This window comes from Prenolepis imparis, unplaced genomic scaffold (genome assembly GCF_030444845.1).
Source record: "Prenolepis imparis isolate NDT839.2.m4 unplaced genomic scaffold, iyPreImpa1.0 SCAF_55, whole genome shotgun sequence".
NCBI classification, from domain to species: Eukaryota; Metazoa; Arthropoda; class Insecta; order Hymenoptera; family Formicidae; genus Prenolepis; species Prenolepis imparis.
Window position 1 is genome coordinate 50,297 of NW_028141213.1, and position 144,179 is coordinate 194,475.

At 33.0% G+C, this 144,179-nt stretch overlaps 6 protein-coding genes, 1 long non-coding RNA gene and 1 pseudogene across 12 annotated transcripts; 4 read left to right on the forward strand and 4 right to left on the reverse strand.

The window, feature by feature from the left end:
• Window positions 1–9,604: 9,604 nt before the first annotated feature.
• LOC145947228 (uncharacterized) lies at window positions 9,605–10,720 on the reverse strand. Its single transcript, XM_083057031.1, has one exon. The coding sequence runs from the start codon at window positions 10,718–10,720 to the stop codon at window positions 9,605–9,607; it is 1,116 nt and encodes a 371-aa protein (XP_082913157.1).
• A 16,763-nt stretch (window positions 10,721–27,483) lies between these two features.
• On the reverse strand, window positions 27,484–41,962 carry LOC145947230 (fatty acid synthase-like). Of its 3 annotated transcripts, none has more exons than XM_083057034.1 (9): window positions 41,856–41,962; window positions 37,461–37,556; window positions 37,052–37,396; window positions 31,600–34,766; window positions 30,944–31,397; window positions 30,231–30,573; window positions 28,655–30,141; window positions 27,803–28,204; window positions 27,484–27,557 (listed from the first exon to the last, which is right to left on the reverse strand). In XM_083057034.1, the coding sequence occupies exons 2-8, from the start codon at window positions 37,504–37,506 to the stop codon at window positions 27,810–27,812; spliced, it is 6,237 nt and encodes a 2,078-aa protein (XP_082913160.1). In that variant the 5' UTR covers window positions 37,507–37,556; window positions 41,856–41,962; the 3' UTR covers window positions 27,484–27,557; window positions 27,803–27,809. The 3 variants fall into 3 exon arrangements, with proteins under 3 accessions (XP_082913160.1, XP_082913159.1, XP_082913161.1); XM_083057035.1 differs by having other exon boundaries at window positions 27,489–27,602; XM_083057033.1 differs by having other exon boundaries at window positions 27,485–28,204.
• A 2,369-nt stretch (window positions 41,963–44,331) lies between these two features.
• LOC145947225 (cytochrome P450 4C1-like) lies at window positions 44,332–64,514 on the reverse strand. Its single transcript, XM_083057028.1, has 12 exons — window positions 64,426–64,514; window positions 48,263–48,452; window positions 47,983–48,095; window positions 47,422–47,512; window positions 46,833–47,027; window positions 46,318–46,384; window positions 46,054–46,180; window positions 45,833–45,914; window positions 45,638–45,750; window positions 45,313–45,548; window positions 44,747–45,118; window positions 44,332–44,399 (listed from the first exon to the last, which is right to left on the reverse strand). The coding sequence occupies exons 2-11, from the start codon at window positions 48,441–48,443 to the stop codon at window positions 44,779–44,781; spliced, it is 1,545 nt and encodes a 514-aa protein (XP_082913154.1). The 5' UTR covers window positions 48,444–48,452; window positions 64,426–64,514; the 3' UTR covers window positions 44,332–44,399; window positions 44,747–44,778.
• Window positions 64,515–65,885: 1,371 nt separating this feature from the next.
• Window positions 65,886–84,805, forward strand: LOC145947229 (nose resistant to fluoxetine protein 6-like). The gene is made up of 14 exons (XM_083057032.1): window positions 65,886–66,094; window positions 66,236–66,580; window positions 66,689–66,947; window positions 68,390–68,589; window positions 68,773–68,870; window positions 69,200–69,436; window positions 69,525–69,738; window positions 69,885–70,050; window positions 70,151–70,230; window positions 70,314–70,412; window positions 70,472–70,601; window positions 72,723–72,897; window positions 84,466–84,608; window positions 84,683–84,805. The coding sequence occupies exons 1-14, from the start codon at window positions 65,886–65,888 to the stop codon at window positions 84,794–84,796; spliced, it is 2,469 nt and encodes an 822-aa protein (XP_082913158.1). The 3' UTR covers window positions 84,797–84,805.
• Window positions 76,448–82,927, forward strand: LOC145947224 (uncharacterized). Of its 4 annotated transcripts, none has more exons than XM_083057024.1 (7): window positions 76,448–76,644; window positions 76,708–79,204; window positions 79,374–79,598; window positions 80,640–80,762; window positions 81,617–81,837; window positions 81,983–82,142; window positions 82,251–82,927. In XM_083057024.1, exons 2-7 carry the CDS (start codon window positions 79,006–79,008, stop codon window positions 82,415–82,417), a joined length of 1,095 nt encoding a protein of 364 aa, XP_082913150.1. In that variant the 5' UTR covers window positions 76,448–76,644; window positions 76,708–79,005; the 3' UTR covers window positions 82,418–82,927. The 4 variants fall into 4 exon arrangements, with proteins under 4 accessions (XP_082913150.1, XP_082913151.1, XP_082913152.1 ...); XM_083057025.1 differs by having other exon boundaries at window positions 78,985–79,204; XM_083057026.1 differs by having other exon boundaries at window positions 78,990–79,204.
• Window positions 84,806–87,748: 2,943 nt separating the features above from the next.
• LOC145947226 (cytochrome P450 4C1-like) lies at window positions 87,749–113,989 on the reverse strand. The gene is given in 15 exon segments (XM_083057029.1): window positions 87,749–87,848; window positions 87,950–88,141; window positions 88,211–88,390; window positions 88,599–88,769; window positions 89,713–89,779; window positions 90,780–90,886; window positions 91,236–91,367; window positions 92,812–92,918; window positions 98,978–99,071; window positions 101,186–101,386; window positions 102,060–102,150; window positions 102,399–102,508; window positions 103,129–103,416; window positions 111,214–111,267; window positions 113,835–113,989. Coding segments are annotated over 12 exon segments (1,590 nt in total). The 5' UTR covers window positions 103,283–103,416; window positions 111,214–111,267; window positions 113,835–113,989; the 3' UTR covers window positions 87,749–87,848; window positions 87,950–87,965.
• A 6,079-nt stretch (window positions 113,990–120,068) lies between these two features.
• On the forward strand, window positions 120,069–120,784 carry LOC145947232 (uncharacterized). The gene is made up of 2 exons (XR_014427138.1): window positions 120,069–120,388; window positions 120,702–120,784. It is a non-coding gene; the product is annotated as an uncharacterized LOC145947232 (long non-coding RNA).
• A 14,864-nt stretch (window positions 120,785–135,648) lies between these two features.
• LOC145947231 (farnesyl pyrophosphate synthase-like) overlaps window positions 135,649–144,179 on the forward strand; it is an 8,739-nt pseudogene continuing 208 nt past the window's right edge.

Sequence of the window (144,179 nt, forward strand, 5' to 3'; positions counted from 1 at the left end):
AATCTCTCGACAGCCAATCCGATAGAACTGGCTGAATCGCTTGGACAGCGCGCAGACCGGCCCTCGGTCGGAGTAGTTCCTCCGACCATCGTTCCACCGCGCGCTGTCTTGCCCGTTGCCGGGCCACTTCCGCCGCTTTCGGTGTCAGGGCCAGGCCCCGCTGGCGAAGGTCTCTCCTCTGCTCGTACAACTCCTTGTACACCTCCGCCAGCAGGGTCCAAGGTATCGACCCCGACACCACGCATGCCGCTTCCACAGGGACCGTGCGATAGCCGCGGACGATTCTGATGGCCAGCCTCCGCTGCAGACCTAGCAGCAGTCTATGGCTGGGTGCCATCAGGTCGTCCGCCCACACAGGTGCCCCATAGAGCGCCATGGATCCGATCGCCCCCATATAGAGGCGACGGATCTTCTCTCTCGGCCCCCCGATGTTGGGCAGCAAGCAACCAATACTGTTGACCGCTGCCCTTATCCGGGGGGCTAAACGACAGAAGTGTTCCCGCCAGTTCCATCGGCTGTCGAGCGTGAGTCCCAAATATTTCAAGTGGGACTTCACCTCGATTCGGACTCCCTCTACCTCTATATGGGACCGAGGTGGTCCCCTCCTTGGACCGTTGAAGTGAATAACTTCGGTCTTTTGGAGGGCCACCTTCAGTCCCAAAGCGCGGATCCGTCCAACGACGAGTGCCAGACCCACCGATGCAAGTCGGCGGGCCCCCTCCCAATTGTCGCCCCGGGCAAGCACCAGCGTATCGTCAGCGTAACACACTAGGTGCATGCCCGGGAGAAGTGCGCCCCGCAACACCCAATCATATCCGAGGTTCCACAGGAGTGGTCCTAAGACCGACCCCTGCGGAACCCCCCGACTCATCCTCCTGCGATGCGGCGTTTGGTACCGCCCCGTGTAGGATATCCACCTATCGCTAAGGTAGTCCCCGACCACATCCTGTATGTACCGAGGCACCCGGTGGTACCGGAGTGCCTCGCGGATGCATTCCCAGGGCAGCGTGTTGAACGCGTTTGAGATATCTAAACTCGTCCCGATCAACACGCCGCCCCTTGCCGTTGCTTCATCCGAGAGGGCCTTGACGCGCATAATAGCGTCGATCGTCGATCTGCCCTCTCGGAATCCGTATTGGCATTCCGCCAAGTCGGGTCCTACCCGCGATAGGTGGTCCCTGAGGCGGGCAGCTACTATCCTTTCGAATAGCTTGCCCGCCTCATCCAATAAACAAATGGGGCGGTACGCCGCAGGTGAGTCTGCGGGGCGCCCCTCTTTCCTAAGGAGAACTAATTTAGCCTCCTTCCAAATATCGGGAAACCGTCCCGTCCTGAGGCAACTGTCAAACAGCTGCCTCAGACGGCCCCCGAGGACGCCTAGGGCCATGGCCCAGGCCTTGCCCGGTATTCCATCCGGCCCCGGAGCAGTGTTCTTAGCCCGGAGCCGCTTAACCGCTTGGACGAGCTCCTTCCCGGTGACCCTTAGGTCCTCCGTCCATTGGTTTCGGACTAGTGGACCCAAGGGTCTGTCCCCACCCTCTTCCTCCACGTCAGGAGGAAAGAGAGTGGTGACCACCTCCTCTAACACATCGGGTTGGAGACCCTCTGTGATCGGGGGTCCACCGGACTGCAATTTCTTTCTTACAATCCGGTATGGACGCCCCCACGGATCCTTATTGAGGGTCTCCAGGAGCTCGTCCCAGGCCCGGGCCTTGGCCTCCTTAATGGCTCGTTGGAGGGATCTCTTCGCCTCTTTGTATACCTCCAACAGCTCGGCCGCCTCGTCAACCGTGTGACGCCTGCGTCGGCAGTGGGTGTACCGGTGTCTCGAACGGATGCACGTTGCGCGTAACCGTGATATCTCCTCAGACCACCAGTACACCCCCCTCTTCTTATGATTGGCCTGGCTCCTCGGCATGGCGGAATCGCAAATTTCCACCATTGCCGATCGGAACCAGGCCGCCTCCTCGTTTGCGTCGCAGGCGTCAGGCGCGGGAGGTTCTTCCCACGCCTTGGCTGTGGCGGCCGCCATTAAGGCGTCCTCGTCAAGGCGCTTAAGCGCCCATCGGGGGGGCAGGGGTGCACCGCGTCTTTCCTCCCGGGGGCGTGGCCGGCGTCCTAAGGAAGGGTCAGAGACCTCCATCCTTATATTTCTATGATCCGATAGGGTCTCCGACCCCACCATCACCCGCCAGCCACTTACCATACGTGCGGCTTGAGGGGATCCCCATGTAACATCTACGATGGATCCCCCGTTGTGCCGCACGCAGGTAAACTCCGACCCTCTGTTGATGACCAGAAGGTCGAGTTGTGCCCCCCACTCTTCCAGGATCACACCCCTTGCATTGGTCACGGGGGAACCCCACGCGTCAGATTTGGCGTTTAGGTCCCCCATGACCAAGACTCGGCCCGGGAGGTGGCGGTTTATTTCACCCGCCAACCTACCCAGGTACTCCTCAAATTGGGTGAGATCCCTGTTGGGAGAGTAGTACACCCCTACCACGACGGCTTCCCCCCATCTTCCGGACACGAAGCCCTCCCCTTTCCCCATTAATGATAATGGTAGGGCTTCCCTCTCTCCTTTCCCGACGATGGCAACGGAGCCCAAGGTGTCCCCCAGCCAGTTTCCCTGCTGTGGGACCTGGTACGGCTCCGCCACTATCGCCAGGTCGATACCCCACTCGGCCAGGTGTTGCATGAGCAGGTCTTGTGCCCTGGCCGAGTGGTTAATATTAACCTGTAGGAGATGAGCATTGTCGCGAGGCATAATTACACCTTGCTCACCTCCTCCAGGTCAGCCTCCCCAGCAACAGTCACCTGAGCTGACTTATCAGGTACTAGCTTCCCCTTAACCCCCCCTTCTTCTTTTTTCTTCGGCTGCTCCTGCTTGCTTCCGTTCCCTCCTCTTTTTATTTTCGCATAGGCACAGGCCCTCCCCCCGTACCTGTGGTCGGCCTTGCGCCCGTGATCTTTACAATACGGGCAGCAAGGCCGCTCTGTGCATCCACCCGCCTTGTGCCCCTCTTTACCGCAGCGGTAACAAAGACCGCTGCGGTCTGTCTCAGCCTTACATGTGGCGCGAGTGTGACCCGCGCCCATGCACCTGAAGCACTGTAGCGGGCGGGCCTCCAGTACTTCCACTCTCGCTGCGGTCCAGCCAACCATTAGTGGGCCAGCTTTCGCTATCTTACTGGCCGCTATAGACGGGACTTGTGCCCAGCAAGAACTCAGGCCGTCCCGGGGGGACCTGGATATTTTCCCGATCCTGATATCCCCCTCGAGACAGCCTCCTGCCCCAGCCAGTGAGGCCAAGACGTCTTCTGCTGTCGCAGAGTCGTCCAGGCCGGAGATACGCATCTCCGACCTCTTTACAGGGACGGAGACCTTGATTCCCTTGGGTTCAAGGGACTTCTTCAAGGCCTCCGCCAACAGTTTCGCCTTTTCGGCATTCCCCTCCCCGGCCACTTCGTACAGTAGGCCCCCGGTGGCGGCCCTCTTTGGTCTCAGCGACGGAATGCCGAAATCCTGCAGCCGAATCTCCTTCTGGATTCCGGCCATCGCTTCGCCCAGAGACCGTTGGGTCGCCACTCCGTCGGCGTCCGTGGTCTCCATCTCATTCCCCCCATGAGATGGCATACTGATCAAGATTGCCGCTCTCCCGGGGGGGCGGATGTTGACCTTCGGTCGGCTTGTCTCTTTTCCAGCGGCTCCACTGGTCTTCTTTGCCGCCGCATTACCGCCCTTCGCTGCTGCTCCCCGATTCGCTGCCGCTACAATCAGTGGAGCTCTTGCCTCCTTCCTTATAGGCTGAGGATTTTCCGTGTTCATCCCCTTCTTCTTCTTACTCCCCTTCTTCCTCGTCTCCGCCACCATCCACTCCTGCTCCTCTTTCCTGTTATGAGGAGCAGAGAGAATTTTAACGTCAGTGCAGACCTCTTGGATTGAGGTAATCCTTGGTTTCTGCACTGTCGTCATGCCAACTTTTGGCCCGCCCTTTGGTGGAGCGGAGTTCTGTGGAGGCTGCGGAGGGTGAGAAGGCCTGCTCCTCAGCACCCTCTTCTCCTTGGGCTCGTCCCCGGATTTTGCAGCCGCTGCTGCGGCATATGTTTTTGGAGCTTTCGCCCCTGCCAATGCTGCCTTATTGGCAGAAGTTCCCACCGGAGGTCGAAAGCTCCTTTCCGGTGGAAGCCTCTCCTCGACCGCCGCGAATCTCGCATTCATCATTTCGCCAACTTGCTTAATGATGGAGGCCTCCATGTTGCTTAATGCGGATTCACTCTCCTGTTGGGAAGATCTCAGTGCCACGCCCTTGTCGTTGCACTTCCCCTTCGGTTTGATGTTAGCGATAGACGTGTCCTCTTTGATGGCCGGATTGTCCCCTCCTTTTCCGGAAGTAACAAATTCCTCCCTCAGGTTTCGAATCTCCACCCGAAATCCCTGAACCGTTCGCTTCATGGAGGCTATTTCCGCTTTCAGTTGGCGGTTTTCCTCCCTCAACTTCAAGTTCTCTTCATTTGCCGTCCTGCGACACAATTCCTTCGTGGCTGACGTGACCACCTCTGCCGCTTCCTTGAGGACTTTGCGGGAGGTCCCTTTGTACCCTTTGGTGAAGGATGAGATCTTCCTGATCGCCTGTACAACTTTGTTGACCTCCGCTATAATTTCCGAGGCGGGGAGATCAGGGATTTCTCGCTTTTCCCCCTCCGCCTCTACCCTGTCCTCTATGATCTCTCCTTTGAGGACCTTCATCGACCGAGTCTTGGCTGCCTCGGTCCACTCCTCCTCTAGTTCCCTCTCGGCTTGGAGGTATTCCTCCTCGCGTTCTCGGCGTGTCAGTTTTACCTGCGCTTTAGCGCGTCCTACATCTAGGCTGCACCCTTCCTTGGGAGGCCTTCCCCTTCCTCTCTTGGGAACATCCACCGGGCCTTTAGCCGTCTCTACAGCTTCCTCCACGTCCTCTACTTCCACTTCCACCTCTTCCGTCTCCGTAGAGGAGTACTGAGCGGGAGATATTATTCTCCTTCTTTTCTTACCTTTGCCGCTCTTCATTCTTCCCTTCGCTCCACTGATCCGGATAACTTCTTCCATCTGGAAGTCCGCGTCGGGGGGAAGAGGAGTCGATGCAGCAGCATCCTTCAACTCCGTGCTCATCTTCATCACCTCCTTGGCCCCAACCCTGGAGCGTATTTCCTCGACTTTACCCAAGGACTTCATGCTCGCGGAAGACGGGCGTCTCTCCTCCTTACCGATAGTCGGTGTATCCCGACCCGAACCATGGTCACTCTCCGTGTCCATCTTCTCGGTGTCGTGTCCCGACTCATCCCTTGTGCTGTTAGGGATTTGTGCCTCCCTCTTTGTACTCGTCGTTTTGTTGTAATTAGAACTCTTCATTACGGTTAATCCCATTACCCCCAGCGGCTCGGTGGGCCGGCGTATCTCCCACCGACCGCCGAAGTGCCCGAAACATGACCGGCACACTCCGACGGCCGGGCCCGGTGGACTCACCGGGAGCCCACCTATGCCGAAACCAGAGGGGATAAAGACCCCCCCTGACCCGGCTCCAGCCCCTTACTCCCCCGTGTGAAGCTGTGACACCGCACACGGGTTTTTCGGGGGTCCCGCGCCTCCGACAGCGCGGGTACCGCTGGGGGTGGCGCCACCCAGGGGGCCCCACGGACGGTTGGGGTGAGGACGCCGCTCCCCGTCCACACCTTGCCCGCCGTGGCGACCAGCACGTCCCCCCGCCGGTAATCACGTCCAGCGGAAGGGACTACGCCTCTCCTGACCGGCCGGTTCGGAAGGGGAAACGGTCCCGATCGGCCAGGAGTACTTGCTCTCGCCGCCGAGCCCTGCCTCGGAATAAGTCCGAGCGGCCTCGGCGGCAGGTCCGCGTGGCACCCTCCGGGCTATGCCCCTTGGGTAACCCCTCCGGGCAAAGCCCCTCTGGTGACCACGCGTGACCTCCGCGCCGCATCCGACCCGAGCTCGGAGTACGTCCGAGTGGCCCGGATGCGGCTACCCCCCAGGGGCGCTGGGACGGAGACCCAGGCTACCCAGCCTGGAGACTCCCAACCAGCACCCTGGGGTACTTCTTGTCGCCGGGCCCCGCCTCGGAATATGTCCGAGCGGCCCCGGCGACTGACCGCTGTAATCCCCTCCGGGCGATGCCCCTCGGGTTAAACCCTCCGGGCAAGGCCCCTCGGGTGATCACAGCTGGTCCCCTCCCCCGCGGCCCCAGCCGCAAAGACCCCCACCCCGAAACCCCGGGGGAATACCCCCGGGAGAGAAACCCCCGAAAAAATACCCCCCCAGAGCACGGAGGAGGAAGTCCCAGCGGCGCAAACCGCAACAGTATGGAGGGAGGACAGCGCCAAAGGCGCCGTGCAATGTCCATCCCCTAACGGTGCCATACCACCGGGCGTTTGTATTCAAGGTCGCCATCCTCTACCACATACGAGCCGAAGCTCTATAGGGGAAGTGGGCCCCCTCCTCCCACAGGGAGGGCTCCCCAAGACTGGGGAAACTCCCCAGACTCGGGGAGTTGATGTACCCGACGTTACTCGGGTACGGGATGCTGTTAGCACCCCTTGCAAGACTATCCTCTTGCAAGGGGTGAGCTCTCTCGCCACGGCAAGGCCGCATCCCACGAGAGAGAACCTAACCTAACCTAACCTAACCTAACCTAACCTAACCTAACCTAACCGAACCGAACCGAACCGAACCGAACCGAACCGAACCGAACCGAACCGAACCGAACACAACCGAACACAACCGAACACAACCGAACACAACCGAACACAACCGAACACAACCGAACACAACCGAACACAACCGAACACAACCGAACATGCCCGGAAAAGGCCCGGAAAAGGCCCGGAAAAGGCCCGGAAAAGGCCAAAAATTACCAGAACTTAAAAAAAAAAAAAAAAAAAAAAAAAAAAAAAAAAAAAATTTGAAGTCCAAAATACTTATTTCCCGATTCTCCATCCACTGGTATACATCTGTAGAACTCGAGTTTCAAGTACGCCGAGCCTTGAACTTGGAAAAATGTAGAAAAAAAGTAAAAATCGAGATATCGCAAAAAGACCTTGACCAAAATTCGAATCACAAAAAATCTCAAAAATGTCAAAAAATTTTCTAAAGTTCCCAAAAAAAAAAAAAAAAAAAAACAAAAAAAAAACAAAAAAAAACAAAAAAAAAAAAAAAAAACAAAAAAAAAAAAAAAAAATTGTCGAAAATAAAAATTTGAAGTCCAAAATACTTATTTCCCGATTCTCCATCCACTGGTATACATCTGTAAAATTCGAGTTTCAAGCACGCCGAGCCTTCTTGAACTTGGAAAAATGCGGAAAAATAGTAAAAATCGAGATATCGCAAAAAGACCTTGACCAAGATTCGAATCATGACAAATCTCAAAAATGTCATAAAATTTTCAAAAATTTTTCTAAGTTCCAAAAAAAAAAAAAAAAAAAAAAAAAAAAAAAAAAAAAATTTCCGGATATCCGGTCCTGACCACCACCAAAGTTCGAATCGTGAAAAATCTTTTCAAAAATGCAAAAAAAAAAAAAAAAAAAAAAAAAAAAAAAAAAAATATATATTTTTGAAAAAAAAATGAAAAAATCGAGATATCGCGAAATGACCTTGACCAAAATTCGACTCATGAAAAATCTCTCCCGAAAATGCAATAAAAAAAAAAAAAAAAAAAAAAAAAAAAAAAATTTCGATAAAAGTAACTTTCCCTATAACCTAACCTCGTCACCCTGCGTCTTCCTGCGCAGTACTTTCTCCACAAGATACATGTCCGGATAATTCGCGCGATGCAACTCATACTCGTAAAACGCTCCAGCGACAGATGTTTTGCGATAGTCCTCGAGTAGATAGCTTACGGGATTAGTACGCTGCACTTTAACAATCTTAAAAACCTCCGTCGTCCAATTTGGCGTGTAACCCTTCTCGAAAAGTTTCTTGTACTTGCTAACGCGTACCGAGTCATCTACTTTGAATTTCGCCGGAGCGGCAATCTTTATGTTACTATATACCGTTTTTAAAAGTTTATCAGCGATCGCGGGGGTGACGTCGGCGGGTCGCATGCCGATTGTTCGGTGCTTGCGCGCGTTATAATCCGATACGAGTCGCGGCAACGCGTCGATTCACTTGTAAGTTCCATTCAGCGTAAACATCTTCCACATGTCGTTCTTCAGCGTACGATTGAATCGCTCGACGACCGATGCCTTCATTACCGAATATGTAGAATAATGATTGATGTTATGTTTCCGTATAAGCCGTTGCACGTCAGCGTTGTAAAATTCCTTCCCTATATCAGTTTTTCGGGCATCTCTTGCTATCTCGAATTATTTCGGCAATAGCGTCAGCCGTCTCGCTTCCACCTTTACTCTTGAGTGGTACGGCCCACGCGTACTTGCTCAACACATCGATGATGGTGAGTATGTAGTGATAACCTTTGTTGAAACGAGAATACGGACGCATCTCGACGATGTCGGCCTGCCACAGATCATCATATCCTCGCACTATGACATGTCTTCGGGGAAAATTTTTTCTCGCCGGCGCGTGCAGTTCGTTCACCAACTGCCGTCTCTCTAAACTATGTTGTTTCATCGCTTCGTCGATTTTTTTTCCCGATCGTCGTTTACTGCTGCTTGTTTTATCGCTCATTTCCGTTACTGAGCCGTTCGTAGCCGTTCTTGAGCCGTTAATAGTCATTCTTGACCCGTTCTTGAGCCGTTCGTAGCCGTTCTTGACCCGTTCTTGAGCCGTTCTTGAGCCGTTCGTAGCCGTTCTTGACCCGTTCTTGAGCCGTTCATAGCCGTTCTTGCGTTGTTTACTTCCGTTCTTGACCCATTCGAAAATCGTTCTTGATTCGTTCGCAGCCTTGTTCACAGTCGTTTCTAACCCGTTCGTAGCAGTTCCTGACCCGTTCGCAACCGTTCCTGACCCGTTCGCAACCGTTCCTGAGTTGATAGTAGCCTTGTATGTAGCCTTTAATGACTTGTTCGTAGCCTCGTTCGCAACCCTGCTTGAGTTGTTCGTACCCTCGTTCGCAGCTGTTGCTAGGCCGTTCACTACCACTACCACTCATTGTAGTTAGATAGCAGTTCGATAATCCTTCGTAGCCGTTCGATAATTGTTCGTAGCCGTTCGATAACCGTTCGATAGCCGCTCCTAACCCGTTCACTGCTGCTCATTCAGGTTGATAGTCGGTTTTGAGTTAGCATTAGCTGTACTATTGAAGTTCGTTTATCGCAGTCTGTACTGCTCGCACGTCCTTCTCGAACGAAGTCAGCTTCTCATCTGATTCTTTCTGTTGATTCATCAATCTTTTAACGCAGGATTCCACATACAGTTTGTTGACAGCATCAGTGTCAGCTTCAGGTTGCGCTACACGACGAATCTTGCGCGATCTTGCATCATAGTCTGTAGCGACACGACACAGAGCGTTTCCGCGCACGTAACTTCTCACCAATCTATCCCAATGATCGCTTATGCCAGTTGCATCATTTCTCCGTTCGAATAATCCAAATTTGTTGATAGACATTTTTCGGTGCGAATGACGCCGATCGACTGATTAGTTTTGCCGAGACCCCGTTTAATTTATAATAATGCCTGCTTCGCGAAGTTCCTCGATGATCGACAGGATCTCGTTGTCGTGAGCGTTGTGGCCAGCTCGGCGCGAAGCATCGAGCAATCGTACCCGATCCACTAGCTCGTTGGGGTCGTCCCAGTGCACGTAATCGATTTTATTGTCGGTTAGCGTCATCGCTTGAGGCATGAATACACCCTTTCCAGACTTTTTATTTTCAATTGACATCAACGGTGCGATTATTTGTTTGTATTTGTATCCCCTGTTGCTCCGTAATTGACCTTGCGCTTCATATTTGCGTTTATGCGCGTTCGTCGCCAATAATATGCTCTTGTATTTTTGCATATCGTCTTCCGTGTAAATAACATCATCGGGAATCCTCTTGAAGACTAGCTCGTATAATCCAGGTGTACCAATGTACTTTACTTTGTCTATAATTATAGAATCATATTTATCCATGTCAAATCGTTTGTTACCGAGCAACATTCCATCCTTTTCGAAATAGACACCATATACGTGATCGATCTCGTTTTTTTTATCACCACCGAGGAGAGCGCCCATGTATTTTTGTCCCAGTGGTCCGAAGTGCTCTCGCAACATTTCTTGACCTTCCGACGTTTGTAACGTGTTTCGAAAGGATGTTTCAAGTAAATTGCTTGTGGTTTCGAAAACATTTTCGTTTGCGAGTGATTCGCGTATTGTAAATGGTAGGATTCTCGTTGTCGCGGACTGTGTAGAGGTGGACGGTGTAGAGCTTATCGGTGGTTCATCCAGTAAAAATCCGTCCGATGTACGTGGTGTCGATGAGCGATTTGTGTTTGGTCGTTTTCTCTTTTTCGGTGTCGCATCTTCCTCCTCCTCCTCGTACCGCTTAACAGCGGGTAACGTTTTAATTTTCATGTCAGCTTTACTCTCAGGTTCGTATTTCACTCCGATCAAGCTCGCGTTGTCGACAATCTTTTGTAGTGGTTCGATAATAGGTTTAAAGTGAGTCTTGACTGCGATATCGTCATCTATCTTACCAGTCTTTAAAGCACGATGTTTCTTACGGATCGATTCGCTCGTTTTCACAATTTCCTTCGCAATCTTTTCACGCTCGCGAATGTTATGGTTATCAGCCATGTCTGCAGAGTGCTCGCGTTTCACTCTTCTCGACAGAATATCGGCAGCGACTAATCGTTTTGCGGTATCGCAAACTCGTTAAATCCTTTTCTGTATCGCCCGTTTGTAAGCAAGCTGTCCTTGTCTATCACTAGGAATCCATACTTTTGTTGCCAACAAATACGACATAATTTACTGAAATCTTCGTACGACATGTCGGTATTCACATGATCGTACACGTGTTTCAAGTTGGTACCGTCCTGTTTAAACAAGATCAGTAAGTTCGCGTTGTCGCGTATAAGATGTTTTGGTATTCTCGCGTACGTCTGACAGAGATAGAAGCAATCAACGTTCGAGTGGCGTCCCATTGAAAAGTACTCTCTTATCGTATCTTACTTGTCACACGCCACGTCATCAAAGATGAAAATCGAGTTTGGACATGCCTCGCTCGGTGGAATGACGTCACTGTTATTGGTGAATGTAAAGTAGCCGATTTCTTCGATCGACGTCAACAAATTCTCTAGATATTTCGGCTGTTGCAGTGACTTTGAGTACACGTACACGTTTTCGAAGCAAACACCGTGCGGGCTTTCTATCAAACTAATCAAGACGTTAGTTTTACCGCAATTCGAGGGGCCGCAAACGATCGCGCGTATAGTAGTCGGCAACATCGTACCATGTCTGCGCATCTCCGCGTTGTCCCCCACCGAGCGTAATCTGTCGTCGCAATTCGTCACGCGTATCGTCAAAGGTTGTCGCACGAATCTCATTTTCCCACTCCCCGATTGAATCGAACGCTTGCCTATTTATAGCTGCGCGGAACCACGAATCGCTCAGTAACGAAAAAATGTTTGTTCTGCTAACAAGTGCTTCCGATATTCACGGTTTAAGCGCCGAACAGCTGCAATTTGTGCCAAAAGCAATTTTACTGCAATGTGAAAATCACATCCACTACGTGTGGGACAAGCTTCCGGAACACATAAAGGCGGATCCAGAGATTCAGGCCTGTCGCCGCTGTTTCGAACATTACAATCGACCGTGGCAGCGAACCCACATCGACGGTCCAGCGCCGATGATAAAGGATTGCAGCGAATGTCAGCGAAAAAAATAGGTAGAGGACTATTAAATCACGCAATAAACGCAATCGAATTCCATATCCCCGGCTATCAGTTTTGTGGTCCGGGCACGCGGCTACAAAAGCGATTAGCCAGAGGCGATCGAGGTATCAACCCATTGGACACGGCGTGCCGTGAACACGATATTGCGTACTCTCGGAGCAACGATCTCACCGAGAGACACGTGACGGATAAGGTACTCGCCGACAAAGCGCGAACTCGTATCATTGCGAGAGATTCGACTCTCGGTGAAAGAGCCGCCGCCACAGCTGTCTGGGCAGTGATGAAAACCAAGACGAAGCTCGGTATGGGCCTGAAGACGACGACGAAGACGAAGACAAAGAAAAAGACGACGAAGAAACGGATACTTCCGGTATCGAAACGCGGTGGCATATTGCCAATTCTATCAATGTTGGGCGCGCTTGGATCCATGATTGGTGGAACGGCTAGTGTAGCAAAGATGGTGAACGACGGAAAGCTGCACAACGTCAGTTGCAAGAGATGCTACGTCACAATCGCGCCATGGAAGGTCACGGATTGTATCTCGCTCCATACAAACACGGACGAGGAGTTTCAAGGAGAAAAAAAAAACGTCAGAGACGCTAAAAATGCCAAAGGGCGAAACTACTAATACAATTGCTGCAACTGACAAAACGTATGCGCATTCCATACTTTAGAGGTGTTTTCATGCGTGATTCGCTACCGATCGGTGGTATATATCAAAACGAGAGCAGCATCATAAATTTGGATAACGCTAAAGGATCGGGTACTCATTGGGTGGCGTACGCAAAGAGGGGGAATCGCGCTATATATTTCGACAGTTTTGGCAATCTTCGACCACCGAATGAATTGGTGCAATATTTCGGGCGGAATGTGACAAAGATACAGTACAATCACACACCTGTTCAAACTTATGATCAGAGCATCTGTGGACAATTGTGTTTGCAGTTTCTCCGAACGGTCGATACACGTGAATTTAAAGACGGACATTGCATTATTTAACTCAGTATTCGTTAAACAGTTTTGCCGATATGTCTATGACATTCACACTGACTGGAAAGAGTAGCGTCCTCGCGGCAAACTACTTTCCCGCCATAGATTTGAGCGACGATGAATACGAACTCGGTCTAGCGGATTTTGAGACTTATCACACGATATCGAACGTGAATTCCTCGAATAATAAATTTTACTTTGGCAAAGATGACGCGGAAATTACGATTCCCGAGGGATCGTACGAGCTGCAAGCGATACATGAGTTTTTGAAACATACAATTTCACGAAAACGTCCGCGACACGCTGTTCGTGATGACGATAAAAAACACATTGACAATGGTGACTTTGAAGATGAAGAATACCCGATAGTGCTCCGCGCTAATTACAATACGATGAGGAGTGAGATCAAATGCGCCTACAGAATGAATTTTAACAAGCCTAACAACATTGGATGCTGGGATTCTCGAACCGTATACTGCAGCCGCGAAAATGGTACGAGTCGGACATACCGATTAACATTATCAACGTGAACATTATCCGCGTAGAGTGTAACGTGACCGCGGGCGCGTACAGCAACGGCAAACTCGTTCATACGATACATGAATTTTCACCGAGGGTACCACCAGGATATAAGATATCGGAAACACCGGCACACATCATTTATTTGCCGATCATCGCGCGGAGCATTACAGATTTAACGTTACGTGTTGTCGACCAGGACAGACGATTGCTCGATTTTCGAGGAGAAGAGATCACCATTAGATTGCACGTACGATGACGACAGCGATAACGTACGTGTGCGGCGTATGAGATGCTTGTGTTGAACGGATCGAAAGACACGAGAGATAACACAATCTTTACGGAGCCAGCGACAACAACAACAACGTCCACAATCGCTAATATCCAATCATCCGGTTGCGCCAAGAAAAAGAAATTGAACGCATCAAACGTTGCGTTTTTACAATCTTTGGGATTCGCGGTGCGAAATATCTGAACAATGACCGACATCCTCAACATCGGGGAAGAGCCAATCTTCGACGATCGCATTGTCAAAATTGAGACTCACACGTACAACCCGTTCGCCAACACCACGTTCGGACACAGTGATGAGATAAGAATACCCATACAACAACAAGATCTGTATACGTTGCCGTTTGACAGTTTTCTATACATCGAAGGAGAATTAAGGATAAATAGACCAGCCGAAGGATCTGATGTGATACTGGGAAATAATTGCGTCGCATTCATGTTTGATGAGATTCGATATGAACTCGATGGCGTGGAGATTGATCGCAACAGAAACGTGGAAATAACAAGTATGCTCAAAAACTATGTAACGATATCATCCGATAGAAGCGTGATTATGAGAAACGCCAGCTGGAGTGATCCGATTACTGTGAATGGAAACTTCAATTTTTGCGTGCCGCTTTACATGTTATTGGGATTTTACGAGGATTACAGACGAGTGGTGATTAACGCTCGTCACGAGTTGATCTTAATACGATCGCGCAACGACATCAATTGTCTGGTTGGAGATTCGACGCTGGAGCCTGTGATCAACATATTCAAGATACAATGGCGAATGCCACATGTGTTGTTGAGCGAGATTAAGAAGCTGTCTATGCTGCGCGCTCTGGAAAGCGGACGCTACCTCAGCATGGGTTTTCGCTCGTGGGATCTGTATGAGTTTCCGCTATTGCAGCGTACAACCAAGCATTCGTGGGCCATTAAAACCGCGACTCAGCTGGAGAAACCACGATACGTTATCTTTGCTCTGCAGACAGGCCGGAAGAATGTCATGTCTGAGGATATGAGTCGATTCGACGATTGTAAATTGACCAACGTGAAACTCTATCTGAACTCGGAATGTTATCCGTACGACACATGAATCTGGACTTCGATAAGAACAGATGGTCGATTCTGTACGACACGTATGCGCGTTTCTGCAAAAACTATTACGGATACGAGTATCTCGAGCCGAGTCTCACCGTCTCAATGTTTCTACGTAACGGCCCATTCGTAATCATCGATTGTTCTCGACAAAACGAATCGATCAAGACAACCGTGGATGTGAGATTGAAATTTGAGTGTAAGGAAAACGTGCCGATGAATACCTCTGCGTACTGTCTCATCATACATGATCGCGTGATCCAGTACAACCCGTTGACCAACGTTGTGCGCAAAATCACCTAAACGCACCAACAATTTAGAGAGGGGGAAGCATAGCAGAATATAAATCAAAGTGTTATGAGATGGTTGTCATTCTTCTTTTTTAACTGATACATCAAAGAGAGAGATTTCGTCATGTCCGTACCAACGTTTGTGGATCTACAGGGGTTTATCCTCAATAAACAATTCATTGTAAAGGAAGCGGCAATCCTGAGAAGAGGATTTATTTTATCACATTATTTTTTCGCATGTCCTGTACCATGGGGTGTGCTCATAAAATCGGAGAGACACCAAGCCTCATGGTTGACTCGAAATCATCATGGATTGCAATTATAAGATGGAAACGTTCCATATAGCATGGCTCAGCGTTTGATTACAACAGCTATCGTTGGTGGATCACATGAAGAAGAAGAAGAATCCATTCTCGTATATGTAAAAGGACTTGAAAAGCGAGAATGGTTAGCCAATATATTGGATGATGCGGAACGGTTTCATTATTGAGACCTTGGATGCTGATTACGACGATATCGAGTCTCTAAATAATCTAGATGTTAAAAACACTATGCGATGTGGAAAACATGTTAAGAATTGCGCATTACAAAATGTATTCAAAATATTTAACTGGTGGTCGCAACGCCAGAAAGAATTGCAAGATTTGGAAAAATAAAATATTTAAACATTAATGTGTTTTATCTCTTATTCCCCTTCCCCAATCCTTTCCTCATGAATCGTTTCTAAGAATTCTTTTTATCCGAGCACCGTTTCCCCTTCTCCTAAATTTCATAGCGCCAATAGTATTCTAGAATCTCCCGCCACATTTACCCCACTATTTTTAAAAATAAGCGTCATGTACAACACTCGATTAATTTCTTTATACGATCAGTGTCGCGTTAACCGTTCGTACTGGTGGTTTCACTTTTAAAATCTGGAAATATGTACTACGCTGAAAGAAGCAGCGGCTCCGGCAGACATGTGAATAATTACATACCGAATTGTGATGAAACTCCATCGTTTGAGAACAAATGCGACAAGTAAGTTTAACTTTTTCTATTTTTCTATTTTTATGTCTTTATATTTTTTACAAATTGTTTTATTTTTAAACTAATTTCATTTTACAGCTTTTCATTGAAGCCTCATGCGGTTCGTATACTATGCAAAAAAATATGCATTGACAGCTACGGGATTTAAATTCCTCGAAATTGGAATCAAAGTCGATCCACCGAGTTACGTGGAAATCGCCATAGGAGATCATCGAGGAAAGGAACTGATACTATCTCTCGAAGCGTGGAAGGGACTCTACGAGCAACGTCACAATATTCAGAATCTGCTTCGAAACGACTCTAAAGATGCCTACAGTTTTATAAGCGTTGGACCATTAACAGTGCGAGTTCGTACGATTAACGACGCCAAGTTAATAAGTCTTGAATCTTCAAGTGTATGATGTTTTGATTTACGATAATTGATACGATCGCGTAGACTGACGGCGCTGGAGACGTCGGAGAATCGAATTTCCAAAATTGAAATAGAGGAGATATTAAGCGTGTAAGAATCGATCTTTATTCTTTCGATACTCAGTACAGACTGTGTCGACAAGCACCAATTTATGTTTTGATTTAAGTTCGCAAGGGCGAGAAACAAGGTGTGTAATCGTGTGAATGTCAAGGGAGCGTGAGTGTGTGTGTATGTGAGTGTGTGAGATGAGAGATAAACAAACGATTCACGCGATAAGGTGATGTCGACAACGGTTAAATATAGATTGACGAATTACATTGAGACACGTTTACAAAATTTTAAGAAATGAAGGACAGTATCAGTTTAATAAATCAGCGTCGGAACACATGATGATGATCGAATCGACGTTACACCGTATGTTTGATCTCGATCCATGCATCGATGTAACTTTTGACCGATTGGTTAAAATTACCAATACAGTCGATATCAAGTTTACGCAATTTTCAAATATCGCGTCCAATGTAAAGGATAATAAAGAAGTATTAAATGTAATACACGCTAGCGACGCCTTCAACAAGCATCAGCTCGTCGATTGTGAGCTGGCAGCTTTAGTTTTTAGTTCATAATATGTAAGAAAAAAATATTTAAAAGAAGAATAAAGAGTTTTTAGTCCATAATATGTAAGAAAAAAAATATTTAAAAGAAGAATAAAGAGTTTTTAAGTCTAAATTATGATGTAATTTCTTTGCATGCATTTCCATTCTCCATCTTTCTCCCACCGTAAGCAGCTCCCTAACTCTTATACGTATAGCTCCTCAATAATTGCGTGGTCCTTGCGGGGATGACGTCATGCGGGGAAGGGGGAACGTGACGCTAGAGACCGAGAGGCTAGGGACTGAGTGAGAGGCTAGGGACCGAGAGGCTAGGGATCGCGAGCCTAGGGACCGAGAGGCTAGGGACTGCGAGGCTAGGGACTACGAGGCTAGGGATCGCGAGAGATAGCGCTTAGGAGAGAAAGAGAGAGCGCGAGGTGAACGCGAGCGAGATATTGCAAGAGAGGCGTATATGCATGAGAGAGATGTTGCGAGAGATGATAAAGCGAAGGAGAGCGCGAGGTGTTCGCGAGAGAGAATTTTTAATAATATTTTAATAATATTAATTCTTTTATAATAATATTCTTAATATAGATAGAAAGAGAGGAATTATTCTAAAGTAAAAATATGTGTTTTTATATTTAAAATAATTTTTTTTTATTCATAAAATAGGTATGTGTAATATTTATAATTTTGTGTGTGTGTGTATGTGAATTTAAAATTTAAAATATAAGAATATATAAGAATATAATAATATGAATATAATATAAAAATATTTAAAAAATATAATATAATAATAATATAATATGAATATATAAGAAAAAATACAAATAAGATAAATAAACAATATAAATTTAAAATACAAAATATAAAAATTTTAAATGCGTCGGCGGCAAGCGGAGGAGCAGCGGCTGGGCACTGCCCAGTGGGCAGTGATGGCGGCAACGGTGGTGGGGCGGCCGGGTGGCAAGCGGAGGTGCGACTAGGTGGCAGTAGGGTGACCAAGTGGATGCGAGGGGTCCCTTCTGTGACAGAAAAAATTTTTTATTAATTATTTTAATAATTTTTAAATTAAAAGAAATACTTACAACACACTCTCAATCTTCGTCCCTCACATTCGGCTCATCGATTTCTAAGTCCGAGTTCAGAATATTATGTTCTGGCGACTCCTCCGATTCGGATGATGATGGTGTATTACATTCTATTGATCTCGTAGATTTATATCTATAACACCCTTCACCATAACTTTTATAAATTGAATACATTAAATCAAGACCGGCGTGCAATCGATTCTCAAAACATGTCGCTCGACTATGTCCAGGCCAATCTGAAAGCTTGCAATTATTTCCACCACACATGTATGTATCTCTTAGTCGACATTTACAACTTCGTAGAAAATTTCGCACATTATCCGCACATTTTTGTATACCTAGTTCTCGATCTCTTAAAAATTGCACCACCGAAGATATTGGAATGTTCTTCGATTTTTCACAAGGAATAAAAACTGGCTCCGCATTCACATCGTCATTGTCTCTGAGATGTGGATACCATTGCCCAAGGTTGTTTATTGGTAGCATTGCATCGCAGTCCCACATGTTCATTGTCTATTCGAATTTTCACTTTAAGTGTCCCAGCACAATCTCCCAAAGTTTATTGTGTGCAAATAGGGCACATATCGCATGGAATTATTATATACAATGGATTTTTACAATTGCAGCACTATCGACTCTCCACTGCGTCGTGTAATTGAATCACATGCTTCCGAACAGCATACATGTGCCCGAAGTCTTGAATAGAGATCATACATGTAGTACATAGAGCTAGATCAGTACCCATCGAATAATAAAAGTATATGGTACAAACTTTTGTACGTCCGTTTAGCGCAAGGATTTGTGAATTGTCCACTACCTTGTCGTCAATATCCGTAAGGTCCTCACTGCGATCACTAATATAATTACTGTCATCCGACAGCGCGTGATCTTCGTCAAACGACTCGTCTAATATCGCTTCGAAATTATTATTTTCCATTTTCGACACTCACATCTTCATCACTATCTTCGATGATAATTACTTCTTCTATGTTCATTATTTTTTCTTCTCACTTGCAATTCACACAGGATACTTAGCTCGGAGACGGTTCGAGACTTTTTGACGTGGAGACAGACCTTCTCCATAAGTTTCAGCCCCATTTCCTCAAAAATTATCGCAATTCTTCCTAGAAAAAATTCGAGCGGCCGGACATCGGCGCTCATTTTTGTTAATAAAAATTCAAGCGGCCGGACATCGGCGCTACCTAAACAATGAGAAAGAATTCCGCTTAGAGGGAGGGGAAAGGTACCGCAAAGGCTGCCGAATATCGGCGCGTAATGCAACACGGTCTTCTACCGCGAAAAAAACACGTGTCCCGACGTGTTCATTGCGATAAGCGCGACCCCCCAAGATCCCCTCAGATTGAGGAGGGAAGGTACCGCGTGAGTGGCCGAATGTCGGCAAAATTATCGCAAAATAATTCTTCCTGAACAATGAGGAAGAAACGTCACATATGAGAAGGGGAGGGGGAGGGCGGAAGTACCGCCAAAGCGCGTCGCCTTATGGGGGAGGGGAGGGGAAGTACCGCGAGGGCGGCCGAATATCGGCGCTCACTTTGCGGTGTTTTGTTTATAATAAAACATGGTAGATAATTCAAAGTAATACAATACGCTGTTTTGTTTATGAAAAACAATACGCGATAAGCGTCTCCCGCACAGCGATAAGCGCCCCCGCCCCGCGTGACGTCATCCCCCTCGCCTACAAGATCCCCCTCCCGCCCCGCGTGACGTCATACCCCTCGCCATGGAGAACTCCCCCGCCCCGCGCCCCCCTCGGAGCCCCGTGGATTAGAACTCTCCTTGTATTCCTACTATGGTACCATCAGAATACCAGCCTACAAACTTTTTGATTCAATATACGTAATATAATTGTGCGCCGTATGAGATTCGCGGCTTAAAAGTTTTAATTTTCAATATGTTAAGACGCGCCAAAAATTATTCTTTCATATATTTCAACAGTACATTGTCTACACATTATGATGGTACCATCAGAATACCAGCCTACAAACTTTTTGATTCAATATACGTAATATAATTATGCGCCGTATGAGATTCGCGGCTTAAAAGTTTTAATTTTCAATATGTTAAGACGCGCCAAAAATTATTCTTTCATATATTTCAACAGTACATTGTCTACACATTATGATGGTACCATCAGAATACCAGCCTACAAACTTTTTGATTCAATATACGTAATATAATTGTGCACCGTATGAGATTCGCGGCTTAAAAGTTTTAATTTTCAATATGTTAAGACGCGCCAAAAATTATTCTTTCATATATTTCAACAGTACATTGTCTACACATTATGATGGTACCATCAGAATACCAGCCTACAAACTTTTTGATACAATATACGTAATATAATTGTGCGCCGTATGAGATTCGCGGCTTAAAAGTTTTAATTTTCAATATGTTAAGACGCGCCAAAAATGATTCTTTCATATATTTTAACAGTACATTGTCTACACATTATGATGGTACCATCAGAATACCAGCCTACAAACTTTTTGATACAATATACGTAATATAATTGTGCGCCGCAACTTACTTTGTGTACAAATTAGATATTAAGTATAAGTACAATCTGTTTAATTGCTAACGAGCATGATACATTATGTTATTTTATTACGCGGTGTTAAACTTGAATAAGCGATATTCATAATTGCAAGAAATATTGATGGACGATCATTGGAATATTACTTAATACATGCAATCGCGATTAATCTTTAATTAGTCTTTCGAAATTTATTAAAATTAATATGTATGTATGTCAAGTTTCTATACACACACGTATAAATGACACACTTGAAATTACAATCGCAGTGATTACGAAATCGAAATATTGAATAGTATATAATATAAATTTAAATACACAGTAATAATTTAGACGATGGTTCAAGTAAGTAAAAGTTACAGCCTATAATGATTTTTGAATTTTGCGCGCGGCGTGCTGAGTGTCGACTTACGTAGTTACTACGTCACGTCCTTCGTCCCTCGCGTCCTCGCGCTTGTCACGGTATCGCGCTCAATCGGCTCCGCATTTTTCACGCGTTTTTCCCGTTAAGAATGAATTCCGCGTACAAACGAATGTCGAGAGTATTGAATCGTGCCACGGGCAATTAGCAGGAAGTATGAATTATCTCGTGCGATCGCGGTTAATCAATCTACGACAGTCTGCAACCGCCGGGCTATGCCGCTTTGCCGCTTTTTCTCCGAATCGTTCGATCTCATTGAACATTCTGTTTATAAAGAGGTATGTATCATTTGGCGTCATTTATTTGTACGAATTGCATCGCGTTCAAGCTTTTGTGCTTTGGGAAAACTATATTTTGGATGTGAGATATTTAATTAATACATAATTTATCGTTTTCAGATGATTGTGTCGCGCGCGAACCGCGCGAAGTTTGTTGCATTACGTCACGACATACTACGTCACAGCGTACTACTTCACTACATATTACGAATATCGAAAGTGGCGGATGGTTATATATCGTCGTTATTTATCCGTTGTTATTTATGCAATCTGGTGCGTAGTGCATGCAATTGGTGTCGAAAATGCCGTACAAAGTAACGGGCGATCGTTCTATCGTATTATTTAATGCGGGAAATCGAAATCAGTAATGCCTGATCGATGAAAATGCATCTCGGCGAACGATTTCCGAAACGACGCAACAATCAACGAAAATATGACAGCGTTTCAACGACCGGTGAGCAAATTGATTTTATTTACCTGATTATATCATCGTCATTTACCTAAAATATATAGCTAGCATATGAAAATCGCTCATATAATAATAATATATTATTTATAGGAACGAATTTCTGAAGCGACACCCAACAATCAACGAGAATATAACCGCGTTTCAACGACCGGTGAGTAAATTGATTTTATTTAACTAATTATACCTATCATCGAATTTATATCATCGCCATTTACTTGAAATACGAGGGTTGTCTGAAAAGTTTCCGACCTAACAAAGATACAAGACATTTTTTCTTCAAATTAATTTTTATTTTTCTACATAGTCTCCTTGTAAGTCTATACACTTCTCCCAGCGATGCTCCCATCTCTTCAACCCGTCCAAATAGTACTCGGCGTCTTTCTCTGCAAAATAGTTGTTTACGAAGGTGATGGCCTCCTCATTCGACGAAAATCTCTGTCCTCCGAGCGCAACTTTTAGCTTAGGGAACAAAAAAAAGTCGCTTGGGGCTAGATCTGGTGAGTAAGGAGGGTGGTCCAGCAGTTCAAACCGTAATTCGTGGATTTTCGCCATGGCAACCGCTGAGGTGTGAGACGGCGCATTGTCTTGGTGAAACAAAATTTTTTTTTTCTGCAAATGTGGCCGTTTTTCCGCAATTTCTGCCTTCAGCTTGTCAAGTACTGATGCATAATATGCTCCTGTAATGGTTTTTCCTTTTTGAAGATAATCGATTAAGATAACTCCATGACTATCCCAGAAAACAGTTGCCATCACTTTCCCAGCCGAAGGAACAACCTTTGCTTTTTTTGGAGCCGATTCCCCCTTCGCAGTCCACTGTTTTGACTGTGTTTTTGTTTCTGGAGTATAATGGTGTATCCAAGTTTCATCTACAGTAATTAATCGGCGCCAAAACTCTGATTTATTGCGCCTAAACTGCGCCAACAGAGCGTTGGAAATGTTCATTCGAACACGTTTTTGGTCCAAAGTGAGCAAACGCGGCGGACAGCTTTCTCATGCCTAAATCTTGATTCAATATGTGACAAACACGTTCTTTGGACATGTTCATAGCCTCTGCTATCTCTCTAACTTTAATTCGATGGTTGTCTAGCACCATTTGGTGAACTTGAGCGATATTATCGTCAGTGGTTGCAGTTTTTGGACGTCCCGAACGTTCATCGTCATCCAAGCTGGTACGGCCACGTTTAAATTCAGCAGCCCAAAATTTCACGGTGGTAAATGATGGTGCAGAGTCCCTGTACACAGCGTCCAACTCGTCTTTGATTTGCGTAGGCGTATTGCCTTTCAAAAACAAATATTTAATGACAGCTCGATACTCGATTTTTTCCATTTTCACAAAAACACTCACATCGACTCACTCAAATGATTGTCAAACAATAACTGCGCGTCCAAAATGGCTGAAATTTTGGTGAGTACCTTTCAAAACATGCGCAAACACATTCCCCAACTTTTGTTTACGAGTGCTGCCATCTTCATGTTGAGGTCGGAAACTTTTCAGACAACCCTCGTATATATTAGCCAGCATATGAAAACCGCTAATATAATAATAATATAATATTGTTTAGGATATAAATTGATTTTTGAGGTTAGCTCAGAAATAAATTTGCATTATATATACATATATTTAATTTTAATTCATACTTTTATGATAAATTTATATTACAAATGTTTTATAATTTATAATGTTTATTCGATCAATTTCAATGTCAATATGGAACTGTTATTGATAGCTTGATCGCACACAGTTAGTTAACAAAAAGTTGATTTTAGAAACAAGATATAAATAAAAAATAAAATTTAAACATGATATTCTTAATTGAAAATTTAACTTGCATACAAAACTGAACTAGTTCGCATTATATTATACTTGCGCATTAATTTTTTAATTATGCAAACAGAAAAAACATTTAAGCAATTAAACAACTATAGAAATAACTCAATATGTGCAATCTCGAAATCCATCTATTAAACACAAACATTTTGTCTCTTTGTGACAAAACTCCTGCAGGTGTTCTTCTTGATATATATATCCGAAAAAAATAACAAATAGAAGCGAAAGAATTTATAATGCAGTAGACTTACATCGCCGTATCAAGAGACACGGTAGTGTCTCGCGCTAAGTAAGAGCGAAGCTCCATCCCAGCAGCGAGCCACCGGCTGTGTATCTTTACGCGAGTCGGATAGTTGAGAGTATCATAGATTTCGGATACTCAATAACGGCTGAAGCTATCGAGTTCTTATTACGCTTAATCGATAAATTGAGGTCGAATTATATAATATATATAAGGGAATGCACTCGGGCACCGACGAGATACTATTAAAGACCGATGGTCTTACGGGAGTTTGTGTCGCTCGAAAAAGATTGCTGCGCGCTAGCGCCATCTCAGTAATATTGCGGTCGCAGTGAGAAACAGTAATTGAAAATAAGAGATAATATGATAACACGCGAAATGCAATTATTCGAAAAAAATATATTATATCGAGTACATACGAGATATTAATAATATATATATAGGTATATACACGCACATGTATGTGTATATACAATATATCTTTTTTTTAAAAAAACTACTACTTTGAATAAAAATATTATACATAAAAAATAAAGAATGCTTTTTTTTCAATTTTTGAAGAATTCTAGTATAATATTTCAAGAATCCTCCGTTATAATATTTGGCAAATTTCGAAACATCAGTGCGTCGAAGAGCAGTGTGTATAATTTCTCTCTCTCTTTCTCTCTTTCTCTCCTCTCTCCTTCTCTCTTCCTTTCTTCTTTTTTCTCTTGTATGCAAGCATTGAATCTCTCTCGAGGCTTATTATTTTTTATTTTACTTTTCTAACTTATTGTTTTATTTATGTGACAAATTTTTTTTTTTTGCATTTTTTATTTTTATTTTATATTTTTGAATGTAATTTTATTAGATTAATGAGATTTTTTACGAAAATGTTACCTACATTAAACATGTTAAAATGACACCAATCACAACATAAATCAGATAATTTTTTATTAGACAAGTAATTAAAATTGCATATTTTAACTAAAAATTATCCGATTTATGTCGTGTTTGCGGTGTCATTTTAATCACTAAAATTTCATTAATCCATTAAAATTATTTTCAAACCGATAAAATGCAAATTAAAGTTTTAGTTTTTATGTATAAGATGTTTACAATCATGATTATTGTAGATAAGGAAAGATTCCCGATGTCGTCGAAGCGAGAGCGAGAACGAATAAAGAACAAGCGAGATGACATATCATCAAAGAGTTCCGAAGTCTCTCTCGCGAGATTCCCTTTAAATATAATCTTTCATATCATATGTCATGTTACTATAGAAAATACAATTTTTGTATTTCGCATTTTATCGAGTTGAAAATTATTTTTATGAATTAATGAGGTTTTTGCGATTAAAATGACACCAAACATGACATAAATTGGTAATTTTTAATTAAATAAGTGATTAAAATTTTGATTACATATATATAATTAAAAATTACCGATTTTTTGCGTGTTTGGTGTCATTTTAATCGCAAAAATCTCAATAATCCATTAAAATTATTTTCAACTCGATAAAATGCGAAATACAAAAATTTTATTTTCCATAGTAACATGACATATGATATGAAAGATTATATTTAAAGGGAACCTCGCGAGAGAGATTTCGGAACTCTTTGATGATACGTCATCTTGCTTGTTCTTTATTCGTTCTCGCTCTCGCTTCGACGACATCGGGAATCTTTCCTTATCTACAATAATCACGATTGAAAACATCTTGTACATAAAAACTAAATCTTTTAATTTGCATTTTATCGGTTTGAAAATAATTTTAATGGATTAATAAAATTTTAGCGATTAAAATGACACCAAACACGACATAAATCGGATAATTTTTCATTAGTTAGTAATTAAAATTTTAATTACATTTTTAATAAAATTCATCCAATTTATGTCATGTTTGGTGTCATTCTAATTAGAAAAATCTCATCAATTCATTAAAATTATTTTCGAACGAATAAAATGTAAAATAAAAGTTATAGTTTTTATTTCATAAGATGTTTATCTTCTCGACATGCTAGAACAGCTCAGAAAGATAAACTGATTCGAAAATCGCGTCTTCCTGCGAAAACAAGAGCGAGACCGTCAACGAAGAGCGAGCGCGAGAAGACCTATCATATATCAAAGAATTCCGAAATCGCTTACAATCGGCTTTCCCCATCTATAGCAATTCATGAATATAAACAGCTTATAAATAAAAACTTAAAACTTTTATTTTACATTATATCAGTTTAAAAGTAATTTTAATAAATTAATGAAATTTTTACGATTAAAATGATATCAAACACGACATAAATCGGGTAATTTTTAATTAAATATGTAATTTTAATTACTTGTTCAGTGAAGAATTATCCAATTTATGTTGTAATTGATGACATTTTAATCGCAAAAATCTCATTAATTTAATAAAATTATAGTATATTTAAAAATATGTAATATAAAATATAAAAAGTTTAGTGCAAGAAAGCCATTTATTGTCACATAAATAAAACAAATAGAAAAATAAATAAAATAAAAAATAATGATAATAATGAGAGAGAGAGAGAGAGAGAGAGAGAGAGAGAGAGAGAGAGAGAGAGAGAGAGAGAGAGAAATATATACTAAATAATATATATATATTATATAAATTAAAAAAAAATATATTAATAATAATAATCTCTAAACAATGTTTTAAAGAGATTACAATATTCAAAATATTCAAATACGATAATTATATATATATGTGTATTTTTTAAATTTGTATATTATTTTAATTTTAATTTTTTAAATCTAATTTATTTATTAATAATTATTAATATTATTATTGTTTTATTATAATTATATTATTTTTATATATTATTTTTTTTATTTATATTAGTGTCATTATATAGTTTATATTCAACATAATTATAATAATTATATATTTATATATAAATAATGAGATAGGAATTTGGTAAGGTAAAGTCGGTAAAATGTTCTTGTTAGTTATCCTCCGTACAGGTTGGAGAATAACTAATATAATCATTACCGACCGTATGACGGGCCCACCAAGCCCATTTGGTAGAGACAGAAATTTACCCAGGGCTGACCGTCTTTACTAGTACCTAGTCGGTGGTTAAACTGAGTAAAAAAGTCCTCTACCATTTTGCGATTTTCTCAATAATTAATGAGAAATAAATTAAAGAAAATCAGCCAATTCGAGCGATGATAAGCGTGCAGCGAGAAGAGACAGCCCACTCGGGGGTCCAGAGTTAGCGCTACTCGTATGTAGTTACTGTCTTTTGTAAAGCGCTCCTCCCCGCTTCATCGCGCACCAAGCAACCGTGTAACATTATACTGTTTTTTTTCGCCGCATGCTTAGTAACGATATGAAACTGGGCTGTCTTTTCTCGCCGTCGTCACGCGAATTGGCTGATCTTCTTTAATTTATTTCTCATTAATTATTGCGAAAATCGCAAAATGGTAGAGGACTTTTCTATTCAGTTCAACATGCTCTACCTGCAACTGACGGGTGGTTCGCGAATTATGGGACACCCTGTATATATTAAATTTTTTTTAACTAAAGCTCTCTTTCTCTCTCTCTCTCTCTCTCTCTCTCCCCTCCCACCCTCCCTCCCGCTCTCCTTTTCTCCTCTCATCTATCGTCTCACGGGTTCTCTCTATCTAATTATTTCTATCTTTTTCTGTCTTCCTCTGTAAAATTATATATTATTTACTGCTGTTCTACACAATTGCTTTCTAGATCAAAATATAAAATAAAAAATTGCTAATTATTACGTTATTTTCATTCTTTCATTTACATCATATTTATAAGTTATTTAAAAAATTTTGGCAATTATACCATTCGATAGATCAAAGTTTTAACTTTGAGAATCTATTTTTTTTAATTGCGATACGATAATTTTTAACTGAATTAAAAAATTTGCAATTATGCTTACATTTTTTTTAACTCGTAGAAGAATCACGAGATACGTCATTTGCCGAAACTAAATCTCGCAATTTGCCTATCGTCAAGGCACGAATATCTCGGAATGATAATATGATATCACATTCCTTTTCAAGAATCTGTTTTATCTCCATATAGGCCAGCGAATCAATGCCCAGTTTGTCTAAACTGTCATTAAAATTCTTCGAATCAATGTTTTCAATACCAAGAATATTCGCAAACATTTGAACAAAATCAACTTTGCTGCCGTTATTTGCAGATTTGTGTTTCTTGGCTATCACCATGGACGATAGTATCGAATATGGTTGTTGAAAAAAGATATCCATAGTTGCGAGGCAGCTACTCATAGCTTGCGGTAAAAAATCGTTTAAGAAGATATTCTTATTCTTCATATCTGTAAAAATAATAATATAATAATATCGTAAAAAGCGATTATTATTGATTTTAACAAGATCGGAGGGATATTTTATATATTTAAATTTGTATTAATTGGTTATCTTTTTTTTTTAATAAAACATCATTGACTACTTTGTATTATTTTACTCAAAAACTTATATATATAATAGTTTATCTCGTACACTTTCCCTTTACTAAATTAATATCTTTCTTACATTAAAAAAATACTTCTTTAATAATATAGATTAAATGAAAAGTTTAATTATATCTTTTTGAAAAGTCGTGGAACATCATGATCTATGTATATATTAATAAACAATTCTTATAGAATAAAATAAGGGAGAGAATATTTGAAGATATTTTATAAAAATCAAAAAAGGCAATAAGATTTGGAAAAAAATTGAGAATTAAAGAACCTCATAAATAAAGATAAAAAGATAAAACTCGCCTATATATAAGCCGACGTCTCCGATAGCACCCCACTGAATAGCGAGACCGGGCAAATCAGCAGCACGTCTTTGCTCTATCATTCTCTCCATCGTCGAATTTGCAAAACCGTAACTGGATTGACCCGAATTGCCGCGGCCGCACGACATGGATGAAAACACAACGAAATGATCTAATGACGGACAGGACTTTCTCGACGTCGCATCCAAATTCCACGTACCGTTGACTTTTGGCAACATTACTTTCTCGAAATCGGCCACGTTCTGATTTTCGAACAGAACATCGTGCATCACGGCCGCTAGATTAAATATGCCACCTATTGGAGCCAGTTGGTTACTCTCTTCGATTAAACGTTCGGCGCCCGATAATGTCGTGATATCTGCCGTAGAAATGATGATTTGGATGCCGCTTTCGCGCCAATGTCGCACGCGCGACTCCTGATAACCAGTGCGTATACCGGTACGAGACACGAGTATGATAAATCTGGCACCGCGGATGATCATCCAATTGGCCAATTCCAAGCCGAATCCACCGAGACCCCCAATCAGAATGTATGACTTCTCTGGATGCATGTAAGTACGCGGTACGGCAGTCATCATTCTAGGAATCGGTAGCACACGCTTCTGCGACTCCTCATCTCGAATTTTGAACAATACTTTGCCAATATGTTTGGCCGTCGCCATAAATCGAAATCCTTGTTCGAGATTTTGGCCCGTAAATATAGTTGTCGGCAACGGACGCACCACGCCGTTCTCGATTCCTTCCCAGACGAGCCTAACTGTTTCTCGTTTATCCACGTATTCCTCGAACAGCGTCTCCAACAATATACCGTGGAAGGTAATGTTCTTTAAGAATATCGACATATCTATGCGGTTGTTATTCATCATGTCGTATTTCCCAATCTCGAGAAAGCGACCGTTTATAGCGAGGCATCGTACACTGGCACGCAGTTTTTCTTCCGCTAACGAGTTCAGCACGACGTCGACTCCACGTCCTTGGGTTTCATCGAGGATCAACTGCTCGAAACTAATGTCCCGTGAATTACCAATGTGCTTATCGGTCAATTCCGGAAAAGTCTTCTTAAGATACAGTCGCTTCTCCAAAGTGCCAACGGTGGTGAAGACTGTGCAGCCGGCGTGCAATGCAATGACGATCGCTGCTTGGCCAACCGCACCCGCACCGGCATGAATCAACACGGTCTCTCCTGCTTTCAATCGACCCCGTACAAACAGAGCATAGTAACTGGTCGCATAAGCGACCGGTATTGTAGCCGCCTGCTCCAACGTCCATTTGTCAGGTACGTTCCAGAGAAAATCGGAATCCGACAGCACAGTGGTCGCCATCCCTCTGGCTTTGACAATACCCATGATTCTACACCCATTTACATCTCTTCCGGAATACTCAAAACCTAACATACAGTCATCCACAGATATCCCTGACATTGAGATTTCGCTCGCTGATATTTTACCGGTTGCAAGCATGATATCTCTATTGTTAATAAAAAATTTAATTAATAACAATGTTATCGATATACATATAATCAACTTGATGAACGAATGACGCTTTCCAATACTTACTTAAAGTTTAACGAAGCATAATAGACACTGCATAGTGTTTTTTTACATTTGGCCTGACACTTTGTTAACGGACTTTGAATCCATGCCAAACTGCTCAAATCTCCCTTCGTTAATATATGCACGTAGGCGTGCTCAACTTGAATGTTATCATGCCAATCTAATTGCAAGTGCCGATAACTGCCCCACTGACCTCTCTTTAACACATTAGCTATTAATCCCTTATCCAATTGTTCCTCGTAAAACGGCGCATACAAATCGAATTTGGGAGCATTACTGTCTTGAATGAATATGTAACGCGCGTTTGTGATCTCGCGCCGAATGCAAGTCATAAATCCAACTAAACCTGCAAATGAGAAATAACGGTATGCCTGAGAATTTGTTGATAAATATTCGAGCAAATTTCAGAGAGAAGAGATTATTAAATGTATATTTTTTTTAATTTTAAATGAAGAAATAAGCTTTCTAATTTTATAGTAGAATTGATTGAATTAATGAATTATATTTAAATACGTGTTAATATAGGGTGGACCAATATCTCTGTTCACCTAGAATATTTGCGATATTTTAAGAGATTCGAAAAGTTTTTAATTACGAAAGTTGTACTGTACTTATGGGGATAATCAATGTGGACATAGTTATTGGTCCATCCTGTGTGTGTGTGTGTGTGTGTGTGTATAAAGTTAATTTCTATACGTAAATTTTCATAATTTTACCAAATGACTCTTCGTCTTGCGACACAAAAAGCATATCTTGACTTTCGCTGTCAAGTTTTTTCAATGCTGCTTTTGCATTCTCCAACCATGAAAAATCTTTCCATGTGATTTGTATTACAATCGATTCTCTCCTTTTCCTTCGCTTTTTTAACAAAACATAATTTTTTCCAGAAGAGTCCATTTGTTTTCCGACCAACATCATATTAGCTTCCTTCCATGCAGTCTTCAAGTCGTGTCGTTCAAAAGTCTCTACCAGAAGAATAAAACAATCGGATCTTAAGGCATCAGCTAAATTTCTAAAAACTGTGCAAGATTGAACATCCGCTGCTATGATGAGATGCACATTATTAGCTAAGGATGCATCATTCCACGTCACAATGTTAATATTCATATTCTCTTGATTGAAATTTTTCGTACTTTTGTCGACTGAACTAACGACTACCTGTAAGTCCATCTGAAATAAACGATAATTACACGCTTACAACCGTTTACGCAACAAACTATTACGGATGGAATAAGAAATTGTTGTAAGAATTTGAATATTATGGGATTTACATCTACAAATTACGGGATATTTTATCAAAACTATATATTCGAGATATTTTATCATTTTCTGGAATCACAATGTCCATTAAAATTTTGCGATTAGTACTTACGGTACAGAAAGGTTCGCTATATAAAATATCGTGTACAAGCGGCATCAAGATGTCTTCTGCGGCTCGATTGCCCGCGACTTCTATGACTTTGATTCTCGATGACATTAGGTTTTCGCACACTATTTGTAATAACACTGTGAGCGCATGTATCCTTCCTTTCATTGAATCTTCCAGAATCCAGCTGTACGAATTTTCGTAGGGTACAAAATCGTAACGTTCATATTTGGGTCTGATTTGAATTTGTTGTCGTTGAGGTGCCGTAGACTTCACGCCTCTAAGTTCAATACCACCTGATTTGAGGATATCCACATTCTTGTAGTAATATATCGGCATTCCACCGTGCTTTGGTAATTCATCGAGTAACTGCTTGTGATAAACAGGATTGATTGCGGCATATCGGATCTTCGACAAATGCACCAATTTCCTCTCGCCGATCAACAATTTAAACTGAAACATATTGTCCATGTACGAAGTCCACTCGTTGAACCAGTATAGTTCGCCGGCGGTATTGTCGCAATTGCAGGACTTTATCCCTTTGAAAATACCATTATATTCATATCCGCGCAGCCTCAGTTCCTTATAAACGTCCTCGGCATTCAACGATAATAAGAGCTCCTTATTGACAAGCGACATCGGTGGCAGGTTTAGGTTCTCTTTTTCGATAGCTTTGACTACGCGGATGTTTCCACTGACAACGACCTCACCGGACTCGCAGATCTCGAAATCACCCGTTCCTTCAAAGATGTTTACGGAAAATTTGATGGTTATTTTCTCCAATATAAAGGTAGCACGTTGAAACCATATGTTTTCGAAGATTACCGGTAATCGTTCGAAATCGGTGTCGCGCAGTTTGGCGAAAGATTTCCAAATCATCAATATAAAACCGGCCGCAGGAAAGATAAGTTTTCCGTCGATTTTGTGGCCAGCTAGAAATGCGTCAGTCTCCCTTGTTAAATTTATTTCCACAACGCGCTCTTTCGACCATTCCTTTGACCTAAACTTGAAATTAGGTACCTCCCATGTAACGAAATGGTCCCATTTGATTAAAGGTCCGATCATCGGTGTATCGCGACTAACGGGAAAACTTACTAACGGATACAGTTTTGAGATATCGGGTTGCGCTCCAGCATTATACAATTTTCCCATATTGCACAACAAGAAGACCAAATTGTTTGTATGATTCCGCTTTTGAAGACTGACATTTGTCACCGTCGGTGGTAGCGATCTACGCAGAATAGCCTGCAGCAGACAATGCGGTGAGATCTCGATGGTTATCGCATTTTCTGGGATATGCGCGATCGCTTCCCGGAAGAGTACGGGTGACAACATATTGTTAACGTGATAATCAGTTGAGCTGAATTGTGCGAGCGGACTTTTCCACGCAGCCTCCGGCACCGAACTAGAGATCCATCTGTGAGTTCTCTTCTTCGGTTTTGTTATAATCATGTCGAGTGAGGCGCGAAACTTGGATTCGGCCGGGGCAACGTATTTACTGTGGAAGGCAATGCCAGAGCATTTGATCATCTTGGTAAAAATATCTTTGCTCTTCAGCTCCTCTACAAACTTGTTTAGAGATATAGATGGGCCGGAAATAGTGACCGAATGTTCGGAATTGTGACAGGCTGGAATGATATCGGGCGGACATAACTTTTTGGATTTTTCCCAACTCAAACCAGTCGCCGCCATAGCACCTGGTTCCAATTTAGAATCTACAATCGCCTTGCCTCTATAGTAAGCTGCCAAGATGGTTTGTTCCAATGTAAACGCACCGTCAGCATAGGAACAGCCTAATTCACCGACAGAGTGTCCAACTATACCGTCTGGTCGTATGCCTATAGATAGCAACATATCGACGAGAGCGATCTGGATGGCCACAATTGATACGAAAGCAACTATGACGTTCTCGTATATCTCGTCAGTGCTATTCATAATAATATTTATTAGCTGGATGTCTTTGTTCTTCAAGACATCCGCACATTGCCGTAAACTGCGTTGGCAAATTTCGATGTCAAATAGTTCGCGACCCATGCCCGGCCATTGAGAACTCATACCAGAAAATAGAAACCAAATGGGACGTTTCTTATTATAATTATCTTCGGCCATTTCGCGCGTATCGTCATTAGCAAGTATTTGATAACCGCGAAAGTTGTGTCCTGATATATTATCGCTGTGTACGGCATGTAATAAAGATAAAAACTCGTTATCTTGTTGATACTTTCGTGCCTTATCTAGTAACACGTGTATAGCATCTTTCGTGCGACCCGACACGATAACTAGCTTCGGCAGCAGCGGTTCGACAGTACCTGGTATTGATGTCGTCTTTGCCTTTGGGTTACTGCGCAGAATGACGTGCGAATTAGAGCCACCGAAACCGAATGCATTGATGCCTACGAGACCGCCGTTCCAAGGTATGACTTTGTCGACCACATGCATGCGCCCTTCGTTTAGGGCAGGAATCATCGGATTTGGAATAGCAAAATGTAAATTCGCGGGAATCACACCGGTTTCCATCGCAATCAGCACTTTGGCAATCGAGCATAATCCACTCGCGGGTTCCGAGTGGCCCATATTTGACTTGACCGAACCGATCAGCAGTGGCGTCTTCCTGTCTTTACAGAGCACTCTATCGATGGCAGCGAGCTCTTCTGGATCACCCGCCTTGGTACCAGTACCATGAGCCTCCATGTAAACGACGTTCCTGGGATCGAGATCCACCTTGCTGTATACTTCGTGCAACATCTGGTATTGAATGTTCCCGTTCGGATACGTGATACCTTCAGGCTTATAACCATCCGTGTTTACTATCGTATTTATCACTGTGGCGTACAATCTGCGCGCATCAGTCGCCTTCTGCAGATATATTGCGACCACTGCTTCGGCTCTCGCGTAACCGTTAGCCGTGATGTCAAATGTTTTGCACTTGCCATCGTTGGACAGCATATTTAGATGATGAAAATGAAGGGCATTCGCCGGATCGAGCAAAAGACTCAATGCGCCAACGATTGCGCTGTCGCATTCGCCGTTACGTATCGCGAGGACTGCTTGATGCAGAGCAGTCAAAGACGAGGAGCAGGCCGAATCTATCGAGTAACTGGGACCTTTCCAATCGAAGGCATAGGAAATTCTGTTGGCAAGCATTGTTCTAAAACATCCAAGCGCTGCATATCCTGCAAGCAGAAGATGAGTTTTCATTGTTCATTATATGTAGTCTTAGGAAATATTATATGTAGCTAAAAATTTTCAAGCAAAATGTTTCACTAATAATGATCAGGTTTGCAGAAATAACAATAATAATAATAATAATGATGATGATATAGAATATCTTATTTAATTAAAAATAATACTCAAATTTCTTCGAAACTAAGTAAAATACAAAAATGCAATTTATATAGTGTAAGTAATATGTGTATATGATTCCGAGAGAGGCATATTTTTATTTAAAAAATTTGTCTCTATATAGAGATTCCAAAGTTATATGAAATTCACTTTTTTTAAATCATAATTTTGTAAACATTTGTGTTTATAGTCTTTTTTGCAATTCTGACCATCTATGATTCAAGGTTATTTAAGATTTCGCCACAGAAAACTTTTAACCAAAGTTCTAATTATAGCTTTTTCTGTTTACTAATATAGCACTTAGAACGTTTTTTCTCGCTAGTAACCTATAATAATATTGTAGGATGATAAAAATTTCGCGGGTCCTTATCGCGCGTGCGGCATCGATTAACCAATATCGGCGTAACACGCGATTCACGTGCGTGAGCGAGTTGTGCAAGAAGAGACACGTGTGCGAGACGCGTGAGAGAATCATGAGTCGCCCACGAGATACGAGAGTGTGAGAGTCGCGCACGAGAAGCGAGAGCGAGTTACCGAGAGAATAACGAGTGTGTGTGAGACGAAAACTGAGGTGTTGCGTTCCGAGATTTTAATTGTTATCTTTCTTTATTTGTACTTTATTTTATTAATTAAACGTCAACGTAATCGAAATATCCGGCTATCGCTCTATTACCCTTATTCAATATAAAATCCTACAATATTTGGTATTTATATCAGTAAATATTTTAATATGAACATAGTTTTCTTTAAATCTTCTTTTTTCTCTTAACTTTAACTTTTAGCAAATTATATTTTTGTCTCCAGAAAATTTCAAAATATGCTGCAATATTTACATTTCTTGACTTCAAACATATATGTATATACAGGGTGATTCACGTAACGGTCGCCACGATTTTTGAGACATTTCCGCCAGTTTAAAATAAAGTTTATACAGTGAAAATTAATCTGCTTTACGCAAGCTATAACATGCAATAAAAAAATTTAAAAAAATTTTTTTTTTATAAACAAATCAATGTCACCTTAAATTTTTTTATTGGAATCACCATATTTTTTTTTATATAAATCGATTTCACAATTTTTATATAAATCGATCTCACAATATTCTGCATAAAAAATTATAAGGATAGGATGGTTAAAAAAAGTGAATAGTTTACAAGATATTTTACAATAATCTGACAAAAAAATGTCATGAATAAAAAATTTATCAGTTTGTAATCGTCAACAAATAGCTTTAAAATGGGTAATCTTGAATTGAAATGTAACATAAAATAACATTATTTGTATGCACTCATTGAATTTATTTTGCTGTCCTCTACATTACTATTAAAAAGCACACAATAGTTCCATTTAAAAAAATAAAGCCAACCTTGCTTCTTTATTAAAAAAAAAGTGTTTTCGGCAAATTTTTATTATTGCAATTTGTTGACGGTTACAAACTGATAAATTTTTGATTCATGAAATTTTTTATCAGATTATTGTAAGTGCCCTAAAAATCGTGGCGATCGTTACGAGAACCATCCTTATAATAAGATTATGTGAAATTGAAGTATAAAACATCTCGTAAACTATTCACTTTTTGACCATCCTACCCTTATAATTTTTTATGCAGAATATTGTGAGGAATCGATTTATATAAAAAAAAAATGGTGGTTCCATTTAAAAAATTTAAGGTGACATTGATTTATTTATAAAAAATTTTTTTTTTTCAATTTATTTAATTGCATGTTATATGCTTGCGTAAAGCAGATTAATTTTCACTGTATAAATTTTTTTTTAAACTGGCGGAAATGTCTCAAAAATCGTGGCGACCGTTACGTGAACCACCCTGTATAATATATACACCTGTATAATATATACACCTACATATATATAATATTAACAATTTTTAATAATATTCTTAATTTTAATATTTATCTTAATCTTTAACAATTGTACATCATAATATTTATATATCTTGTGTTTCAACATAAAGAATTTATGATTCTAACATATTTGATATTGTACATTTATTTTAACATTAAACACACTTGTGAAATGATTTTACTATTTTTTGAAAAATTTTTTATAATATTATATTGATGAGAAATCACGAAAAATTTTCGAAATATATACAAACCGTTCGGATCATTCTTCCAAAAATTGTTCGCATCCGAGGAGGAAGCACCGATAAATATACCGGTACGTGATCCTTTCAAGGTGGAAGGATTGATACCAGCGTCAATTATCGCCTCATATGTCACTTCTAGCAAAATGCGAAGCTGCGGATCCATTACGCGTACTTGTTTAGGATGTATCCTGAAAAAGGAGGCATCAAAACTGCCAAGATCCTTGATTTTCCCAAATCTGGATGGCAATCCGTTGATACCAGTTGACCAACGGCGTTCGTCCTCGGTGACCATGTCCATTCCTTTCATTAAATTCTCCTTAAACTCTTCAATGTTTGAGGATTCAGGTAAACGCCCTGGAAGAATGTCGATCGTTACTTTTATAACGAAATTGATTGATTGTGAAATCGGCACAATTACCTGAAATGCCCGTGATGACGATATCACCTTCAAAACGAGCAGTCATGTTGATGTTTGAGTAATTAACTTCGACTTTTCTTAATCTGATTTCTCGATCTGCAAAAACAAAATCAACTAATGCTTCTTGTATAATTATGGGTGATTAAATATATATATGAATCATTTCACGTCAACCGGACCACCTCTCTGCCCAGAACAAATTGCAACTAAAAAATTTTTTCAGGAGTGCAAAATTTACTTATAAATATACTCTTTTGAATGCCGTGTGATAAAAATTGTGATACATAATGGTGAAACCAATACGGCGAATTCAAAGTGTCCGTACGGACGCACATTTAAAGGAGTGAGATATATTGCACAAAAATATACTTTAATGTCTTTATAAAAATATAATTTAATGTCTTCTAAGTAATTTCTAATAAAAATTGGACGAATTAAAGGTTGGTTGTTGACTTATTCGGACTTAGCATGTGTGGTAAGCGTTAATGATATTTTTTATTTTATTTAACTTTTTTTCTATAAAATTTCAATATTTTTGATTTCTTTATGCTAATCATGTAAAGAAAGAACACCTTCTGTTGCAGAAAAATATCTTTTTAATAAAAGTGATCGGATTTGAAAAATTTTTTTTTCACTGTCAAGCTTGAAGTCTCTACTTTAAAAACCATTCGTCAGATTTTTAATTTATCCTCCTCCCCCGTACGCCACTGCTTCAAAAGTAAGGACGTGTTTTGTCTAAAAAAAATTGCGTACTTCGACACACTCCACGGAGTGAAATAAATTTTTTTCGCAAATCTTATCATAACTATCGTAAAATGTGGACTTTTTACTACAAATTTAAAAAAAAAGCAAAGTTCGTACGATTTTTTTTCGCGGAATTATTACATATGAAAGTTACCCATACATTTTTTCCATTTAATGACTCCAAACCCTCTCTGCTGACAGAGTGAGAACCTGCAAAACTGATAAATAGAAGGTCCACTTTCCTGAATTGCACGACGTAAATCAGTCGACGTAGCTCAATGGGATAAAAAGCACGTAAAAATTCAAACTTTTCTCTTTAAAAGGCGCTTTGGCGGAACTTGATTCGATAATTTTTCGCTAAGTTATCTCAATTTGAAAAAATCGATTTTTTAACGACAAATTATGATTTAAAATGTGTACATTGATTTAACGAATTGTCGAAACATCCCCATAATCGTTTGAGTAATAGACTGTAATGAGATTAATTAGGTGAGAAAAGTGAAAAAGTTATCCAAATAAGAAAAGAAATTGTAATACATACAGAATTATTTCCCGAGAATCCTTCAAAATTACTATTTGTAGAACATGTGAGACGTTTGTCGGGAAGTTGTTAATACTCGCGAACAAAAGACACATAATTTGAAAGACGTTAAAGATATATATGGAAATAAAAGGATGTTAGGAGTGGGAAGAAAAACAAGGAGGGAGAGGGAAGGAAGAAGTAGAGGGAAGAAAGGGTATATTCATCAGATAATGAATCCGTGTCACTTTGTTTATTTAAGCCCGAAAATTTTTACTTTTACGACCGCGGGCTTAGAATATTTAAGTATTTTATTTGAATGACAGCTGGTTTATAATATTTTTGCGTTTCAGTCACTTAACTTAATTATGCGGTGCGAATTATGTTTTAGTTTATTACTACCAACTAGTTTGTATTTACGTACAGGTTTGATTTATTTGCGGTACACTGAAGATGATCTAATGTAGATCGAAACGTTTGTTATACTTTGATTTTAATTAAATAAATTAATTTTGAGCACCAACTTCCTGCTACGGCTCATTGCCCTTTTTATTAGATTGATTTTAATCATATGAGCCTTGTATTTTATATTTTATGTTTCCATGATTCGATTTTTATAATATCGTGGTATAGAAGCCGCGCTGTAGGTTTTTTTTCAATTGTATTAACAAATTATATGACAAAATCTGCGATTTAGAATTTCTTCGCTCGTATTGCGTTTAATGTTGTTAGTATACAGTGCTGGCAAAAAGTTTCGCAACGGTTAAAAATCTTGCAAAATATTGATTTATTGGAAAAATGTTTCACACCAAGGAGTAGGGCTTTAAAAAAATCTATTAGATGATGATATCTATTTGACCTTGGTATGACCTTGAAAAACACGATTATGGTCAACATAAAAATCTTAAATGGAAACCCCTATTTTTTATTACATATTCTTGTAGCTTAGTTCGAGAGCTTTCCAAAACGCTATAATAAAGTAAATTTCTCTTACGTACTTTTTGACTTATAAGGCTTGAAAATTACAGTATCGCCGGCATACGCATTACTGATGTACTACGTGAAGATCTCCAGTCGGATTTACATCTCATGTGTGCGCGCGCGCGTGTGTGTGTGTGTATGTACAATCTATATCAGCAACCACGCATAGTTATACTATACAGCCGACTATTTCCGCTGATGGTCGTTCATATTTTCTTGTTTAATTAAATATTGTTTTACTACAAATTATGCAAAATGCAGCGTAATTTAGTTATTATTAAGTTTCTATAAGTACAGTTTATGGTTACAAAGTAAAATAGTTTTTATATAATTAATTTGTTAATATAGACACAATATTAAAGTCTATTGAGGATGGTAATGACGATAGATTGGAAGATATTATCCTTTCTATATGCGATATATCGCTTGAATACGCAAGTTTGAGAAAATCTAATTGATGAACTACACATTACATTTTTCTAACATTATTCTAATTAATAAACTTTATATTATTCTAATTATCTACTTAAAAAATTACTATGACATCTACATTTTAATATATGGATTTTTATTTTAAGACTTGGAAAATACATATATCATCTAGTGTCGCGGAAATTTTGAGGTTACATACATATGAGTTATAAAAACTATGCTGAAAATTGAATATTACATATAATTTTTTTTTTACTATCTAAAATATTATTATAAATATTTATTATAAATTTATAGAGATAATTATTTTAGAAGAATTTTCTGATTATAGCAATAACTTTTATTTTATATAAATAATGATCCATTGATTTTTATAACTATATTTTATGCTATATAATAATTTATTATATTACGTTAGTTATTATTTAATTCCGTCAACCGAAATAAATGACAGTTCAGTATACATATATTATATTACATTATAATGTATATTTCAGTTAAATAATAATGTTTTTTATATTTTATAAAAAATATATTTATTTAGTTTAATTATGTAACAATAATATACTTAATTAGTTTAATTATGTAACAATCAAATCCTTGACAACAATAAATAAATATAACTTTTAATATAACTTCTACGCAGTTTTTAATGATTATACAAATATAATTGAAACATTCTTGAAAAATACACGTGCCTGCTTTTTATTGATTTTTTTATACATAGATTATGTTAAAAAAAAGATTATGTAAAAAGAAAAAGAACAATCTCATTTCAATAAGCAAATTATATAAGTTCCTCGACTTGATTAGTTGATTAAATAGCAACATATTTTTGCAATTAAATTGTTTGTTTAGATGTTATATTTATGATGGACGTGATCTAATTTATCTTAAATAAAAAAATCAAATATATTTATTAATATTATTAAAGTTTACCGTTTTCTGCATTTATATAAATGTTTTTTTCATATTTGTAAGGAAAATACGCGTTGTAAATAATAATGTAATAAAAAATTATGTAATAAAAAATTACAGCTTGTAATTACGCGTTGCAATTATTCAAATATAAACGTTTTAATTTTTTATTCGTACTATATATAAATCTAAATTTTATTTAAATTTTAATTTTTTAAATTTGCATGTAGCTATATGTAGTTAATTTAAAATAGTATAGTGATGTTTAATTTACATTAATTTTTACATTTATTGAATAAATATCGCAACTGATTGAATGTTACGTAAATCCTGCTAAAATTACAACACGTATTTATTTACGGAATTTTTATATTTTTTTGTCATATACATAAATGTTATTATAGTAATACACAACATATTTATAATTCTTCATGTCTGTATAATTGAAATGATTATAACATGATTATTATATAACATGATGATTATAACATTATAAAAGTGTTTGCGGACTACTTTGACAAAAACCTTAATTTGCTTAATTTTTCAAACAATTAATATAAATATAAATAATACTTCTAAATAATTAATATATAAATAAAATTATTAAATTTTTTATGATGGTATATGTAGAAATTTGAATTATCGATGCATTATTTTCCGTAAAATTAATTCCGCTGATTAGATTAACAATAGTCGATTTTATACACATAAAATGAAATAATACATATTAATATGAAAACATTTCTGCACACACACACACACAATAAATATACGCAATACGATTCATCTGAATCAGCTACCTGATAAATACGGCTGGCGACGTCGTCTCACGAAGTAGATCTCGTCCTTTCGTTAAGGAAGTCTCTTTTTCCGCTCTCGCAGGCCTCTAATCTCGTCGCGCGCTCGCCGATCAGTGACGAGCGGAAAGCCCGCAGAAGTCTCGCCGGCAAATTATTATATAACAATAAGTAGGCCACGAGTGGCGCTATCGGGGTCCGTCGCGCGACCTTGTTGATCCTGCCGGCTGTCGCGCTTCTAGAATTTTTCCCATTTTCTTAATTCCGCTCCGCCGTTATTTTGCCGACCCCCTCTCAAGATACCGAGGTTGACTCTGTTAGGCAACGTACGGCGGACCCGGTCCGAACTTGACAAAAATCTAAAAATATTTATGGAAGGTTCTCAATAGATACAAAAACAAGAAAAAAAATGAAACATATCAGAAATGCTCGGAGAAAAAAGTCATTGATTTGGATACACACACACGCACACAATTTCTGTATAATTTGCAATATATTATTTACTAAAAGTCGCGACTTTTTTGTAATTAAATCAATATAATTAAACCAAGAAAAACAAAAACTTAATAGGTGCATTTAGTAAACAGAACTACATTTTTTATCAATATTTCCTAATTGTGAATTACAAGCAAATCAGATAGTGTGCAACATCCTAGTCCCAATTTAAAATAAATATTTAGTACAAACTTTATTCGAGTATTAAAAAAAAACAATTTATTTAACACCAAAATAAAGAATTAAAGAAGAGCAGAAGAAATTAAGAGAATTTTAATAAAATGTCTAAGTTTTTAACAAGAAATATCATTTTGTAGACCACATACGTTTGTTTTGTAGATTAATCTCGACTCTATTATGCTATTCTATATTATTACGTTAATTACGCCTAATTGCATAAAAATATTTATGTTTTATAGAAGAGATTATTTTGCCGAAACGTTGTCTTAGCACTGTCAAAGATGCTCCGAAATAAAAAATATTGGCCAAATCTATTAATACGTTATATCCGTACGTTTATATATATATATATATATATATATATATATATATATATATATAAGTACGTTTGATCCGGATAGATTTCTTCCCGAAAGATAGAGAATCTCTGGCGCGGATTATTACCTACTTTTTAGTACCAGGCCAACAGGTTGCTTAGATAGGTACCAATAAATTATTATATGTAAATTATAACATTTATTTTATGTCTATGACAAATTCTTTCAGGTATGAAGTATGCGATGATTTAAATGAAAGTTATACTAGCGACTTTGATACGAATATTTGTATTTAAAGTGGATAAAAGTATTACTATCGATAAAATAAAATTAAAGAGTGAAGTTCTACTGACTCCTGCTAGGCCTCTAAAAGTCAAAATTGAAAAGTATATAGAGTTTTTTATTCGAAGAAATATATACTAATGTACGGATATATTAGACAAAATGTGTAATATATTCTTATATAAAATATTCCACATTGTTACTTCAGTCAATATTAATATATATGTAGTACACCATTCTCAATTAATTACATAATGTTATATGAAAAAATTTGTAAAATAAAATAAGATTACGATATATATACTTTATTTTAAACTATATTTTCGAAGATTTGGTAATACAATTTTACATGATAAATGAGATTAAAATGTTTTCAAAAATTCAAGCATTTTCTCGTTCTTAGTTAAAAATTATCTAAAATCCTTTAAATAGGTAATATAAAAGTGTATTATATTATATACGATATTACTGCAATTTGATCTCTCATCTCTGATTATTTTTTCAGATCCTCTTTTACAGAGCATACACAAAATAAACCTGTTTTTTCTACTTTTTGTTTCTTTCTAATATTAACGCAGAAACGAGAATAGCGAATAGAGCTACAAAATACATATTATATACACTTTATTATGAATATAATTAATATACTAAATAGAACTTAAAGTGCTCATTATTTCTGGATTCTTACTTAAACCGAATTCTAATATAATAACGTACTAGCAATATAAAAACAAGAAACAAATCAGTCATTTTCTCAGTTGTCAAGAATATATAATTAAATCGTTATATATGTATAAGTATGTTTCTATCCTACAATTGGAAGGCATAATTATAAATATGCGTTAATTCAGATAGCATGCTGAATAAAGAATAATTTCTTTTATATTGCTATTACGATTGTCATTATAATATTCCAATTCAATTTCAATAAGAATTGAAAAATAATAAACGCTTGACTTCACCTTGCATATTAGTATTATCATAATGAAATGTATATGATATGTATTTTTTGTTGCTGAATATCACAATAAGGATTCTACGAGTAATATAATAAGAAGATATCCATAATTTTTTTTCATTTGCTATTCGTCAATAGAATATAAAATCATAAAATAATATATAAATTATAAGTAACTCATAATTTATATTTCCGTTTTAGATATTCTTTTATAAATATACGATGGTCATCTTCTCTTCACTATTTGGGTGAGATGATCCATTGCACGTTCATTGTTGAAAAATCCTTTATCTAAGTATCTGAGTTCGTTGTTTTCTGTACATAAAAAGTACCAGAATTAAAGAAAGTGACAAACAACTGTGATCTTTCAAAAGTAGAAAATTCAAGCCTTGAAACCCCTATTTAAAATTTAAATTCTCATTTTTTTTAACAAAGTTAAAGCTATTTAAAATTTGCTTATTTTTTAGAAAATTTTTTTTTATCCCTTATTATTAATTAATGTGAGGTGTATTTGCTCCGCGTTTAATGAACTTTAGACGCATATCTCGTATTATTCAATCACTATATGTAAAAGTGCATGGATCCTATATGCACAACGATAATGATAATAAAAACAAATTCAAATTTTGTAATCGAGAAAGATAATTATAAAGATTACGCACAATGAAAAGAAATATTTGTGCTAGTAAATTGATTATTCCTTTGGCGTGAATCGGATGAATATGTCCTCGCATGGTTGCAAAACGATATTGAATCCGTACTGAATCTCATCCGTCGTCTTTACACTTTTCACTCTCCACTTTCTCAGAACAGCTGTCAATATCGTTTTCATTTCAAGTAAAGCGAATCTTTGGCCGATACAGTTTCTCGGGCCAGCGCTGAATGGAACGTAGGCGTATGGATGTCTATTTTTCGAATTCTCCGGAAGAAAACGATCTGGATCGAACTTTTTTGGATCCGACCAAAATTGCGGATGTTTATGTATAAATGCGATGTTTATCACAACTGTAATATCTTTCGGGAGCGTATAATTACTTAAAATAAAACAGTTGTTATAGATTATATTGATTGTAATCTGCCACATTTTATATGGATAAATTTTTTCATATAAATGTTCTTGTGATATACAAAATGAATTTTTGTGTAAAAGCAGACTCTTAAATATAAGAATATCTTGAGATCTTTTTTAACTTAATATATTAATAGATGTAAAGTAATCCTCTCATACCCAGTTTTACATCTTCCACTAATTTCCTTAAAGTTACGGGTACTTGGATATAATCTGAGAGATTCCTTTATGACCATATCGAGATACTTTAATTGCGACAGCTCCTGTACACTGGCTGGTGTCTCGGAATCTTCGAAAACTTTCTCGAGTTCTCTATGAACCTTATCTTGCTGATCAAGATTATTGCCCAAAAGAAAAAGGGTCCAGCTTAACGCGATCGTAGTTGTGTCGTGACCCTATATATCATTATCAGACATTTACTTATAATTATATTGCCAAACCTAACGAGACAGAGTTTTGCGTTAAATTACAAAGATTTTCTCACAGCGAACATGAACGTGTTGACTTGTGCCCTCAATTCATCATCGGTTAACGGAGTTTCGTCCTTCTCATTTTGATCAAGTAACAGATCCAGAAAAGCTTTCTTCTTCCGCTTACCTAACGCAATAAATTTCGCAAGAATACAAAAATTTTCACACAAACTTTCAAAACATATATAACGATAATTTAATAATCACACCTATATCAAGTTCATCATCTTTGTTTTCTAATTTGGTAGAAATGTTTTCCAACTGTCGTGTAATCTTTCTTTTACTTATTACCTAAAATGTGACATTTACCTGTTATAAACTTGTTGAATTTATTTAAATAAAATGAAGTAAGTAGTATAAATAATTAATTTAATAAAATTCTGCTGATATCTGTAATGCCTTGAGTATTAGCGATTCATGTTGCACTTACTTCACTCGTGAATTTTTGTAATCTATTAATTCCTGAATTATATTCTCTTCCCGAAGGCATTAAGTAGTACAACCAATTTGGCCAACACCACGGTCGATACAATCGCTCGAGTACTAATTTGTTGCTTCTACGATTAAAAAAGTACGATTAAAACGTAATCACACATTGCTGTTAAGTCTTAAAAAAATCTTTTTAATATATCATTAGTGCTAACTATTAACTATTTTATTATTAACAAAATATGCAACTCATGACTTTTCGGACCTATGTATTGTTGTAGTATATTTGGTCTCATCTTCTTGAGCACGTACATCTACACCCATTGCCGTTTCTGCAAATAATAGTAACTAATTATATTATAGCTTTCTTGTCAAAATATGCTACATTTTAAATTTAAGAAAAAAAATTAAAATGTTATTTATAATTTTCGTAAGTACAGTATCGAATATAGTTAATTTTACTTTATGCATTTTATTAATTGTGAAAGCATAAATTTAAACCAAAATTAATTTATATCTTTAGTAAACATATTTTTCACCGTGTCTTCTATAACGAAACAATCGATATAGATAAGCAATAATGAATTGTTATAACGAAAGAACTTGTCAATTGAATGAAATTTAAATATTTAATAGTCTTCACAAGTTTCTGTTATCGATATCGCAATTTATAAAATTTGTTATAGCATAAAACATATTGTGTCAGCGTAACTTTTTTGTGTTCAAAAAGTATTATACATATTTATATAATTAATAATATGATATATATTTATTATTTACCACATATAATGTCAAGAGCAGCATTGTTAATAAACGGAAGAATATTTATAGCTTTCCATGGATTCTTTGCTATTTCTCTCTCGAGACATTTTGTCAGAATCTCTGCTTTTTCAGACATAATTATGGCATATTGGTTCAATATACTAAAATGGAACGTTGGCCCGATGAGTTTTCTGTCATGGAACCATTGTTGTCCTGAAGTAGTAGCAATCAGTGATACATTTATGTGTTAAAAATATCATAAATGATATAAAAAATATATAGATGCAGATATTGTCACATTTTTTTATTGTATATTTGCAATGTAAATAAGAAGAATTCCTTCACACAATTTAGTAATAATGTTTTAAGACACGCCAATTTACATGAATAATTAATATCAATATAAAATCAGTTACGTAAATAATTGAACATGAGATATCTTATTTATCGTATTAGGATATAAATATATACAAATCTGCATATTTGTATTAAATTAAAATTTAACTTTTTCTTCTTTTCCTAATTTGTTCAAATCAAATTATAATTTGCTTTTCATCTTTAATGAGATAATACAAATAGACATAAGAAAGTTTATTTATGTGCTTACCTGTAGAAGTAAGAAGTCCATTGCCTAACCAAGAATACAGAAACCTATAGGGGTCTCCTTTTTCGATATTTACGGTGCTGGGCAAAATAACCTGTAAAAATGAATTTAAAAAGAATATAAGCGTACATGTAATAATTTATCAAATTTGTTTCTTTATTTTCACTTTTTGTTGTTGTTTTTATAGGTACAAAATACTATATATAATAATGATGAAATTATTATATCATAATTTGATCTTTTTTTATATGTATGCAATAGCAGCAATGTGTCAATATTATTGACAACGAACAAAATTCATTTTCTGTGTGTAATTGTTACATTAAAAAACGTTTTAATAATAATTATACTTTTTAATAAGAATACACAATAATTTTTAATAACAAGTTGATAAAAGTTTGTTCTATTACACTATTGCAAATATAATGGTGCTTTTTTACGTTAATAAATTATCCACACATTCGTCATTGCAAATAACATAATAATTTATTAAAATAAATATGGACGATAATATAAATTTATTTAAATATTTTGCTATTTTTTTAAACATTTTTCCATTCTCACCTCTAAAAATTCAGGTTTACAGATATTAATAAACGGTCTTATACCAATCCAATTTATGAATATTCCTTCTTTAAAAGATAGCATAAACTGTTGCTCAATCAATTGTACGCGTTCTGTGGATAAACACATAATTGGATATTTAATATTGATTAATTAATATTTATTAATTATTATACTGATTTAATGTAAATTACGAATCTTAGATTTTTTTGCTAAAAATATATAAATGGCATTTGTAAAAGCATAATAGCAATATTATCTTATTCACAAAGTTCTTTACCATAATCCGTTCGTTTTATAAACTCAAATGCTGTACCAAAAGGAAATACACCGAATTGGGGAAAGTTTTTGAACTTTTGTCGAAGAACATAGTGATGATACACTAATATAATTGCGGAAATTATTAAACCAACAAGAAACAAAGCACACTTTGACATTAGTGTCAAAGAGCTTAAGTCCATTCTTGTAGCCTGTGAACATATAATTAATTCTGTTTCTGAAGAATCACTAGTTATAATTTTTCTTGTTTAATTAAATATTGTTTTACTACAAATTATGCAAAATGCAGCGTAATTTAGTTATTATTAAGTTTCTATAAGTACAGTTTATGGTTACAAAGTAAAATAGTTTTTATATAATTAATTTGTTAATATAGACACAAAATTAAAGTCTATTGAGGATGGTAATGACGATAGATTGGAAGATATTATCCTTTCTATATACGATATATCGCTTGAATATGCAAGTTTGAGAAAATCTAATTGATGAACTACACATTACATTATTCTAACATTATTCTAATTAATAAACTTTATATTATTCTAATTATCTACTTAAAAAATTACTATGACATCTACATTTTAATATATGGATTTTTATTTTAAGACTTGGAAAATACATATATCATCTAGTGTCGCGGAAATTTTGAGGTTACACACATATGAGTTATAAAAACTATGTTGAAAATTGAATATTACATATAATTTTTTTTTTACTATCTAAAATATTATTATAAATATTTATTATAAATTTATAGAGATAATTATTTTAGAAGAATTTTCTGATTATAGCAATAACTTTTATTTTATATAAATAATGATCCATTGATTTTTATAACTATATTTTATGCTATATAATAATTTATTATATTACGTTAGTTATTATTTAATTCCGTCAATCGAAATAAATAACAGTTCAGTATACATATATTATATTATATTATAATGTATATTTCAGTTAAATAATAATGTTTTTTATATTTTATAAAAAATATATTTATTTAGTTTAATTATGTAACAATAATATACTTAATTAGTTTAATTATGTAACAATCAAATCCTTGACAACAATAAATAAACTTTTAATATAACTTCTACGCAGTTTTTAATGATTATACAAATATAATTGAAACATCCTTGAAAAATACACGTGCCTGCTTTTTATTGATATTTTTATACATAGATTATGTTAAAAAAAAGATTATGTAAAAAGAAAAAGAACAATCTCATTTCAATAAGCAAATTATATAAGTTCCTCGACTTGATTAGTTGATTAAATAGCAACATATTTTTGCAATTAAATTGTTTGTTTAGTGATGTTATATTTATGATGGACGTGATCTAATTTATCTTAAATAAAAAAATCAAATATATTTATTAATATTATTAAAGTTTACCGTTTTCTGCATTTATATAAATGTTTTTTTCATATTTGTAAGGAAAATACGCGTCGTAAATAATAATGTAATAAAAAATTATGTAATAAAAAGTTACAGCTTGTAATTACGCGTTGCAATTATTCAAATATAAACGTTTTAATTTTTTATTCGTACTACACTCGTCAACAAAATTAACGCATATTTATTTTAAGTCAAAATTTCGCATAATTTCAAATAACTCCGCTAAAAATGACCGGATTTGAAAAATTTTCTTGTAGCTTAGTTCGAGAGCTTTCCAAAATGCTATAATAAAGTAAATTTCTCTTACGTACTTTTTGACTTATAAGGCTTGAAAATTACAGTATCGCCGGCATACGCATTACTGATGTATTACGTGAAGGTCTCCAGTCGGATTTACATCTCATGTGTGCGCGCGCGCGCGTGTGTGTGTGTATGTACAATCTATATCAGCAACCACGCATAGTTATACTATACAGCCGACTATTTCCGCTGATGGTAGATTATTATCGCCTCTTTTTATTGTATTGAAAGAAGTTACAGGAATGTTTGGTCCAAAAGTGCAGGAAACATTATTTGAAGCGCCTAATATTTTTGTTATGGCTTCAAAATCAGGCAAATTAACATCAAATCATGTAAAAACTTGGTTAAAAGATGTATTTTTTCCGAAAGTTAGACCAAAATTGGTATTATTATTAAATTCGTGGAGTGGACATTGTCCTAATATAATTTCAGAAACTAGACCAAATTCTGCAACAGATATTGGTTATTTAACTATTCCGGCGGGTACAACGGGAAAAATACAAGCATTAGATGTATATTTCGCTTATGAAAAAATTTTATTATTTTAACATTTTTCTGATACTGTTATATTGTTAGACCTCGCCATAGATCTTCATGTTAGAAATAATATTTTGAAATTGCAATTATTAATACATTATTAATTCTCATCGCCCAAGTTTCAAAATTTATTTAAATTTGCGTGGTTTAAAAGTCGATATATACAGAATAGACCGAAAGAATTTCAAACACCAATTGAATTTTGTTTCAAAAATCATTTAAAACCAACATGCGACATTTGCGGCGAAGTTGCTATAATTGCATGCGCATGGTGTAAAAAATCTCTTTGTATAAAACATTTCTTTCACGATCATCATTTTTGTAATCAAACAATATGAACCATAAATATAATAACTAAAACAACAAAAAAGAGCAATGAGAAGCAATAAATATAATGTTCATATTACTTATATTAACTTTTCTGATATTTTATACACTATATTTTTGGTGTGGGATATCATAATGTACAGTGTATTTTATGTATACTTATAAAAAAATGTCATATAATGAATAAAGCACTTATTAAAGCATTTTATATTATATTATATTATATTATATTTTGTATTATATTTATTTATTTATTTTTCCTTTCCTTTAAAAATAAATATTATATTTAATATATATATATATAACGGAATCAATCCTTAATTGTTCAAATATACTATTTTTGAATATTGTAATAAAAAAGAACAAATTTACAGGTACAGATATCCTATCGAGTGTAATATAATTTAACATAATTAATCTCAAAAAGATACAATAAAAACGTATTTATTAATATATTAATTAACAAAAAATAGTAAATTAAGAAATATTTTTATCGGCTCTCAGTATAACTAAATGTGATTTTTAAATCCGGCCTATAGAGCCACGCACGAAAATTAATTCTAATTTTCTAGAACTGTATCTCTTGGTTTGAGAATACTAAATAGTAAAGTTGAAAAATACTAAATAGTAAAAAATAGTAAAGTTGTATGTAATTATAAATAAAAATATGCTATTGCGTCTATGTCATAGAAATCATAGATGAATCACAGATTGTGTAGTTTGTACATAAACATATCTATTTAATCTCTGATCTTTAACATCGAGTCAAAGAGATTTTCCTTGTTGATTTTCCTCTATCTATTTTTAAGTGCATAAAAACATATTTTCTCATTCTCAGCTCACATATATGTAAACTATTTATTGCCAGATAATTGCTCTATAATATATTAATACAGTCGTCAACAAAATTAACGCATATGTATTTTAAGTCCAAATTTCGCATAATTTCAAATAAGCATAACTCCGCTAAAAATGATCGGATTTGAAAAATTTTTTTTTCACTGTCAAGCTTGAAGTCTCTACTTTAAAAACCATTCGTCAGATTTTTAATTTATCCTCCTCCCCCGTACGCCACTGCTTCAAAAGTAAGGACGTGTTTTGTCTAAAAAAAATTGCGTACTTCGACACACTCCACGGAGTGAAATAAATTTTTTTCGCAAATCTTATCATAACTATCGTAAAATGTGGACTTTTTACTACAAATTTAAAAAAAAAGCAAAGTTTGTACGATTTTTTTTCGCGGAGTTATTACATATGAAAGTTACCCATACATTTTTTTCATTTAATGACTCCAAACCCTCTCTGCTGTGTGTGTGTGTATGTGTGCGTGCGTGCGTATGGTTAGGAGAGGGAAATGATATATCAATACTTTCAAAAATACTTTAAATCAATACTTTAAAGAAAGAGAGAGAGAGAGAGAGAGAAGAGAGAGAGAGAGAGAGAGAGAGAGAGAGAGAGAGAGAGAGAGAGAGAGAGAGAGAGAGAGAGAGAGAGGGAGGGAGAGAGAGAGGGAGAGAGAGAGAAAGAGAGGAAGAGAAAGGGAGAGAAAGCAAACAACAAAATAAATTATATATATATATATATATATATATATATGTATATTATATAGATATAAAGAATTTCGCTTAATTATTTTCATGCAACGAAATTATCTCATCATTTCGTCCTATGTCTGACTTAATCTTACTTAATTCCTTGAATGCGTAATGAGTATAATTTACAGTGTATCTTATACTTATATATATATATATATATATATATATATATAAAAGTATAAGATACACTGTAAATTATACTCATTACGCATTCAAGGAGTTAAGTGTAAATTAAGTCAGACATAGGATGAAATAATGAGATAATTTCATGCACGAAAATAATTAGGCGAAATTCTTTATATCTATATAATATACATATATATATATATATATATATATATATATAAAAGTATAAGATACACTGTAAATTATACTCATTACGCATTCAAGGAGTTAAGTGTAGATTAAGTCAGACATACGACGAAATGATGAGATAATTTCATCCACGAAAATATATATATATATATATAATTAGGCGAAATTCTTTATATAATATATACAATATGTATTTATAAGATACACTGTAAATTATACTCATTACGCGCATTCAAGGAATTAAGTATAGATTAAGTCAGACGTAGGACGAAATGATGAGATAATTTTGTTGTAAATAATTAGGCGAAATTCTTTGTATCTATATAATATATATTATATAATAGATAAATTTTATAAGTGATCATGAAGTTGTCATGAATATTATATAAGATATAATCAATTTTTTTGCTATTTACTTGTAGTAAGGAAGATAATTTTTATAAAATCGATTATTTAAATAGTTTATTGCAAAAAAATGAAATTTGGACTCTCGTTCGGAATATGAAATTCTATAAAAACATGAGTCAAATTTTTTGACTCGTAACTGATATAAAGAATATTTTATAATTGTTTCATAAAAAATTATTTATTTATCTCTTTGATATTATACATTATTTAATTAATAAAAAGAAAAGTAAATAATAATATAAATAATAAGAAAATAGTAAGAAAAATATGAATTTTATGACTATTTGAATTTATTGAGAAACTCTTGAGTAAAGTTATTTTATTGTTAGAAGACATCTTATACATACGTGTTTTAATTGTGATATAATTTGATAATTATATAAATAATTAAAACATGTATGTGTCAAAATTTAAAACTTAATACTGTAAAATAAGCAATAACACTGGTGTAAAGTAAGAACCTTATAAAGCGAGATTAACTCTGTTATTTTTTACGAGTATTATATATTTGTACGTATAATATATGTATATAAAAAAGTTAATACAGATATTTTTTATAGGTTTATTTATTTTCTATGATAATTTGTATGATCTAACATAGTTTCTTCTGTCTATGCTAGTTTGTTTAGTATCTTTTTTCAAGTATTGATAGCTTGAACAGTGAGCATTGTATGGCTGTGAGGATTTTCTTATCGTTGTTTGTTTCGTTTCGATTCTCTGCTATTAGAAAAAAAAGTCCTTTAATATCTTATCTTATAAATCACCATGCAATTTTAATATATGCATTAACACACATTAAAGATTATAGTGTAATAATTTGCATTATATATATATATATATATATATATATATGTATATCATATATAGCTCAGCTTACACGTAAGTATACTTGAATCTCAGAATTTGGCAGAATAATTGCAGAATATAAATTTTTTATTATTAAACATTAAATATTGTTTTTAAGTTTGATCAATAATAATCCGCCGAGATCTCAAATTTTGCGTTAATTTTATTTGTTAAAAATATAAGTGCAATACCGTTTGAATTCGTTAGATATTAAACAAAGTTTCAACGTAGTCGTTAAATATTATAAGATATTAAAAGTTAAATATAATAATATAGATAAGATATAATAAATCTTATAAAATATACATATATTTAGATATAATTATTTTTGACGCATTTTTGCATTACATGATAAAAATGATTCAAAATTTAGCATGTCAGGCTGTATAAAATGAAATGTAAGTATAATTATATAACGAAAATTTTGCTAATTAGATAGATTTATATGGGATGACAAAGATAATAGCGGTGACAAAGAAGAAAGATATGTATATGTATTTTTTTTTAGCGGAATAAAGATACGTAGTTTTGACACATCTTTTTTCAGTGAACAGTGTTTTAATGATAGATCCTTTAATAAAATTCAGAAACCTTCCTTATCGAAATATTTCTATAATTTTGATTCTTTTTTCATTTAGATTCATTAATTTAAATAAAGTACCAGAACAATTCTGAAAAATATAGCAGACAAATGTAATGCTTGCGAAAATACGAGCTTGAATGAAGCAATTTAGAAATAATAGGAATCGGTTATCATGGAAGGAATAAAATCTTACAAATATTGATTTGATATTTTCACTTCCAGAATTTTTCTGTGTTTTCTTACGATTACAGTCATGACATTAAATATTGGATTAGACGTCATATATGTGTTTTATATAAACTATTAATTTAAACAATAGTACAGATGTACAGTAGCAAAGAATAATACAGATATAGACATATTCACCATTGACATCTCATTCAGCTATATTTCTGTTATATTGTATAAAGTTTATGGAGTATATTAATTTATAATTATTTTATTGTGAGTTGTCGAAAACTTCATTATTAAATACTATTTAAAAAATTTTTAAATGCTTAATTAGCATTAAAAATATATTATAAAATAGAATTTATACACACACACATAATTATATAATATAAAATATAAGATTATCTATAAACAATAAGACAAAACTGCGAATTTTTCAACGATTTTAAAAAGACAGCTGAGAAAAATAATTAATCTTGAGTTAAATTATTCATGAATAAGGAATTAAAAAAAAGTTAATTATTTTTTACAGTTTTCTTTACGCTGACGATTCTAGTCGACAACTTGTTCTATTACAATATTTATGTCGGGTAATGAAATCAAGTCAAAAGGCATTCCTAGATTTGTACAGATAAATTTTAGACGACGATAATGTACAAAAAACTTAAGTTACATCCGATTCAACTTTTCGCGCACAAATTATATTTGACGATAATATACACGTGTGCCTTATCATAATATAAATAAATAAAAGTAGCAGCTACGTAATATCGAGATAGAGACGAAGCAAGTTTGCCATTGTTTTGTTACCATATAGCTAAAATGGAGCAGCGACTTCTAAAGGAAATTGGTGAGTCGAGAATTTTTACAAAATCAAATAATTTTGATGCCGATTTAACAAACAGATAATTAAGATATACAACGCTAATATTTTTTTTTCGTGCCACATATTATTTTTTAATATACCTACTATTCTAATTTTATTTTGATGTAATGTAGTAACCATTGCATAGCGAGTCTCGTGATTCCTTAGATTCGAGTAAAATCGCGTACATTATTTCGAATTTGATGCTATTAACTATATTCTAGCGTATATTTTCGCGTTTTAGGTATACAAGAATTAAGTTAAATTTTTACGTACGTCTTTCACAGGGTAGACGACAGAAAGTATATTTAAATAATTGTCAGAATTTTTTGGATAAATAGGATTATTGCAAAATAGAATTTCTTTATTGTTAAGTATTAAATATTATTATTAAATATCGTCAATAATCCACCGATCTCAAATTATGCGTTTATTCCACACACACACACACACACACACACACACACACACACACACACACACACACACACACACACACACACACACACACACACACACACACACACACACACACACACACACACACACACACACACACACACACACACACACACACACACACACACACACACACACACACACACACACACACACACACACACACACACACACACACACACACATTTGCGGAAAATATAAGCAAAATACTGTTTTTACAATTAGAGATCGTTATGTACAGATAGATAATAGAAGAATAGTATAATAGAAGTTAAAATGTAGACATGTCAATAAACATATATAATAATACATTTTGCGAATTTTTTTTCTTTATTTCTCTTTCGATTAGATCATTAAACTTATATTTTTGAATTTAAAGAGTATTTTGAATTTAATATTAAATTTGAGATATAATAAATATTTATCTATACACACGCAAAATAATTGTAGAAAAATTTTAATATATTATATTATTTAATGCTTTGTAATTATTAATATTTTTTTGATTTTAAATAATGTTCAAATTGTTATGAAACATTATTATAATTAATTTATTAATTTTAATAATAATTTATTATGATTTTCTATTTAATATCTCTATATATATCTCTTGTCAATTTTGCTTGACCTTTTCATCATATTGGTTTTTTTTTTCGCCAGATAATATAATGACAGAAGCGCTTTTCAAGTTCTCGATAAAATGTTTGCATAAATATATGAAGATCAAGCCGAAGAGCAATTATGCCATCAGTCCGTATAACTTATATGAAGCACTATTTTTGGTTTATCTTACGTCCCAGTGGTGCCATTGAACATCGCCTAAAACAAATCCTTTATTTAACGGCAGTCTCGAAAGATGACTTGAGAGGTACTGTTAATTTTGATAAACATTTCGCAAATTTAATCAACAAAGCATCAACCTCCCGTGATCTACAATTAGAAGTAAATAATTTTTGAGCATTTTTGCATTAAATTAAATGATGGAAATTATATAGGAAAATAAGTCAAAATTTTCAGGTCACATTGTGTTAAATGACACACACAACATGTAAAGATACTTATTAAATAAAAACTCTGAGACTCTAAAATATTTATTAAGCGGTAACAAAAAATATATATTTTTAAGCAAAATAAAGATTCAAAACTTAATATTTTAAATATGTCACTGAGTAATCTTTTGCTTATCGAGTTATATAACTTTGTTTCTTTTTTATATAAACTAAAACAACAACTACACGCGCGCCATTCTTCGGTTTTATATTAAAAAGAATGATATTATTAAACAAATAATATTTTTTAACAGAATCAGCTGATAACTGTCAAAAAATATTAATCGAGTTTAAAGTACCATAATATATTATTTAAAACATATTATTATTTTAATTTTTAAAACATAGTATTATTTAAGAATTTAATTAGCAAATTGACGGTTAAATCAGCTGATATCTGTAAAAAAATATTACTAAAGCGTTAATTTGCTAATTAAATTTTAAAGTAATAACACGCACACACACACACACACACACACACACACATGTTATAAAAATTAAAATAGTAATATGTTGTAAATAATATCTTGATACTTTATCCTTGAATAATATTTTTTGACAAAAATCACCTGATAACTGTCAAAAATATTAACCGAGCAAATAAATTTAACCGATTTAAAGTAGCTAATTCCTATCAAAAAATATAAATAAATCCTTTCGTCAATAAAATTTTAATTAATCTCGACGTTGTGATTATCTCGATTATCAAAAGATTCTTATAGAAAATTCTATTTTTTGTTTGCACTTTCTGTTTTAGATTCAAAAACTAAATTTTTATGCATTATTGCATAATTAATTATTATATATTATTTTTCATGCATTGATTGCAATGCATGCATAAAAATATGTGAATTAATTATGCAATGCATAAAAATTTATTATTTAAACCCTTAACAGAGAACAAAAAAAAATATAATTTTCTACAAGAATCTTTCGATCAAAATATCTGCGCTTTCATTAGATTCGCATCCACCACGCTGAACGTCTCGCGCGAGACTGACCGCAAGACTCTGGGAAGCGGTGTTGCCAAGCGCACCCCCTACGTCCTTCACGCTGCGCGTTTCGCGCGAGACTGAGTCAGTCTCGCAATCGCAACATCTCGAGAATCGAGAATCGAGAATCAGTCTGGCGCGAGACGCGCAGCGTGAAGGACGTGTGGGGTGCGCTTGGCGACACCGCTTCTCAGATTCTTGCGGTCAGTCTCGCGCGAGACGTTTGGTAGATGCGTACAGACGCACGAATCTAATGAAAGCGCAGATATTTTGGTCGAAAGATTCTTGTAGAAAATTATATTTTATTTTGTTCTCTGTTAAGGGTTTAAATAATAAATTTTTTTGTCTTTTGTATATTATATATATGAAACATACCTAAGTCGATTTAGATGATTTACGGAAAAAAGCCTATGTGTCCTTTTTCCATCCATGGCCTTAATTATATTATTTTATATTTTCTTGACGTTTAAAATAACTGAACAAAAGAACATATAATTATAACATTAAAAAGCGCTGATATTATTGTCCCATAATATATCAATGTTAAATTTCGATGATAAATATATGTATATACACATACATATACATTATATGTATACATATATATATATATATATATACATATATATACATTTTTACATTTTTTAAATTCTTGGTAATGTTTACCAAATTTGTAAAAATGTTATTTATGCTGAGATAATGTATTAAAAAAAATGGAACTGTCTTTTTCTCATATATGTGTAATGTGCGCTGTGCTTAATTCTGTTTTAATTTTGCTATAATATTGTTATTACATTATATATTATTTTTTAATAATATATTATATCTACATTATTTTTTTAAAAGTCCAGTAATAACAGAATTGTATTTTTGACTCATCCTTTCACTTGGCGTACGCTATATACATATAATAGGTGTCTATCTATTCTTTTAAATTTTTATAATTGTATCTCGATGTATGAGATAATGTATATTTATATAATAATAAATAAATATTGAATTTTTGATAATAATATTCAATGATAAGTTTTGATGTTTTGTTAATGTGCATTTATCAGTATGTTTGTATAAGTGCATGATATTATTTTGATAGAAACGGTTACCTTCAAACTAGAATGAAGAATCACCCTAAAGAATAGTTTCAAACTTGAAAATTGTACAAATAAATCTTAGAAAAAAAATGTACTACCAGAGCAAAAATTACATCTGATAGCAATGTTAATTAACAATAATGCGAGCAAAATTACAGTTGCTAAATAATATTGCGATCAAATCTACTGAAAAAAATACTTGTGAATTTCACGTGGGTCACACGTTTGTTCCTACTTTTGCTATTTTATAAACACATTGGAAATTAATCGGGAACAGGCAATATTAATTGGTAAATTTGAAAATTTTTTTATAAAATTATGTGTAATTTTGTAATCAATTTGTCGAATAGATAACGATCTATAATTACGCTGATCATACGTTCTTTATTCTAAAAGACAATCCTTTATTTCAAGTAGCAGTCCTTTAGATTTTCATTTTTTTTAAACTTAATTTTGTTCTTTATTTTTACATATTTGTCTTATATTACAATTTTGTCCTTTATCTTTTATTGATGCGATGATAATAATCTACAACTTATTCTATTACAATATAATTATGTTGGATGGTGAGACCAAGTCAAATGGCAGCTCTAGATTTGTACAAAAAAATTTTGGACGATGATAATAATGTACCAAACACGCGGTTTAAATTTTCGTACACAAATTTCATTCGGTGACAATATATTCGTGCGCTACATAATATGATATAAATATGTAAGCAAGTTTGTCACTGTTTTGCTACGTATAGCTATAATGGAGCAGCAAATTCTAAAGAAGAAAATTGGTGAGTCGAAATATTTTTTACAAAAAATCAAATAATTTTGATTCCGATTTAATAAACAGATAATTGAGATATACAACTCTAATATTTTTTGTAGCACATATTATTTTTTAACATTTTACTATTTTAATTTGATATATTTCGATGTAATTAAGTAACCACTGCGTAGTGAGTCTTTAGATTTTTTAGATTTGAGTAATGTTGCACATTATGGTATACATTATTTCGAATTCTGATGGTATTAACTATATTTTAGCGTATATTATCGTATTTTGTACACGTAAATGTACATGGAATAAGATCAATTTTAACGTACAATTTTTACTGCGTAAACAACGGAAAGTATATTTAATAAATACCAGAATTTTAGATATGTACATATATAGAATTATTGCAGAATATAAATTCTTTATTGTTAAGTATTAAACATTACTAATAAATATTATCAATAATAATCAACTTCGAATTTTGCATTTATTTTACTTGCTGGAAATATAATCAACATATTGTCAAAGAGTTTGTTACATATTTAACAAAGTTTGACTATAAACATGTTAGCAAATATATGTAAGTATATATTTATAAATCAATTGAATTGACTTGCATTATATTTCGTGCGCAATATACCTTATGAACAACTTCTGTTACAAATTCGGAGAGCAATGAAATAATCGTTTGGTCATTTAAATTTAATGTGTGCATGTATTAAATTTATGAATTTATGAAACAAAAAAAAACTCGTATTTTTTAAAGATGCAATAAAAAAATTATAAATATAAATGTATCATTCTCACTTAAATATGTGAACCATATGCGATGTTTTTAACACTATATTAATTTTACTATAATATTGCTATAGTTAATTGGAATATAATTAATGTTTTTTATATATTTTATATATATATTTTATATATATATATATATATATTTATATAGCGTCAAGTAAAAAAGTAGTCACAAATTCAACGATTTTGTTAATGAACCTTGAAAAAGAAGATATAGATCAAATATATAAAAAACATTAATTATATTCCAATTAACTATAGCAATATTATAGTAAAATTAATATAGTGTTAAAAACATCGCATATGGTTCACATATTAAGTGAGAATGGTACATTTATATTTATAATTTTTTTATTGCATCTTTAAAAAATACGAGTTTTTTTTGTTTCATAAATTCATAAATTTAATACATGCACACATTAAATTTAAATGACCAAACGATTATTTCATTGCTCTCCGAATTTGTAACAGAAGTTGTTCATAAGGTATATATATTCATAATATATATATATATATATATATACCGGGTGTTAAATTTCAAACGTAACAGGTGGAATATCTCGTAAATAATGCATTTTAGAAAAAAATGTTACCTACAAAAGTTGTAGGGTTTCGAGGGGGACATAACATAGTAATATTCATATGACCTTGGGCGGCGTCTCCAAGATCAAGTGGAGGTAAGAATAAATTTTTTAAATGGAAACCTATATTTTTTATTATAACATCTTTTTCTACTAATTAACTTGAACAACTTTTATCTGAAGCATTTTTTTATTTACCTAATATTTTTTAAGATATTCAAGAAAAACTTGGTAATTCTTTCAACATGTTTTTCTATGTAAAAATTCTGTCTTTTTTATTTAAAGATTTATTAATAAAGCATTTTTTCTTTTCTGAATCTTTTCCTTCTGTCATTTGACTTTCAAGCAGATGTATTGTAGTCGATCAGAAAAAACACATAACAGATAGACTGAGCACTCAGTGTGTTTACATTTTTTGTTGTATCGTCAGCGCCAATCCACGGACTTTCATATTTACGGAAGAAGGTGGGAATGTGTAACTTTTTAAATCAGTTACAGTAGCGCGACTAATGTGGTCATTAGAGTAAATTGTGTTTCCATTTTCTATTCTTTTTTCACTTGCCGTTATGGTGCGTTATACTGATGTGGAATATCGTGACATGCTTTTAATTTATGGTGAATGTAGACGAAATGCTAGAGGAGTTGCTAGAGTTTACCGGCAAAGATACTATAATAGGCTCCATTATCCATCTCCCATGGTCTTCATTCGTGTATTTTATCGTTCAGGAGAGCACGGAACTTTGGCCGCTCATCGCAATATAAATCGGCCTCGTCCAGTTTGTAATGACAATAAACGTTTTAGCAGCAATTACTGTGAACCCTCATTACAGTACACGACAATTGTCACGGGAACTTGGAACATCCAACGTAAATGTTTGGAATATTTTGTGTCGTCAACACCAACATCCATATCATATCCACTTACACCAAGCATTAACGCAGGAAGATTATAATAGAAGATTAGAATTTTGCCGATGGGCCTTACAGCGCTATGAAGAAGATGAAATGTTCTTTTCTAAAATATTGTGGAGCGATGAAGCTACATTTCATAACAGTGGCCATGTGAATCGTCATAATCTTCATTATTGGAGCGACCAAAATCCTAGATGGTTAAGACAAATTGATCATCAACATGTATGGTCGTTGAATGTGTGGTGTGCCATTGGTGACACAATTATCGGCCCATTTTTCTTCGATAATATCGTTAACGGACGAATTTTTTTGAACTTTCTGGTTGAGGAACTACCTCCTCTTCTGGAAGATTTACCTCTAAACCTTTGACAGAACATGTGGATGCAACTTGACGGAGCACCTTGCCACTTTAGTGTAATCGTCAGACAACACATGAATGTTATTTTTCCTGACCGATGGATAGGTCGGGGAGGTCCAGTGTCTTGGCCTCCCAGATCACCTAATCTGACTTGCCTAGATTATTATTTGTGGGGTAGAATCCGGAAAATTGTTTATGTTAATCCTCCAACTACAAGAGAAAATATGATAGAACGAATACGCGAAGCGTGCGGAAGAATTTCAAGAGACGAATTACAAAGTGTGCATAATGGTTTCCAACGAAAATTACAAGCTTGCATAGATGTAAGAGGACAACATTTTGAACACTTAGATTAATGGAATTTTTTTTTTTTTAAGAAAAAGAATTTGGTTGACTTCGATACTCTTTCTAAAAATTCTTTTATTTTTAAATGTGAAGATTTATGAATAAAGTTTATTTCTTATTTGCTTCATTAATTATTTTCTTTTTTCTTTTTTGAGTCCTTTTGTTCCATTATTTGATCTTCAATATCGTAAGCTGAAGAGTTACCAAGTTTTTCTTGAATATCTTAAAAAATATAAGGTAAATAAAAAAATGCTTCAGATAAAAGTTGTTCAAGTTAATTAGTAGAAAAAGATGTTATAATAAAAAATATAGGTTTCCATTTAAAATATTTATTCTTACCTCCACTTGATCTTGGAGACGCCGCCCAAGGTCATATGAATATTACTAAGTTATGTCCCCCTCGAAACCCTACAACTTTTGTAGGAAACATTTTTTTCTAAAATACATTGTTTACGAGATATTCCACCTGTTACGTTTGAAATTTAACACCCGGTATATATATATATATATATTTATATATAGGCGTCTATCTATTTTTTAATATTTTCATAATTGTATCACGAAATGTGAGATGACATATATTCATATAAATATAAATAAATTTTGAATTTTTGACATCAATATTAAATAATATGTTTTGATGTCTTTTAATTATGTGTATCTGTGAGGGAGTGCGTTTGTATCCGTTAGATATGATTCTTGTGATATCTGCAACAAATCTTTTCAAGAAAATATTAGGATCGCATGGTTTTTGTGCACCTTTATAAACTCCCACTACTATTGGGCTAGTCCGCTGTACATTTACAATTCTACATTGAATGGGCCAAAGTTGAATAGTACCTGATTTATCTAAACTACATCCATCTGTATTGAAATCAAGTTCTAAGTAATTAATAGATGCGATTGGAATATCTGAAAGATGTTGAATAATCCCTGTTTCGAGATCAAAATGAACATATTCTCCTGGTTCTATATCAAAAGTGACAACACGTGTATGTGGTGTATCAAGAAGTGTTCTTACATCTTTAGGCAAGGTAGAAAAGCAGGGATGTGTTCGCAGAAGAGATAATATACTATTACCTTGAATATGTGTTAAATTATTATTCGCGAAACAAGATGCTAAACGTTCGCGAAAGGATGGCTCAATCGATGAAGTATTATTAAAGAATGATGCAATTGCATCATCCTTTAATGATATTGAGCCATTATCTCCAAAAGTTGCATCGCACTTATAATTACAATTATCTAATATGTTACAGTTATCATTATTATTTGTAAAAGAAGAACCGTATTCGGTAACTAATGGAATATTTTGAATATCACGATTATTTTCGGAAATATATTTTGAACGACAATATAAACGATTTTTTATTTCGAACATAACCCTACTTCGTTGTCTCATAGATAAATTTTTTAATGTTTTTCGTGAGATAGATGATTTTAATTTGATTTTTTCCATATTTACGTATCTCCTCGATGACGTCTGCTGCAAATGATGTACGTAGCTCGTCGAATCCTGTGCAATTTTTAACTATAATATTCTTCGTTCGCACTAGTCACTGCTCACTGCCGCAACGATTAAACTCAGAATGATCGAGAAAGCGATCCGTTAAAAATAGCGGTAAAGCTGAGATCGCTGTGATCCAATCACAAGCTTCGGCCAATCCAATACGGATTACTGCTAGGTAATAACATGGCGCGAAATTTAACAGCATTAATCGGATAACATTACTAAGATTGTAAATATAAAATATTACATATATTTTAATATTTGTACATATATATAATATATATGTATGTATATATATATATATATATTAATTATAAATATTATATAAATATCAATTTTATATATATATTAATTATAAATATTATATAAATATCAATTTTATATATATAAATATATATATGTATAATATATATAATATAAATATTTAATATATAATATTAATTAAACCTTTTATTATAAAACTTCATTATCATATTATATAAAATCTGTAACTTTTGTCAATTATTATTAAATATTATTATTAAAAGTATACATATTATATAAATTAAACATTAAAAGTTTATTAAGCGATTGAAAATAAAGGGTTTTTCGCAAACTAAGCCTTGTGGAAATAAAATAATAATAAATTAACATTCTTTAGTTAATTTGAGGTAGAGTTTACTTTAATAGAATTTTAATTTAAGGCTTAGTTACAAAGATACATGATGGCAAAAATCGAAAACATGCAAAAAATAATGACCTCCCTCGACATTTTCGCTGAGGAAAAATCGTCTCCAAATAATCCCAGGAATCTGCACACGAATTTAGTCCCCATCATTCTGGGACACCCTGTATATATATGTGTGAAATAATTTTACGCGCGTTTCACATTGTATATCTTTTTATATGTGTATTTTTTGTACTTTATTTTTCTGTGTGTAATTTTTTGAAATTTGATATTTTTCCCAAACAAAAAGTACATTGCACATCTAATTTATTATCTTTTAATATATAAGCGAAACAAGTAATATAAATTAGTGAAACATATTTTATATTAATATACTGTAATGCCATTTTAATTATGACGGCAGATCCTGCTCGGTTTCTGCCAACAATTTGCTACCAAGTAATGTATGTGCTGGCTCTGCGCGGTTTCTGTCGCCAATCTGACATTAAACTGCGTTGCGCAGCTTCTGCTCGATTTTTGCCGCCAATCTGCTATAATAATTCTGTACAAATCCTGCTCGATTTCTGCTACTGATCTGCAGTCAAATTATGTCAGCAGGTTTTGTAACATTTCTGCTGACATTCTGCTATCATTATTTGATATAACAGATTTTGTGTACAATTTGCAGTCTTTATGCTTACACAAATTTAGAGCAGGTTTTGGCAAAATCTGTTCGAACAGATTTTGCTGACTGGGTAGTAAAGAAATAATGGAAGTTGATCAAATTACTGATCCCAGTACTAATGAAGGAAGAGAAAAACGAACTGATAATAGGGTTAAGATGATTAGAATTAACAACAAATTAATATATGAGGAGGAGATAGAGGACAGGGCGATAGAAAAGACTAAAGATACAGACCAAAGATTTAAAGCTAGTCACAAAGGCGATATTTTAGTCGAAGCTAGGGTAAATCCTCAGTATAGAGCTAAGATTAGGGCCCATAATGCAATAAAGATATCTTCTGACATATTCAATAATAAATTTAAAGTGATTAAAATAAAAAACATAGGTTATAATAAATCAGAAATATACTTTAGAAATATTATTGATGCTAATAGATGTCTGGATAAAGATAGTAAAGTTACGGATAAAAGAATAATTTATTCAATACCCAGTAGAGTTAGAAGGCGTAAGGGTGTTATAGCGGACTGGGATATGGACATGCCCCTACATGAACTCGTAGAAGCAATCGACGATACCAATGGAATCATACAACTGGAAAGGATGAGGAAGAGATATAGAGACCCAGAAAGCAAACAAGTCACGAATAAGTACTCACACCAAATCTTAATTACAGTGGAAGGTAATGACTTGCCAACTGAAATCAAAATATTTGGTGGTCTCGTGGCCATTAAGGTAAGACCGTTCATGGAACCAGTTAAACAATGCTTTAACTGCTTCAGGTTTGGACATTATAAAACGCAATGCAGAATACCCAGACTCTGTATAATATGTGGCGAAGATTATCATGGCATATGTAAAAAAGAAATTAAGTGTTCAAATTGTTCCAGGAATCACAAACCTACATATAGAAGATGTCAAGAGTATCAACATAATTTTCAACTTAAGAAGATAATGGCGGAAAGTAATAAGAATATACAAGAGGCTAGACAAATTATGGAGGAAGGCAATAGAAATAATAAAAATGATCAAGTACATTGGAGGAATGATAAAGAATGGCCATCCATTAACGCAAGGCAACCGGATATGATAGATTCTGCAACAACAATGAACAGACCGTTCAACTATTCGACGAGAATGTATTCTGAGGTGACTTCTAACAAATTGGAAAAAAAAATACTTTAATACAACAGATATACAGATAATACAACAGATAAAGAATAACACAGAGACAACTAACACATATCACCCTCCGGTCTCTCCTATTTCCTCACCCGAACATATAGAAACCCCGCTGACGCCGTCTCCCGCTACCTCTGCTTCTGCAGAATTTTTCGATTCCCCGCGAACTCCTTCTCCTCTTTCTCCCGAACCCGCTATACCTCAGCGGGCCCCTTCCCCTCACTCCTCTGTTTCCTCTGAGGACGCCGATTCTCCGCGGAGCCCTTCCCCCTTTCTTCCCCATGCTTCTCCCGAACGCCCTGACCCACCTAGATCTCCGTCTCCGGCTCCCTCAACAATCACCCTCGAAGATTCTCCTCCCTCATCCCCAACGTCCTCTGTAAATAGGGAACATCCGGAAGGGTTTGAGGTAGTAGATATCAGCGACGACGATTCCGAGGAATCAGAATCGCCTGCCAAGCTCTCATACGAGCAATTTAGAGCTTGGCTGATAAACCAGCTCCCAGGGATACGAGAAGTCCCTGAGGGAGCTTTCACGATTGGTCCAGGCCCCGTAGACCACGAGGCCTTACGCGAATTTCTAGAGACCACTGATAGGAATAACATCATCCCCTGGTATGTTCCCGGGCGTAGATATCCTTTAGCCGTCCCTGCACACCTTCTCCTACGAACCTATCCCCCCTCCACCGCCATAATTACCGAACTCATATAACCTAGAATTCTCTCTTACACGCACACACATGGACACTATTTTTATATACCTATTATCATTTAAATTATTGTAACCACCAATCGGGACCCTAAAATTTAAACAATAATTCTTACCCCTTTCTGCCCCGATTGAAGACCTCCGTACTAATGTATCACCCGCGACCCATACACATACATTCACTCTTCATTAGCAACTAAGTCCGTCGATTATATTATTATGTATATAAATTCTTTCGTCTCTATATTAGGAATAAATTTATAAATTTCAACACAAATGATTTTCATTTATTAATAACCCGTTCCCACTCATTCCCGTAAACCAAGATCGCACAAGGTCCCATCCTGCGTAAAAGAGATTAAATTCTCTTGCCAAAAAGGGACCACCGAGCGAACGGCCCTTTAAATAGAGTAAGAGCGACCCTTGCGGTCGTTGACCTATTTGGGCCCAGACGTTCGTTCGGGTCGAACAGACGGATAGTCTGCCGTCGTTCGAAAAGATTAATTTAGTTACGTCCTTCCTTTCGACTCTTCCTTCCTTGAGTCTGGACGTAACACTACGCTTATTAAACTTGGCGCGAGACACTACCGTGTCTCTTGATACGCTATTACTATAGACAAAATTATATGAGAATGCATTGATATTATGTATGTACATACATATACAAATATATTAATATGAACTATACGTTTTGTTTTAGGATTTAATTACACTTGGCCTCTGTTTACCAGCATCGTGTTCTATAAATAATCTAAATTTAATTCTGGAAAAAATATTTCATGACAGAGTTTTCCTTATCAATGACCTTTATTCCGTGGACTTCAAATTGGTCGAGGTTAAAGATCTAAAAAACGATCTGCTATGGTTATTCAATAATGGTTATTTAATATTTTTCATCTGGTATGTTAGAAAATATAAAGTAAATATATAATTAATATTATGTGTGTGTGTGTGTGTGTGTGTGTGATAACTTTATTGACATACAATAATATGCAAATTTTCTTATATAGCTTTCAAAAATGTTTTGAAATAATAGACATATATTTTATATTTATTTTTTATTTATGTTTTGCATAATTGCAGTTTTTTAGCACTTACTATTTGTATGATGATAATTGGAACAATATACGATATATTTGTGCATCAAAAATATTTAATTGTAAAAAATCAAACTACCACTGGTAAGTATCGTATCTAAAACCACTTTTTCAATTTTAATAACTGATTATACTCATAATTTTTATCATCATGCATCGCATTTAAAGAAAATAAAAATTATATTCTTTCTGTATTTAATATTTAATTACTGTTTAAAGTCAATTGTCAGTTATTTTAATAAGGGTCAGCAAAAATTTACCATATATAGTCATATCCTGTATATATACATATATATTCTTTATTGAATTTAAAATTTATATAATGCTTCCTCTTTTCAATTTTCTCTCAACTAATCAGAGTACATTTAATTTTTATATAAATATACTACTAAAAATTCTGTATTGTGATTCAGATGTGAAAAATATGCCCGAGGAAATGGAATTAATGGAAATGGAAAAAGCTTCAGTTTTACTTCGAGAAAATAGAATTAGAAAAATTCTAGTGTGTTTTTCCGTATACACAAATACAGGAATAATATTCAACACGAAATTGGATTCTGATGCTATACCTGTCATTCACGGTCTGAAATTTCTAAGCATGTGTTGGATAATTTATCTTCATACCGCATTCTTTACGATGGATTCCATCGGTGAGTAATTCGGATAAGACTGTAAAATTTATATATATGTGTATATGCCTTATTTTTTACGTATAACAAAAATTTTTTGTATTTATAGACAATAAAGGATTTGCGTGGAAGGTCCTTCCTAATTTCATAATTCGAGTAGTAGTAAATATAACCGTACCAGTAGATACCTTCTTTTTTTCAAGTGGATTTTTATTAGCCTATTTACATCTCAAACATAAAATGGACACAAAAAGAACTACATCGATTAATTATAAAGCAAAATTAAATTACTTTTTTATTCAAATAATAACAAGATTTATTCGGTACGTTTTTCATTATTTTATTTATACAGACAATAAACAAAGACAAAATGCACATAAAATAATTTAGAAATAAAATTTTTAACAGTGAACTACTATATAATAATGTTTTTCTTTTTAATATGTTTATAAAAATAATTAATTTTAAGGTTAACACCTGCTTACATGATGATGTTAGGAATATGGCAATTAAACTCTGCTTGGTACAACAAAACTTCACAATTTTATTCAAGTTTTAGACCGTACGAAGTTTGCACAAAATATTGGTGGAGAAATCTTTTATATATAAATAATCTGTTCGACTTTAATGCACTGGTATGAACGTATATGAAATTATAATTAGTTTAATATTGCTAAAAAAATATTAAAATTTACATTTTCAAGTTTCTATTTACAAGTTTTTATTTTCTTGTAGTGTATGGTTTGGAGTTGGTATTTGGCCAATGATATGCAATATTTTATAATTGGTACAGTGATAATGATCTTGTCAACTGTGTAAGTTGATGTATTAATAGTATATTATAATTTATAATCATTATGTACTCAGTATTGAAATAAATATAAGTTGCTAATTTCAGATACTTTTATATGGCTGCTGTTATATTGGGTATACTTTTAATAGGTTCTATTGCGCTTACTGGTTATATTTCATATACTTATGAATATGTTCCGAGTAAGTTATAAAAATATTTTGTTAATTATGAGATTAATTATATAAGTCCTTTTCTTATTGTAGGCCTGATGAACAATTCAGACTTTCAGATGTCTTGTATTACGCCCCATGGATCAGAATAGGTCCATATATTATTGGCATAATTACAGCTTATATTGTAAGAAGACTAAATCAAAAATTGGCCTTGAAAAAAGTAAAGTATAATTTAACTTTTATATGAATTTAATGTAAAAATAAGCATAATTATTAAAATAGTTAGAGAATGTACATAAATATTAGATTACTGATTAATTATTTATCTATATTATTTTATATAGAATTTTTCTAATATATAGAATATACTTATAAAGCAAAAATAAATATTATATAGTAATCTTATCGATTTCAATGAACTTGTAAATTGAGATATATGTTTGAACTGTGATCAAGATCATGAATTTGAACAGCATTCGAAGATTTTAGTTGTCATTAATTGATTATTACAATGTTATAAGTAATTGACTACAATATTAATATTTTAATAACCAATCTTATAGCTCGGTACTTTGAACGTGAATCAATATTTAAAAATGTATAAATTAGTTGACACCTTATCTCTCGACCAAACTGGCAGTATATTTATTAAGAAAATCACAACGTTTCGACCTCTATATTTGGTCCTTATCAAGTGATATAGTTCCTTAAAGTTATACACTTATGTCATATTGATACGCGTCATGCTAGACAGACAGTTTACTGCCAGTCGGCAATAAACTGTCTGTCTAGCATGACGCGTATCAATATGACATAAGTGTATAACTTTAAGGAACTATATCACTTGATAAGGACCAAATATAGAGGTCGAAACGTTGTGATTTTCTTAATAAATATACTGCCAGTTTGGTCGAGAGATAAGGTGTCAACTAATTTGTTTTTATATTACTGGTGATTCTGATTTAACATACTACCACACCTAAAAATGTAAAGTTCCGCGTATAAGTTTTTGACTTATCGCACAAAATAAAATTATCACATCGCCCGATGCCTCAAATGCGAAACAACATTTAAAAATATACAATTTTGTATACTTTATTACGTCACGATTTTTCAAAGCGACATTTATTTCATATATTACTTACAAGTAATACTACCCAAGTGCGACATCGAACCAAAACTCATTTTAAAAGTCATTTGAAAGTCATAGATTACATTTTTCGAAAAAATGTTTGGTATAAAAGTTTCATGTTTTTTCGTATAAAATTTGAATCTGTAATAAAAAATACCAGATTCCATTTTAAAATAGTCACTTCTGGTTTTAATCACGTATTTTTGGCCGGAACCGGAAGTTGAAAATATCATGATTCGATAGAGCGTATCCGATTTATAAAATGGATATTTTGTTATTCCAAAATAACCACTTCTCTAGACAATATTTTTTAAAAAAATATAGCTCGATAATCCGATATCCCGAGGGTGATTTTTATCCTTAAAACACTTTTATGGGCCAAAATAAAAAAACACGGGTCAAATGTTTTTCGAAATACCACATGTGTGCAAAGTTACAAAAAAATCGGCGAGTGGCCTGGACTTGGGTAGTGTTACTTGTTAGTACAAAAAAAAAGAATTATTTCACATTTGAAGTATAATGGCGATATAGATATCCTTTAAGTTAAACGTTAACTTTGATGGAAATATATTCTATTGGAATTATAATGACTTTATTGAATTTTATTGAAAATGCAAGTGAAAATGGCTGAAGATAATGGCTGAGTATTGAATGTATCTCAATACCTAATAAATCATAATGTACATTTAATAAAATATAATTTTTACAATAAAATATAATCATATATTATGAGTTTTTAGAAAAATTATTTAATACTTTTGAAAATAATAAGTGATAAATTTACAAATTATTATTTTATTTCAAAATTTATGGAATTTTACTAAAATTGCTTTATTTGAAAACATTTTTAATTAAAAAAATTTTTTTAATTTTTATATATTAAAATTTTTATTGACAGTTAATTGAATAAGATTTCAGTATATATAATTCATTACTATTTTAAAATGATTTTATTATAATTTCCGTAAAATATTTTAGAATTACGTTCTGATAGATTATATATTCATTTTTAAATTTTATTTTGCTTGAGTAAAATCATGATGATGTCATTATGACGTCATTTTGAGTTTTATGTTCTACCTGGGTAGCGTATGTTTTTTCGTTTCTGACGTCATAATTTCAACATGATCGGCGAGGAGCCAGGTGCCTTAACACTAAATCTATTATTTTTATTACACTTCAATATTTTATCTAAAACAATTTTTTCAGAAAACTGTAATTTTTTGTTGGTGGCTTGGTAGCGCATGCAGTACTTTCATATTATTAGGCATTTATGAACAAAATATACCTGTTCTGTATGCTGCTTTTTACATTGCATTGAGTAGAATACTTTGGGCCATAGGTATAGCATGGATTGTAATAGCGTGCGTTACTAAACATGGTGGTCAGTATATAAATATAAATATAAATATAAATATATATATATATATATATTTATATTTAATTACCCACACACTCAAATACATATTATTTATATGTATATATATATATATATATATATATATGGATTTGTGTGTGTGTGTATGTATATATGTACATATATATTCATATACAGAAAATGTGATACAAATATGCCGAGACAATTAAATAATATCTCATGTAAACAATACATTAAAAAAAAAATATTTTTTACAAAAGTTATGAAGTTTCAAGAAATCCATTTCATAATATTATTGTAGCGCGTCCCTTACTCTCTTTAAATGGATTTAAGGAATTTGGTAAAAGATCTTAAATAAAAAGAAGATTAAAATGGCATTTTTTGGAAAGAGCACTAAAAAATAAACTTTTGTCTAAAACATTTATCTTTTGATAAATACTTTTTGAAATACTTATTATCAATAATAATTTTGATTATTATTCAAGATAATTGTTTTAATCCAGAAATAATAAAAATGACTTTGACATAACACATCCGCCCAAGATCAAATCAAATCAAAATCACCGATAAATTCAACGCTTTATACTTTACAACTTTAGGAAATTTTTTTTAAATGCATTATATATGTATACTGGATATTGAATCGTTCAAAAACATTTGTATTATATATATGTATATTTGTAGTGCAGCCCACATAACCTCGGATATGCTATGTATATGCATTTTTTCTTCATAATATGAAAAAATTATCTTGTATGTACTATGTATATACATCTCATATACATAATTTGGATATACATTAACGTACATGCCATGTATATACATATATGTACATAATTGTGGCAATACATTAAAGTACATGCCATGTATATACTATGTATATATATAATTTGGATATACGTTAACGTACATGCCATGTATATACATATATGTATATAATTGTGGCAATACATTAAAGTACATACCATGTATATACATTTGTGCACATAATTTGTATATACATTAAAGTACATGCCATGTATATACATATATGTACATAATTGGTGCAATACTTTAAAGTACATACTATGTATATACATAATTTGGATATACATTAAAGTACATACCATGTATATACATATATGTACATAATTGTGGTAATACATTAAAGTACATACCATGTATATACATTCGTGCACATAATTTGGATATACATTAAAGTACATGCCATGTATATACATATATGTACATAATTGTGGTAATACATTAAAGTACATACCATGTATATACATACGTGCACATAATTTGGATATACATTAAAGTACATGCCATGTATATACATATATGTACATAATTGTGGCAATACATTAAAGTACATGCCATGTATATACATTCGTGCACATAATTTGGATATACATTAAAGTACATGCCATGTATATACATATATGTACATAATTGTGGCAATACATTAAAGTACATGCCATGTATATACTGTGTATATATATAATTTGGATATACGTTAACGTACATGCCATGTATATACATATATGTATATAATTGTGGCAATACATTAAAGTACATACCATGTATATACATTTGTGCACATAATTTGTATATACATTAAAGTACATGCCATGTATATACATATATGTACATAATTGGTGCAATACTTTAAAGTACATACTATGTATATACATAATTTGGATATACATTAAAGTACATACCATGTATATACATATATGTACATAATTGTGGTAATACATTAAAGTACATACCATGTATATACATTCGTGCACATAATTTGGATATACATTAAAGTACATGCCATGTATATACATATATGTACATAATTGTGGTAATACATTAAAGTACATACCATGTATATACATACGTGCACATAATTTGGATATACATTAAAGTACATGCCATGTATATACATATATGTACATAATTGTGGCAATACATTAAAGTACATGCCATGTATATACATTCGTGCACATAATTTGGATATACATTAAAGTACATGCCATGTATATACATATATGTACATAATTGTGGCAATACATTAAAGTACATGCCATGTATATACTGTGTATATATATAATTTGGATATACGTTAACGTACATGCCATGTATATACATATATGTATATAATTGTGGCAATACATTAAAGTACATACCATGTATATACTGTGTATATACATCATTTGGATATACATTAACGTACATACCACGTATATACATATGTGCACATAATTGTGGCAATACATTAAAGTACATGCCATGTATATACATATAATGTACATAAGATGTATACAAAATGTACATATGATAAGTACATACATAAAATGTGCAGGATGCACAAATAATTCTCATTGTATTTGCCGTTTTAGAAGTTTATGCGATGGTTCTAAAATCGTCTTATGTAAAAGGTATCAATCATGTAATTTTTTTGTTAGAATGAAAACGTGAAAAGTGAAAATTTATCAGTGATTTCGCTTGCGTCATGAATCATAAGTTTTAATTTTTACCAATATAGTTTCATATGCTAAAGATCTATCAATCAGTTCTCTAACTTAATATCATATCATTCACTAAAAATAATTGTGATCTAGAACACTCAAGCGTATCTCACATATAGAGGTCCTGTGTTAGGTTCATTCTTTTCACTTTTTTATTTCTAAATGGGTTTTTCAATTTTTGAAATAAAAATATTGATTATAATTTATGTAGCAATGCGTTTTTCTACACAATAATATACATACTTTATTTGTGCTTTGTGAGTATATAGATCGAAAGTTGTAAAAAATACTAGTTACAGACCAGCGACGTTGAGATTGACAGACGTAGCAACAGAAGTAAAAGCAACTTTCAGGCGATCTTTTTTATCAATGATATCTGTATTTATTCGAAAAAGGTAAGTTGAACGATATATTCTTTTTTTACATTTTCATTGAATATTTCTATGTGACTAGAAAATCTATGATTTCTTTCTTTGAAAGAAAAAAATATATTTTCTCATAAATTTTATTTGTTTTTTTTGAAAGTTTTTTTAACTTTTGAGTTCTTTTTAACCTTTGCAGAAAAACAAATAAAATTTATCTTTTTAAAAAATATAGATTTTTTGAAAGAAACCATCGAACTCTTAATTGAGTTTCTTCGATACTTTTATTCCATAAACGAAAGATTGTTCGTGTTTTATTGGCTTTTTATTGCAATTTTGTTGTTAATTTATACAATAATTGTCTATAAAAGCAAAATTAAAAACAAAATTCTGTGAAAATATTTCAAAGTAATATTAGCGTCCAAAATCTATAAAATGGAAATAAAATAAATTTTTTTGTATGATAGCAGAAAAGATTTTAGATACTTTATGAAACATTTCTCCTTCTTGATCATATATTTCACACATGCAAAATGGCCTGTGTGATGCTTAATTAAGGTTATTACCCTGCTTCCAAAATAACCTTTTTGACCTGTACGGCCATAGTTGAGATAGAAAATATATCTTTCTCTGTCGATCTTCTTCGCGCGCGCTTGCACGCTATGGCCTCTTCATTAGTAAGCTCTGTTCGCTACGCTACGCTGGAACTCTGCAAGACCGTCAAGCGCATGCGCGCCAGACCAACGTGCGAGACCTGGGAACGGCATCACGTCTGTATCTTCGTGCATCAAATTCCATTGTGCATTGTGTTCCGATATTAATACGTTATTTCGACAAAATTTTGTGTTGTATCAAAGTATACAGTAATTTACCAGCTATTCTTTTCTAAAGTAAGTATTATATACATAGTATACACATAATTGCTTAATTTCATTAATTTATACAATTTGTAGTTATATTCTAACCTTGTTTCGACCATGGCTATGTACGAGCTTGAAATAAGAAAGAAGATAAAGTTTAAAAAAAAACTTAGAAATAAAATAAATCAATCTCTAGCTATAATCAATAATAATTCAAACTTATTTTATGATTCTTATGGCATTAATACCAATGATGATTGCAACATTGATAATAATGTTAACGATAATATAATGTACAAGAATTCATGTCACATTAATGATAATTGCACAAACATCAATTCAACAATGAGCAATGAGTTACTTCATAACGTGGATAATACTGAAAAATTATTACATGATGTTAGACAGGAAAGAATTGATATACCGCTATCTGAGAAACTAGCCAAATGGGCTATAAAGGAAAATATTACATTGTCAGCGTTGAGAAATCTACTTTCTATTATACGGGAAATACCTGGTTGTGATGATCTACCAAAAGATCCAAGAACACTTTTAAAAACACCTAGAAATGTAGCTGTAACATCTCTAGGTAATGGAACATATTATTATTTTGGTATTGAGAAAACTTTAAACTTATTTTGTAAAAATCACAAGATCAGCATATCAGCAAATAAAGAGTTTTTATTAGCTGTCAACATTGACGGTTTGCCTTTGAGCAAAAGTACTAATAGCTCGTTTTGGCCTATTTTATGTTCTATCAAATCAATAAAAGTTCTTATGAAACAAGTGTTTTTGGTCGCCTTATATCATGGCACAGAAAAGCCAAAATCTGTTGATGATTATTTTAGAGACTTTGTTAATGAATGTATTTATCTATCAGCTAACGGTATATCAATCAATTCTTGTAAATATAATTTTCGAGTTTTAATGTTAATTTGCGATTCACCCGCAAAATCATTTGCCTTATCTATTAAGCATCACACAGGCCATTTCTCATGTACGAAATGTGATCAAGAAGGAGAAATGTATCATAATGTATTATGCTTTATTGAGACTAGAAATTTTTCCAAAAGAACCGATACTTCTTTTAGAACTGCTGCTCAATCAGAGCATCATACTGGTAGAAGCTTGCTGTTAAATATACCAAACTTTAATATGATAGATAACGTACCAATTGACTATATGCATTGTCTTTTGTTAGGAGCTATGAAAAGACTTCTTTGTCACAAACGGTATGGGTGGATTCATGGTAAACCACCTTATAAATTACGAACTCGTGATGTTAATAAAATTAGTGAAAACCTTTTAAAATTAAAACGATATATTCCTCATGAATTTTCTAGAAAGACGCGTTTTATAAATGAGTGTAAAAGATATAAGGCTACAGAATTTAGGTTTTTTTTATTATACGCTGGTCCTATAGTTTTGAAAGAGATATTATCATCCAAAATCTATAATCACTTCATTACATTAAGTCTTGCAAGTTCTTTAATGATAAGTGAATATTATTCAAAACTTGAAAACTATGTAATATATGCTCATAATTTGATGGAACATTTTATTTGTCAATCCATAAAAATTAATGGTCCAGATTTTGTATCGCATAACATACATAATCTTTTACATTTAAGTGATTGTGTAAAACTGTATGGTGCACTTGACAACTTCAGCGCATTTCCTTTCGAGAATTATATGCAGCAATTAAAAAAAAAGATTCGCAAATCTGCTCAACCTCTGCAACAAATTATTCATCGTACAACTGAAGAATATAATATTACTCAATGTACAAATATCACAGAAAATGATTCTTCTGCGAAACTATTAATGGAACATTTTGACGGACCACTGATAAATAATTGTACATCTCCGCAATACAGAAAAGCACAGATAGATAATTATTGTTTAAATATTTTAAAAATAGCCGATAGATTCGTAGAGTTAAAAACCAACGTTATTATCGAAATTAAAAACTTTGCTTCGTATAAAAATTCTGTATGCTTAATAGGTTATCGATATAGCAAGCAAGAACATTTTTATTCTAAACCATATTCATCATCTTTGCTTAATATTCAATATATAAAAAAAGATAAAAACATACTTGAAATGTGGAATATCGAATTTATAAAAAGAAAATTAGTAGTACTACCATACAAAAAAAAATTAATCTCATTTCCTTTATTACATGCATAATTTTATAATTTTATAATTTATTATTTTTAACCATAAATATAAGTACATTGCTATTATTATTGATATTAATAATTAAAATTTATTAGAGTTGTAATGTTTAATTATAAAAAATTGCAAAAATTAATATTAGATTGCTAAATTTATAAACATATTTGAATGTACATAATATAAAATAATTAGTTTAGTTATAAAATATCCAAGATGACCTGGTACGTTGTAAAATTTGATGATGAGGACACAGTTGAAGCTGTACCTGACATATGGTACATGAAAAAAAATTCACAATGCTATTGGCCACCTGAAGGCACTGCAAAACATATTATAGTAGACTTTATAAAAAAAAAGCAATCTCCTGGAGCCGACTGGGCACTCTATGAAGCAAACCTTTTAGGCAGCTATGGTAAAATACACTTTGACACATTCTCACAGAATACTTTATATAATAAAATACTCCTAAAATGTTTATACGTAAAATGTTAATACATTTAGTATAATACACTAAATGTATTAACATTTTACGAAATTTTTATGGATCGATTTTTTATTGTTTTTAATTTTGTTTTTTATAGACAATTATAAAATAGCACAAAAAAAAGCCAATAAAGCTAAAAACACAAATAATCTCTCCTCTAATAACGAAGAATTGAAAAGGAAATATAGACGTAGAAGGAGCACGAAAAAAAGCCATCATAAAGAATCTGAAAATGAATATGAATTATCCTCTGAAACCGAAGTATCCTCGGATAATGTTATATATCCTGTTCCAACTCCAATAGAAAAAACTCAATTAAGTGGTAAGTAATATAAGCAACAATCATACAATATTATACATATATTTGTAAGACAAGAATTCTATTTTAATATTTCATTAATAATTTTTTGTATAATAAAAATAAAAAAACTCAAAAATTAAATAATGAAAAATACAAAAATAGGGCAAGAGCTTCAGCAAGGTGTTCGTGCAAAATTGTACTTTCTTACTTTCTTACTTTAAGAATTACACAATCTACAAATTGATGATATCAGTAAAACTATGAATCTTTTATTAAGAAGTAAAAGTAATGAGTGGCAGAACTTATCATTGCATGAAGATGTTTTAGATATCACATTTCCAGTAAATGAGAATTCTTTAACTCTAGAAGACTTGTTAGATTCTGAACATAAGTAATGATTGGTAAAGTATATTTGATTATAAATTGATTATAAAAACGTTTTAATGTGAATTATTTAAATTATATAAAACTTTTTGGTAAACGTTTCTGTCCGATATCAGACCTTCAGTAACATAAAAATTATAATAAATTCTACGCCGTAATTATAAACATAATTGTCGCCATAATGTATGTCAAATTAATCATTAATTTTATTAATACTATATCATTCTGTCGCCTATTGATAACACAGTCAAATGTTTTTGTCAAAACGATAGACTCAATCGATATTATTTATATAATTACGGCAGAATTTTGTTATAATTAGTATGTTGCTGAAGAAGGTCTACTATCAAACAGAAACGCGTTTAACCAAGTAATGAAGTAACATTTTGCGCGAACACTTTGCTGTGGCTTTTGTTCTATTTTTATATTTGTAATTATTTTTTATATCAATGCTTTTTAATATTCTGTTTGTGCATATAGTACAGAAAAAAAATATTTAATCTATTCATCAGAAATAATGAAATAAAGATGTACAAAGATGATTTCTTTAAAAATATACAATATTTTTTCATACATTTTATTAGTATACTTTGTTTTTCTGTCTCAAAAGTTAAAAAGTCTCAAAGAAATATCCAATGATATGTAAAAAGAGTAACGTTCAATCATTATTTTTTGAAGGGATTAATGTCACTGACAAAAATGATCAGTTGAAAGCTTCTACCTCTGTTACTACGTCTAATAAGTCTGAAAATCTATCTGCAGTATCACAGCAGCCTACTTCGACTCTTCAACAGAATAATGGTAAGATTAAATTTGTACATGTAATAATGAAAATAAGATTAATTTTTTTTGTAGTACCACTAATTTTCTTTTGATAAATTTGATATTCCATATTTTAAACAAGTTTTTCTCTTTTTTTATATATTAAATATTAAGTAAAGATGATAAATATGGTTTAAAAATGATCTTGTTGTATCGATATCCTATTAAGGCTTTTGGGTACTCGCTGTGACCATGTTGAATCGTAACGTCAGAAGCAAGAAGTGTGACGTTGAGAATTCATAGATGTCATTTTTGGATAAATAAATATTTTGATACAATACCACTTCAGATGGCTTTAACGTACTTTTAAAATACCTCGAAAACTATGCTTTTCTCTTGATAGCCAATCAACAACTGTAAAATGATCGTAATATCAGACTTTGTAATATGGAATAGCTGTGCATGTGCAAGACTGAACGGACTAGGACTTTATATAGCTATTTTTTACAGCTGTTGACTGATTATAAAGGGAAAAAGATAATTTTCGAGGTATCTTAAGAGTATGCTAAAGTCAGGTGTGAAATGTTGTTTTATCAAAATATATCTTTTCATTTAAAAATGGCATCTAAGAATTTTTGTTTTCTCGCCTCTGACGTCACAATTTTGACATGGCCGGAGATGTACAATTATTTATCAGTGGTCTGTCAAAATGTTCTATTAATAGTTTCACAAAACAATCATTTTCTGCAATATTTGTATATTGAGTATTTTGTAATATGTGTTATTTTTTCTATACTGCGTAAATGTGTTAGTTTTTCTATATGCGTAAATAAATTATATTATTTTTGAAGGAAGTGTTGCTATATAATTTATAATCGATGTTTTTATTTCAGAATATCAAAAACGAATTCTAAGAGAATTACACATTCTAAGTTTAAAAATGGACGATATTGTTGAAAGTATGAGTCTTTTATTAAAAAGTAAAAGAAATGAATCGCAAGACTTAACTTCGCATGAAGAAATTCTAGATATCACACGATCATTTCCGGTAAATGAGAATTCTTTAGCTCTATTAGAAAACTGGTTGATAGACTCTGAACATAAGAAACTATTGGTAAGAATTTTTAAGTACGATATATTTGATTATAAAAATGTTTCAATTTAAACAATTAAATTAATATAAAAAATTATTCAATATTTAAGTCTTTATTTTACAATTTTTCAATTAAAGAAATTAAATAATCTTTTTATAATGGCAGTCGCAACATTTAAGTCGTATTGGAGGTAGTAACGTTAAAGAGATTGTACGGAGAATTATGTATCATGTATTTACTAACGAAGTTGGTATGATTTACTCTTGGGAAGGAGCAAAGAAAAAGAAAATCTTCAAGGATTTAGCTGTAGCATCTACTATTTTCTGTAAATTAAAAACCATTAAGTTATAATAACACAATTATAATAATAATCATACAATTAAAATTTTGCAAAACTTTTTACTTTAATATAATTTGTGATAATCTTTTGCAGCTGCCGTACGACTCAATAAGAATACTAATGATTGCACAAATGCAGAAATTATAAGTTTTATAAAAGCATGGCTTGTAAGGAGCAAAGATCGTTTTAATAATAACAAAAATAAACCTGCAACTACTCAAGACGTTAATGAGAACCCGCAGATCAGTAACGGAGAGTAGTCTTAAAATATTTAAAACACACTACTCATATGATGGCAGCTATGGTATAGAATAGAGAGTAAAAATAGTACAAAAGTTTCTATTATTTTTAATAATTCTTTGTTTCTTCGCGTACGTTCACTGTACGTATTATATTTACACACAATGAATTTTGTTTTAATTTACTAATATTTACGGTTCTGATAAAAAATATTAATATATTCCTATATTATTCCTGTATTATTAGATTTTTTATTAATAATTTCTAACATACATATGTTGTAGTAATATATTCATATATTGTAGTAATCTTAATTACACTTTTGCGTTATTCAAGTATTTTATTTTCATACATATGTGTTAATATTATTTAAAAAAAGTGTATAGAAGTTGCCATATCTTGCGCTTTAGTTTTAAAATTACAGTTTTGTTATAAAAATACATATGTACCTTATGACTAACTAATATGCATCTTATGCTCATTTCATATACGTGCAATAAATACAATTTTTTTATTACTTCTAAGTTTAACTTTTGTGTTATTTATTCTCTTGCAATAATCTTTTATATAACTTTGTTGAAATAAACATTTAGTTTGTATATAATACGTACGTGCATGGCGTGTACATTATATGTATAGAAGATGTGCATAATACATGCATAGAATGTATATAATACTCGTATGGCGTCTGTACATAATATGTGCGTAGCACGTATGTGACATGTCCAGAATGTCTTCATTTTAAATGATCCACTTGAATATTTCTTAGGGAGTATTTTAGGGGAAAATATTTCAGACAAAAGTTATAGAGTTTAGAGGGAAGTGCTTAATAGTGATCTAAATTTTTAATTACGGTCATTTACTAAAGTCATTTACAGGTCAATTTTGTTTTTAAAAGAAACTGTCAATTATATTTTATATTAATCGATTCTTTGTTATATTCTGTGTAAAAAATTACAAGCGTATTTATAAGATATTTTATGTTTTATAGTTTGACATTTGGTCAATTTTTTAATAATTTCTTACATAAAATGTAACAAAGAATCGATTTATATAAAAAAATTGTAGGAGTTTCCTAAAAAGAAATTGATCTCTATATATATGATCTTGGTAAATGAACGTAATTCAAAATTTAAGTCACCATTAAGTATTTCCTTCTAAACTCTACAACTTTTGAAATATTTTCCCCTAAAATGCTGTCCCTAAGAAATATTCAAGTAAATCATTTAAAATGGAACATTTTGGATATGTTACGTATGTGCTACATGCACATATAATACGTGCGTGGCATGTACATAATATGTATATACATCCTATGCATGTCTTACGCACATTCTATGTATATATTATGTATACATTCTATATACATGATATGCACGTATTATTTTCATCTTATGCATGTGTCATGTACATCTTATGTACATATTATGTACATATGCTATGCACGTATTATGTACAGCCTATGTACATTCTGTACATGTGTCATGTACATCTTATATACATATTATGTACATGATATGTACATATTATGTATATCCTGTGTACATCCTATGCATGTGCCATGTACATCTTATATACATATTATGTATATGCTATGTACGTATTATGTATATCCTATGTACATCCTATGCATGTATTATGTATATCTTATGTACATATTATGTACATGCTATGCACGTATTATGTATATCCTATGTACGTGCATAAAAATTAAATGTACATGCATGAAGTATATACATAGAATGTGTTTTTTCATGTACATATGTATATTTTTATGACATTCCATGTACATGCGCTGGGGGTACTATTGCATTTACATTTCATATACATTGGATGTACGCTGTAATACATGTGTATATATTATGTATATACAATATAAATAAATGTATATGAAATGTATATACATTGTATATCAAATTGTTTTGTGGGAGATATATTCTGTAGATATACATATGTGTATGTGTATGTGTATGTGCATATCTTTTTTTAAATATAATGATATAATTTTGAAAAATCTTACTTTTATTGACATACTCGTACATACAATAAGTGCTTGATTGTGTTACAGGCATCATTAATCAATTATTATCGTTCAAAGGCTGGATTCCTCTTAGTAAATTGACTTATTGTGCTTATCTTGTGAATGCCTTCATTATAGAGGGGATTCGTCTAGCTAGTGAATCATCCGTTCACTTGGAATTTCTGCCTTTCGTAAGCGAAGATTATATCTAAAATATATTCCAATATCGACAAAGAACTTTTTATTATTTATTGTCAATTTTCAGATTGTTATGTATATAGAATACGTTGTGATTAGTTACGTTTGCGCGTATGTATTGACCTTAATGGTAGAAATACCGTATATTTTATTAATGCGAATTTTTCTTCCATCTCGTTGAAAAGGCTAAGAAAAATATATATGGCGTGTAATTAGAATGTGCTTTTGAAGAACTTATTTCACATAAATCCTTTTGCGTAATTTATGCAATATTTACAGAGAGATTAATGATTTTTATATTAATTTCTGCAGAATAATTAAAATAATAAAACAATGAATATACATAATGTATGAATGAACATAGCTAGATGTGTTAATAATTATTGTTATATATGTTAGTATTAAATACATTATTATGGTACACATTATTATGGTAACACATTATTATGGTACCATCGGAATAGCAGCCTACAAACTTTTTGATATAATATGCGTAATATAATTGCGCGCCGTATGGGAATCGCGGCTTATAAGTTTTAATTTTCAATATTTTAAAACGCGCCAAAAATTATTCTTTCATATATTTTAACATTACATTGTCTTCACATTATGATGGTACCATCAGAATACCAGCCTACAAACTTTTTGATATAATATGCGTAATATAATTGTGCGCCGTATGGGAATCGCGTCTTAAACGTTTTAATTTTCAATATTTTAAAACGCGCCAAGAATTATACTTTCATATATTTTAACAGTACATTGTTTACACATTATTATGGTATCATCAGAATAGCATCCTACAAACTTTTTGATATAATATGCGTAATATAATTGCGCGCCGTATGGGAATCGCGGCTTAGAAATTTTAATTTTCAATATTTTAAAACGCGCCAAAAATTATTCTTTCATTTATTTTAACAGTACATTGTCTTCACATTATGATGGTACCATCAGAATACCAGCCTACCAACTTTTTGATATAATATGCGTAATATAATTGAGCGCCGTATGGAAATCGCGGCTTAAACGTTTTAATTTTCAATATTTCAAAAAACGCCAAAAATTATACTTTCATATATTTTAACAGTACATTGTCTACACATTATGATGGTACCATCAGAATACCAGCCTACAAACTTTTTGATATAATATGCTTAATATAATTGTGCGCCGTATGGGAATCGCAGCTTAAAAGTTTTAATTTTCAATATTTTAAAACGCGCCAAAAATTATTCTTTCATATATCTTAACAGTACATTGTCTACACATTATGATGGTACCATCAGCATACCAGCCTACAAACTTTTTGATATAATATGCGTAATAAAATTGTGCGACGTATGGGATTCGCGGCTTAAAAATTTTAATCTCACAACTTTAAAACGCGCCAAAAATTATTCTTTCATATATCTTAACAGTACATTGTCTACACATTATGATGGTACCATCAGCATACCAGCCTACAAACTTTTTGATATAATATGCGTAATATAATTGTGCGCCGTATAGGATTCGCGGCTCAAAAATTTTAATTCTCACTATTTTAAAACGCGCCAAAAATTAATCGTATATATATTTCAATAGTGTAATGTCTACACATTATGATTGTACCATCAGCATACCAGCCTACAAACTTTTTGATTTCATATGCGTAATAAAATTGTGTGCGGTATGAAATTCGCGGCTTAAAAATTTTAATTCTCACTACTTTAAAACGCGCCAAAAATTATTCTTTCATATATCTTAACAGTACATTGTCTACACATTACGATGGTACCATCAGCATACCAGCCTACAAACTTTTTGATATAATATGCGTAATAAAATTGTGCGCCGTACGGGATTCGCGGCTTAAAAATTTTAATTCTCACTACTTTAAAACGCGCCAAAAATTATTCTTTCATATATCTTAACAGTACATTGTCTACACATTATGATGGTACCATCAGCATACCAGCCTACAAACTTTTTGATATAATATGCGTAATAAAATTGTACGCCGTATGGGATTCGCGGCTTATAAATTTTAATTCTCACAACTTTAAAACGCGCCAAAAATTATTCTTTCATATATCTTAACAGTACATTGTCTACACATTATGATGGTACAATTAGCATACCAGCCTACACACTTTTTGATATAACATGTGATATACCATTTGATATAACATTTGATATAACATAAATGACAGAGATATTCCAGTGCACTATGGCCATTGCATGTGGTAAGTCCAAATGTAATTTTTCATCTTTTTTTTTTAATTATTTTTTAGCATATTATAAGAGACAAGATCTTACAGAAAATATTGTATATTATAATAAAGCATCACTTCAATTCAGTCAAAAAAAAAGAATAAAATATTAATGTATATAACTTTGTAAAAGTTATTAGATGTTTCTGGATATTTAAGAATTTAGAATCTAAAAGTTTGAGCTTTTAAATGTTGTCAAGCTCTTTTTTTGACGATAATTCTTCTCTAGATAAAACTTCTTTCAAATTAACTATGAAAAATTGAAGAGAAACTACAATTTTAAAATTATTCACGCAAAAGAAGAATTGTTTTATTTAACTTTACTGTAGATAGTTTAAATGATTAAAGTTTAAAAATATATAGCTTGAAAGCTAAGATAGAAAAAGTCCCTTTTCAGCATGCATGATTCTTAAAATTGAAGTTATATGTATAAACACAATAATTACAAAATATTTTCAGATAAAAATTTTACGAAGCATAATATATTATACATCACGAATAAATTATCGAACAATACGCGTTTCAAGCAAAAAATATTAACAAATCCACATAGATATTTTTTTTATAATTCTTATTTTATTAAAAATGTAAAAATTATTGGCGACTATTCTTGTATATTAATATATTATACCAATAATTTTAACATGTTTAATAAAATAAGAATTATAAATGTGCCATGTTCAAAAATATAGAGTGAAAAACTAACTATAGTTATACGCATATAATTTTATATCTTCTGAAACATCTTGTGCGAGATAGCATGTGCAGAAGGATATAAACGTAATATTTTCTTTAAACATCTACTTAAATATGGTAGATTTTACAATAATTTAATTGTATATTTCTCTCCATTCTCTTGTAACGCAGCAGCGACTTGAGTTACTTAATTAGATTATAAAAAATTTAAATATATGAATATGTAGACAGCTTCCTAATTCCATTGTCGTAAAAGTCTGCTGCCTGTCTTGAACCAGCATACTATTTTATATAGAATAAAAAATCGGGACAAGAATTTGAAAGAAACACACTTATATTCTATTCTTGTTATGACTATACTATTCTTGATATTTGATACTTACTGAATATAAACTGCTCTCATTTTTGTATTGTACCTTTGATCGGGACAAATTTTATACGAATTGGATTAGCCGGACGAATCATTTCGTCAGGTTTTATTAATATATCTTTTACATGGTCAATTGGCACCACATAAAAGTTTTGTATTAGAGGAGCTATCATAGCTTTTAACTCCAACATAGCGTATTGCTGACCTATCATTTGAGAGAACTAAATATATCAGAACTTCTTATGTAAGAAAACATAAAAATTAAATAGTTTACCTATACAATTCCGAGAGCCTGCGCTGAACGGTATGTAGGAATAAACATGACGATTTTCGGAATTCTCGGGTAAAAATCTGTCTGGATCAAATACATCTGGATTTGGCCAAAAATTAGGATCTCTATGAACTTTAAAAATATGAAGCAATAAAGTTGTTCCAGTAGGTATTAAATATGATTCTGAAAAGGAATATTATAAGATTATACAGATACAATTTTTATAAATAATTGAAAGCTGCTAAATACGCATTCATTATCTTAACATATAAATCTTAACATATAAACAGTCTTCTAAACATATTTATATCTATATTATGTTTGATAACATATTTCAATGCCATGTTCAAAAATATATAGAGTGAAGTAGTAACTATATAGTTATACGTACGTAATTTTATATCTTTTGTGGTAATTCGTAAGATACTATGTGCAGGAGGATATAAACGTAATATTTCCTTTAAACATCTATTTAAATATGGTAGATTTTGTAACAATTTAATTGTATATTTTTCTCCATTCTTTTGAAACTCAGTAGCGACTTCAGTTCTGATACGATCCTATATTAAATGTGCATTTTATTACTGTTCTGAGAAATACTTATGTATACACGTAATACATAAAAATTCTGAATTTCTATATTTATTTTAATTTCTTATATATTTAAATTAATTTTATTGATATTCTTTCTCTCTCTAATATACACACTTTTCAAAATTCTAAAATTAAAGTATTACTTTGAAATGATAAAAAAATGATGAAATTTAAATATGTGTAATTTTGTAAAAAGTAAAATCGTAGAACGATTTTTAGAAGCATTTTACAGCGGAAAATTTCAGCTTTTAAACGCTGTCACTCTCTTTTCTCGACGATGATTCTTCTCTAGATGACATAATTTACAAATCAACTGTGAAAAAATAACTTCAATTTTAAGAATCATGCATGCTGAAAAGGGACTTTTTCTATCTTAGCTTTCAAGCTATATATTTTTAAACTTTAATCATTTAAACTATCTACAGTAAAGTTAAATAAAACAATTCTTCTTTTGCGTGAATAATTTTAAAATTGTAGTTCCTCTTCAATTTTTCATAGTTAATTTGAAAGAAGTTTTACCTAGAGAAGAATTATCGTCAAAAAAAGAGCTTGACAACATTTAAAAGCTCAGACTTTTAGATTCTAAATCCTTAAATATCCAGAAACATCTAATAACTTTTTACAAAGTTATATACATTAATATTTTATTCTTTTTTTTTGACTGAATCGAAGTGATGCTTTAATTTTATTGAGAAATGTATAAAAAAATATATTGCAGTGCAAAAGTGTAATATTTTTACTGCTCTCATAAAAATCAGCATAATTATGTATATATAAGCATAATCAAATTTGCATATACAACTACACAAGCATAATCAAATTAAAATAATACTTATTTAATATGATTTATTAAATTAATAAAATTAATTGACTTTTTTCTAATTACGACAGTTATTTGTTGCGAAGTATCTGAATGTCCTTGTGTTCAGCCAATAGTAACAATGCATACATTATAGTTATCGCTGTAGTATCATGACCCTGTGCATAATCACATTTACATATACATATATCCAAATAATACCTTCTGCTCAAAAAGTATCCGGAATTTGTAAATAAAACATTAAATGGTTAATTATTCTTCTATATTTATTTTGTCTCCTTCAAAATAATCTCCATTCTGAGCTACACACATATACCAGCGGTTAACCCATTCTTGAAAACACTTTTCATATGCCGATTTTGGGATGGCCTTCAGCTCCCTCTGCGAATTCTTTTTCACTGCGTCTCAAAACGTTTACCACGAAGCGGCAATTTGAGTTTTGGAAAGAGAAAAAAAATCACACGAGGCCAAATCTGGAGAATACGGTGCTTGTTCGATGATATGGACCGAGTGTTTGGTCAAATAATTGCGTACAAGCTGCGATGTGTGCGACGGCGCGTTATCATGATGCAAAATCCACGAGTTGTCTTTCCACAAATCTGGCCGTTTGCGACGAATATTCTCTCTCAAACGCTGCAAGATCAGCAGCTATCTCTCTTTCACTTACACGACGATTTTCGAGCACTAATTTCTTTACTTTTTCTACGTTTTCGTCGGTAGTTGACGTGGATGGCCGTCCAGAACGAGGCAAATCTTGAACTTCGGTACGGCCCTCTTTAAACGATTTGTACCACTCATATGCCTGTGTTTTTGACATACACGATTCCCCGTAGGCTTTTTGTAGCATTTTAAGCGTATTGGAACAAGAAAATTCGTTGGAAACACAAATTTGATGCAAATTCGTTGCTCAACTGAATTCGACATTTTAAAATTCGCAGACAGTATTAATTATCGATCCACTCAAACACTGTAGTAAACAAACTTATCGACAGATTGATTTGAACATTGACATACAAGCCGTCAAAAGTGCTACCAATCTGAGAAAAAAACATCTTCGAGGTATCTCCAGCGCACGCCGTTTAAATTACAAATTCCGGATACTTTTTGAGCAGAAGGTATATATCTAGAGAACTAAGAAAATTAATTACAAATATAAACCGCAAATATGAAGGAATCGACTTCATTTCTGATATCTGAATCAGTTAAACAACCTTCTTGAGAAGCCGCTATTAAATGATCCAATAAGGCAAACCGTTTTTTTCGACCTAAATAAAAGAAAAATAATATACAGTATGTATATGATATTGATAGCATAAAGATATTGTATCAATCTCATAGCATAAATTTTATGTGTTTCTCGATTTAATAACATATTGATCTTATTTAAAACTCTTATACACATAACTTTTATAAAGTTAAATAGATTGATGTAATTTTATATATATGTATATATATGTATATGTATATATACATATACTCCATATTGTGTACGATTATGATGTATGATGAATATATGTGTATGATGTGTTATTTACATATTGCCAAAATAATTTACGCTATTAGAATTGCAGTCGAATTTAAGCTATAATCAAATTATGTTACATATGTATTTACCAATTATTTCTCCATCATTATCTTCAACTTTTGTCTCTCTGTCATTTTCAAAACTTTTCAAGTGTTGATAATTGGTACATTTATGATACAATTTCCTTTCTGCAATAATTTATATAATTACAAAATATTAATCTTCTTTACTATCTGTATTGTATTATCAAATACATCATATATAGTATTAACATTTACGAATTACACCATAGTCTTAATAATATATATGATTATTATGAAATTTATATATTATAAATAAAAAGAAAAACATATATAAACCTTATGGAAATATTCTGTTAAAATTAAAATCAATTAATTTATTTTATAAAATACAATAGAAATGAATGAATAATTATTGAATTTATTACAATATAAATCAGAATTTTCATGTTAAAGTATAATTAAATACTACATATACATATGAGTTTAGAGAAAAATTAAATATATTTAAGAACTAATATTTAATTTGCGAAATATTATTTTTTTTAAGATTGCAAAGTTTTATTAAGAATTACATTATTTCCAAACATTATTTAATTGAAGTTTATCAAAATTTTGACAACAAAAGCTGTTTTGATGAAATTATAATATTATTAATTAATAAATTTTCTAAAACTGAACTAAAAAGTGTAAAAGATATATGAAAAATTTTGATAAAACTTGCGAAACTTCTACCCATTATTTTGATTTTTAAATGTATTATAATGAAAAGAATTTTGAATTATGTACACTTTAAATCACGTGCAGACTCTTTCATCTTTTGAGATACGACACTTTTGCATTTTTATTATTGATTATATTCAGTTTTTCGTACTGTGTATTATTCATGCCTTTTTGTTCACATTTTTTATTTGTGTACACTAATTACAATTAGTCTTTTTTATCTTTAGTATATGTTACACTATCGTCATAAATTTCACCTATTCTAGCCAATGCAACTACATGAGTTTTTTAGTACAAAGGAAAACTTGTATTTTATTGTTTTAAACTTTAGTATAAAATACATGCATGAATATATATTCAATTTTATTATAGCCGTAATAATTAATCCCATAAAATTTTAAGTTAAGCGTATATTAAAAGTTAATTTAGGTTATAAATATATTGAAAAAAAATTTATTAATTTTATTATTTACATTTTACATAATTCATTAAATTTTTTGAAATTAAAAGGCAAAAATCTTTTGCATGGTCTTGAAAAATTAACATTTAAAGTGTAATATTCAATGAATGTATTTATTTTTAAATAACATTTTTTTTTTAATCCAACAATAATTTACATTGTAGATTAGATATTATAATAAATTATAATGAAAGTCTATTGAATAATCTCTTTCGGGTAAAATCACGAAATTTACTGAATAAATACAATTTTATTAAAATTTGTTGAATAAAATTAATTTTTAATAAATTTTTCTGAATTTTTATTAAAATTTTAATAAAATTACAAAAGGGTCAATTAATTCATGTATCAATATGTGATTCGCTGTATTGTTTTAGTATTATATGATTTTATTATAATTTCTGTAAAATATTTCCATCAGGATATATACTATACATATATATTAAATAATATCATTTTTACATACTTTTTTACTGAATCCATACAATATTTTCAATACTGTTTTCTGTAGTCTGCCTTTTGAAGATAACGCAAATATCATATCGTTATACAGCCATGGCCTGACTATTCTAAATTATAATTATATAATGTATGTATAATTTTAAAAAAGTTATAAAAAATATTATACTATAGAAAACTAATTTAATATGACATAATAAACTTCTAATAATCTTTATATGACTAATAATATAAAGAGAAAATTTGTAGGATTTAATTTTAAGTATTCCAGAAAAGAATTTTCCACACACATGAAGAATGTATAATTTTTAATTATAGTTTTATAAAAAAATTCGTATTGAGGATACGCCATTAAAATGCATTTCGAGATCTAGCATCGCGAAACAAGCTGTTATACGTTTTAATTGAAAAACAAATCCTACTCTACACGCAATCGCGATCGATATCCGAAAACTATGTTCTATGATAAAATCATTAATGACTTATTTAACTATTACAATTAACAATTAATGTACAACTATATATATATTGTGACAATAGATCTTTTATATTATGCATTTTTCGCGTAATATATTTATTAAATCGAGTAAGAATTGAAGTTACATATGCGAATCTAAATTATATGTATATTATCATTTCGTTGCGATCTTTACGAAATAATTATTACTTTATTGATTGCGCGCGCGTGTGTGTGTGTGTGTGTGTGTTAAGCCGGGTCTACACGCAACGTTTTATTCATCGTTTTGTCTGCGCAGTTCAAGACGTTGCAGACAAGACATTGCGTCTGGACAGGAAAACTGTGTAATTATGTGAACTGCACGGAGACGGAACACGGAGACGAAAGACTATGCCCAAGAGCATAGTTTTGCGTGATTTGCACAGACATGTCGGTGCATGTGGACGCTCCGTTCGTCTTTTCTACACATGATGCTCAGTTTTTTTCAGATAAATTGCAAAAATTGACCAAAGTAAAACTTTCCTGATGGATTTTGCAAAACAGAATAGGTAAAACGATGCTGAAAACTGTGCTGTGTGGATACTACTAAACTGCAACGATTTTTACATCGTTTTACCTGTGCAGTCAAAACTAAATAAAAAAACGTTGCGTGTAGACCCGGTTTTAGAGACAAAAATCTATTTCGTTCAATTCTTTATCGTTTGATTTTTGATGATCTAAATCTACATAAATAAATATAATTTGAATATAAAAACGAGCAGTAAAATGATCGAATCCCAGAAAGCAGGGGAATTATGTAATTAAAATAAGAATAATTTCCAAAAAATTATGGACAATGGAAGATTTAGGACGCGCAGTAAAACAATCGAATCCTAAAATCGAGTAATAAAAATTCGGACGGGCATAGTGCGTGCTTGTATTGTTCTAGTTCATGTGTAAATAGTTTGATTATTATCAGCCTTAATATAACTTTGACGTAAGTTTAAGTTGTATGTTGAATTGTATAATTACTTACTTCCACATGATTCTATAATTATTAATAATTGTTGGATATATGTATAATCTAGCGAGTTCAAATAGCCCGCGCAACCAATTGAGTTAATGTAACTAAGTTGACGACAGTGATTGGCGGCGCTTCAGCGCTAGATATATTTTTCTTTTGCATGTGATTGCGCTAAGAAACTTTGTTAGTTAGTTCGTTCCTTTTCTCTCACTAAGCGACTTCACCTTTTTTTGTAACTTTTGTTCCGTTTATCAATAAAATAGTTCTGATATATAGAAGACTCTTTATATATAAAAGAAATAACTAATAGGTTATGGGCCCAGGCGCCTCAGGTTTAAGGAGAATAAAATAAATAAGCCAGGTACCTGTTATATTGGAATATTGAAATCGGACTTACAAAAAGGTTCGTCAGTGCTAGCCATAAAAGGAAGAAAATATGGCCGACTCAGCAGTACATTTGGCTTTCGAGAAGCTAGACGGTCGAGAGAGTTACAATAACTGGAAATTCGGCATGAAGATGGCTTTGATCCACGAAAATTTATGGCATACAATTGAAGGTTATCCAGAGAAAGATTCAACGTCGGAGCCAGAAAGACAACGCAAGGACCAGAAGGCTCTAGCAAAGATTTGCTTGATGATCAAGCCATGTGCGTACGCCCATGTTCGATCGGCAGAAAGTGCGAGAGAGGCATGGCTAAATTTGCAAAAGGCATACGAAGACAAAGGACTGTCACGAAGGTTAACCTTATTACGTACACTTGCTGGAATTAAGTTGCAAAGTTTCAAAAACATGGAATCGTACGTAAATGAAATAATATCGGTTTCACAAAAACTAGCTGACATGGATGCTCCCTTAGATGATGAATTCATTGCGGTTATTATGTTGAGTGAACTCACAGAAGATTATAATCCAATGGTAATGGCCCTGGAAAGTGCAAATGTAAGACTAACAAGTGACTTTGTAAAGGCTAAACTCCTGCAGGACACGAAGCATTCAAATAGTTCAAATTCTGATGACAAAGCCTTTTACTCGAAAGGAAATAAAACACACTATAAAAGAAAGACAGTAGTGTGCTACAAGTGCAATAAAGAAGGTCACTTTAAGAGTGAATGTCCTACCAACAAAAAGGCTAATAAAATGAAGGACAAAGCAGCGGGTGACGCCTGCAAGAAGGACAAAGCGTTGTTTGTATCAAACGCAAAGGACTCAGCAACTGAAGAATGGTACGTAGACTCGGGTGCAACTACACACATATCCAATAGGAAGGATTGGTTACAAGACTACAATGAAGACAGAAATCACAACGTAACTGTTGCAAGTGGTCAGGCACTGAGTGCACATGGAACTGGAAAAGTGGTTGTTTCCACAAGAGATGGCCCGAAGAACATTTTCAGTGTAGTTTACGTTCCGGGCTTGAAGACTAACCTGCTTTCTGTAAGTAAAATGATTAAAAATGGTCATGTCATAGTATTCAATTCAACAGGTTGTCAAGTCTATGACGCTGAAGACTGCTCGATAAAGAGAGAAGTTGTTGTCACAGCCTCCAATCACAAAGGCTTATATCGCTTGGACACTATCTCTCAGGAAGCAAATCTTGCAAAGCACGTTGACAGCGAGGATATATGGCACAGAAGACTAGGACATCTTAATAGAGTAAGCATGAATCTACTCAAACAAGGTTTAGCAACAGGAGTCAACTTCGCCGATGAAAGAGGTGAGCAATGTGTTGCCTGCTTAAAAGGCAAACAAACTAGAAAGCCCTTCGGGAATAAAAATGCAAGAAGAGCTAATAAACTATTAGGTATAGTACACTCAGATTTATGTGATCCGATGCCAGAGTATTCGTGGAGTGGAAAAAGATATATACTAACCTTCATTGACGATTTTTCTAGAAAAATCCATGTATTCTTCCTTGCGTCAAAAAGTGAAGTGTACTCGACCTTCAAAGATTATCAACGTCTAGTAGAGAACGAAACCGATTACACCATAAAAGTTCTCCGTTCGGACAATGGTCGAGAGTACATAAACAGAGAATTTGAAGAATATCTCAAGTCAAAGGGCATCAGACATCAACTCACGGTTCCGTACACGCCAGAACAAAATGGCGTGGCAGAGAGGACAAATCGGACAATCGTTGAAAGAGCTCGGTGCATGATGCAGGATGCAAATTGCGATCAGAAATTTTGGGCAGAAGCAGTGAACACTGCAGTGTACTTGAAGAATCGTTCTCCTCACAAAGCAATAAAAGGAAGGACACCAGAAGAAGTATGGACAGGCAGAAAAATTGACCTAAGTCACTTGAAAGTATTCGGTTGCGTGGCATACGTACACATTCCGAAGAATTTGAGAAGCAAATGGGACGCAAAAGGAAAACCGTGTATATTCGTCGGATACTGCGAAGACACGAAAGGATACAGACTATTTGATCTCGAAGAAAAAAGGAAAGATAATCAGAGCAAGAGATGTAACTTTTCTGGAGAATATTTTTTCGATAAATGATATAGAAGAAAAAAATAAAAGTATTGCTCATACTAAATTATTAAGCGATAAGGAAGAGTCAGAAGATCTCCCAGAGACAGAGGATTCAAAATCAACACAATCGAATGAAACTGGAGATGATTCGGAAGAAGAAGAAGAGGAAGAGAAATATGGAAGTCTCACAGAAACAGAAGAAGAGGCGGCGGATGAATCTTCTGCGGTCCTGGAAACTGAAGAGAAAAACAGAAGATACCCAAAAAGAAACAGAAATCCTAAGGAGTATCCGGACCACATGCTATATCAAACCATGTATGAACCGAATGACCCGATGAATTTTGAAGAAGCTGTCAAACAAGAGGATAGTGCTCGATGGAAGGAGGCAATGAAAGCAGAACTTCAATCAATGGCGATCAATAAAGCTTGGACCCTGGTGGACTGTCCAGAAAGTAAGAAGATAGTCAAAAATAAGTGGGTGTTTCGCACAAAAAGAAACTCAGCCGGTGACACAATAAAATATAAAGCACGTCTAGTGGCAAAGGGCTTCACCCAAGAATTTGGCAGTGACTATTACGAAACATTCTCGCCTGTTGTAAGACATTCTAGTATAAGACTATTAATTGCTCTTTCCGCAGAATTAGACCTAGACATAGATCATCTAGACGTAGACACAGCCTTCTTAAATGGTGAGCTATCAGAAGAAATTTATATGAATCAGCCCGAGGGTTTTATTGATCCCAATAATAAAGATAAGGTATGTCTATTAAAAAAGGCAATCTATGGCCTTAAGCAATCCTCTAGAGTTTGGAATAAAAAGGTAGAAGAAGTATTGCTCAGGTTAGGCTTTCAAAAATCAAAGTTTGAAGCATGTATATTTTTCAAAATAAGCAATAAGTTTATTATAATTATTGCGTTATATGTCGATGATTTTTTAATATTTTCTAATGATAAAACTGAAAAAGTAAAATTAAAAGAACAATTAAAGAAGAATTTTAAGATCAAAGACTTAGGACAAGCCAAAAGATGTTTAGGACTAAATATTGAAAGAGATAGAAAGTCAAAAATAATAAGCATAAATCAGAAGGATTATATTCTAGAACTGCTTGTTAGATTCGGTATGTCAGAAGCAAAATGTACTTCAACTCCCATGGAGGCAGGTTTCAAAATTGATTGTAATGACAAACAAAGTATTAATAATGTACCATACCAGCAATTGATAGGTGCGTTAATGTATTTAGCTGTCAACTCTAAGCCTGACATTGCATTTGTAACCAGTTTTTTAAGTCAATTTAATAGAGATCATACTGATCAGAATTGGAAATCAGCAAAAAGAATTCTAAGATATTTAAAAGGTTCCCTCGACCATTCATTAGTTTATAAAGGGATTGGTGACATTAAAATAACAGGCTATGCAGATGCAGATTGGGCGAATGATGTAATTGATCGCAGGTCATACACAGGCTATGTATTTATGTTTGCAAATGGACCGATATCCTGGGAAGCTCGAAAACAGCGTTCGGTAGCTCTATCAAGTACAGAGGCAGAATATATTGCCCTCTCAGAATCTGCCAAAGAAGCTATTCATTTGAAAGGATTGTTAAATGAGCTAATCAAACTTAATAAACCCATAACTTTATATAATGATAATCAAAGTGCTCAAAAACTAGCGTGCAATCCAGTATTTCATAATAGAACCAAACATATTGATATTAGGTATCATTTTGTCAGAGAAACTCTTGAAAGGAATGCGATTACACTTAAATATATGTCCACTGACAGAATGATAGCTGATATTTTTACCAAGCCTTTAAATGGTACAAAACACGCATTTTGTCTTAAAGGTCTAGGCTTAAGCATGCCAAATGTTACACAATAATTTTTTTTGCTCACTAGATTAAGCGGGAGTGTTGGATATATGTATAATCTAGCGAGTTCAAATAGCCCGCGCAACCAATTGAGTTAATGTAACTAAGTTGACGACAGTGATTGGCGGCGCTTCAGCGCTAGATATATTTTTCTTTTGCATGTGATTGCGCTAAGAAACTTTGTTAGTTAGTTCGTTCCTTTTCTCTTACTAAGCGACTTCACCTTTTTTTGTAACTTTTGTTCCGTTTATCAATAAAATAGTTCTGATATATAGAAGACTCTTTATATATAAAAGAAATAACTAATAATAATTTATTTCCAAGATATCCTGGATATTTGTAACATTTACTGAATTTGAAGTACTTACCGATAAGCAATAACTTCAGATATCTGGTGGACCGCTTTTCGATACTCTAGTTCGAACGTACCGAAGCCTTGCAAAGGAGTACCCATGGCAGTTTCTACAAATATCCATTTGTCAAAGTTATATCAAGCAATATATAACGTACACTCTAAAAAATATGTAAAATTACGTAAATAATAAGTGTAAAATTACATGACAAATAATGAATAAAATGTTATATAATTACATATGAGAGTATTCTGTTTTCATTATTTATTGTGTAATTTTACAATTATTATTTATATAATTTTTTATATATTTCTACAATATAGTGAAATATTTCAAAAATACTTCAGACTATAGAAACCAGATGTTATTGATTTTTCATTCATTGCGGCATCGATTTTATAGAAATTTAAATTTTTTAAATCTTATATATAGTTATTTAAATAAAATCTCTATATAATATCAGGACACGCGGAGTCTCACGTCAAGTATATAAGCAAAATAATATAATTCCGTGATAATGACACTGCTACAACATATATTTTACTGAAGTGACAGTTCTTTTAGCACATAATAAATCTTATAGTTTATTATTTTCTTTTGAATAAAGCAATATTTAAAATATTAAATATTTTTACAATTTCTATTTTAAAATGAAGAATTTAGCGAAAATTTCACTTAAGGGGCTGCGCACAATAAAAAGAATAAGAAACAGGAAATAAAGAACAGAAAATAGAGAGCAGTTAAATATACCTATCAAAACTTACCTTTAAAAAAAAAGGTAAAAAAAAGGCGCTAAGTAAGAGCTCGCCAGTAGTGAAAAATTACCCATTGCAAACCTATGTAGAATCGTATGAAAAATTATCCATTGCAAATCCATGTAAAATCATATTGTATAAAAAATTACCCATTGCAAACCCATGTAAAATCGTATGAATAATTATCCATTGCAAACCCATGTAAAATCATACCTATGTAGAATCGTACTACAAAAATATATAATATAAAAAAAATTGCGCTAAGTGAAAGTAGAAACATGTTCCCGTGAAAAATTAAAGTTGCAAACCCATAGAGTCGTGTATAATTATAGACTTCCCTTCACGCTGGAAGTTGCAAACCCATGTAGAATCGTATAATTATAGACTTCCCTTCACGCTGGAAGTTGCAAACCCATGTAGAATCGTATAATTATAGACCTCCCTTCACGCTGGAAGTTGCAAACCCATGTAGAATCATAATAATAAAAAGAAGATAATTCATAACTAAATATAATTTAGTAACGCAGAATAGAGATATTTTACACGTCACGTTAGTACTATTCTTTCGTTCCTCTATTTTGCATTAAAACTTTTACTAAATTATATTTTACATGTTTTATATTGAACTGTTCTTTATTTCCGGTTCCTTATTTTTTATTGTGTGCAGCCCCTTTTTTTTTTTTTTTTTTCGCTGAGGAAATCCTTTATGGATACCGACGCCTCCCGGGAAAGAGGCGGCGGTTATGTGGGACTTCTTGTTCCCGTTGACCGAACCACGAGTGATTCGGCCAACGGGCCTAAGCTTACCACTAAAACCTCAGCGAGTGTCCTTCACGGGCGTTAGGTAGGGGGCGGCGAGGATGCTGGAATCCCATGCCGTCTCGCCGATTGTGTGCAGCCCCTAAGGTCCTGCGCACAATAGGAAAAACATTAGGAATAAATATTAAATATTAGGAATAAGAATTATTTTAGAATAATAAAATCGGAAAAACTTTAATATAAAAATACAAATTCAGGTATAAAGGACTCTTAATAGTTTATTAGCCCTTACTAGTCCTTTATACTCGAATTTGTATTTTTATATCAGAGTTTTTTCGATTTTATTATTTTAAAATAATTGTTATTCGTAATATTTAATATTTGTTCCTAATATATTTTCTCTATTGTGCGCAGGGCCTTATACACCATTGTTATTGTCGATTTAAATGATATTGAATTGTACATTGTGAGTACAATTGCTTCCTTTTACTTAAATATACGCAATGAATAATTTATCTCTGAGAAGAAATCTTAGTAATTGTAGTAAAAACAACTATATTTTACGTACGCATCTACATTTGCTAATAAAGAAAATAATTTTTAATATATTTATTGTTTGTAAAAAAATTATTATTTTGATTAGAGAAAATATGATATACTCTCTTGGCTTTTGTTATTTCTTTGATACATATGCAGGATACAAACTCACCACATATTGCGTTCAGTGTATGTTTGCTGACAAATGATAATAAATCTTGTACTGTTCCGTCAACTATTCCTTCAACTTCTAAATTTTTCAGAGACTGTGTCATACGATTACCTTCCTGAATTAAAATTTCAACAAATTGCTGCAATATATTAAAATGGAATGCAGGTGTTAATATCTTTCGCCGTATACGCCATTTTTCACCTAAAACAAAAACAAAAAATTATGTAATAATACAATAAATTGTGCAATTCTGTGACGAGAATAACATTGCTTCTTAAAACACAGAGAACATTTTAGAACATCTTTTATAAACATCGGAATAAAAATGTATAATCCTTTGTTTTTATATTGCAATAAATAGAAGCAAAATTATTTACTTTATCAAAATAAAAATTAATTTTAATTGTGACAGGATTAATTAATTAAATTAATTCTTTTTAAATAAATTAATTTTTTGATTTATGTTTACTAAGTATTTCTTACTCGATTTGATAAGTATTATCCTGTAAATTTTCTCTTTTTTTAACATCTTGTATCCGCACAAGCATGTACGAGTATATGCGCATATGCATGCAGAAAAGATCATTTTATATGTGACCATTTGAAGGTTATTTGAAAATTATAAATCATTTTGACGCTAATTATAATGCACTACCAAGTCAGAAATATGTAATACCGCATTTAAAAGAAAATACTGATGATTTTAAAGTTATTTTAAAGATGACCTCAAGGAAAAAATTTTATAATATTATATTTGTTTTTTTAAACAGAGTTGAAGTAAAACTTTTTTTGTTTTTAATTATTTTCTTTTATTTTAAAATTTAATACAGATATTTAAGTATTCTATTTTAGGTATTCTATTTTTTATTGTTACCTCCGCTGGTGAAAAGACCTGATCCTAACCAAGGACGGAAAATATCATATATGAAACTCTTTTCAATGTATTCTTTATTACTTAGTATGATCTGAAATAACAGAAAATATTAGATTTAAAATATTTATACTTACAATTAGTATTTTTAAAGTATTTTATTGAATTTTATATGCAGATAATCGATTAATCGTTTATACTTTTTTATTTAGTCATACTATTTTTCATATTTTTTTTTCATAAAGGCTATTTTTATGAATAAAAAATTGTTTGGAAAAATAAACAAGCTTAATCTTTAGCTTGTGTTAAAAAATAGCTACTAGATTATGTTTTTTTGATTACCTTCACATCATCTGGATGACGAATACATACAACAGGTATAAAGAACATCCATAATTTAAAAATAGGATAATATTTATCAAACCAAATAAACAAAAGCTTCCAGATATTCTCTGAAAAATGTATGAGAGTATTATAAACATACATTACATAAGGAAAGTGAAGAATTATATTTTTTGTTCAGAAAAAGAGTTTTTAAATTGCTGTAATTTGTCGGAAATAATTGTATTATTGTAAGACAAATAAAATAGCATTATATAGAGTTCGAAGCTTTAGAATTTTATTATTGAATATAATTACTTTTATTTTATGTATGCAAAGTTATGTAATAAAAAAATTATATTCGACCAAATTTTTGTTAAAAAATTCTTGATATAATAATTATAAATTATAATTCCAATAATTGAATTTTAACGAAAAGATTTTTCTCCTTTAATTGTTTTTTTTAATGGAAGAACTCAAAACACTAAGTATTTTTCTCTATCTCGAAGTTATTAAGTTATTAAGATTTATTATAAGAATTCATTATAAAAAAAATTATAAGGATCTTTTTTTAAATTTTTAAGTCGAAAACTAAACAAATACTATCGGTATTAGCATCACTAAAGCCACGCTATCGAGATTGATCTAATTTATTAATTCTATATGTATAGACATGCGTAACGTGGACAAAAAAATAATTTTTTAATGATTTCTTTATTATTAAAAATATATTAAATATAATTTTACTTACCTAATTTATCTTGGAATAGCAATACATTGCCAAATATCGGGATGACCGTAGGCCCAGGTATCAAATTGATCAATCGCCCGTTTTTTCCGTAATGCACGTAATAATTATAAGCCAATATAATAAAACCAAGGAATAACAATATCGTAATGATCATGGCTTATTGTGACGAGGTAATCAATTTAATTAAATTATATTTTTTCCAACTTTCTTCCTTTTTTAGTTCAAAAGTGTAATTATTTCACAATACTTCTTTTTTGATAAGATTGATCGCCTTGATATTCTAAAATTCTAAATGCATTCGGTAAATAAAATGTTAATTAAAATGTATTAATTATTTTATTGTTAATATAAAATATAATGTTGATTATAATTAAACATTTCACTAGCATTTGTATAATAAATACAATAGAATTTATATTTATAGAAAAATATTATTTAGCCCATATTTTTAATTAAATTTATAAAAAATTTTAATATATGAATATGTAGACGTGTTACATGTTTTACAAATCGCTTCGGTAGATTTCGATCGACACTGCGGTGACGTCGAATATTCCGAGGTCCAGAAAATTGAAAAAGTAATTAGAGAATGAGAATAGAGTTATTCTTAGAACTTGCTTTATTATGGTTTTAAGAAAACAGACAAAACGAGACTAGACAGAGTTCAAAGAATTTTGAAATCTTGATCGATCGAAAGTTGAGCTTTGAGGAGCCTCGTTTGTATATGTTATATGTACGAGGGTTAGTCCAAAAGTAAGTTTTTTTTAATTTTGTTTCTTTCAAGAAACGACAATTAGCAGATATTTCAGGCGTCAGAAACTTTTATTTAGGTATGCTGAAAACATTGGTAAAGTTTGGTGCGGAAGCGACTTCGCAGCTGTAAGTACGCAATAGCAGTTGGACTAAAAAAAATCGCTCCATAATTGCAAGGAGCGTACTTACAGCTGCGAAGTCGCTTCCGCACCAAACTTTACCAATGTTTTCAGCATACCTAAATAAAAGTTTCTGACGCCCGAGGTATATGGTAATTGTCGTTTCTTGAGAGAAAAAAAATAAGGAAACTAACTTTTGGACTAACCCTCGTAAATTGCATGTGTATGTTTGAATTAATAATCTCGACATTATAAGACTAGTTAAAAAATATAACACGATTGACTGTTGCGTAAAAATCCATTTAAAGAGCAAGTATATATTATGTAATCTGATAATAAGATATCCTGACAATGAGAATAATTAAATATAAATCGGTAATAGATAGGCTATTCGAGCCGTACGCGGATGTCGGTGCATCGATTCCAACAAAAATTAATTTTTCGTTGGAATTAACTAATTGTGCACTGGGCACACATTTTGCTTGGTACACCGCCAAGACTTTATTAAGGAACAATCTCAATTCGAGAATAATTAAAGTTTTTTATAAATTGCACGAAAACGACTGCGCGAAACTTATTGATTAATTTATTTAGAATTTTGTCCAAACAACGCAGAAAGCAGGTTCTACACGAATTTGCAATTTTTAAAATAATATCCTTTCTATATCAAAATTAAAGAACATAAATATGTGAAATACGATGCTTCCTTCATTCATCTAACAAAATATTCCGGGAAAAGGCAACGTAAAAGAACCAAAAAAGCGAAATTGTGAAATGATTTTTTTTTTTTTTCGATCCTTCTCTTCAATCAGACAAGAAATATTTCTATTATTTTCATTTACTAATGTTATTTTTAAGCTTTCAACAAAAACGTTCAGTCTCTTTATAGAAATTTATAGTATCTTCCCGTCTTTTCACGCATTGCTACAAAATATTGCACGAGAGAAGTAATGACAATTCTGTCTTTAATTAAATAATCTTTTTTTAAATATTAATTAAATCAAATATATAGAGTTACAATATTTCTATAATATACGTGCGTATAATTCCGATCATATCTATATTCTTTAAGCAGCATATTTGCTAGCTTGATGAAAGTGTTCTATTTTTTGAGATTATGCTTGTAAAAGCTGCATAATTAATATTCGAATCTATATTCTAAAATTCAGTATTTTTCCAGCACAGTTACATTTCCTTAACAATAAATTGTGTTATGTTTCGGATGAGCCACGGAAAATGAGTTATTTGAGATCGTTTCCGGATGCAAAATTAGAACTTTTCTGAAACGGCCCTCGTTGTTTGATTTCAATTTTAATGTATTTTTATTTAAAAAATTGTTTAAAACATACACATAGAGATATACTCACAATTTTACTCCTTAATTTACAACGATTACAATATTAAGTAGGTATTCTATCTGCGACTGCGATACTTATTTGTCATGTATTATTTAGACTATATGCGATCGCGTTACCGCTTAAGATTGCGACTCTCGTTAGCGACTAACACACTGTTCTTTTAATAATTTTTCACTTCTGACTGCCTCGAGCGCTTCTGCTGCCTGGGTTTTATTACTAAATTTTGGGTTGAATTCGATATACTGGAGAGGAATTCGCAATGCAAGCGAAAAAAGTTCGAAGGCCAACTTATTTGCTTACACATTCAAAATTTTTCGGTTTGTGTGCGGTAAATATCCTATTGAATATATTAATTATGTTAACTTTTGGTTATAGTTTTTTGAGCCATAACAATTGGCTTGATAAAATATTTTTATTTTTAATCTCAATTTTAAAATTATTAATATAGTTATTCCATACTTTTTACCTATTGTAAAGCAAGTTTGAATTCGATAAGATGTTGTTCTTTTTATCTGAACTTTTTATGTTATGTTATATTGTTACCATAAAGAGAACACCTTCGGCGTTTTATTTAACTGTTCGATTGATTGATTCTCCGATTGGTTATCGATTAATTTGCGTTTTAACTGACTATTCGCATTAGCATATGCCAATTACTAAATTCGACTGACTCGCCTTTTCGATGAATCTTTTATATATACTGTTTCAGTTTTTTATATACGAGGGTTGTCTGAAAAGTTTCCGACCTCAACATGAAGATGGCAGCATTCGTAAACAAAAGTTGGGGAATGTGTTTGCGCATGCTTTGAAAGGTCACCAAAATTTCAGCCATTTTGGACGCGCAGTTGTTGTTTGATAATCATTTGAGTGAGTCGATGTGAGTGTTTTTGTGAAAATGGAAAAAATCGAGTATCGAGCTGTCATTAAATATTTGTTTTTGAAAGGCAATACGCCTACGCAAATCAAAGACGAGTTGGACGCTGTGTACGGGGACTCTGCACCATCATTTACCACCGTGAAATTTTGGGCTGCTGAATTTAAACGTGGCCGTACCAGCTTGGGTGACGATGAACGTTCGGGACGTCCAAAAACTGCAACCACTGACGATAATATCGCTCAAGTTCACCAAATGGTGCTAGACAACCGTCGAATTAAAGTTAGAGAGATAGCAGAGGCTATGAACATGTCCAAAGAACGTGTTTGTCACATATTGAATCAAGATTTAGGCATGAGAAAGCTGTCCGCGCGATGGGTGCCGCGTTTGCTCACTTTGGACCAAAAACGTGTTCGAATGAACATTTCCAACGATCTGTTGGCGCAGTTTAGGCGCAATAAATCAGAGTTTTGGCGCCGATTAATTACTGTAGATGAAACTTGGATACACCATTATACTCCAGAAACAAAAACACAGTCAAAACAGTGGACTGCGAAGGGGGAATCGGCTCCAAAAAAAGCAAAGATTGTTCCTTCGGCTGGGAAAGTGATGGCAACTGTTTTCTGGGATAGTCATGGAGTTATCTTAATCAATTATCTTCAAAAAGGAAAAACCATTACAGGAGCATACTACGCATCAGTACTTGACAAGCTGAAGGCAGAAATTGCGGAAAAACGGCCACATTTGCAGAAAAAAAAATTTTGTTTCACCAAGACAATGCGCCGTCTCACACCTCAGCGGTTGCCATGGCGAAAATCCACGAATTACGGTTTGAACTGCTTGACCACCCTCCTTACTCACCAGATCTAGCCCCAAGCGACTTTTTTTGTTCCCTAAGCTAAAAGTTGCGCTCGGAGGACAGAGATTTTCGTCGAATGAGGAGGCCATCACCTTCGTAAACAACTATTTTGCAGAGAAAGACGCCGAGTACTATTTGGACGGGTTGAAGAGATGGGAGCATCGCTGGGAGAAGTGTATAGACTTACAAGGAGACTATGTAGAAAAATAAAAATTAATTTGAAGAAAAAATGTCTTGTATCTTTGTTAGGTCGGAAACTTTTCAGACAACCCTCGTACTATTTATAATTTATAATTATTGATATATACTAGAAATGACTCATATTGTGATCAGATCATGTAGGCAAAGTTCAACTTGAAGCAAACAAATTCAAAGTCAAAAATGCTTTCTCGCCTCTGACGTCACAATCCAACATAGCCGCGGCGAGGACCCATACAGCACTTTGCTGTATTTGCACATCATGCGATTGATTAATCGATGAATTAAAATAGTCACCCCATTATATGATGTATGCGTGCGTCAATGTTAAGTGTGATGGGTATGTATAATGACCCATGAAATCAAACGTGTCTTATTTTTCAACATATGTAGATCAATTAGTGTTAAATACCTGATACCCGACCGTCTATAATTTTTCTTAATTATCAAGAGACACAGTAGTGTCTCGCGCCAAGTCTACTGAGCGTAGCTTTGCGTAGCGACTGCGAGGCATGCCGTGTTATTATACGCGAGTCGGACAGTTGAGAGTATCATATATTTCTGATACACAGTAACGGCTGAAGCGATCGAGTTCTTACTACGCTCAATCGATAGATTGAGTTTAAATTATATAATAAAAGTGTCTTTACTTTTTCTCTATGTGCTTTGTAAAACGGAGATATTATAATGTAAAGTTTGATTTTCTAAAAAATTGACTCAAGTTTTGGTCGTCATCATCGACCTTCTCAATGCGCATGTACCAGAAAATGTCCAGTTCGAGCATTCATTACAAGACAGCGTTGATGTCGCTCCATGAATGTCATTTATTTAGGTTATCAGTTTTGATATTTTGACATAGGTTCAGTTTTGATGTAAAGTAAAAGTATATTTGTGTCATTTTACGAGAACTCTTTGTAAAACGTTCTAAATAAAGTAGGAGATTGAAGTATTTGTATATAAAGATACAAGTGTATGTAAAAACTTTCGAGGAAAGATTGTGAGTGATTTAAAACCGGAATGCTCTATTTCCTGCTGGTATCCAACATTCAAGAAAGATGCCTTGGAGGCTACGATTCTCGACATTCCTGACGATGTATTAAAATACTTGGAGCACGACGCGTTTGTGTTGCCTATCGAGGCAGTGAAATCGTTAGCAGAGAATTCCGAATGGACTGACGGTTCACCGGTGACCGGTGAGGATGAGGTTCATTATCCTTTCTCAATATATTGAAAAATTCATGCAATGAATTATAATTATAACTAGAGACAACTACCTAATTTATAAAAGTCTCTTTAATCATTACAGGAAACGTACTATCAACCAGCATTTCTGGAATTCAGTAAAAAAATACAAGATGTATTAGACGAATATGATACAATATTCATTAAAACATGTATTATAACGGCAATCTCTCCGTTTTTCTTGTAACTTTTATATTTTGTTTAATTTGGTCTTTAAATAAGATTCTGAGAAGGAAAATCGTCGCTCATGTTCCATTTATTTTTAATTAATTTTTTTTAATTTCTCGATGTCAGTAAGTAAAAAAATGATAATTTATGATATCTCTCTCTCTCTCTCTCTCTCTCTCTCTCTCTCTCTCTCTCTCTCTTTTAAAGCAGAGAATATTTGTTAAATTGTCGTAGAAAAGTATTTATACAATTTTATGTTATTGACAACATAAATAAAAATATTCTCTGCTTTAACCAAGAACACAAACTGATAATTATAAAATATTCTCTGCTTTAATCAAAATCACAAACTGTTTTCTGTGGGAATAGTAATTTTATTATATTTAAAAGAATATATTAAATTTTAATAATTTTTAATGGATTAAAATTTAATATATTCTTTTAAATATAATAAAATTATTATTCCCACAGAAAACAATTTGTGATTTTCAACGTCGGTCGCGGCGACCACCGTACAAGAGTAAAGTGGTATTAAAAAATTAGGTACCGGAAAGTTATTGGCATGAAAATATTCCTTAATTAATATTATTTGAAGATATCTAAACGTCGAATTAGGTGCTCGTTTCGTTTGGCAGAATTTTCGAACTTTAACGTCCCTCGCGGCGACCTCCGTACAAGAGTAAAGTGGCATTAAAAAATTAGGTACCGGAAAGTTATTGGCGTGAAAATATTCCTTATTTAATATTATTCAAAGATATCCAAACGTTGAATTAAGTGCTCGTTCTGTTTGGCAGAATTTTCGAACTTTAACGTCGGTCGCGGCGACCGCCGTATAAGAGTAAAGTGGCATTAAAAAATTAGGTACCGGAAAGTTATTGGCGTGAAAATATTCCTTAATTAATATTATTTGAAGATATCTAAACGCCGAATTAGGTGCTCGTTTTGTTTGGCAGAATTTTCGAACTTTAACGTCACTCGCGGCGACCTCCGTACAAGAGTAAAGTGGCATTAAAAAATTAGGTACCGAAAAGTTATTGGCGTGAAAATATTCCTTAATTAATATTATTTGAAGACATCTAAACGCCGAATTAGGTGCTCGGTCCGTTTAACAGAATTTCTTTAATTTCGGTCGCGGCGACCGCCGTACAAGAGTAAAGTGGTAGAAAAGAATTTATTTTTGGAAATTTCTTAACGGATTCTGAGAGCACTTAATTAGCACCTAATTATTATGTACTAGTCCTTTTTTTAATTATTTTATTTATATATTTTTTTATATGGGGGGGCCAGCTTAATGTTAAGTCATCCCCCCCCCCAAATATAAATTTAATTTTCTGCCAAACGGTTAGAGCACCTAATTTCGGCAAATAATTAGCACATAATTAGCACTTAATTTTAATTAAGATAAAAATTAATTTTGCGTTGGTGGGGGGGGCTAACTTAATAGGGGTAGGAAATTCCCTGATGTTATGAATATGATATTAACAAAACGAGAATTATAGAGAATTTCAAAATTAACGTTAGCATATTGTTTAATTTAGCAGTGCCTAGTTTTTTTAATTAAAATTTTTTTATTTTTTTTTATTTCTATTAATTTTAATAATTTTTTAATTTTTATACTATTCTATACATGGGTTTCCAACTTAAATTTTCCACTGGTACAAAAATTTCTATTTTCACTTGGCGCGCAATTTTTTTTTATATCATTACTTTTGTAGTACGATTCTACATGGGTTTGCAATGGATAATTTTTCATATGATTCTACATGGGTTTGCAATAGGTAATTTTTTATACTACAATTCTACATGGGTTTACAATGAGTAATTTTTCATACGATTCTACACATGGGTTTGCAATGGGTAATTTTTCACTACTGGCGTGCCCATACTAGGCGCCTTTTTTTACCTTTTTTTTTAAGGTAAGTTTTTATAGGGATATCATTCATTTTTGTACATGATTTAGATTTACTAGAGTTGCTCAAATAATGCCATTTTTTCAGAAACTATTTATTAAACAGGTTTGAAATGTTTTTAAACATACATGGATATTTCTTCTTTTTAAATATATATTATTTTTTAATATAATCTCAACCAACTTCTATAACCTTATACCAGCACGATACAAGTATATGTATGCCTTTACTGTATCAACTCTTGTTTTTTCTACGAAACCGTCATCACAGCTTCAATCATCCCCTCATCATCTTCCCAATCTTGTTTCGCAGAGATCTTTAAATTATATGTTTAATACAGTTTAGCGATAGCTTCCAATATTTAACTTTTTGAACCACTTAATTAAATGCACTTCGCGAAATACGGTTTGGAAGATGAAGAGGGCGTGATTTAAATGTGAAAACATGGGTTACGTGGAAAGGACAAAAGTTGATACAGTAAAGGCAAGTAAATACATATAATGTATCGTACTGGCATAAAGCAATAGAAGTTGATTGAGATTACCATGTATATTGTGTATAAATTGTTGAATAAATATTCTGAAAAAATAATGTAGGGCATTACTTTTTGAGCAACTCTAGTACTATTTCAAAAGATTACAATGTCCTCATTCTGTATCTGTAATGTAAAACATATTTAAATCATTAGAATACGGACATATATGCAAAATATACTGTTTCTTTATTTTATATTAACAATTATATACTTATGAAAGAAATAGTAGCATAGGATGGCAGCGTAACAAGAAAGTAGTTATTATTTTGAAAGAAATATAGAACATCATATAAGTAGTATTGCATATCACATGTATGTAGTATACATTGCAAAATGTAGATCCTTCTATTTCTTTCTTGAATACATATTTATATAATGATATTTGCAACTACTTTCTTGTTACGTTACCATTTTACTATTTCTTTCATAATAATAACTACTTTCATGCTACGCTACCATCCTACTATTTCTTTCATAAGTATATAATGCGACGCCTTTACCCGTCTCGGGAACGCCGATCGCGAAGGGGGGAGGGGCGTGCAATATCAACAGTTCAACATTAATTATTAGTTATTCGATAACGGTATAAATTTCGGTATCCGGAGCGTTCGTTAAATAGGCGAACCTTCGGTAACCGGGTGCTCGGTAATATACTGCAATTCGGTAACCCGGTATGTTCGTGAAATAATTTTGGCCGCGATTTCTCGCGCCACGGTAACGAGAATATCTTACAAGGAGACTTACGGAAGTGTAACTCACCGATTTTAATGAAACTTTGCATACTTGTAGAACATCGAAAAATAATCGACACGTATTTTTTTATTTCGGCAATGGTGCGGGTTTAAGGATAGAAACCACCCTTTGAACGTTAGGGGTGGTCTCCAAGCATAGACAGAAAACAATCATTTAATTTAGAAGAAAAAATACTTCTAGGGAGGTTTTAGTATAGCTGATTCAGAATCTGACGTCAAAATTACAAAATTCAAAATGGCGGATCCAATATGGCGATTACATCTCATGACAAAAGGGTGCTTTTTAAAATAGAAATCAGAAAACATTACATAAATAAATTAATAGAAAAAATGCTTTGAAAGCTTCTCATCTGTAAAATTTTTTCTAAATAACAACGTATGAAAGTTATTAGTGGGTAATTGAATATATCATTAACTAAAATAATTTTATCGCTGCCTCTGGCAATCAAGCTCAACGCACAAGAATCTAAAGACCTAATAACTATGTTGCCAAACTGTCAAACTTCAATTATGAAAACGACCGATTTAATTTACTTTCATATAAATGCATATAAAAAAAGAAAAATGATTCAATATTCAATTACCCACTAATAACTTTCATACGTTGTTATTTAGAAAAAATTTTACAGATGAGAAGCTTTCAAAGCATTTTTTCTATTAATTTATTTATATAATGTTTTCTGATTTCTATTTTAAAAAGCACCCTTTTGTCATGAGATGTAATCGCCATATTGGATCCGCCATTTTGAATTTTGTAATTTTGACGTCAGATTCTGAATCAGCTGTACTAAAACCTCCCTAGAAGTATTTTTTCTTCTAAATTAAATGATTGTTTTCTGTCTATGCTTGGAGACCACCCCTAACGTTCAAAGGGTGGTTTCTATCCTTAAACCCGCACCATTGCCGAAATAAAAAAATACGTGTCGATTATTTTTCGATGTTCTACAAGTATGCAAAGTTTCATTAAAATCGGTGAGTTACACTTCCGTAAGTCTCCTTGTTAGAGTAGCGGAATAGCGGTCCGGCTGCGCCTAGCCCAGTATATGGCAGAGGGGCGCGATTCTTGAGTAACACAATAGATAGATTCTGGAGAGGAGGGGGAAAAGCATTCGATATACACTTTTCAATAATTAACAAGCAAGTATATTTAACATATATTACATTATAAGGACATTTACAATTAACAAGATAATAATAACAGAGTTACAACAAGATTAATATACGATCGGAACAAAACTCGTTATATGAAATACACGCGATATACCAACTTATTCGGATCGAACACGGTTACGGTAGCGAACAATCGGTGCGAGCCGATAAACACGGCATACAAAAACTCAGGAATTCGGTCGCGGCATTCCTCACGTGCGCGAGACTCCGGTCTTCACAATCGAGATATCGAAAGGTCGGAATATCAGAGAACGGTACTTACGGTATGTTTGCGAAGCCTCAAATGGCTCACGGAAAAATTATAGAACGCTAATATATAATGCGGTATTCACGGAATCTTCACGACATTTAACCAACGGTAATTTCGCGCTATAGGTACGACTCTCGCAGAGTCAAAGGCATTATCGATACGGTAACTCCACTCGCCGAGAGCGACCACGCACAAATCCCGATGATCGTTAACGCGAACTTATAATTCCAACAAAAGAGATGACCCGATACGATATGATAAGATATAATTTTACGGACCTCAATTTATGACGACTGTCGACGGCAACTTCCCCGAGAGGGGCACTTTCGCGCAATCCGGTATAGCTAGTATCGCGGTAACAATTATCTGGAGCGATTATGCTCTGAAGAACAGAAACGGTAATTCGATATTAAGCCGCCGATTTTACTCGGCAGAACTTAACCCACGACACGGTAATACACGACACTAGCTCAACCGGGAACAATTACTACTCACGAACTACCCGAGTGGCGGCTTACAGTATCTCGCAGTGATGATCGGCTGTCGTCCCGAAGTTGCTGCTCACTCTAACTCTCGCCGGACAGAAGTGACTCTTCGAGAGAGAGTCCTTAGGTCTCTCGAGTTTCGCGCCGATTTCCCGCGCATCCTGTCGATTTTTGGTCGCCGTGGGGCGGCCTGGATCCACCCGTCGTTCCCCCAGCGCCCTCGGCGTTATATCGATGATTTTCGGGGACTCGTCTCCCGCTCTTTCCGGTATCGTGGCGGTATCTCTCCATAATTCGTGATTTCCGGGGTTTGAATTGGCAGGCTGGCCGGGCCGTCATCCAATCCTTTCCGCGGGTGTTTATGGGCTGACACGGGGCCCACCATTCATTCTGCAGCATGAGGGGTCTCTCGGTGTCCTTTAGGGTCCTTTAGGTGTCCAGCAGATCTCTAAAACAATTTATATTTTAGACGGTATATCGGGATGGCGGTAGCGACGGGAGCTCGATACATGACCTTCGGTGCGGTATCCTTTCTACGGTAGCTTCGTCCTCTGATCTCCGGCGTCTTGCTTCACATTTTGCTGAGGGGTCCTCCACTCAGGTAGTCGTTTCGCGATTATTTCAAATCACGTTCGCTCAATACGGTAACGCAGGAAATAGAATACAAACAAAATAAAATAAAATATAATTTTATCGCGTTAAGGTCGCTCCCTCTCAGAGTGTGAGGGGCAACCCCAGGACGGCTCTCCCCCCTCATCGGTCGAGCTTTCACCCTTGTGACGGCGCTCAAAAGGCGCGTCACGTCACAATAATTATTGATATAAAATAACCCAGCAAGCACAGAATGTAAACGCTATATAACGTCGGAGTAACACGCAATATAACAAATGTTATATTTTATATACAATAATGTAATATAATTTTTTTATAGTTACAATATAACTGTGTTTTAGAATAGTTATATTATTTAGTAATTTTCTAGTTATCTTAAAATAACTGCGACGTAACATAAATATTACATCACATACATCGCAGAACATTTAAATTACATTACAGCAATGTTATAATCTTACAAGTTGCAATGTAATATTGTAGAGACATTTTAAGAACATATAACTGTAATATATTATGAAAAATGTTACAGCAATATTCCAAAAATATAAAAAAATAACGATATTTAGTAGTCATTAGTTCTTTATCATTTACCGCTATGCGACGCGCGATGATTTATCTATCTCGTATTTAAGTTTCAGTCATGAGAATTATATAAAGCTTACAAAAAATGACTATTAAGATTAAAAAGATGCAATAATTATTTTCTGATATATCCCAACAGAGAATTCAGATATTGAACTGATCGAAAACTTAGAAAGTGGATAAATAAATGTCCGAATGAGAGGAAATCGCTCATTATATTATAATATTTAGGCTATAAAGTCTGCTATTTTTATAAATAAAATTTTTAATTTTAATAAATTAAATGATTGAATTAAAGTAAAAAACAATCGTTACGGCTCTGCTAAAATTTAATAACTAATTAGAGTCTCAAAATGAGTTGGCGATGAGAGCCCGGGCGCAGTTAATAAGGCGCACATTTATTTAAATGAGTAAACTGTAATATAAAGATAGTTTACATAGATAATGATACATAGCGATGATAGCGTACGTTTCGGCTCTTTCTTTGAGCCTTCTTCAGCGCATACAATTAAAAGATTAACTGTCTATTAGACGAAATTTAGTTTGTGATGTTCAAGACGTGAAAGACTACCTTCCATATTATATTCAGCTAATCTCGACGTTATTTCTTCACTGGGTAGATAAGCCAAGGAAGTCGATAATGAGAAATATATTCATTTCGTAAAATCTGTAGGTGAAAATTCACTTTTTTATGGAAGGAAGCTTATTGTAAATGTTAAATTTTTTTTTTTTATGTTTTATATAGCAAAAAAGAACGGATCAAAATAACTTTCAAATTTGTAGAGGACTTATTATTGTACAGGATCGAAAATTGTAACGGAAGTGTGGAGTTGTCTAAAGTGTAGCAGAACGATCGCATTAACATACTAAATGTTTAATATTCTTAGAGACCAAGTTTTTTTCTGTTACTGATATCACTCATCGTGAGGAGAGTGGTTAAATTAAATCTAGGATAAACATGACACAACCGGTACGTTATGTAAAAGTCAAAGGAGTCAGCTAACGAATAATAGTCAAATAAAAGTTAAGTGTATAAACAATAAATAAACGTTTTGATTAAAAACTGAAAGTCACGAGAAAAAGAATATTACTATGTTGATAATATTACTATGTTATGTCCCCCTCGAAACCCTACAACTTTTGTAGGAAACATTTTTTGATTTAACGCAGTGTTTCTGAGATATTTGAGTGGGTCCTTTAAAATGGGACACCTGGTATATATTGTATATATGTATATATATATATATATATATATATATATATATACATACATAATCACATGCTTGCAATATAATACACACCATATATTTTCCAACAACAATTTTTCAGTTTTACATTTTCAATAAGTAATAAATATCTAGAGAATCATCACATATAGTATGTTTAATTAAATATTTTGCAATAACATATTATCAAAGAAATTTATGCAAGGTCAATCCTACATTGCTTTCAATTAGATCTATATACATATTACAATTTAGTGATATTATATGAGTTTTTTGGAACCATTTAATGCAAAAGACGAGATTATAGATATAGACAAAAATAATTCTTCCTTCAACATACAAAAAATTACAAACCCACCAATAACCTTTGTTTCCACATTTGAAAATACATTTAGCATCACCAAAACCGGCAAACATTTGTGAAATTATTTATTATTATTATATAGTAGATATATTATAAAATTATGTTTTGTTGTACTAAACTAAAGCATCCGGCAACGTAAACATGGCGTCTGTAAAAATTATTAAAAAATTATATTTCGTATTTTACATCATAATTTTCAAGAAAACCTGTGACTGCCACTTAAAATCAATTGAACTTATCGTGAAAATCAAAGTCAGCATTGAGATCAAAGTATAAGTCATTCAAGCTGCAGCCGTTAAAATAAATTTATGATTTTATATTTCCTGGTGTCAATCAATTTGAAATACTCTCTCTTTCTCTCTTTCTCTCTCTTTCCCTAGTAATGCCAAACAAAGTTAACAAAGAATTTTTTGACACTTATCCAATTTCTTAAAACTTTTGATTACATGACTTTTGTTTGCATTAAGATATTGTATACATATAACAAATTTAAAATTAAAAACACATTTCGTATGCTTTGTTTTGATACATATTTTCTCCTACTTAATGGACATCTAGAGTCAATGTCTTCTATGTTAAATTAAATATGTAATAAATGTAAAAGAAAAAAAACGAATGGATTTTAATAAAAAAATATGTTTAACCAGATTGCAAATCGTGGAGAAACGGCTTTTCCATATTTACTCCATGAAGTGGAAAACAATATCATTTATCAATTTTTAATCAAATATAAATCTATTAAAAGTGAAACATCATACTAATCCTCAATGAAATCTAAAATTTGTCAATGAGATAGAGATTAATTATTGATCTTATAAGCTATAAGCGGACGTATCTCGAGTAATTATTGCTTTATAACATCAAGTAATTTCTTTCTCAAATATATATCAATTATTGTACTTATTAAATTGTCAATTATACATACAATTATAAACTCTTTTATTCAAAAACTATTTCTTATCTATATTTACTCAATATTTGCTCAATTGTATAGAATTTGTGACCACGCAATTATGCACGACAATCAATTAGTGCGTGCCGGCACAGGAGAATTGCATCAGCCACTTTTGTTCTTAACAACGTGTCGGTCGGTGTCGAATCGTCTCTCTTCATTTTTGTATATCGGATTTGTTCGTATTATATGTTTTAGTAGTGCATTGAATCCAATTCACGTGGCAAAAAGTGTTGTATAATAAAAATATATAGTTATTATATTAATAATATAATTATTTTTTTAGAAAAAATTGTTATTTATAATACTCAAAACCTTATTTTACCATCTTATTATATATCATACCTTATACATATGGTATGTTACGCGTCAAACGGAACAGCTTTACAACCAAAATTGAGGTCTAGCTAAAAATTCCCTCTTGGCCGGAAAAATTACTTTAATATATCTATTTTATAATGATATGTGTTATTTTAGTAGAATCCAATATGGCGGCCTTAAAATAGCAGTTTTATTTTCAAAAAACACATTAACTAATTTATTAATCTATTCTGTAAAAAAAATTTCCAGCCAATTTCCAGCAATTGGAAGCAGCCCTACATCGAATATGGTTCGAAATTCTGCAAGCCACAATTAGAGCCTGCTTTAATATGCGTGAGCGCCTGCAAGAGGTCATCCGAAGACGAGGCAGAAATATACAATTTTAAATACGAACACATATATCCCTGCCCCAACACACACACACACACACACACAAACACGATGGGCAAAATCCGACCAGCAACTTTCCCGTAGTGCCCATCGGATAATGCTAATGTTGGCGGTAATTGAATATATAGGCAAAAATGCATATGTAACTTTGATATGCTGTAACTTCGCGAAAAAAAATCGTACGGTATTCAATTTTTTTTTAAATTTGTAGAGAAAAGTCCATATTTTACGATAGTTAAGATGATATTTGCGAAAAAGCACTTTAGTACACTCCGTAGAGTTCGTCAAACTATGCAATTTTTTGAAAAAAAAAGACGTTCCTCCTTTTAAAGGGATGGAGAAAGGGGGAGAGAATAAAATCAAAATCGAACGAAAGTTCCTTAAAGTAGAAACTTTACCCTTTAAAACAAAAAAAAATTTTTTGAAATACGACAATTTTTCGCGGAGATACGCTTATTTGAATTTGTGCTAAATTGTCATATTAAGTACGTGTTGCGATAATTTTTTTGACGAGTGTATATAACCTAAAAATTCTTTTGCACAACAAACATATTGCTCTATCGTACCTAGGAGCTGAGCTATCTTATGATCACCACTGTGTAAGATTTTTTTTGTAAGATTTTTTGTAATGCTACCGACATTCACGTTATCTGATGTACACAACGAGGAAGTTGTTGACCATGGTCGTTTCTTCGATCGTTTTTTGCATAAAAATGCAACACTTTGCTGTATTTGCGTATTATGCGATTAATTAATCGATGAATTAAAAAACTCGTCCCATGTGTACAATGTATGTATGCGTCAATGTTAAGTGTGATGGTGTGGCGTGTGTGTATGGTGACTTGTGTATAATCGAATGTTTCTTGTATTTGAATATATGTAGATCAATTAGTAATTAAATGCCTGATCTACATATGTTAAAAACAAGAAACATTCAATTTCACGCAAGTCACCATACACGCGACACAGCATCACACTTAATATTGATACACACTTGCATCATACACATTATGTGCAAAATCCGACCGAGCAACTTCCTCGTGACGTACATCGGATAACGTGAATGCCGATGACATTACAAAAAATCTTATAAAACACAAAAGTGATTAAAAGATCTGATAGTTCAACTCCTAGATACGATAGAGCAATAATGTTTCTTGCCATTTAAAAGTGGAAGTTTCCTACTCCAAAGCCAATATGGTGGCATATTTGGTCCCGTCCTTTCTTTTTCCATAGACGGCTACAAAATCATGATATTTCCAGACTTTTTACACGATCTCATTTCGGGTCTTACAAGAAAAATAGTTAAACAAATAAATGTCTGGTGAAAATAAGTGAAAATCTGTTCATTGTACTATATACTTTCTGAGAAAAAACAAACTTTATCACTAATAAAGGAAAAAACGATAAAACAGTAAAAAATGGTATTTTGACCGTTTCTTAAACTGAAAATGAACGTTTGTTCCTTTAATGTTTTTCAAGTGGACATTTTAACCAATTAAAAACGTTTTCGAGAGTTCGGTAATAAAACGTTTCAAAGAAACATTTGTGAAACATCTCTGAAACGAATTCTACGTCATTTTACGTCACACACATTCCGTGAATATCAACATTTTTACATTATTGATATCAGTTTTTTTAAAGAGTAATATTTCAAGAAAATTATTTTTTTTTAAACTTGAAAGACAAAATATTGTAACAGCTACGTAAATAAGTGACTGCCCTCTACACTCTCTACACTCTGACGATATAGCACGCGCTATATAACCTTCTAGCTATATAAGTCGACACGGTGTAACATTTAGTGTCACACAATATATAACTCTATTCTGAAGAGCTTCGCAGTTAATACTATTAAAAAAATAAAAGTGATTATTGTGTGTTACAGTATATAACATTATGTTATTTTATCGATTTGTACTTATCTTGTGTATTTGTATAAATTATGACGCATTATCTTATGTTTCTGCACAAGTTTACGAATCTAATGGCAGTGAATACGAAAAAATTAGTAGCAGTATATTGCCCGCTTATACCATCGCTTTGAGAGCCGATCTTGTCAATTCAACTATATGCAAAAAGGAATTACGAGATTTCCGAGATGCCGTAAATCAACGAATACTGTGGAGCTTGAAAAGTTAGTAAAATTTTTATTCATGGTCACATTTATAAAATAGCTCGAAAATTAAAACAAATTATTTTAAAAACATATTTATGTTTACTTTACACTGAATTAATTATTTAATTTTAGAAATTGTTAGTTAAAATTAACTAAAATTTTACTATTTTTGTACCAATCTCTATTATTGTTTGTAAAAAAAGCAGAAAATTAGTCTATAATTAGACTATAATTAATATTAATTATTGAGAATGTCACAGCGCTATAATAAATGTACATTATGCGCATGTACGAAATTATTTCAGCACTAAATATTTTTTTATATTTACAGATTCAATATATAAACAATTGATTTAATATATTAATAAAAGGCTTCAATAAAAGTAACAATAGTAAAAATAATATAAAAACCAGCATAGTTTTCTTAATTTAAATGATTTGAATGACTATATGTACCATTCTATACATTCATCTGTTGCGATCCGAATTATTGCGTTCTATTTTAATTAAGTTATCTCACTTGATCAAGAGAAAACGGTATAATAGAAAAATAAAAAAAATTCTCATTATGTCATCCGCTATTAGAAAACTGATCGTCCTAATTAACATTACATCGTAATTAACATTAAAATTTTCTCAAAATACAGACTTCAAGTTCCTTTTTCGTTTTTGAAGCTTATCAATATCATAATTATTAGCTGCGTTATTAATATTTAACGTTTCACAATTTTTTTCTATTTTTCCACTGTACCGCTTTTTTTGACCGAATGTATGTATATTTAATAATAACGTCATCTTCCGCTAGCGTTAATTAACACCAAAGAAAATGCATGTTCTGTGAACAACCAAATAATTTCAAACATTAATTTTTCTTGAAACTTATGCACTATTATCCACGTTTGGCTCTCAATGGCCTGGAAAATTTAACCTTAAAGTTAGTATTCACAAGAACCCTATCAAGTTTTTAGTGTTTTATTGAAAAGTTATAAAAAATACAAAATATACATAAGAGATGATGACTGATTTATTTTTAATGTAATGTATAAAAAAAATCTAAAAAAAATATTTGTGTACTTAATTTTTCTTGGAGAATTTTAAGGAAAAGTAAATATTATTCAAAAAGACAAAAAGGCTCGTATAATGCAATAAATAATAATAATGGAATATAGTGAAAGGCCAACTAACGAGCAAATAAATAGATATAATATAATATAATAAATTCATTTAATCATGCTCTTAAAATTAATAACATGTAATTTCTTAACATGTAGACGTTTCGAGTTACTTAGTCTTCCTCAGTACAAATTCTAACTTAAACAAACGCTTAAATAATATAATAATTAAATAATTAAAATATATCAAACGACCATGACGAGCGAAATATCCATCAATATTTTAACATCGGTGTATTTTCTAAGAGGCACAGCAAGAATAACATTTCCCATCTTATCATTATGGAACGCTTTTGTTAGTAATGAGAGATTTTTTAAACCCATTCTTCGTTTGAAGGCGAGAAAGGATTTGTCCAAATTTTGTCAGTTTGAATGTATTTGTCAATCAATATATTGTCAGATAGTCAGATATAGAGTCAAGTTAGAGACACGCTATAGATAAGAAGCTAAAAACAGAATTTTATTATCAGGACGCATTTTACAGTTTAATACAAAGATACAAACCGGTCTGTTTCTATGGAACTCGCATTTATATTGATTGACAAATACATTCAAACTGACAAAATTTGGACAAATTCTTTCTCGCCTTCAAACGAAGAATGGGTTTAAAAAATCTCTCATTACTAACAAAAGCGTTCCATAATGATAAGATGGGAAATGTTATTCTTGCTGTGCCTCTTAGAAAATACACCGATGTTAAAATATTGATGGATATTTCGCTCGTCATGGTCGTTTGATGTACTTTAATTATTATATTATTTAAGCGTTTGTTTAAGTTAGAATTTGTACTGAGGAAGACTAAGTAAGTCGAAACGTCTACAATTAAAGCATTTTGTATTATATTATATTATATTTTGTATTATATTTATTTATTTATTTTTCCTCTTTCCTTTAAAAATAAATATTATATTTAATATGTATATAAAACGGAATCAATCCTTAATTGTTCAAATATACTATTTTTTAATATTGTAATAAAAAAGAACAAATTTACAGTTACAGATATCCTATCGAATGTAATATAATTTAACATAATTAATCTCAAAAGGATACAATAAAAACGTATTTATTAATATATTAATTAACAAAAAATAGTAAAGTTGCACGTAATTATAAATAAAAATATGCTATTACGTCGATGTCATAGAAATCATAGATGAATCATAGATTGTCTAGTTTGTGCGTAAACATATCTATTTATTCTCTGATCTTTAACATCGAGTCAAAGAGATTTTCCTTGTTGATTTTCCTCGATCAATTCTATTTTTAAGTGCATAAAAACATGTTTTCTCATTCTTAGCTCACATATATGTAAACTATTTATTGCCAGATAATTGCTCTATAATATATTAATATTTGAAATATAAAAGTTTTAATATATAAATTTAAATTATTTTTTATAAAGTTTTATAAATATATAAATTATTATAAATTTAATTATTAAATATAAATATATAAATTGTAATATATAAATTATTTAACAATATGTAAGATGTGATTTGCCAGTCGAATTTTTAAAACAAGGTTAAGAATATTTATTGACCAACACTGGTTAAGACTAATTCTTATATTATAAGACTTTATTTGGGAATAATCTCAATTCGAGATTTAATTTCCCGAATCCCCTCTAACCCCCCTACAGAATTATAGGCGAAAAATATATATATCCGAAAGTCGCTGAATCGGGAATCGAACCCGAGACCTTTCGCTTGCCGGGCGACTGCTCTCACCAACTGAGCTATTCAGACCCTTCGATTCTATACTTTTCTCTGCCTTGATAAACAATTCCAATCAACACCATTATTAGGTCCAGGTGTGTAAATAACAATATGTAAGATGTGATTTGCCAGTCGAATTTTTAAAACAAGGTTAAGAATATTTATTGACCAACACTGGCTAAGACTATCGACTTTCGGATATATATTTTTCTCGCCTATAATTCTGTAGGGGGGTTAGAGGGGATTCGGGAAATTAAATCTCGAATTGAGATTATTCCCAAATAAAGTCTTATAATATAAGAATTAGTCTTAGCCAGTGTTGGTCAATAAATATTCTTAACCTTGTTTTAAAAATTCGACTGGCAAATCACATCTTACATATTGTTATTTACACACCTGGACCTAATAATGGTGTTGATTGGAATTGTTCATCAAGGCAGAGAAAAGTATAGAATCGAAGGGTCTGAATAGCTCAGTTGGTGAGAGCAGTCGCCCGGCAAGCGAAAGGTCTCGGGTTCGATTCCCGATTCAGCGATTTTCGGATATATATTTTTCTCGCCTATAATTCTGTAGGGGGGTTAGAGGGGATTCGGGAAATTAAATCTCGAATTGAGATTATTCCCAAATAAAGTCTTATAATATAAGAATTAGTCTTAGCCAGTGTTGGTCAATAAATATTTTTAACCTTGTTTTATAAATTATTTATTTTTGTTATTTAATATGTAAATTTATGAAAGAAAAACTGGCATTACGAGTAGCGAGCGCCTGATAGCATAAGGCAGATACGAATAGGGCGCGTATAGTGGCGTTTCTAGATTATTTCCAAAAAATGCGTTATCAGAATACAACTTTATTATATATGGTTAAATTTGGTATTAAATATGCTATCAGACTGGTTATAACATAAATTTCAAAATTTTCAAAAATTAGGAAGGGGAGGGAAATTTCGAAAAATTTGACATTTTTGAAAAATATTAAAAATCATATAACTATTATTTAAAACATTTTTTTATATCTTTTACCGTTTTGACGTTATTAGCTTAGAAATAAAAAAATCGATTTTCTTCAAGGGAGTGTTTCACCCCCTGAACGTCGAGATACACAGCTAAAAAAAAATATGGGTCAGTAGTAAGTGGGGATGTATGGCCCGTCATAACAAACCCCCACCACTCGGCCACTGGCGCCGTCCCCCCACCACTCGGTCCCTGACGCTGTCAGATATGGCCCGTCAAACTAACCCTCCTCCAACCACTCGGCCGCGGACTCTAGAGAGGGGAATGGTGGGGGGAATGCCGATTGGTCACGCCGGTGAGATAAAAAAGGGTAATAAAATGTATTTGCATAGGTCCCGGTGCGTCGAAGGAAATCTTCGATAATAATTACGGTAAGAAATAATTGAAAAGGAAGAGATTATGCAATATTATATTTAATTAGACGATTAATGACATGACAGAGGGGTGACAGAATTATCCGACAAAATAACGATAAAATGCTGAAGTCGCCGTGGTATACCGAAATCATTGTAGGGAGTATGACATCCCCGTCTACCTCTTGCAGTAGAGCGAATGGGCATCGGCGTCCATGTATAGCGCTGAAAAAAATTAACAAAAACCACAAGCATTTATTTCGGCCGAGCGCTTACTCAGCGTTGCATTGCCAGATATCGTTGGTAACAAAGGAAACAAAAAGATATACAAAAAATACAATCGGCCAGCGTCCGTTATTATGCCTAACCGATTACTCAACGTCGACGGGTACTATCGGCACCTCAGGTAACAAAAAGAGTTCTAATAAAAAACACGTGCATTAACATTCTAGTAAACAATATAGTTAGGAAGTGCAGTATGGACATTTGTTGGATAATAAAACAGATATGATCAGGCATGGGAGTCTGAGACGCAATATTGAGACAGCTGCTGTTATTGAGGACGTAAATTACGCTTTAAAGTTTTTTAAAAGATTGAGTTTCTGTTTTGCTATGAGATTAGAGAATGTGAGAAAAATAACAAAAAATACAAGTAAAAAAGTTTCACACACATTTATTATTACTAATTTCTTCATATAAATTGATATTACAAATACATAATGTTTAAAACGATACATAAAAGTATTTTATTGAAATTACTGAATTACATATGATATCAGCTAGCAACTACGTTAAAACGTTTCGGATAAAGTTCCGAATAGGTGAACCCTCCGATTATTTTGAAACTACACTATTTTTTGTATTTTTGAACGCTGATTACGAATATGATAATGAAAATTTGCGACAAGGTCATTTTCAAGGTCAAAACAAAAAAACTGAAAAAATATAACTTTTTAGACATTATTTCAATAAATATTAATGTAACAAAAAAATGTTTCAAATAAAAGTTGCAGATCTTATAAAAATATATCATTTATGTTCTATAAATTTTTTGCGTAAAACTGATAGTTTTCGAAAAAAATTAGATAAGAAGAACCCTCTCAAACATCAATATATTCTTCGTTCTCAGCCGAACCCGGAGTCAACGACAAGGACGTGACGAAGAACTGACTCCATTTTTTTCTTTTTATAATTTTTATATTTTTTTATAATTTGTTTATATTTTTAATATTTTTTAATACTTCGCGTGGAAAAGTGTATGCGTGGAAACAGTGGGTTCCGCCCCCCTGCGGGGGGCTCCACTACCGAAAAACTAGACAAATAGGTTTGCGTGGAACCTCGCTCTGCGTGGAAAGTTGCAAACCCATGTGGAACCTCGCTTCGCGTGGAAAAGTGTATGCGTGGAAACAGTGGGTTCCGCTCCCCTGCGGGGGGCTCCACTACCGAAAAACTAGACAAATAGGTTTGCGTGGAAAGTTGCAAATGTGGAACCTCGCTTCGCGTGGAAACAGTGGGTTCCGCCCCCCTGCGGGGGGCTCCACTACCGAAAAACTAGACAAATAGGTTTGCGTGGAACCTCGCTCTACGTGGAAAGTTGTAAACCCGTGTGGAATCGTATATGTACTGCAAAGTACATGCTTAGATGGGAGAACAGATATAAGATTTAGATTCCATCGTTTTTGTTGAAAACTATCACTCATACGGTAAAAATTAATAGAACATAAAATGTTTTTCTCTGTAAGATCTAAAATTTTTATGGGTTTTTCATGATTTTCACTATGAAAATAAGAGATGCGCCAATTTTCACTATGATATTCGTAATCAGTGCATCAAAATACGTAAGAATACTGAGTTTCAAAAAAATCAGAGGTGAGCACTTTTCGGAACTTCACCCGCCGTTTTTAGTCTTTAACATCAATTTTCTCGAAAACTTTCAGTTTTACGCAAAAAATGTATAGATCATAAATGATGTATTTTTACAAGAACTACAACTTTTATTTGAAACATTTTTTTCTTACATCAATATTTATCGAAATAATATCTAAAAAGTTATATTTTTTTCAGTTTTTTTGAGTTTTGACCTTGAAAATGACCTTGTCGCAAATTTTCATTATCATATTCGTAATCAGCGTTCAAAAATACAAAAAATAATGTAGTTTCAAAAAAATCGGAGGGTTCACCTATTCGGAACTCCACCCCGGTCTACGGCCGCAGCGGCTGCCTCCAGGTGTCATCCCAAGGGGAGATGGGGGTCCCGATTGGGGGGCATCTTTAATTGACAGCATCGACTCCCCCGCACGTGCAGCGACATGAAATCACGGACGATTTCAGCATGTGAGATTTATCTGTCAAGCTACCTCTTTCTCTTTCTTCCCCTCTCCTTCTCTCTCTCTCTCTCTCTCTCTCTCTCTCTCTCTCTCTCTCTCTCTCTCTCTCTCTCTATCCTTTTTTTTTCCTTCTTGCTCTCTCGCTCTTTTTTTTATAGCCCGATCTCTTTTCCCGTTCGCTTCTTTGAATCGGATCTAATGATTGGTGATGAAATGCAGAGAGGTCTTTTTGAGATCTTACAACCCAAATATATATATGTATATGTATATATATGTATATATATAGGGAAGGGGAATGTGAGAATGTATTGAGTATCGTGATACTTGGAGCGAAATGCAACGAGATAACATCGCGCGGGCACACATTTGCATTTGACATCAAAACAAAAATATGCTTAAATATCTTAAAGTATCCTATATATGTATACGTACAAAAATTTAAAAATTCTCTGACGTCCGTCACAAATAATAACGATAGCGTTTGCATGAATCGTAACAGGACTTTCAACTCTGGCATTATATAAGATGACACATATTCGATAAAGTGACTCTCCATGAAAAGAGAGAAATTATATTTTCGATTATTTATTTGAATAAAAAAAATCTTTCAATAGACGGTCGCAAAAGCGTAAAAATCTTCTGTCGCGCATGGCATCTTTATCTTAACTCACGCAGGCTCTATCGAGACAAAAACTAATCGTAACTACGTCAGAAAATCACTAATATTTTTTTTCATATATCAAAATGCTGCATATAAAATTTAATCAGCGGCAACTCTAGAAAAATTACTTAATATGTATATACATACATCTATCGCTAAATAAATTTAATACATTCTCCGGACGCCTTAAGTACACAGATAGTTTTGCACACAAATATAAAAATAATATATTATAATAATAATATAAACATATTAAATATATATATACATATTTTTTTATTTATAATTTGAAAGTTCTTGAATTCAAATTTATATCGAAAAGACTAAAGAAGAAGAAGAAAAAAAAGTAGAATAAAGATCTATATATATAATTATCAAGTCGGTGTATTTAAGGATTGTCCGGTAAATATCTGATGTTACACATTCAACGGATTCGTCAATCAGTAATCTTAAGAATATCGAAAAACGTAAATGTAAATACGCTTGTAAAAGCACTGCAACGATTCAGGACATTGAAAAAAAAGAAAAAATTGAAAAGCCGTGTGAATAGCGCACTCTCACCTGAAGCACGTATCAACACAGCGGCTTCTAGGAAATAATAAAAAAATAAATCAAGTATATCAGAGAGAGAGTGTGTGGTGGCCAACTTACCTCGATGCTATCGAGAAATTCAAATTGACCACACGACGAGATCTAGATTGGAAAGAAAGCTGTATGGAACGGAACGATTATAACGTGACACACGGTGCCGACACTATTCTAGAGTCACGAAAAGACGCCAGAGCACAACTAGAACTTGTGCAACTAGAATGTGAGTTTCCTGATCTGCGTGATACGCGTATTATATCATACACAGGCACATATAATGCAATGAAACCGCAACTGGAGATGCTCGCGACTGCATTTCCAGGGAGAGAGAAAAAAACGTTTAAAAACAAATAAAAATGAAGAAAGAAAGACAACTTGGCGATCTTTTGCAGCCCAGGAAACTCGTGCGAACGTTCCTCTAGAAATAACGTATCAATACTACGTAGAAATAGCCTCTACGATCTAGAATAAACGAGAAGGAAAGAATCACCTCGTGACTATTTGATAGAAACGTGCAGATTCGCAAAATACTTTCTTCGATTAGGCTAGAAGAAGAAAAAAAAAATTATAAAGACGTAACATTTGACGTGGATCTTTCGCAGATCCGTCATCCACTGCTATAGCTATAAAAAGTCAGAGAGAGCTTTTAGTCGCAAGAGAGTATTTTCCGACAACAATCACGAGAGACTCCGCAATCGACCCCGACTAAAGCACGGCCTCTAAAAGAGTGATGTGTGGTGTGTATTTTTTTTTTTTTTTTTTTTTTCTCTCTCATTGTCATCGCTGTCAACATTCCGGTGTCGTCAGATTGAACGATAGCTCTTGCACTTTCTATCGCAAGATCCTCCCATCTGCAACGTGTACTCACATATTCGTCGAAGGCTTGATCCAATTTATTTACGATCAATGAAATCAAAGATATCTGATTAAGGCAGATCTCTAATCAATGTCTCGCTCTTATCCGCACGTGGGATAATCTCTACAAACGATATACCGTATCATTTATATTGGCGGATTAAAAAATTACGGATGACGAAGCATCGTCACCCCAACGTGTGCATCTTCGCACAAGAATTCATCATCATCATCATCATCTGAACATAAAGTTTGAGACGCGTCCTGGGGGAAAAATGCTATTTCCGGGAGCCCTCAATTTGATAAGTGTGTTTGATAGATTTTTTACCGAGAAAAAAATGGCAAGAGATCCTTTTCATCGAAATTTTTCATCAATTTTTTTAATGTAACAAATCCAATTTTAATTTAATCAGAAATGAATTTGAGTTAACTTAGATTTTATAATACAGAAGAGACTTTATAATACATAACACTGTATTATACATAACACTGCTTGTCTACGGTATGCTCTTGTTATTGTTCAAATGTTCACCTGTCGATGATGTTTGAATCGTAACGTTATAGCCGAAGAAGAAACAAACATCTCAAGAAAAAGGATCATCATTGGTCAGAGTTCATTTCTCAATACTTTGTTCTCTGTTCTGTCACCTCGCTATTTTAAAAGAATTATTTCAACGCAATTTATCACAAATTATTATTTATTATAGTTACGTGATATGCTGGTTTAAAATTAAATATATTGTTAGAATTTTTAAGTTTTGAAAATATATGTTTTAAAGATTAAGATTAATATAACATTTTTAGAATGAAATATATTACATCACAGAAAAGTGCAATTAATTATCTTCTCTATTTTAATCTAAAATCAAGTTTGATATCAAATTTGTATACCAATAAATTCTAGTAAATTGATATATCCTTGTTTTGCAAAAAAAAATTTTTACTTTTTAAAATTTTTATTAAATATTTATGCATTAACTTTGTCACATTAATTTTAAGTTTATTATCTGACATTAAATTTGTACTCAACGATCTGAGAAATCTTCAAGTTTGTGAATAAATAATTAAAAAATATTCGATAGTTTACATTAATATTCAAGCATCAAAAAACTTATCGGAAATGATTACTCTTTTTCTTGGATTTAGAAAAATTATTTCTTCTAAATTGTATTGAATTAATTAATTATTAATTAATGAGTGTCCGATCGAAGGACCAAGATTCGTGAAATGGGAAGAATAAGATATAACAGATAAGCAAAAAGTTAACAAATATGTATACAGAATATTTCTACTTCTCGAATATTATTATTATTTCCAATTTGTTAATTATTTTATAAGATATGAATATTTTATATCCGTTTGATTATAATCAATTACTACATTATATAATCGCAATTAAAATCGCTCGAGAGTTTAACCAAAAAAGCCATGTCCCGTCGCATTCTAAGATCTAAATACGTACATAATATGCAAGAAGCAATGACAGTATGACGTCTAAAGTGCCTACATGGATGGCGACTCGCTAAATTTTCTTCGCGCTCCGCTATTTTAATTTACTATCTCTTTCTTTTTTAAGGCTCCTGGGTGCTCACCGCGGCCATATTGGAATCGTGACGTCAGAGGCGAGAAATAACACGTTGAGATTTCTTAGATGCCATTTCTAAATAAAAACATATTTGCATAAAATAACACTTAAGATCTCTTTAATACACTTCTAAAAAACGCCGAAAACTATTCTTTTCCCTTGACAGTCAATCAACAACCGTAAAATGATCGAGATGTCAGACTTTGACATGCGGAATGACTGCGCATGCAATCGTAATATTACATTTTACAGCTGTTGATTGATTATAAAGGGAAAAGGATAGTTTTCGGCGTTTTTTAGAAGTGTATTAAAGAGATCTGAAGTGTTATTTTATGCAAATATGTTTTTATTTAGAAATGGCATCTAAAAATTTTTAGCGTGTCTTTTCTCGCCTCTGACGTCACGATTCCGACATGCTCGTCAAGGTACCAGGAGCCTTAAGCGAAGAACAAAGAACCAATTGCTCCGAAAATTTTGGAATATCGAAACGCCGCTTTTATATATCATTATTATTGTGTGTTTTGTGAGAGATGTTCGCCGTCTTGGGTAAAATATTGCGACGGGAAGAATGGAAGAAAGTTTGACGCCAATAGCAATATTTCTTGTCACCGATGACGTCTGTATCATAGTCACTGTTTCTTTCTTTGCACGAGAAAACACTTTTTCCGCTACCCCCCACCCTCTCCCACCCTTAGAAGTATATCCCTATTGAATAAAGATTTCTCTCATGTTATCTGTTTCTTAGATTGAGTTAGTTACGCGATCGCGCGTCAGTTTCGCGATTGTCTCGTCTCTCTATTATATATACTTGCGATTCTCTGTCGCTATAACTAACTGACTGACTGATCTACGGCGCGGCATTATTTGTATATATAATAACCTAGCGGTGAGGATGCAAGACGTGTGTGACTGCGTGAATGAAGGAGGAGAAAATATAAATTGTAATGGCCGTACCACTTATAATTTGACGGCATATTATGAAACCTAAAAAATAAATAATAAAGCACACGATTAAAATTAAAATCAACGAGCGAGTTGGGCGCGGCCGCGGCCAACGCATCATTGTGTCTAATAATGTTTCTTATCTCGCCATAGATTGTATATTTTAATATTTGAAATGTTTTATATCTCATATTAGTTCATTCAAGGAATATTGAATATTGTCGCATATATAGATTTCTATATGTATGCATATGCGGGAGAAAGTTGTCAAAACCGACGTGCCATATTTTTCAGGCTCTAGCTCCTAGTTAAAAATTCGAAACAAGAATTTATATCCGCAGATATCTGTTGGAAACAAGTCTTCATCAGTTTTGATAATTATTTTAAACTTTTAAATAAATGCGTGGTCTTTTTGTAAAATTGGACAAAGATTAAAGAGGAATGTGTGAGAAATTAATCTCCAAACCCGACATATCCGCTAAAAATTAAAGAAACACGATAAAATATGCAATAAAAATATTGTAATAAATTATTTAATTAAAAAAGAGTTATTGAATTTTAAATAAATTACTTTGTTTAATTTGTTTATAAAGATAAACATTTTTAAGAATATACATATACATTTCTTTGTCAAAATTAAAATCTTTTAAATGTGACCAAATTACTCAATTTATATACTTATTTATATACTTATTTATATACTTTCAAGGTAAAATGTTAAATTCTGTCGAGATATACAAAGCACAAGATACGCCAAAAAACTTTAATTTAATTTTCCTAACTGCATTCTCTTTAAGAAAAGATAAAGATAAAAATAAAATTATATAAAAACAAAATAGATTTAGAAACCTATTGAAAAAAGTAGAAAACATATAATAAAAACAAATATAAAAAAATATATAATACTTATTATTATTTATAGATTATATAATTTATTAAAAAGATCAAAAAAAAAAACTTTTAAAAAACTTTAAAAAATACGAAGAAGCTAATTCAGCACATAAACGAATTATAAATGCCTTATATATTCAAATGAGCAAACTATAAATAAACAAACTCATATTAATTCTGATAATGTGTTCCACTTAATCGATGAGACATATCGGTTTAGGAGATTTATATATATCGGTTTTGGTACTTTTTCTTTTTAATATCTTTTTCAATATTTACAGAATTACAAAGAGAAACGCGATAGAAAAAAATTATGTAAGACATACACAATTACGGATGTAAATTCCTTTTACAATTAATTTAGTACTTGTATCCATATTTCTATTTTGTCATATTAAATATAACAATTTGTGTATGTATGTCGTGTTTTCGAGCGCACTCTGAACATAACTATTATCGAATTGCACATATATCGCCTATATGTATATGTATATTCGCATCATCGTCACCGCCGACTTGACGACGAAAGAATTATTAATGTAACCCCGGCGAAACCCTTTCAAATAATCTCATTAGACGATGGTAACTGAAGGTTGTTAAATATGCGCAGGATGTCCGTCACTCTCTCAAGGGAGGGACACCGGAATGTTTCAATTACTCGGGACAGCTTTTACAGAGGCTGTGATGCGCGCTTAGGGATAGAGACCGCTCACACTTTGCAGATCGAAGCTGATGTTCGGTATATAAAAGAAGTGCAGAGCGATGCCGGATAGTATCTCGGCTTATCCCCATCTCTGCCACTCTACTTGCCAAGCCTATCGAGGATGATGTACTTTTTTTTTTTTTTTTTTTTTATTCGATCCGCTGCTACATTGATTCGATTTCTCGCGTATCGTCGACGACAAAATTTACGAGCGAGTCGCTCTTTAAAACAGCCTAAACACAGGGGGAGGCACAAATTCGACAAATGTTCGATTGTAAATTTTAACGTCGTTATTAGGCAAATTTTGCAGCCAATGAATAATTTATTGAAAAAAACATTTTTTAATAATTAAATATCCACGAGATTGTGAAAGTGATTTTATTGTTACACAGATTTGACTATAACACCTTACAATTAGATATAATTTTCATTCCATATTTTATATGGCTCCATCAATTCCGTTTGCAGATAAGAGAGAGGCTCGAAAGCTCTGGCGAAAACCACACTTTGAACTCACAAATAACGATCGGACATCACCGTCGGAATATTAATATGGATACGAGTTTTAAGGCTGACTTCCGGAGCTGGCGATGGTCGCGGGCCAACTGCTATGTCAATTGGCTTGTTGCCCAGTTTTATAACTTGGTTTTTGTCCTCTCCCTTTCTTTCGATTACCCCTCCCAACGTTCACAACTTTCGTCCTTTTTTTTTTTGTTCGCAATAATTATATTGTATAGCATTATATATTCGTACTTGTGTGTCTCTGTTTCTCTCTTCCTCTACTTGGCCTCGCTTATTAATCATATAAAAAAAAAGAAAGTCCAACTTTGCATGATAGGAGCCACTATTGAATTATTACAGAAACCTATTTGCAATCTAATTATTCATTAATTATAATTATACAATTAATTTTACGACAAATGATTGACAAAAGTGATTCAAAATGCGATCTAGTAAAAAAAATTCAAATAAAAATTCCATCTCCTTATCACAAATGTCTGATTCTATACTGCGTTCACGGAGAGAACGACCACGCATTTCGTTCGGTTCGCGCAGATCCCACCCGACTGACCGTTTTGCCCCCTCCACACCGTCCAACGGCAAGGCCATACGGCCCAAAGAGTAAAGAGAAACAGGAGGGAGCATATGGCTCGAGCTAAGCGGACGGAAGTGAGTATATATCCCAGCATAAAAGTGGACACTCAAAATGGCTGCTTATGGGCGCCAATATTGAATGGCTTTTCGGAGATACTGGAAGAATCTCAAAATTACGGTAATTAGAAAACAATTTGTTATGTAATGTATGACTTCCGAAATAATTTGCTTTGGAAATTATACTTTATTCGTAATTTTTATCAGCGAGTTATCTCGTGCATGAGAATCAAGAAAATAAAAGACAACCATAGCCAGAATATAAATAGGTTTTAATAGCGTTTAATAGATTGAAAAGCGTTTATAGATAGAACAATTTTTTATTACTATTTATTTAGAAAATTAGAACAGTAGGTATAAAATTCTTGTTATTATATTACTGATAACAATTACTAACCGGTGAAATGTTATCCCATAATTTCGCGCTGTTGTTGTTATGCCACAGGCCTGACAATGCACCATGATGCTCTATTTCACTATTTTTTTTACAATGATTGTACATAAAATAATATTTGACTATATATATGTATATAAAACGGAAAATATCCTCACAACTATCATTATTGCGATAATACATACACGTTTCAGAACATTTAAAAAATAATTATAACTGTATTGCACTTCGAGGAGACAGTTATCATGACATTTCCGTCATTTGCGCAAAAACAGAAAAAAATACCGAAAAGAACCGTAAACCGAAAATAATTTAACGGTCCGGTTATGGTTCCGATGTTATAAATTTAATAGAATTTTAATACGGTTTATAGTTTCGGTTCTATTAAAAAACCGGTTATGGAACGATTATCGGTTTTGGTTCCGGTTCGATCCGGGTCCCTGACAAATACGGATGTGTCCATTTCTCTCTCCTCCTCCACGCATCTTGGCTGTCGTCGCTCTTATCTTCACAAGGGACCGACGGCGATCACCACGACAACGAGTGACGGTGCGTTTGATGATCGAGAACCAATCACGCACAGTCGAATAAAAGAATAAAAAGGCGACACAAAGAGTCTGAGACAGTCAGTCGAGTGGAGAACACAGAGAGCATAGAAAAGTCATATCTCGTTCAGTAAAAACGCGATCGCGCATATTAGATATAGTGCGACTCCGGTACTATATATATATATATATATATATATATATATATATATATATATATATAGTACCGGAGTCGCACTATATCTAATATGAGTGTTGTGAAAAACCTTATACTATATACTATAATAAACTAATAAACGCTACCGCATGAACAGTAACTACAGTGTGAATAGTAAATCATTTACACTGACCACACGACAGAGTGTGTGCATCTCTCGATTCCACTCTTCTCGTTCCCTCGCTGGAAGATACAGCAACGCGAGTGCTCCAATATATGTGCGAACATGTTCATCGTAGCGCGGACTCGCCTCTTATCGGCACTCGGCGTCGCTCAACGTCTGATCGTCACTGCTAAACACACGCATGTCGCGCGGCACTCTTACTCGTTTATTTGTCACAGGAATGCGGTGTATCACAGGTGAGATTCCATACAGAACTCTCGCTGAAATTCCTATTGCGCTGTTTTCCCTGAGAAAAGAAAGTTGGAAAAATATAAAAAGTTATACAATTATATTCATGCACAGTATATAATTAATTTATACATAAAAATTCTCCTACTGTGTGAGAGTCGTCAAATTATCGTACTTTGCATACAATGTTTTTTATTATTTTCTCATTTCTCCATATATAATCGTGCAAATTATTAATTAATATGATATAAAATTATCACGGAATATATATTGTAAAACATATCGCGCGATTATCAATAAGATGCACCCACAGAAAGGATTTCTAAATTTAATGCTAATACTCTTCAATCTATCATAAAGCAGTGGTATCAACGCAGAGTACTTATTTATTATAGAAAAAGGAATATTTTAATCTTAAATGGGAAATTTTTAAATCTAGAATAAAATAATCTTGGTGCTATCCTGTTATATAATTTTAATTTCAGAATATATTGAGCTGAAGGAAATCTTATTCTATTCTTGCGATAAAAGATTAGGACATCTCCATATCCTTCAATGCTTGTTGTAACGTTATGCACGTATCCGGCGTTATATTCATCTTATCATATCCTATCATATCATATCTTATCATATTAAATTTGCGAGGACTGGAGAAGCGGGCGGAGGCGTTTATGAGGAAGGAGGAGAAGAGGAGAGGGAAGGGAGGAGGTCGAAGGATACTAAAATGAACGGGGAAGGAAAACTGCTAGTGGGAAGATTGGAAGAGGTGGGATGGGCGATTTTTAATGGAGGGCTAGAAGGGGATAAAGAGGGGAACTGGACGTATGTGACATACGTACTTGCACATTGCTTCTTCATCATTTTATTTTGCTCGTTAAGATGGTTTTTTAATTATGGCAATGTGCAAGTTAAGCTTCTTCTATGAGGAAGCCATAATTGAAAAACCATCTTAATTAGCAAAATAAAATGGTGAGGAAGCAATGTGCAAATTTCCATTTGCACAATTTTTTCCAATATTAGCAAACCCTACATATAATTAAAAAATATTTTCTTAAAAAAATTGTTTAAAGATTTTTATGCTACTGTGTTCTGAATGTTGTATAATTTGTCAATTTACAATCAAAAGAAATTGACCAATTCTCAACAAATTTAATATCAATCATGCTTTAATAATATTTTATTCAAAACTTTCAAAAAATTATTTAAATTTTAAAATAATTAAAAATTTTATAAAAAATAAACCATTTAAAAAATTCTCCCCAAATTAAATATCAATCATTCTTTAATGATATTTTCAAAAGTTCGATAAGTTCGATATTTAAAAATTTACGAAAGTTAAAGCATGTACAAACATTTTTTGAAACTGATAATTTTATTTAAAAAAAACACTTTCACTGATCCTCGTCAAATTAAATATCCTTTAATGATACTCTATGTAAAAAAATTTATGTAAAAATATTTGTCTGATATCTCAAAATTCACAGAAGATAAAATAACCACATAAATTTTCAAAAAAAAATTTTATAAAAACTTTATAAAAATGAACCCTTTCACCGATCCTTGTTAAATTCAATACCAAATATCCATTATTGGTACTTTATTCATGTAAAAAAAAATTAGTTCGATATCTCAAAATTTGCGAAAAATAAAAATGCACATTTCTTAAAAATTCAAAATTTTATAAAAAACGAATCCTTTCACCGATCATCGCCAAACTCAATACCAAATATCTTTAAATGATAGTCTATTTATGTAAAAAAATTTATCCAGATATTTTAAAATTTACGGAAATTATTACAACCACAGACATTTTTCATATCTAAAATTTTATAAAAATCGAATCCTTTCACCGATTCTCGTCAAATTCAATACCAACCATCCTTTAATGATAGTCTATTCGTGTAAAAAAATTTATCTCAATATCTTAAAATTGACGAAAGATAGAACAGCCACAGACAATTCTCAAAAAATGCAAAATTTTATTAAAAAATAAACCCTTTCACCGATCCTCGTCAAATTCAATACCAACAATCCTTTAATGATAGTCTATTTACATAAAAAAATGTATCCCAATATCTTAAAATTTACGGAAGTTAGAGCAACTACAGACATTTCTCAAAAAATTCAAAATTTTATAAAAAATGAAATACTGTATAAATTTTTATAAAAATGACATTAAATAAAAGTGTTGTTCTACTTTACTTGTATGCCAAATTGGAGCGCTGCAAGTCAAATAGTGTTTGAGATATTTAAATTTAAAAAAACATGGGTTGGCACATACATACACACACATACGGACATTTTTTAAAAATGTTATTTTTCGACGTTTTGGAACATTCTAAACACATTGGCATAGAAATCTAAAAAAAAATTTTTTACGAAAACAAAGCTTCCTCTACGAGGAAGCAAAAATTAAAAATTATACTTTTTAATATATTAGAGCACTATAAGCGCGCGCGTACAAATGCATACAAAAAATATGTATTTAAATATAAAATTTGCACATAACATATAGTAAGTATATAATAGTAGTATAAATTATAAAAACATAAATAACTTGTATAATTATTTGCATATACATTTAAAATTTGAACATAATAATAAATGGTAAATAATAATTTTATAGAATATAAATAACTTATATAGGATGTTAAAAAAGTGTCGGATACGCTCAACGCTATTCGATAGAGAATAAAAATTTAAGAAAAAATATCTGATACTATTTTTCGATGCGATGAATAGTTTTGCTGCAATTAATTATTGTAATTAGTCAATCAGCACGGAGCTACAAGAGAAAACAAACGATGGAACGCGCGAAGTGGAAACGAATTTTCCGAAAAAATTATTTAAAGAGAAACAGCTTGCTCAAGTGCAAATTTGGCCTTATAAAATTTATTTTAGGTCTCATTTTTTAAATTCAGACAAGGTGAAATTATTCATCGCATCAAAAAATAGTATTAGACATTTTTTCTTAGATTTTCATTCTGTCAAATGGCGTTGAGCGTATGCGACACTTTTTTAACATCTTGTATAATTATATGCAGATATGTTTACTGACCAGTGAGAATAATTGGTTTTGTTTAATTATGTCTAAGAAATGAATTGTGTTGTCTCAATGTAAATTGTTTGCCATAATAAAATAATTTAATTTTTAAAATTAACTGAAAAATTAATTTTATAATTAATTTTATTATAGCAAGATATTTGGAAAACAGACAATTAATTTGATATCGTTTAAAAATTAAATATAATGATAATTTAAATGTACTAACAGTCGTTATTCGATCAAGTGTAAAATCCTGTGATTAATAGAAAAAATATTAGGAATAAATATTACATATTAAGAATAAGAATTATTTTAAAATAATAAAATCGAAAAAACTTTGATATAAAAATATAAATTCGGGTATAAAGGGTTCTTACTAGTTTATTAGCTCTTACTAGTCCTTTATACCCGAATTTGTATTTTTATATCAGAGTTTTTTGATTTTATTATTTTAGAATAATTCTTATTCCTAATATTTAATATTTATTCATAATATTTTCTCTATTGTGCGTAGGCCTAGTGAACTGTTTGATAGACGCTTGAACAATCACAAGTCGACAGTGTCCCTTTAGTTCCCGCATTACTCAATTGGTCGATGGTGGCCCTACACATCTTGGCTACAAGCTGAAGTTAGCTACTAGCAGTCCATATTTCTATAGTCAAAGGCTGGCTCAATCCTGCGCACACGGGGTGCGTACGCGATAACCAATTACGGCGTCGTGCCGTCTACTGTCGCCGCGCGAGATTATCAAGGCCGTACTGGGGTTAACAGCACCCTTCGCGATAATGCCAAAAAGATTTATTAGCGCGGTATTTGCGCATGATTTTGAGGCTCTCGCGACATCGCGCCGCGAGATTTGTCAAACTCGACAAACAGTATTCGACACATTGAAACATGCATAACATCTTTTTGTTAGATCGATGATAAGGCTGTTTACTTTTCTCGACGTATTTTCCTTTCTATTAGGGGTAATCTTGCAAGCTAATCGTAGGTGGCGCTGCTGTGTGGAGGTCACATCGTGTGTGCTGAGTGAGTACGGTGCATCAACAGTTTAAGATAAAATAGAGAAATACGGTCGAATGAAGGTGAAGGAATTAAAAGAAGAATTTCGGAAGAGAGGAAAGGTAGACTCACAGGTGCGAAAGAACAGCTAATGCAACGGTAAGAGATAGACACTGACATGCATGCGTTGGAAACAGGTTATGTTGCCCATGGTTTCAATGACATTTTGTTATTTATCTGTTTCAGACTTATTGACATCGACAGGAACAACAATAAAAGCATACCCGATACAACAAGTGATAAGTGATACATATACGAACCTTCATCCCGAACAGAGTCCTTCGGCATCTCATAATCAGATGTTTTAAAATGCTTTCTGCAGATACAGTCAGCGTAATCTTAAACGTATTCTGCTACAGCCGATGTACGTGCTTTAAAAATTATTTTAACTGTGTTACCGAAATTTGAGCTGCGATTTTGACAATGCCACAATGTTGTGTGGTGCCAAAATGCTCCACGCGAGAATCTGGACATCGGTTCCCCAAAGATAAGGCGCTTTTGAAGAAGTGGCTGATACCTATACGGCGAGACAAGTTTACACCGACAAAGCATTCTCGTATCTGCAGAAAGCATTTTAAAACATCTGATTATGAGATGCCGAAGGACTCTGTTCGGGATGAAGGTTCGTATATGTATCACTTATCACTTCATTGTTTGTACTTTGTTAGCACTTTTCACACGAAAGTTCTCAAACAAGAGGATACTCATAACCTCTGCTACTTGTTGTATCGGGTATGTTTTTATTGTTGTTCCTGTCGATGTCAATAAGTCTGAAACAGATAAATAACGAAATGTCATTGAAACCATGGGCAACATAACCTGTTTCCAACGCATGCATGTCAGTATCTATCTCTTACTGTTGCATTAGCTGTTCTTTTGCACCTGTGAGTCTACCTTTCCTCTTCCGAAGCTCTTTTTTTAAATCCTTCACCTTCATTCGACCGTATTTCTCCATGTTATCTTAGTTTAAGATGCACCGTAATCACTCAGCACACACGATGTGACCTCCACCTACAGCAGCGCGCTCTAGTGGCCACCGTTTGCGTCCGTACCCCTAATTCGCTCGTTCGTTTCAGACGCGACATATACAACCCCCTTTTATGCACATTTTGTTATAAGACAGAATTTTAACTACCGATAAGTAACTTTTAATATTCCATGTGATACATTTTGATTAGCATCCTTTTGCCACACAGTGAGCAAACAAATTCTGATACTGTTAGAGTTTAATTTAATAATAAATAAAAATCCATAGAAACTTTTGTTTCGGAATATTGAATAATGAATGAATTTTTCTTATTGATAAAGACTTATTATAGAAGTTTTAATATTCAAATGTATAGTGTATATTATCATAATATTAATTTAGTGCTTAATTGCAGTCAACATAATTTTAATAAACAGCTTTTTTATATCATTGAAGTTATTATTTAATTAAAATATAGAAGCATATACTATATAATTTCTATAAGGTTTTTATGATTTAAGATTTTTATTTTCTCATTATAGCTATATTGAATTTATTAGAAACGATAAATTATTCAAAATTTTATTTGTATTGTAATAATTTACTATTGAATAATATTATTAAATAATTTTTTCATAAATGCCGTACTCTCTTTTGTGTTCAATAATATAGATTAATAAAACATATTGAAGATTCTTTTTAGTTTATTTCGTGTATTGATAAATAGCTGTAAATTTTGAATCTCACTCTATTTGCACTGAAAAAATCGAGTACAAGCAGATTGAATTGTATTTAATTATGTATTAATGCAAAATAATAAAAACGAAATATTCTGCTATAAATTTGCATTTTATCAATCTATGTTATTATATGTATGTGATGACATGCGATAAAATGAATTAATTTCAATAATGCATATGAAAAAAATTATGATATTTTTGCATCATTTGTTATCAAATATAAATTTAATTAGCAGTTTTTGTTTTATGATTTTTTAAATTAAATTCTTTTTCTCGCCTAGGTATGATTTATCGCGTAACATTTTCTTTTTTCGCATATCGGAATATCATTGTTGTCTGCTATTCGTTGTAATTACAAAAGTTTGTAAAACTTTATTAGAACGTTGGAAAATAAAGACCGAATGGCTCATTATGCGACAACCACATTAACAAACAAGGATGAAATTCGCGAATTAATGGCCGTATGGTCGGACATTGTTCGTGATGTCACGGAGTCCAAGATCTCAGAAGTTCCAGATATTTCCAAATGGATTGAAAAAGTAAGTGTATGTAATATAATGTGTACAACATAATAAAATTACATTTATTACATAATAAAATTTAAATATAAAAATTATAAATGAGAGACTTTATACTAATAATGATTGTATTAAAATGAATTGTTATAAAAATATAAGAATTTAAAGGAAAAACGTAGTAAATAAAAGCGAAATCAGTATAAAATTAAATATAAAAAAAAAAGTAATATTTTAGTAACACCTGAAAAACTACAGTTAAGACAGAGATATGAAGCAACAAGTCATAAATTTGAATGCAAATTACATTTCTGTTATTCTTCAGGTATTACAGTACAATATTCGAGGAAAACTAATTTGCGCTGTGGTATTAATTAATGCGTATAAATTATTGGCACCCAGCGATCACCTTACAGAAGAGAACATCCGCTTAGTAAGAATTCTAGCCTGGTGTTTGGAACTAGTACGTAACTTTGTTCTCATTTATATGGCGGATCTTTCACATAAAAGAATTTAAATTATATATAATTGAAGATGAGATATGAAAACGTTTATAAACGCGGAAGATTAAAAATATTACAATTTATTTACTCTAGAAAATGTCCAAGTATTTACATACATATATATTAAAAGTATATATAAAATAAAGTATATATCTTCATGAATTTTATAAGTTTTACAAATGATGATTATATGACAGAGTCTTTAGTGCAAAAATATTTTTAAGAATATGACATTTACAAATTTGTTTTTCATTCATAATTTGATAACATTTAAATTATAATTTTTTTCAAATTCAAAATTTTAATTAATATATATATAAAATGCGTATTTAAATAGTAATATTCATATAATTATGATTCATATAAATATTCAAATAATTTATGTGAACTGGAACAGAGTATTAAATAATCTAAAATTAAAAACGTAAATTATGTATGTGTCGTGATACATTACATTAAATATTTATGGCAGGTGGAAAACTTTATTTTTATACATGATGATATCATGGACCGATCATTAATTCGTCGAAATCAACCATGTTGGTATCGTTATAATAATATAGGTTTAGCGGTAGTTAATGATGGTCTTTTGATAGAATGTATTACATATTTACTACTTCAAAAACATTTCAAAGGAAAAGAATACTATATGGATATAGTTCCAAGAAGTAAGTGAAGCGAAGTGACTTTTGATGATATTTTAACATGGAAATATTAGATTCTTTTTTTCTTTTCAAACGTACAATTATATTTAAAAATGTATTATTCAGTTAATATTGATGACATCAATGGGCCAGTGTTTAGATTTGCTCTCTACTAATTTTGAAAAAAAGCTGAATCTAGATCTATTTACAATGGATCGGTACAATAACCTTGCCAAGTACAAATCTTCGTATTTCACATTTTTCCCAGTATCTTTAGCAATGCAATTGGTAAGTGACTTCAGTTTCTCTATATACGAACAAATTTTGCTTTGCGTTTTTTAATAATAATAGTAATAATAATGTACTATGCGATACATTATGTAGGTTGGGATAAAAGATCCGGAAAAGCTGAGGCAAACAAAAACAATTTTGTTTGAAATAGGACATTTGTATCAAGTCCAAGATGAGTATCTGGGGTGCTATGCGAAATCCGAAGTTATGGGCAAGGATAATACTGACATACAAGAAGGGAAATGTACATGGCTGATTGTTATGGCACTTCAACGTGCTACATCAGAGCAGTGTAAAATTTTAGAAGTGAGTATTATTTCTTTTACGAATTGTTCTGTGTGTTGTTGCATTAATTATTTTGTTTTTCTTATATTTATTACATAGGAATGTTATGGATCATCAGATCCAGAGAAAGTACAACGTGTGATGCAAATTTACAATGATCTGGGTTTGCCAAACACTTATTCTATATACGAAGAAGATACATATAATCTGTTAATCACCCATATACAGCAATCACGTGGTCTATCACATGATTTTTTCTTGAAATTATTGAATTGGATGTATCGTAG

Excerpts from the sequence above, each read along its gene's own strand:
- LOC145947228 (XM_083057031.1), bottom strand. The coding sequence starts at position 10,720 with ATGGCTGATAACCATAACATTCGCGAGCGTGAAAAGATTGCGAAGGAA.
- LOC145947230 (XM_083057034.1), bottom strand. The coding sequence starts at position 37,506 with ATGACTGCTCGTTTTGAAGGTGATATCGTCATCACGGGCATTTCAG. Across the intron at positions 31,398-31,599 it reads ATAGCGAACCTTTCTGTACC|ATGGACTTACAGGTAGTCGT; the intron begins GTAAGTACTAAT and ends CGTTTATTTCAG. Across the intron at positions 30,574-30,943 it reads GCAAGACGAAGAGTCATTTG|GTTTAGTTGGATTTATGACT; the intron begins GTAAAATTATGA and ends TCTCATTTGCAG.
- LOC145947225 (XM_083057028.1), bottom strand. The coding sequence starts at position 48,443 with ATGGACTTAAGCTCTTTGACACTAATGTCAAAGTGTGCTTTGTTTCTT. Across the intron at positions 47,513-47,982 it reads GTAAACCTGAATTTTTAGAG|GTTATTTTGCCCAGCACCGT; the intron begins GTGAGAATGGAA and ends TCATTTTTACAG. Across the intron at positions 45,915-46,053 it reads TACAAAAATTCACGAGTGAA|GTAATAAGTAAAAGAAAGAT; the intron begins GTAAGTGCAACA and ends GTCACATTTTAG.
- LOC145947229 (XM_083057032.1), top strand. The coding sequence starts at position 65,886 with ATGGAAGTTGATCAAATTACTGATCCCAGTACTAATGAAGGAAGAGAA. Across the intron at positions 66,095-66,235 it reads GAAGCTAGGGTAAATCCTCA|ATGTCTGGATAAAGATAGTA; the intron begins GTATAGAGCTAA and ends TGATGCTAATAG. Across the intron at positions 70,231-70,313 it reads ATAATGATCTTGTCAACTGT|ATACTTTTATATGGCTGCTG; the intron begins GTAAGTTGATGT and ends TGCTAATTTCAG.
- LOC145947224 (XM_083057024.1), top strand. The coding sequence starts at position 79,006 with ATGACCTGGTACGTTGTAAAATTTGATGATGAGGACACAGTTGAAGCT. Across the intron at positions 80,763-81,616 it reads GACTCTTCAACAGAATAATG|AATATCAAAAACGAATTCTA; the intron begins GTAAGATTAAAT and ends TTTTTATTTCAG. Across the intron at positions 81,838-81,982 it reads CTGAACATAAGAAACTATTG|TCGCAACATTTAAGTCGTAT; the intron begins GTAAGAATTTTT and ends TTATAATGGCAG.